This window comes from Rhododendron vialii, chromosome 12a (assembly GCF_030253575.1).
Source record: "Rhododendron vialii isolate Sample 1 chromosome 12a, ASM3025357v1".
In the NCBI taxonomy this organism is placed as follows: Eukaryota; Viridiplantae; Streptophyta; class Magnoliopsida; order Ericales; family Ericaceae; genus Rhododendron; species Rhododendron vialii.
The window spans coordinates 32520374-32661799 of record NC_080568.1 but is presented as its reverse complement, the minus strand read 5'-3'; the positions used below and the strand labels follow the sequence as shown (position 1 = coordinate 32661799).

Below are 141426 nucleotides of genomic sequence, written 5' to 3'. Positions count from 1 at the left end.
CATATGAGATTCATGTGGTGACAAATTACAATTAAGGCCACAAGTGTTCCATCTGACTTGAATTTTCTAGTGTTCACTTTTCATTATGACATTTTCTGGGAAACATTCTAGTAAATTGCAAATTGTTGTTGAGTGGGAAATTTGAGATCTAGCAATCCTTGAAAAACTCCTAAGCTCTGTTGATGGTAACAGAGCTTAGGAGTCAATCACTATCCACCACAATGGCTCATCAATCACTATCTTGTATTCGGGAACTTCTTTGAACGGTATAAATTATAATGGTTGTCAGTTACTAGTATTTACCAATGGAAACCATAACCTATAGTTTCTTCTCTCCTTTATTGCTTTTGGTCTGTGGCACTGTCTTAGCAGTACCTTATTCTTTGACCGTATTCTCATGTAGGGAGTAGTGTATTGGCAACCACCAAAGAGAGCTTTGGATACGGCAAAAGAACTTGTGTGGGATCCTTCAGTTAGTCGTTATGGTGCTGATGAAGGTCTTCCCGAGCTTAAGGAGGCATTGATTAAAAAGGTATAGCTATTGATTCCACAACAAAACAGGTAAAGGGAGGCCACTGTTTCAGTGGTATCCTGAGAGCAGCCACTTTGTGCATATTGCCAAAGGTTAGGTCTGTCTTCAATCCTCCCCCGCCCATACCCCCAATGATTGGAGACTACATGGGTTCTGTTGTTGTTGTATTGATTCCAATGTTTCCAGTTGAGGATTTCTAGTAGGCTAAAACACTGCCAGGTTGTGTTTCCCCCACTTCCTTTGATTATTGGTGCAGTTTTTGTTCAAGTGTCCAAAATAGTTTCATAAATGGTTCTCTGTTTGTTGTGAAATTATTCTTGGGGATTATATGCATCCGATTTTGTTCATGTCTCTGTGTCCGTGACTGTTGAGGCCTGTAACATGATCGGCTATCAGATACAAACCGAGCAACTTGTATTTTTCTCCTTCCATACTGACTCTATTATGATCTCATTACTTTTCCTTTGTTTTGCAGCTGCGAGTAGAGAACAACTTACACAAATCTTCCGTGATGGTTACGGCAGGCGCAAATCAGGTGACTATGCCTGCTCGCTATAGTTCTTTTTTCTTTGGGGTTGGACTTGTAAAGGATGAGTATAAATCTCATAACTTTTTCCATAGTATAAAAACAAAGTACCTTTCTGTATGTAATCTGTATGTACTTGTGCAAAATTTCTCTACATCCTTGACAAATCTAACACAAGTCCCTTTCTGGTTGCAGGCATTTGTGAATTTAGTTCTGACATTGTGTGATGCTGGGGATTCTGTAGTTATGTTTGCACCATACTACTTCAATGCGTACATGTCATTCCAGATGACAGGTGTAACTAACATTCTGGTGGGTCCTGGTAATCCAAAGACACTTCATCCTGATGCAGGTTAGAAGCTTCATAAGTTTTCATTGTGTAAGAGGAATTGCCATCCTGTCTCGTATTCTTAATCAAACACCTGATAAGCAATACTATCTCTAGATGTTTGAAGCAAATTATTTTATTTGGCGGGACAGCTTTTGCAACAACAAACATTATGGATCCACCTTAGATTGCATTTGTACATGGAGAGTTGTAGATTTCAAAAAAAAAAAAAAAAAAGATTTCAGGAAAACCCTGAGGCTGCAGTTGAACCGGTGTAGATCATGATGGGGACTTTTAAAATGTTTATTGAATCACATTTTAGTTAGTACAGCTTTAAAAGCTTCAGACAAAGTCGTAGTAAGTCTGGGTTAGTGATATTCCATTTATTAAAGTTTTACATTTCATTTTCTGCTTGATTTAACTTCTCCTTTGACAATTGTTTTCCTTTTCATCTTTTAAATAGGTTCGTTTTCAAATTTTTCTTGGCTTCTGGCTTGTTCATCCTATGAAACGTCTTCATTGTTACAATAGAAAACCGTCCTTATACTTGTGTATATAAGATAAACCCCTTATTGTTCTGTTGTAAGAGAGAATTGGAGAATTAATTTCGTTTGGTTTCATTAATGCAGGAAGACCAATCTAATACTTCAGTGAATTGTTATTTATCTGCATATCTGTATATTTCTGTTGTTCATGATCAGAATTCTGCTTTTCAGAGTGGCTAGAAAAAACTTTACAGGAAACTAAACCAACCCCGAAGCTTGTTACTGTCGTTAATCCTGGCAACCCCTCTGGAACCTACATTCCAGACCCTCTTCTCAAGGTCTCTCTCTCTCTCTCTCTCTCTCTCTCTCTCTCTCTCTCTCTCTGTAGTCAGAATCCTCTTAACTTTTTTGTTTCGCTTTGTTTTGTTTTGTGTAGAGGATTTCAGATCTCTGCAGGGATGCTGGATGTTGGCTTGTTGTAGATAATACATACGAGTGAGTGAATTCTTTCCCAGTCTTACGTGCTTGATATTCAACTGCTTTCTCATGTAAATTTTTGTATCTGGTTTGACAGGATTGATAGTGTTGTTTGTAACAAAAAATGTGCTGAAATCTTACCTTAAATATGAAGGGATTACAAGCATATATTGATTCTGTGATTAATCCAGAATCAGTGCATAATAGAGCTAGTTGCCAATCCATGTTTGAGATACACGAGCATCACTTGTTCGGTTATTCGTCGTCTCTGTTATAGCTAATGTTAGAGTAGTTGTCCCACATTGCTTGGGTATGGAATGAGAGATTACTTAATAACATTTTGGACTTCTCCCCTCAATGTCAATTGGTTTTGAGTTGGATATAAAGTTTCCACATGGTATCAGAGCAATCGCATGCCATTCCTAATTTTATAACAAAAATTATATCAAGCCCAGACCCCACGATCCAAGATGACATCCAAAAAAGGCTACACAATGATAGGACCCAAAAAAGTGGCCACATGTGACCGACCTAAATGGGGCTGCACCACACGTGAGGGGAGGTATTTGAGTAGTTGTCCCACATTGCTTGGGTATGGAATGAGAGATCACTTAGTAATATTTGGGACTTCTACACTCATTGTCAATTGGTTTTGAGTTGGATATAAAGTTTCCATTGGTTTTTTTTTTTGATAAGTAAATATTAATATTAAAGAAGGCATTAAGGGAATGCCACCCGAATACAAAAAAAGGCCATCAAGACAAAAAGGCCCTATACACCACCGGTCGAAAAAAACAACTCAAACCACTCTGGAAAATGATCAAGGGAGGGATTACAATCTCCCTTGTCCCAACTATACAAACTACTAACCACAAAACTTTTAATTTTAAATAAAGGCTTCTCGACCCCTTCGAAACATCTCGAATTCCTCTCATGCCAAATAGTCCACATCAAACAAAGAGGGATCATAGCCCATACGCGCTTTCTCTGCTTGCCCACTCTAGCACCCCTCCAAGCTATTAAAAGCTCCAAAACATTTCTCAACATAACCCATTGTAACCCAAACCAAGATAACACCATGGACCAAAGTTCCCATGCCACCGAACAATGGATGAGGAGGTGATTCACCGATTCTGCATCCCTTTTACACATACAGCACCAGTTAATAATTATTCTCCGTCTACGAATTAGATTATCGATTGTAAGAATTTTGCCTTGAGCCGCGCACCAAACAAAAAAAGCCACTTTCAACGGCGCTTTTGATTTCCAAATCGCTTGCCACGGATGGGTTGAGTTACCACTCCCCCGTAATGCATGATAATACGATTTCACCTCAAAAAGACCCGATTTGGTTAGTTTCCAACGCATCTCATCCTCTCCTTCTCCTATGCCTTGCAAACCGTACAATCTAGAAAATAATGCCATCAAGGCTTCCTCCTCCCCTTCTTTAACATTTCTATGCAAACGGATATCCCAAACTGTAGCCCCATCGTTGTGGAGAAGATAATCTGAGACGGTTGCATCCCTTTTGCAAGCCAAGCGATAAATACACGGAAAGGCCACCTGCAAGCTCACTTCCCCACACCACACATGGTCCCAAAATTTCACCCTCCTTCCTTCGCCAACTGCCAAATGAGTATAGATTACAAAGGCTTCCCAACCTTTCATGATACCCCTCCACAATTCCATTGTTACAATCGTGCAGGCTTTTGTTTATTTCCTGTAAGCTTCACCAAAGTCTTCGACTTCCAATGTGACGTCAGCCATCACATGTTAGGCTTTCAGAGTTATGATTTTGCTTTTGCAACTGGATATCAAAATCCAGGAACTTAAATTTGTTTGTTACTTAAGAAACAGGAAAATAGAAAAGAGATTGGATTGTTGTCTGGGTACTTGCTCTCATTTTGTTGCACTTCTGAAGTTACTAGCCATTAGTTTCTCTGTGTTCGCTGATTTTCAAGAATATGATATACCTATGTTTTCATGACTTCAGTGGTACGTTGGAGTCTTAATAATTTTACGTGCAGGTACTTCATGTACGATGGCCGCAAACACACCTGTGTGGAGGGTAATCACATAGTCAACGTTTTTTCTTTTTCTAAAGCTTATGGGATGATGGGATGGCGTGTCGGATATGTGAGTAGTGCTTACTACTTCTTACGTCATGACGATCAAGAAGAAATCAAAGTGTTTTCATTAGAAGCAAAATTAATTTTGCTCCTGAAACTTGAGCTTGCTCTTTTTAAATAGCATGATTACCCGTTACATAACTGTACTTGCATGTGATTTTTCATATCATCTGTAGTTAATGACGCTGATCATCTTATTACAAAACCAATGTCTATACTGTGGAAGTCACTAACTTCTTGTAGATGATGCACTGTAACGCCTCTACTCTCCTTTTTTTGTCTGCTACACCAGCAATATCTGTTTCATAGCTTCTGCTTTACTTAGTGAGGTGATAAACAAATGTGCTTTTCAAAATATTGGTTTTTAATTGCTTCTAAATCTCTTCCTCTAATAAAATAAATAAACTGAAAGCGGAAAAGGGGTTGTTTTACTGCTCAAAATATCGAAATCCTTGCAAGCATCTCAAAAATTTCCTACTCTTGAGTAACGCTTCCATTATTTTCTCTAGCTTTAAACAGGAAACGTTTGCTCTCCAATATAACTTTTAGTTTCATTTTGCAATAGGTAATCCAAGATTAAGTGCTCCTAATATGAGCTTTTATGTTCATGCATGCAGATAGCATACCCTTCAGAAGTAGAGGGCTTGGCAGCCCAACTCCTCAAAATCCAAGACAACATCCCAATCTGTGCGGCTGTTATTTCTCAACGCCTCGCCCTTTGCGCCTTAGAAGTGGGTCCCGAGTGGGTCACTGAGCAAGTGAAAGATCTCGTCAAGAACAGGGAAATAGTTCTAGAAGCGTTATCCCCTTTGGGAAAAGATGCCGTGAGAGGAGGAGAAGGTGCAATTTATCTATGGGCAAAGCTCCCGGACAAATATATCGATGATTTTGAAGTTGTTCGTTGGCTTGCTAAGAAGCATGGGGTGGTTATTATCCCGGGCAGTTCCTCTGGCTGCCCTGGGCACGTTAGGGTCTCGTTTGGAGGATTGGTAGAGCACGATTGTCAAGTTGCTGCTGGGAGGCTGAGAAAGGGATTAGAAGAACTGGTGAGTGATGGGATGGTATAGTAACTCTTCTGCAACGATTGATTCATTTTGAACACATTGTTGTATTCTGTTACCCATTGATCTTTAGAGCCCCCTATTTCTTAAAAAAGAAGAGGAGCGAAGCATCTGGAATACCGGAGTGAACGACAAGAAATGCGCTTGGAAATAGTTTCAAATGAATTCTAATTTGACTGCTTCTGAAATTGCCCATCGAAAGTGGGAAATGAGATGCGATTGATACATTTGATAGTAATATTCATTCTGGTTCTTTGCATCCAGAATTTTTATAAATTTGGGAAATTGTGATTTCTTATGGAAATTGGGCCTCCTTTTTGAGTTTCTCTGCCATTGGATGTTTGAAAGTAAGGAATGTTAATGATTATAAGCCAATTCAAATGGCATGCTTTCAAACCTTTGTAGGCTGGTTGGTATTTACTTTGCAAAAGTGTTTTCTTTTTGCTTTTGTAGAAGCACTCTCATTAATTGTACTTCTCCATCTTATTGATGTCATCAACACGAGCTAACAATTCTGAACTCTCACGTACTTTATGCAAATTGTAGTTATTGTAGTTCTCATGGTATACACAGATTATCTCCTACCGATAAGGGGGAAAAAATTTGACTTTATCTGTCTTTGAGAAATTTGCCGATTGACACGTACCCGTTACATTTCGGGTTTTCCAAAGGAAGAGTTACTATTTTGCAATATAGGGAGAAAATTGTAACTTGAATGTAAAAGCGGGGTAGAATAAGTACTGATTACGTTTTACGGGGGAAAAAATTCAACTTCAACAGGACTATGGGGGGTAAAGTGCCATTAGTCCCATTCTATAGTTGTAATAGTACCAGATACTCCCCAAGGACATTCTAGTAACACCGCACTCTTCCCCGTCCCGTCTCCCGTCTCCCGGCCGTTACGTCGCCGTCATCTTCACTGATCGAAGCAGTAGACTACAGAGAGAGAGAGAGAGAGAGAGAGAGAGAGAGAGAGAGAGAGATGACTGTGTGAGCTCTGAGGAGTACTTCTTCTTCTTCGGAACTCTCATTCGAAATCCCTAGTTTTTGTTTCAACACTTCAAAAGAGCTGGAGAATTTAACTTGCAATGGTCGGCACGTCGGAATTGCAAGATCACGTCAAATTGGCTAGAGACTACGCCCTTGAAGGCCTCTACGATTCTTCCATTATCTTCTTCGACGGTGCCATTGCTCAGATCAACAAGTACTCTCTCTCTCTCTCTCTCTCTCTCTCTCTCTCTCACACACACACACACACACATACATTTTTAGATACATTTCCATATCCTTCGTATTCGAGTGTTTGAATAGGCATTGCCTGATAAAGTGTTGACCGGGCCAACTTACGTGCACTAATCACCTCCCTGGTCTGGTCAAAGGGAGGCCAGACTAGGGAACTCGAAAGAGATTTCTCTCTTGTGGCCTGGCCCTGAGAGATTCATGTACTTATTTGATGCAAATGAAATTAGCACTGCCAGTTGATTTTGTAGTCTTGCAGAAACAAAGGAAAGGAAAGTAGAAGGAAAATATTTCCTTGTTCGGTTTGAAAGATAAAAAGGAAAGAAAATAGTGATCAAACTTAACAAATAAAATGAGAAAAGAAAAGAGGAAAGAGAGAGAGAGGAGCTTAAATCTGTGGATCTGTTTGGTTGCTAAAACAGATGTATTTTTCCGATTTTGCAATTTTTTATTTTTTATTTTGGATAGCACAGTAAAGGGCTGAAGGTTAAGAAGCCCTTTTCTGGTGGGTATACCTTTTCCCGCTCATCCACTTCAAGTCCATGCTAGGGGACCCTCAGGCCTCAACAAGTGGTTCCAAGCTTCTTCATCCCACTGTTTGCTTTCATAATTTGGTTCCCAAATCGAACTTTTTTGAGATGGCATTCTCTTTTAGTCCCTTAGCAATAGAAAAAGAAGACATACAATTTCTTCCGTGATGGTGAGGCTATATTGCATGTCTGAAAGTAGTCTGGGTCCATATGGTTTTTTTATACAATGTGTTCTATTGTCTTTCAGTCTATGCTAAGTTCACTGGGTGAAGTTCTGTTTTCGTTTTCCTTGTTCGGTTGTTCTTCAGGCTTTTAAGCACACTTGATGACCCTTTAGATCGTGCAAAATGGATGAATGTGAAGAAAGCTCTGACGGAGGAAACAGAGGTTGTCAAGCAATTGGATTCAGAGAGAAGGGCTTTCAAGGATATTCCTCTGGGTAGACGCCCCCCTTCACCACCAATTTCTACCAAATCTTCCTTTGTTTTTCAACCCTTGGACGAGTACCCTGCTTCATCCGGTGCTCCGATGGATGATCCTGATGTATGGAGGCCGCCTACTAGAGACAATGCAAATAGAAGAACCGCAAGAGGAGGTCAAGTGGGTATGAGGAAGTCACCTCAAGATGGAGCTTGGGCTCGTGGTGCCACAAGAGGTGGAGCAAGCGGTCGTGGAGCAAAGGCTGCTGGTTCTAGTAAGTCGAACACAGGAGTCAGAGCTTCAACTGCTGGGAAGAAGGGCCCTGGCTCGGGCAAATCTGGCAAGGCAGATTCAGTGGTAATGTCAAACCTAAGCAATGCAATTTCTGGAACTGTCCCTTCGTGTTTGGTGTATTGCATTCATTTTTGAGAACTTGTGTTGTTTATCTTTTGTTGTTGTTATCAGATCTCTGAGATTGGCGTCTCTCTAAAATTTCATCATTTACTGTTATTTTTGAATTTTGTTTGTATACATTAGTTGCTCTTTCCGGGGATTAAATGCCTGAGGGGACAGTTTGATTGACAAAATTACACTTGGGATTGCATTAGAAATCCCATGCGAGGTTAGCATGGATAGAAATTTAGATTGCATATCCGTTAGACAATCTATCCCCTCAAAATAAGTCCTTTGCGATTACTTTTCCTATGAGATTATGTATCCTTCACTATTTGTTTGTTCAAGCAAACATGGTCAAAATAGTGTAAATTTTTTTGGGGTACCCTTCCATTGGTCTTAATAGATTCTAGTTGCTATTAATAAGGAGTCAGGCATGCGGCTTTCCTAGATTCACGTTTACTCCCTCCTCTGTTTACTTCTGCCTGCAGAATGGTGATGCCGAAGATGGGAAATCTAGACGTGGACAGTATGAGGGTCCTGATTCTGACTTGGCTGCAATGCTTGAAAGGGATGTCTTGGATTCCACCCCTGGAGTGACCTGGGATGATGTAGCAGGGTTAACTGAAGCAAAAAGACTCCTAGAGGAAGCTGTTGTTCTTCCTTTATGGATGCCTGAATATTTCCAGGTATTCCAGATTGCTTTGAAGCTGCAATGTGATTGTTGTTTCACAAATCTGACACACAACTACTATTATATCAGTTCAGACTTCTGCTTAATTTTGGGTGTGGAGATGAGGATACCTCCAGATATTTTTCCATTTTCTTCTCCCTACTTAAAATTTCTTGATTTCATTAGTTTCTCTCCTATACCTGCCAACTATAGGATGTCAAAGCTACTATATGCATTTAAATTCCACAGAGATTTGGACTATTATGGATCAGTTGGAGGGGTATGCTCTTGAATTGTGCTTTCTGAAGAAACTCTGTTGCAGTGGAAGGGATTGTGGAAACTTCAAGCCTCTAGGTGTCTTTTCAAAGATATTGGGGATGTTCTTGTCCTTTGGACTAAACATGTCGGGTTCGTCTCAGAAACCTGATACAGTTGATTTTAAATCCAAAAAAAAAAAACCCAAGCCTCGTTCTTCAGATGGGATTTTGGGCCGCAAATTAAAATTCCTTGGAGTTTCCAAATTTGTTTTATCCGTTGTCAGATTACTTAGGAATTTCAGTTTTCGTTGGCCGTCCAATCTCAATGGCCAATAATTGCCAACTTCCGTCAATCATCATCCATCACTGAGCAAGAATTGTTACGTTTAAGTTCCAACATCAGTTATTGGCTCACTCTTAACGATTATATAGATGGATTTTTCAACCTTAGAATTTATAATCTTGCCAAATGTTATTGTTATTGAGGAATTTGAGACTCTGAATGATTAGTATTCTTTATAAATAACTGGTCCCAGGCTCCAACTACACCACTCTTTTTGTTTTTGTTTTTGTTTTTTAATCCTTTATCCTTTATCATGGTTGTCTATGCACTTCTAATGAATTCAAAATTGCTTCAGATGCTTCATTTTGGCATATCCTTGGCTATGGTTGTTTTCTTGCTGCATGTGCAGGTCATCTGCATGTTGTATATGTGCATGCAATTGGTCCAGTTAAATGATTTTTTTGTCGGGATGTCTAGGGAATTAGGAGACCATGGAAGGGTATTCTCATGTTTGGCCCTCCTGGTACCGGAAAGACACTTCTAGCTAAAGCTGTTGCTACTGAATGTGGTACGACATTCTTCAATGTTTCCTCTGCAACTTTGGCTTCAAAATGGCGTGGAGAGAGTGAGCGTATGGTGCGGTGCTTGTTTGATCTTGCAAGAGCTTATGCTCCAAGTACAATATTCATTGATGAGATTGATTCCCTCTGCAATGCCCGTGGGTAAGTCTGTACAATACTCGGTTATCAATTTTGTGGTAGTCCGACCTTGTCATGAGCATGTGCTTTGTATGAATTTGTCGGGCATATGTTCTTAGATGTGGCTGTATAGAGTACACAAATTCAAAATCTCTCTCTGTGCCCCTGTGGGCTTTTGCGTATTCATTAGCAAATTGAAAAATAGAAAAATACCATCACTCAAGTATTTTGAATTCATTCTCTCATGCTTTTGATTAGTGGCTTTTATTATGTTCATGTTGAGCTCTGGCCTTATATGAATGAACTTGCATTTCAGGGCTTCAGGAGAGCATGAATCATCTAGAAGGGTGAAATCTGAACTTCTAGTTCAAGTAGACGGTGTAAGCAATACTTCCACCAATGAAGATGGCAGTCGCAAAATCGTGATGGTTTTGGCTGCTACTAATTTTCCATGGGATATAGATGAGGCACTGAGGTTGGATCTTTTTGTTTATTTACTGTACTTTCTTACTTATACCTATACTTCTACTCATACTTTCAGTGTGTAATGTAATGACGTTATTGTTAAGTTATTTACTCATGCTGCTTGATCTACTTGTATGTTGACATCATGCAGGAGGCGACTGGAAAAGCGAATATACATACCGCTCCCAAATTCTGAGAGTCGCAAGGAACTCATACGGATCAATTTGAGAACTGTTGAGGTAATGTGGTTTTGCTGTCAGGTTACACTAACCCATAGGACCTATTAGGAAGCTTGAATCCTAATTGTTATCAGTTGGGAGAATGGAGTCAAAAATAGAGTGGGGGGGGGGGGGGGGGGTGGGTGGTGGGGGTTTGGGGTGTTGGTGGGTTGGAGGGAATGCCTCTTGTGTTGGAGACCCCAACTTCGAATTGCTATCGAAGGGTAATATTTCCCTTTATACCTTGTATAAGTGTATAATCCATGAATGGTAGAATGTGAGTGCAGAAATTCAATTACCATGCCTCCACCTCATTTTATCCATTTGTGTTTTACAGATCTTCAATCCCACCAATTTACAGTGTCATAATGAAGTCATGTAAAGGCGCTCTCGTACCATCTGAGACCCTGAGATTCTGAGATAATCTGCCGCATATATTTAATAGGCATTGAATATGCTTGATAGAGCGACATGTCTGCACCAAATTTCAAGCCAAAACTGAATCATTTGTCTATCTCCTCACTTAAACTCTCGGGAGCGATCATTCCCTCCTGATTGCTTTCGATATGCCACCCTCCTCTATATTCCATTCACTCAAAACTTGCATCAACATCCTTCTCCAGCGCATCTCCATAGCCATTTCTCCATCAATTCTTGATTGAACTGAAAGTGATGCAAGTACCTAACCACCATCCTCAATAAGGCATACTGTGCACACACCTTTACACCTATGACATGGACTTTGAACTCCTCTCTCATCAGCAGAGAATAGTTACATTGCTTATTTAGTTTAGCGAACTCTCAACATCCCTATTCCTTGTTTCCTGCAACTAAGAGGGAAAGTGGAAGAAAAATGAGTTTCCGATCTGCTTTTTTTGTAGCTTCATTCAGATTTGGCAACAAACTGTGCCTTAGAGATTGCCATGTAAAGCTAGCTCTGAATAACGTTTAAATCCTTATTTATTATGTCAAGTTGGCCTTCTTTTGCTCTCACTCTATGTTTCTACTTGTATTTTCTCGAGAAAGTACTCTCCACCTTTTATTATTTCCTTACTAATTTCAACATTTCCAAGAAACTTATGCTTTATAGAATTGAATGCAAAGCATAAGATCATCTACATGTGCTTATTTACCTGCCCAAGGCTTGATGGTTCTATTTTTGCCTTTTTATGTGTCACCTATATCAGGTGTCTTCCGACGTAGATATGGACGAAATAGCTCGTCGAACAGAGGGATACAGTGGAGATGATCTCACGAATGTCTGCCGGGATGCCTCGTTAAATGGCATGAGGCGTAAAATAGCAGGGAAGACTCGCGATGAAATTAAGAGCATGTCTAAGGATGACATATCCAAGGACCCTGTTGCCATGTGCGACTTTGAAGAGGCCATAAGCAAGGTTCAACCTAGTGTTTCGGCAGCAGATATTGAACGACATGAGAAGTGGTTTTCAGAGTTTGGTTCCGCGTAATAGCATTCTCAATTGACGCCGGAACTCATCAATCTTTTGTTTCTCATAAACTTCCCATTTGGCTCTGTGATTATTTGTCTCGGTCAATTCCCTGTTGCAGTTCTTTTTTCTGTTTCAGTGTGTCGATTGCTGTCGGAACTGATCTAAGGTCTCATATGATTGGTGTATTCTTTTGTATGTCTAACCACTAATGTATCACGTTTGTCAGAACTCTCTTTTTACTGAGTCTAATAGTCGGTTCAAAATTCCCGTAAGAAACGAAACCACTGCAGCAGCAGCTCTAGCAGTAGTCACATCTGAGCAATACATGTATGTATCAAAGTTGTACGGACCGCACCAACCGGTATGGCCAGGTATGTACCAGTTTGGAGAAAAAACTGTACCCAAACGTTTGAATTTCGATAAGTTATTCGACAATTTTTTGTTGCACGGCAAATTACGGCCATTTCTCCCATAATTGGTGCTACATTCAGGACCTTGATATGCGTACTTGGGCCATGTTTGTCGGAAGAAAAGTTTTGCACTATTTTGGTGGATTGGACTGGACCATCTACGCCTTCCTTGTTGTCATGGGACAGGGAGTGGAAGGACAAAATGGTCTTTTATTACGTGTTTGATAGCAGAATAAGAGGAGGTGGGGGAACATAGGGTTTCCTGTCTTCCCAGTGTTTATAGTCTGGTGTTTGTTGCCCCAAATTAAGGGCCGGCCGAGAACATAGAAAAATATGAATTTGTATCGAAGTAGTAGCTGGGATTATGGATTTGTATCAATGAGAAAAATTTAAAACGCGTAAAAATATGGATCGAGATTGAAAAAGTTATGACAACACAAAAAATATAAGACTAAAAGCTGTAGTTATTATTATTTTTGTTTTGAGTGTTTTTTTTAAAAACTTTTGGTATTATGTTTTTTTTAAACTTTCTTATATTTTGGAAGGAGAACGGTATAGTGGGAGGACGGATGGAGAACGGTGTGTTGGGGGCCACAACGCCCCCAAACTGTAGTACTCATATTTCAGTATTTACGAAATAATATAGCATTTTCAGCCTTTCAAACTCTCGATAATTTCAGTTTAGTTCCATCAAAATTGAAATTTTACACCATATAATAATCCCTCAAAATAGTATTCATTTAGCCTCCATTTCAGGAAAAAATTTCGACTGTCATTGGCCGCAAGTTCAGACCGCACCGGTCCACGTGTGAAGCAGAGAGAATCCAAGTCCTTTGAATGAATTCAAGAGACAAGGTGTCAATGGGAATGAGCCAAAAAAAGAAAAGAAAAGAAAAGAAAAAAGAAGCTCAAATGAACAGTGAGGAAAAGGTTGAACTGGGAAAGAGATGTACACAAACCCAAATGTAGAGACAAATAAGGAAAGTTTCAAATAGTTGGGAGGTAGGGGGGAAAGTACTGACCATTTTCCCTACCCTGTTTATTTCCAATCATCTGTTCCATTTCCCTAACCCTAGCTACTTGAGAATTAAGTACAATGAATGTGCTCAAAGCCTCAAAGTAGGTATCCTTCTTCATCAATGTATTTTTACCTCTTTACTTGTAATTGGGTGTTGGGTAATTCCCGTTTTACCCGCTATTGTTATGAATATAGGTTTAGTAATTTTTAAATATTCCCAATTGGATATAGATATGGATATGGATATAGAGGTGAGTATGGAATGTGGGGATCGGTTATGAAAGTAGCACTTTCGATTCAAACCCGACGTGCAGCTTGATGTTCCATTTCCCTACTTGAGACTTGAGTACCATGCATGAATGTGCTCAAAGTAGGTATCCTTTTTTTCTTCAAAGCGTCTTTTTTGTTCTTTCTGGTGTCCCTTTTTATGTCTCACTTTTTAGTTTTTTGGCCCTATTTGTTATATAGGAGTAGTATATATTTTTTGTGGTTCACTATCTCGTTTAATGGATTGATTAGCCTTTGAAAATCAATATTTCTACCCTCTATTAGTTAGGAGTCCAATTAAAGTCAAAATAGAGTCTCTAATAGTATGTAGTGGAAGTACTTGAAATCCAAACCAAAAGCTTTCTGAATCCCTCAATTGTCAGGTGACTATCACTGTGCTAACTCTTGAGGTGTCTATCCCTTAATTGAGGGAACGGATATATATATTTTTTTTTGGGTGGTCGTTTTTCTCCCCTAAACACTTTTTCCATGGCTCCGGGGTAACGATTTAGTGACTTAATTTTAATTTCCTAAAAAAATTAATTGTAAACTAAAAGAATGCCTACTTGTTTGTTAATTAAGAGAAAATCTTTGATTGTGCACAAATACAAGCTATATATTGTAGTTTATGAAGGTGGATTCACCTTTTTTCTAAGAGGTTTGTTTTAGAATCTGTGTTTAGTGTCAATCCACGTCCTCTCTCACTCTCTTGGAAGTGAAATTTGGAAGCATTTGATCTTTTCCACCATCTCTGCATAGCACAATGTGGACAGTGGAGCTGATCTAAATAGTATATTTACTGCACTTTATGTCTCCACCCATCATATAAGACAATAAACCTTGTATATATTTTCATAGGAAATTCTTGTTCCTTAGAAGATAAACAAAAGTATACGGAAAAAACCCGGTATTATATCACGTGTTAATAATGTCAAAACTGTTTTTGTTAATGACAAAATTTGTATTGCATGAAAGACTTATACGATGTGCAGGGTATAAGTCGACTCAAAATGGCGACACGAAAAATAGTTCCATCACGTGCTAGGTACTACCGATGAAACGATATTGTACTAACAACTGTTGTTAAAAACGATGTTATTGCCATTTATATTAATTGCCGTGATAAACAGCTTCTTGATTATCATACTCCGTAATATATATGATGTCCAATTATTGATATTGCAGAAACATAAAAAATATAAAAAAAAAATCCAAAGAACGCTTTCAAATTGTGAATTGTCACATTTGGTATCATCTAGAATATTCACACACTTCAATGATTAGTGTTCTGCCCTCAAACAATTAAAGAAGCACAACCCTACAAAAATAAGGGTACTATTTTATTGTATGCGTTATAAGAATAATGGCAGCCCAACTGAGCAGCCTTCGGCCTTTGTCTGGATCTTCCTAAATCCTAATACAGTAACTCTCTCTCTCTCTCTCTCTCTCTCTCTCTCTCTCTCTCTCTCTAGGGTACACCATTGGTTAGCCTTGATGAGAGGCATTTTTTCTTCTGGGAGTGTACATTTTGGAAGAACCCAAATTTTTTTTTATTTCTAATTTTCTAATAATAATAATACATTGGACCATTGGAAGGTTTATCCGATCGTTAATTTCAGGACCCAAGAATTAGTGGCGACTCCAGGAATATATGTAAATAGGGTCATTCAATAACCTAGTTACGCACGCAGCGTCAGAAAAAAAGTTTTTTTTCCTTTCCATGGGTCCGGTGACCCCAGTGTTACGCATGCAGCGTCGCCTCTGTCCAGAATTAATTGAGGTGCTTGTAAATTGGTCCAGATATCTGGTAATAGAAAAATAATACTCCCTCCGTCTCAATTTGTTTGTTTCCTTTTTGACTTTTACATGTCTTAAATTGACTGTTCAATTTCACAATCAATAGATCAAATTATTTAAATTTCCAAGTCAATGGAGCAGATTTGATTTCTTTAATAAGTTAGAAACTCGAGATTGGACAAACAAATCGAGACGGCAGGAGTAGTACTAATAATACATTGATGGATCGAATAAGAAAAGGTTGGGTTTGGATCGATTTCCAATTCTTTCAACCAGTTTGTAATTGAACGGCTTGGTTCGGCTATACAGCTGACGCTTGGATTCTTGATCTTTTGTCCTTTTCAGCCGACGTACAAAAACCAGGCGGCCAGGTGACCCTGCCAGATCTAATGGACTGTTACTAGTTTACGGGTACCATTAGACGGTGCGATCTCCTCTGTTCCGAAGATTTTTTGTGCTTCTGTGCTAAGAAATTTTTTGAGCTTTGAATTGTGTGATTTTTTTTTATTTTTAAATTTAACATTTGAAAAATTTCTCGGCACAGAAGCATAGGAATTTTTTGGCATAAAGAATCCTGTCTCACCATTCGATCGCCACCACATTATTCAGACAATTATTCAACACTTCCAGAGAATCATATGTGACGTAGTCTAGGTACGTGGCACTCTCAACAAATCGAAAGGCGTAAATTTCAAGAGTCACATGTAACGACACATTTTTATTTTGTGAGTGGGAAACACGAGTTTCCGACATTGCATGTATCATTTTCATTTTCCGAAAGCACTACGTGACAATGCGACATTACACCACGAAAAATACCTAATAATTTTTCACATCATACTCGGTTTTCGGCTATACAGCTAACGCTTGGACTCTTGATCTTTGTCCTTTTCAGCCGACTTAGGCCAGGCGACCCTTCCAGATCTAATGGACTGTTACTAGTTTATGGGTACTGTTACCAAAATTCTTGTTTTCTTTCCAATCGACGGAGAATCGACAGAAAATCGTATCGTAAGCTTGCTGGAATGTGGGTGTGAAAAGTGAAGTTTGGTTTCTTGCCGTATTTCAGGACTTCTTTGGAAACAAACAAAGAAGTGGATGAAGTATGGAAGAAGATTAATAAAATGGACTTTATTAACCCTCAAAGTAGAAGAACAATCAATCGAGATGATTGAGTGAGCAATTACAAGTTAACTCTACTCCTAGAAAAGAAAAGATAAAGGTCTGATTAGCGTTGTTTTGTGTGTGTTTACAATGAGGCCTAAAAATGCTATTTATAGGAAAACAAATATGCGCAAGAAATAACTTCTCAACTTCTTCAATACTCCTCATTCTCCTTTGCTTTCACTTGTCCAAATAACTTCCCACTAACATCAAAGTGTGTAGGAGTATGCCAAGTGTTTTTTTCAACAGCCAAGTGTATAAGACAATGCCATGTGTCCTTTCAACTTCCAAGTAAATAGAGATACGCCAAGTGTCCTGCACATGTTATTAAAATACAAATACCAAAAATAATAATAAAATAGGTTGCATTTCTATAATCGTCACCTTTCGGTCGATTATCAACGGGCAGTGAATATATGGTCCAAACAGGTACCATACTACCATTAGATGAAGACACGATCCCTTGCGCCGAAAATTTATGTGTCTCTATGCTGATGGATTTTTCTGTTGTTAGATTTAAAATAAAAAAAAATCACAATTGAATGGCCGAAAACCTCAACGAAGAGGCACATGGGTATGGATTCTTGGGACAGAGAAGATTGGACCCATTAGACCGCCACCACATTATTCATGCAATTATTCTAACACTTTCAGGGACTCATATGTGACGTAGTCTAGGTATGTGGTACTCTCGACAAAATCAAATGGATAAATTTAAAGAGTCACGTGTAATGACACACTTCTATTTTGTGAGTGGGAGACACGAATGTCCTACAATATTGCATGTTTCATTTTCATTTTTTGAAAGTATTACATGACAATGCGACATTACACTCCGGAAACACCTAATAATTTTTCACATTGTACTCGGTTTTTTCCACTCGTATCTGCTACGTAAAATAGAAAATGAGAATCCAAATTTTACGATCGGGCGGCTTTCACTTTCTGAATAGTAGTATATTAATTTTTCAATCGATGGATATATATATATATATATATATATATATATATATATATATATATATATATATATATATTTTGGGGGGGGGGGGGGGGGGGGGGGGGGGGGGGTGGGGGGGGGTAAGTAAATCAATCGATGGATCTTGCATTATTAATTTTTCAATCGGTGGAATTATTATTTTTTTTTGGGGGTAAGTAAATCAATCGATGGATCTTGCATTCAAGCTTCCTATAAATGGCCTGTAGTGTATTTCATTTTTATTCACTTGATTTGAAATATATGCACTGATTGGTTAAAATTCGAAAAACCTACGGTGGTGGGTACAGATTTTGCACCGATGGCTATGCGGAGCTCACTATTGTCCCACACGGAAAATTCGAGCCGTTAAATAATTTTAAAAAAAAAAGTGGGCCTTAGAAAAATCAGCTCAATCCGATATGTGTAGCTGCTCGATCCAATCTTCTCATTTTTCATTCAAATTTCAGAATCCCGTAATCTGAATGAAAAAAATAAGAAAATTAGATCGAGCACCTACGCATATCAGATTGAGCTGATTTTTCAAAAACCCACTCGAATTTTTTTAAAAAAATATTGAACGGCTCTCAGATTTTCATTGCGGGACCGTAGTGGGCCCATCATAATCGTCGGTGCACACAGGTACCCACGCAATCGGTGCCTGTAGCAAAGTTGGTTAAAATTGGTGGTTCTCTCTCATAACAAAATACTACAAAAAGTTACTTAATGGTATTTTTATCATTGATCGTGATGGTAAATAATTCACCAACGTAATCACATCAACATCGTAATCATAATGGTACATACCTAAAACTAGGGATCCCAAAGATACATTTCTAGGCTCTTATTATACTTTAGAATCCAAGCAGTCAGTTTTTTCCCACTCTAAAAAAAGATTCAACTGCTATAAGATTCGACGTTATTGATTTGGTAAAATGTTTGGAAGTGTTTAGTCATGCTTCATTAATTATGGGTACAACACGATACTGTATTCGACTTGACGTCACAAACCATCTTAATTCGTCGCTGGTAGGACCGCTATGACTACAACCACAAATCGTGAATCTCCGACGAATCTCAAATCTATGAAATTGAAACGACGTACACACTCTGATGGGAATCTTAAGAAAGGATTAAGTTAGTGAGAAGTCATAATCGATTAATCCTAAACTCTGATTAGCATGGGTCATTTGGTGCAAGAAAAATGATGGATTTGTCGTTTTATTGGCCATCGTGGATCGAAGTCATCATTATCTCTACCAAAAAAAGTTTAGAAAAAAAGTGTTTTGGATAATTCCAATACAAAAAGCCTACAACCACATTAATGACTTGACCTTGTTCGGTTTAAATTTTGAGACAGAGTAATGAATGAAGAAAAATAAATAGAGAAAATTTATTGGAAACCGTGTTCAGAAATTTTGAGATCCCGAACGAACAAGGCCATGATCTGAGTTTGGCTTCTCTTCAATCTGGTCTGCACTAAAAAGTGCATTACTATTAAGGGGGTGTTGTTTTCTGTAGGCAATAACTTAAGGAACATCTGGTGTTGTTGAAAAATATCAAGTTATTTCCACTAACCAATACAAATTGTTGGAAAATTTTAAGTTTGTTGAGAAATTAAGAAAGCTGTTAAAAAATGTCAAGTTGTTACACTAACCAATTAATAAGTTGTTGATGAGATGCAAAACTACTAAAATGTCATAACTTGTTACCGAAAATTGTTAGTGGAAACGTGACCTGAGTATGAGACTGTACCATGTCAATGCCTTATATGAGTATCATTTTTTTTGAAAGGCGAAAAAAATCATTAATCTTGAAATTAATTGTTACAAGACTAATAGGACAGGAAAACAACGTGTTTGTGTTCCAAAGAACACTTCTGCCCAATCTAAGTTCCAAAACCTACGATCGGCAAGAAACTAATCGAAGGACACCCATATGGAACAAAGCCCATCTTATTAGGCCAAAGTCCAATTAAAGTATATCATTTTGTGGACCATTCTATCTACTCGTTGTACTTATATGCAATATGTCTGCTATAGAAAATTAATCCTAACAAACCAAGAATTCTTAATTGTTCATGATACCCAATAAAGGGCTTGAGAGAAAATGAGGATGGGATGAAGATTTATAACAGAAAAGTAGCATTATCAAAAACTGAAATAATGGAGAGAGAAGATGAAAAAATCCAGCAGTACTCTGTAGAGAAACCTTCAGACATAGAAATGAAATAATGTGACATGGCTTTAACCATGGGTTCATATCATTTGAGGCGTTTTCTTTTGTCATATATTAGTAGTTATCTTAGTCACATAATCTTTGAGCACGTATGATTTCCGCTCGCGCTCTCAATTTTCGCTCTACGTTCGCTTTCTCAATCCTTGCATTCGCGCAAATTTTAGTAGTTCTGAATGTTTTTGAAAAACTCTTCCACACTCGAGCACACATTGTTGCAAAAATTGTAGCCATGCTCCTAAACCTGATATTATTGGAACAAATTGTGAAACAACCCAACCTCGCCACGTGATTTGCATATGCAAGAGTGGGATGATATGACATCTATTTTTATTATGAATCTATCTATATATATACACACACACACATGCTCACGAGCTTATGTCTCTCGTGCATGCAAGATGATGTTCTCTCTCCTGTGCCAAATTCCTAGTGATTGCTAAAATCTGACCAAATTAAGGTTATTCCCGTAGGGTAATTTTAAACTTGCTGTCAAAATTTGACAAAATCATTTTTGGTGCATGTCAGATTTAACATGAAATTTGGTTTGGCCATATCTCGTCACTACACCAAACCCATTTAACTTCTCCTCCCTCCTCTCACGCTTTAACAGGAAAAAAAAAAAAATTCTCAATTGCACCAAAAAATATACCCAACGGTTGTAGCAATATCGCTATTGTTTTGACTTTTTAACGAAGTCATTTTGGTACCAATGAGTATACTTGCTTGACGATTAGTTGGGTATGACCATCATAATGATCTCATGTTCATGTTTGGAGTACAATAGGAACGAAACAAAAAAATCACAACCGTTTTGCAAAAAGAGAGGCAAAAAAAAACCACAATTGTGCCAAAAAGGTTCTAACGGTTGCAGCAACATTAGTGCTATGGTTCTGACTTAAATGATGTCTATCTATCTATCTTTGCAATCTAATTGGCAACGAGTACACTTGCTCAACGATTAGTTAGTTGGGTGCGACCGTCATAAGGATATCATACTCATGTTTGGAGAAGTAATTATTCAATAGTTCGAGAGTACTGTCATGTAGTATTCCGAACAACTTTGCAATCACATATTCTTCCGAGGTTCATACACTTAGTGGTAAACTGGTAGGCCCCACAAAAATATGTGGTCGTAAAGTGGTCCGGAGTACCACGTGATTGTACTCACGGGCTATCTTATAATTTCACTGTTTGGAGGTACTCTTGGAGCACAACATGATTTGGTGGTGCTTCGTAAGTATTTCATAACATGACTGGTGCTTCATCCCATTCACTCGATCAGTGGGTCCCGCCAATTTAATTTCATCCCATCTGTTTTGGTTTAGTGCTCTCTATCCGGGTGCTAGAGTCGCTTGGATGGTGCTGAAAGGAAGCATCGTCAAAAGTGGAAGATAAAATACCATTACTGTTCGACACTATGCATATGCTTCTCTAACATCTAACCGTTTAATCAATTTATCGATAGATATATCCTTCTTTGATTTGAATGTGTTTTTTTTTTTTTCCATTCATGTGTGCAATTAGTTTTTTATAGTTGTATCTGCACATGGTATGTTGTAATCTTCTTATTAATGAATTTCTTACTCTTCCAAAAAAAAAAAAAAAATGATCCTACTTGCAACGGGGCCATTGGAGCAGCAACTCAAGAAATTTTTATCAAGATAATCATGATGAACTAGAATTATTCTAGCTTTTGCTTGAAGAATTACTCTTTCGATGACATAAAATTGAATTTTAATACTTTCCCAAAATTATTTAAACTTATCAAATCATGCAATCAAAATTTTTTTTTTTTTTTGGGCTTATCGGTTGTTATGTTTGAATGGACATGCTGTGACATTACTAGTGGGGTGGGGTGGGGTGACCTTAAAATTAAGTTGGTGCTTGTATAGCCTATGGAACCAAAAGAAATTTGTGCAAGGGACAATAACAGGTGGTTTCCTAATCAAAGGGACCAAATGACCCATTAATTAATTTTTGAGGGACACCCCTTTAATTAATTTGTTTTTATTAGGCAAATGTTTTTTTCCTTGGCATTAAGGCTTTGTTTGGAACATAGTGAAAGGAAAAGAGAAGAAAAAGAAGTTTAAAAAAATTCCTATCCCTGTTTGGTTTAGTTGGGAAGAGAAAGAAGAGAAAATGACCAAATAGAGATCTTCTCCCACTTTTCTTGTTCTTTATTTTCTTTTCCTTTCCCTCACTTCCCACAAGTTCCAAGCAGGGATGAAGCTAAGAAGGGACTAGTAGGCAGTTGTTCATGAAAGAAAATAAAAAATAAAAACTCTACTATTATATAGGAAAAAAATTCTTATAAAAATATATAGAAAATTCTTAGCTCGTATACATAGTCGCCCTTGTGTAGCGAAATTTCTAGCTCTGATTCCAAACATGGCGTAAAGCAAATGGTTAGCTTGGGAGCCCCGACTATGGGGTCAAGTGGGACAAAAGACACATGATCCAAACGCAAAATACCAAAAGAATCTTTACTAAGCTTTTCATGAGAATGACCAAATTAGCACCAAGCCATCTTATCTAGAGACAAAGACAAAAATGCCCTTCCCAAAGTTCCTAAAGTATTTCCTTGTCTTCTCCTATCTTTTTTGATGATAAAAATCAGGCGTCAAGACAATTTTAGCTTTTGAGTCACCCTGCGGCCATCATTGATTTAAGAAAAGCTTCACCAATTCCTAGAGGGTGAGAGAAAGGGTATTTTGGCCAAGCTAGGGGGAAATGGGGGAGTTTATTGTCTTGTAGTAATGGGAGATGAGGGCCAAAGGAAAAAGGGTGGGTGATTTGGATGTTTTTTCTACTTGAGGACAAGACAAAAAAGTACATGAAGATAGATAGGGCCCTCCCCTTTCATGGAAACCCCTCTTTTAGTTTAGTTTAGTTTTTTTTTTTTTTTTTTGAGAGGTTGAGATGCTTCAACTTTCTTCAATTATATTTCTCTTGTAGTGGACAAGATGGTCCTTTCCATTTTTGTTCTTTCTCTTGTCCAATGTAATTACCCTCCCTATCATTTCTTGTCCCCTTTCTTCAACACTCCTCCCAACACCACTAAAAAATAAACACCTCTCCCTCCAACATCCCATCCTATTACCCTATAAACTAGAAACTCACAAAAATACCCATCCTAAAGTAGATAGGAAAATAGAAGTTATTTACTAGCTAGATTCAATTGAAGTGTGATGGGGCCACAACCATAGTATAATTCTTTAAGAAATTAATTTGTTTGTTATGTTTTTGTACATATTTTTTGAATGATAAGGGTCACACCCAGAATAAATTCATTCAATAAAAAAAATCACCTTTCTATCATATTTATTAATGTTTTACTAGATAAGGGGGCCACACCCAGAATAAATTAATTCAATCAACAAGTTATCGTTTTGTCACATTTATGTATGTTTGTACAGATAAGAGAGCCACCCCAAAATAAATTAATTTTTGAATCAACAAATTATCTTTTCCTTCACATTTATGAATGTTTCTATAGATAAAGGGGCCACACCCCCTAAATTAATTCAATCAACAAATTACTTTTTTCTATCACATTTAGGAATGTTTTTATATATGAAAGGGCCATACCCCATAAGTTAATATAATCAACAAATTACACGAATGTTTCTATAAATAAGGGAGCCACAACAAGAATAAATTAATTCAATTAGCAAATTACCTTTTCTGTCACACTTAATAGTGATCTTTTTTTTTTTTTATAATGTTTTTCTAGATAAGGGGCCACAACGAAAGTACATTCCATCAACAAATTTCTTTTTCTTTTCTTTTTTTTGGAAGATTTTCTAAGTATTAACAAAGACTACTGTATCCTCCAGTACTTTTGTCACCATCTTCTAACTCACACCTTATATATATATACACCATACAAACCACCATTTCTACCTACAACTTTATACTATTCAAGATTCAAGAAAAGCCTAACCCCTATTCTCCAAAGTTCAACAACCTAGCTTCTCTCTCTCTCTCTCTCTCCCTCTCAAACACTCACCATGCCTTCTAGAGTCTCCCATGCCATTAAACCCCACAAGCACGTACTAGACTTCACCTCACTAAAAGAACTCCCCGAGTCTCATGCATGGTCCTCGCTCGACTCCCCCTCCTCCAACAACCCACCGACCGCCGCCGACTCCTCCGTGTCCGAGTCCATACCCGTTATCGATCTCGACGACCCCAACGCCCAAGAACTAGTGGGCCGCGCATGCAAGACCTGGGGCGCGTTCCAAGTGAAAAACCACGGGATTGAAACGAGCCTTTTGGATCGAATCGAGTCCACGGGTAAGAGCCTCTTCTCTCTGCCTACCCATCAAAAGCTCAAGGCGGCTCGAGCCGCGGACGGGGTCTCGGGTTACGGCGTGGCTCGCATTTCCTCGTTCTTCTCAAAGCTCATGTGGTCCGAAGGGTTCACCATTCTCGGTTCCCCTCTCGAACACGCTCGTCAACTTTGGCCCCATGACTATAACCACTTTTGGTACGTGTACACATATGTTCATCCTATTCTCATGCACGTACGTATAAAAAAGAAAGAAAGAAAGAAGGGTTTTTATAATATCAAGATTCATCATCATATTTTTGCTTAAATATGAGTATATAAGCCCACATCTATATGTAATCCGATATAGTTGGATGTAATTAAGCAAGTTCCTCTGTTTTATTATTCTTGATGTTTGAAAATTTTTGTTGATTTTGAGTCGTACTTTTTTCTATTTATGGCAAAGGTTATTGAAAATGTAAAAACATCAAGTGAATTTTTTTTTTAAAAAATACAAAGGGTAAAAATATAACACCTAAGGCGCCGTTTCCAGTAGTGAATAGTATGTTTTGAGAAATAATTTGTTGCAATCAAGTTATCAATATATTTGAGTAAAAAAGTTATTGAAAAAGAAGTTGTTGACAAATTGTTAATTAGTGTGAAAAACAAATCAAAATGTCAAAACTAATTAATTAGTATGAATAAAATAGTAAAATGGCCTACGCTTTTTTTTTTTTTTTTATAGTAAAAAAACACAAATGCTGTCACGTAGTAGTGTGTGATCGGCATGATTAAAAAAAAAATGCATCGTTCCACTGGAAAAAATGCATAACACGTGGAGAGATAACATTTCGTGAAAATCAAATCCAACTATTGCTTTTTTGCTTTTGTTCTAGATTCTTCATGATTAGCATCTTCGTTCGTAATCGTGCCTTTTTAATTTATTTTTTTATGTTTGATGTTTTGTCTTTTAGTGGCGTCACAATTATTATTATTTTTATAATTTTTGATTTTCGTTATTTTTTTAGTGGCGTTATTGAAGAATATGAGAAAGAAATGCAGAAGCTAGCTGGGAGATTGATGGGGCTAATGCTTGGGTCGTTGGGTATAGCCCAAGAAGATGTCGATTGGGCCGGCCCGAACAAAGAGGGTGCTGCTGCCATCCAGCTGAATTCTTACCCGGCATGTCCGGATCCGGACCGGGCCATGGGTCTAGCGGCGCATACGGACTCGACCCTACTCACCATTCTCTACCAAAACAACACAAGTGGCTTACAAGTACTCCGGGATGCTTCTGGGTGGGTCACGGTTCCTCCAGTACCCGGTGCCCTTGTGGTCAACATAGGGGACCTCCTCCACATTCTATCCAACGGGGCGTACCCTAGCGTGCTCCACCGGGCTGTGGTGAACCGGACGCAACAACGGCTCTCGGTTGCCTACCTCTACGGGCCACCAGCTAATGTTCAAATCTCGCCGCTCTCAAAACTACTAGACTCGACCCATCCGCCTCTTTACCGGCCCGTCACATGGACCGAGTACCTTGGTGCTAAGGCAAAGCATTTTAACGAGGCCCTTTCGTCGGTCCGGCTATGTATTCCGCGAACCGGATTAGTCAACCAAAATAATGTCGAAAATCGAGTGGAGATAATTTGACATGTTACATGTTTTATGGATAAACGATTGTTATCATCGATGAATTTCACCACGTACATAGCGCACGACATGATTACACCAAATTCTTAGTTCACATGGTATGCTCCTCCCAAGGTGAAACTAATTAAGGAGAATTCAACAAGGGGCAGACAGAAATCAATTGACATGTGTCTTTCTCTTAGGTTGTTATTGTAAGGTTTTTGTTTTTTTGTTCTTTTCATGGTAGGCCATGTTATCCAATTGGTAGGCCATGTTACGGGTGCTCACATATTTTGGGGGTATTTTGGGGGGTGAGAAAGTAAAGGGCTGTTTGGGAGCCCCATTTCTAGATTATGAATTGTTTCATTTTTCAATGCTTGGCTTGGAGAGTCATAAATTACGTCAAAATAAATTTTCTAAGATGAACTGGGATTAATGTAGAATTCAAAAATCATGTTCAAACGAGCCTTTTGAATTCTGGTTATATTACTCCATGCACAAACTATCGAAATATTTTCATAGATTCTGGTTATAATCCAAAAAATCAAAATGTAATCTAAAAAAATAATTTCTCTCAAACACTCTCTTAGAAGGGAACAAGGAGGTTTGCTTCCATGAATATGAAAAAGAGCAATGTTACCTACACAATTTTAAAAGACAACTCCAGGCACAACTGCATCCGGAGCTGTTCGATGCACATGAGTTTGCATGCATCGAACGGTTCTGAACGCAATTGTGTCCGGAGTTGTGTTCTAAAGTTTTTCATAAACTTTTGTATGAAAAAGGCCAAAGGATAAGTTGTAAACAAAATAATCTTATACTAGAAGGGATCCAAACAAAACAGTCCCTATTGGCCTTTTTGTCTTTTTGAAAGGGAAAAAGAACAAAAATAGAGATCATTGGAGAAAAGGTTTAAGCCCATTTGATTATTCAAAGTGAAGGACAAACAGAACCGACAAGCTTTTTTGCCCCGGATATGAAGGAAGATCCCCCATCCAAAGAACAAAGACAGTACTGATATATCAAGATAAATGAAGATATGGTTAAATGGTTGTGATAAAAAAAAGGTGTTTGGGAAGATGATTGGGGAGGATAAAGTGATTAAGGAAATAACTGACTCTCTCTTTTTCAAGAAACCATTTATCAAGGACTGGAGTGCAAAAATGATAACGAGTAAAACAAGCCCACCGAGATAAAATAGGTTTGTAAGTGGAAGGAAGGATAAAGAGGCCAAGATTGATGTCATTTTCTCGACCTGAATGGCAGATATGCACTCGGAACACCACGTCTATTGTGGTTGGTTCATTATTTTCCCTTCGAAGCCAGAGATTTTTATTTTGAGGCTTTATGGAAGAGGTGTTCGACTCCCATTGTAACCACTAACAACTAACTCCTAACTTCCTATCGGTTAGCACAAAAAAAGAAAAAGAAAAAAGAAAAAGCATGCACTCTCTCTCAAAATTTATGGAGGATGCTTGAATCAAGCATGTTTTTTAACTCAGTGGTAGAGAATTGGTCGAGTGCGTAGTAAGGGCAATATTTCTTAGCGATTAATCGTAGTAGTCAGTGTCCATAAAATATTACGTGAGCTTTGGAATTAGAGTTACTAAGATGATTCTGACCATTGAATTAGAATTGAAGGATCCTTCAATTTTCTATGAATTGGAGAGGAGCCGGACTCCTATCTGCATATCTATGGAATCCATGTATAAAGAGATCTAGAGAACTTGTCCAGTGGTAATTAAGGACATTCATGGTGGGTGGTCCAAGTGGGAATTATGATTCTTATTCGGCTCCTTTCCGAATTTTATAAATCTTAGTACTCCGTATTACTTTAATTATGAAATTAAGATATACTAGCTTTTATTTTCTTACTTTGTTTGCCAAATTAGAGAAAATTCTCGATTCGTTATCCAATATGTGACTTCTTTGTTGATGTTAGTTTGAATGCATATCAGTTTATGAGATATCAATCTCTTACTGTGCATGACAGTATTTTATTGGTAAAAGGAAGCATAATTTAAAAGTGCTACCATAATTCTGGGCATAATAAAAACTCTTTATTACTGTATCATCGTACAAATATGTACGAATAAATTAAAATTGGAATTTAAAGCAAAAACATGAAGACAAAAATCAGTAGTACTTTGACACTTGGACAAAGATATCTATCTGCAATTTAATTTGTTTGGTTCGCAAGAGACACGCCTTAATCGTCATCTCTTCCCGATTATCAATTACGTACCAACAATCCTATATATTTTGTATTTGAACCTTCGCGTGAGTCGAATATTAACAACCAATTGATAATCAGTGTCGATTTCATCTTTCATCAAGTTTTGGGAAACAAAAAAGCCTCTAAAAAAACGATTCATGTACTTTTGACGTGAACCATTTGTTCATTGGTTAATTAATTGGAGGAGTACAATAACCAAAATGTTTCCTACTTAACACAAAAATAGTCCAACTACAGGAATCAGAGTAAAACCCAAAGGTCTCACATTTCTCAACACCCAATGGATCTACTCCTGGTAAAAAAGGTGAAAGTATTTCTGGAGTTCGAGAATCTTCTCTGTGTCTGTACTGTAATTTCTCAGGTGAGCTCATCTTATTTGACTCTGCCTTTTTAGTACTGTAATCAAAACAAGAATGCAGAAAATATCCTCCATTGATGTGGATACAAGAACAAGAATACCGAAACTATCCTCCAATGATTCAACTATTGGCACATTTTCTTGGCCGGTCCTAATGGATTTCATCCTATATTTGCTGTTACTAATTAGTAGATGATTAAAAGTGTAAAAACTTGGCCGAGAGGTCTTTGGTCTAACTGTATCAGGGATACATTTAGGTGCTAGGAGCAATGAAGTCAGGAGTTCAACTTCTTTTCTAAAATGCTAATCTAACTATATATATTCTAACAATATATACTGTGCCGATATTTGATTCAAAATAAATTGAGCCTGATTAGTTTTTTTTTTTTTTTTGTCATATACTATCTATTTACTCGCAAATTAAAGTACCGACGGCTCCGTGGAACCTACTACTGGTCCCGCACGGATGATCTGAGCCGTTCAATAATTTAAAAAAAAAAACCGAGTGGGCTCTCAAAAGGGACTCACTGCGTTAGAAACGATTTAGAAGTTTAAGGGATGATAAAATGAATTTGGCACTTAGAAGTGGAGATGCATTGATGGTTATCTTTGTTACGGGCGAAAGAAAAGCTCTTTGGGGAGCAGGTATGTTACCTGCAGATTTATCAAATTCTACCCTTGTAATTTCACTTTGACCCGTGCGTTTTCTTTTTTTCAAGTGTTGGCAGGTCCAAAATGAAACAAAATAGACGGAAGTATAATTTTAGTCAAACTATAGGGTGAAAACGCTATTTTTACTGTATACAGTTGGAGATGGATGGCAAGTCCACTTTATACCTGTATTGGGCCAAAAAGGCCAAAAAAAACTCTTAGCAGATCCTTGTGCAAAACCTATATTGGGCCTCATCAAATCTACCTGTAGAGACTTATGGGCTTCGTTGGATTTGACTGTGCTCTGTTGCAAAATTTGGCTATGTATGCATTCTAATTTCGTATCGTATAATATATAGCAGCCTTCTCTTTTTATGTCTTTTTTAGACTCCTTATTTTGGGATTGCATGAGCTTGGGAAATCTAGCTATCTAGCCGATGGTAATGAGGCCAGCAAGTGACTCAGAAACTTGGTCACACAATGTGCGTGCGCGAGCGAGAAAGCGCCTTTTTGAAAACATTTCGAACTACTAAAATTCAATAGAGCGATGATTGAGAGCGTAAAGTGAGGATTTGGAGCGGAAACAAAGAGTACTACTGGCAAATTATGTGACTAAGCTCACAACTATGACCAAGAAAGATGAAGGCAAGGGCTCTCATGACTGGTCCGCTCACCCTTACTTGTTTCTAACTCCCAAAACTTGAACTTGATTTGCATCAAGGACCGTCCGGACGAATATAGCTCACCTGGGGGGGCTCGATATTTCAGGGATATATATCAAGCGGAATAAGGCTGGATGAATGGAGTCATAGAACTCAAACTGCAACCTAACTTCAAACACCAATTCCAGCACTTCATTACATAGCACTGACAACAGGTTTGAGTACAGACGTTTCACGGACCAAGAAAGAATCGAAAAGGAAGAAAGAAACATCAAGTGAACAAGAAGACACAAACTTCTATCAGAAAGTTTTGTTTCAGTGAGACCGCAAAAGGTTGGTGAACCTTTGAGTTGCTTGAAGAGAGGCTGCATTTCAAAACCCATGTAATCGACCAGCAAGGTGGAGGAGTTTCCACATTGGCCGAAGCCAAGCATATCAGGAGTATTTTGGACTTAAATCAAACGACTCTTCCATATTTTTGAACGTAGTGCCGTGGCCCGTGGATCTCTTTGGCAGATTTGTCTCAAGCTGCAAAGAAACAGCCATACCCTTTGGCAGGATTCATGACAAGCATGAAGGTGTGCAGGCTTCGAGTTTTCCTTTGAAAAAGTCCACAACAGGAAGCTTGTGCTGGCATTAAGGAACCCATTAAGCTCATTAATGTTCCTCCCACCTAGCGAGTCTGGAAACTCCTGCTAGAAAATTTCAGGATATACTAAAACACGCGTACTAACATATACGATTGTTTCAGCTTAAACCTGTGCACTCCTGCTAGAAAATGCGCAAAGGGGGTCCACGGGGGCTGCTGGCGGAAAACCCCCTCTGTCCGGCTCCTCCAGACAGAATTTAATCTCATCTTCATAATCTGCTAATGAGAGTTCAAAATCTGAAAGTTGAGAAAAAAGTATTCAGTACACACTCCCTTTACAAATTTTCGTTGCTCATTTTATGAATTTTTTGCCCCATCTTATACCTACAAACTTTTCTCAATTCCATGCGGACGTGACAAAAAGTTTAGTAAGATATCACTTCTTTTTTTGTGACAATATATGATGAGAATGCATGAGCTTGGAAATATAGCTATCTAGCCGATGGTAATGAGGCTAGCAAGTGACTCAGAAACTTAATCACATAATGTGTGTACGCAAGCGTGAAAGTGTCTTTTGAAAACATTTCAAACTATTAAAAATTCGAAAGAGCGAGGATTGAGTGCACGAGCGTAGACCGAGGATTGAGAGAGGAAACAAAGAGTACTAATGATGACCAAATCAGGCAGAGAAGTGGCAGGAGATATGATTTGTTGGAGTGGTATTGCCAATTACCAAATCAAGCGTGAAAGTGTCTTTTGAAAACATTTCAGGTAAGGTTTGTCGGAGTGGTATTGCCAATTTCCACTGATAAAGAGTTTCTGATTCAGGTTACTCTGAGATCATGGCATAGACCATAACTACAGATTTGCTATTTCTTCATATGTGGAACTAGTTATTTAAGTTTCTTAACGCCATGATTTGTTAGGACTAGCAAATAAACTAGATATCCATATGCAGAGGTAGTTAAAGAAGACTTGGTATATCTTGCTTATTTAAGTTTACTATCGGAAAGTATCCATGTTTCATAGGATTGCGGTGCATAGATAGGTTAATGTGTATGTAACTCTATTTCTAGCAATAGAACCTGAGTTCAGAACTCAAGAGAATGGTGTGGAACTCAAGAGAAACCCCATTGTTGGAAGTTTGATAACAGCTCACCACCCAAAAGGAAACAATGTGTTACGGATTCAATGCCTGAAATTGATTTTAGCATGTCATTTCTAGAAAGAGAGAGTACTTGCTGTTCTGCAGATGTTCCATAATGCCTATAATCTAGCACTTGTTACATCTATATCTCCGAGTTCACAATCTGAAAGTTGAGTCGTTAAGCTAAGTGAGGGAAATGATGAAGAATGCCAGAATTAACAGAAAGCGAACCAGGGAAAGAAATACATTTCTATCATATGAAAATTGTTCGTCCTGATCTCATTATTGTCAAGATTCATACCAGTCTCCATTGCGGAGTGCAAAGTGCAAAGGGAACCAAGAGCTGCATAATCCAAGATCATAAGATCAAAGCAATCTCCAAACACATAAACTCTTGCATGGTGGATCTGGTAAAACTATAACCAGTCATTTTCTTTGTTTCATCTTTACCATGTCAGTGAATCACATAACGTTTTAGATTACTTTCTCTTTGGGATCCTACTGAGCCCTTGAGGTAATAACATCTACAATATAACACTGCAGACAACCAGATAGACAACAATAGCAAAGTTGATAACTAATTGCGGTTTCTTTCTATTCCAGAGAAGCCGATTCCTTGTTCAACTGTCTTTTTAAACTATTTTTCAAGTTTCATATGCATATAATAGCTCTCGTAGAATATAAGAAGCACGCAATCAGACCCATGTTACCAGAAGAACCTAATACCTAACGATTTAAGTATTGGGATGCATGTTTCGAAACACCGTACCATACCGCTCTGAGACGATGCACTTACTGATTCAAAGCGATCCCAATGATTTTCCCATTCGTTCCAATAAAATCTAGACAGATTGTAACTTTGAAAGACAAAATGTAAAAGAATTCGCCAAAATACTCCGACAAAGGTGTCTTACATGAGTAACTTGAAAAATAAGATGTTTTACTAGTTGTTCATCATGTGCAAGAAATACATTTTAGCATAATAAAATATTACCTATCGTACATTTCGTGCATATGGCGTACCACATCCTCGTTCCCCATACGGGAACAATCCGCGTTTCAGTTAACCCTAGATCAGACATAATCAAGCAGAAAGAATGAGATAGCTACTTAACATTAACTCCAAAAACGAAAGATAGCTACTTCCATTGATTTGCATCAATTTCAACTCTTTGTACAAATAATTATACACCAACTGCCATTCTATGCAACTTTATGAGATAGCATATGCTAAAATCAATAAGAACAGTATACAAATTATGCTGAATAATCAAAGAGAACCAATGACCTTACCTACACTCCCTAAGCTTCCAAGGGTTGAAACTGACCAGCTTCATCATGAAGAGAAGATTTGGAGTTGCATTCAAAGAACCCAACGCTACTAGTCCATTCCATTTGCCTCATTTTCAGGAGCAGAAACAGCACAATCCCACACCCAAATCCCAAAGCAGCACTAGAACCAGTGAGTGAGACAGCAGCATAGACAAGCATCACAAACGACTCCTCCTTAGAGCAAGTTTACCAGCATTGCTAAATTGCCTTTTTGAGCTATTATACCAACGAAAAACCAAAAAACCCAGCTGCAGCAGCTGAGGTAAAAGTGAAGGTAAAATGGATTTGATAAAATGGTTAGGTATTCATACCTCAGCACTGTTCATCAGCTACACTTTAAACAAATAGTTTCTCTCTCCTCCCTCTCTCACACCAAAGCACTTTTCCTCTTCTCTCTCACTGACTCGTCTCTCTCTAAAAATAATTATTTTAATAAAGAATATGTTAAATAGATAATGTTGGTGTAGTGTTGAAAGAGATGTGAGTAGTTAAAATGAAAAAAATGCACTGTTTACTAGCATTTTTACCTAAGAACTGGTAAACTTGCTCTTAGTGTTCATATCCCTTGAGGCCATAGCCAACTCAATCCCAGAAAACAGCAACAGCACCCCAAGAATCCCTATCGGGAACTGACCCAATATCCTCCCAAACGAGTTCCCCAAAACCAACCCAGGCACCAACTTCCCAACCCCGAGAAACACCACCGACAAGCCGCTCCGGCCGCCGAACCGGTACTGCCCCGCCAACCCACCGGCGCCGTGGCACACCGGCATTGCGCCGAACCAGCACCCGACCAAATTCATCACCCCCACACTCATCGAAACCGCCGTCGCCGATATTTCCTTTTCAGGAAACAGATCACCGGACAACTTACACACAGCAATCACAGAGTTCAGTATAGACAACGGTATTTGAGGTATAGCCGCTTTAACAAACCCAACCTTCCAATCCTCCCACGTGAACTTCACAAATTGAATTTTCGAGGGACCCAATTTGAGATCCTTAAAGATCGATGGATCCCGAATAAAACAAACAATAATTCCTATTAGGAACACGATCAGCGCGGCAAGAATCGCCGATAAAACCCCCAATCTTTTCCGAACGCGACGTTGGGATTGAGATTGAGATTGTTCGACGTCCTCAGTGTCTCTAAATGCGTGTAAGCTGGCCTGTGCGTCGCCTGATATAATTGGATGTAATTAAGAAAGTTCCTCTGTTTATTATTCTTGATGTTTGTAAATTTTTGTTGATTTTGAGTCGTACTTTTTTTCTAAGTACTCCCTCCGTCCCTAAATAAGTGTCCGGTGTATAAAATTAAGCGTTACAAAATATGCATGTTTTTCATTAAAATATTTAATTTTTTTCACAATCTAATGGAACTCATTACTATCTATTAATTTGTCAAAAAATTTAATTTTTTTAACGAAACAAATGCATCTTTTTGAAGGCCTAAGTTTATCCCTCGAACACTTATTTAGGGATGAAGGGAGTATTATTTATGGCAAAGGTTATTGAAAATGTAAAAACATCAGTGAATTTTTTTTTTAAAATACGAAGGGCAAAAATATGACACCTAAGGGGCCGTTTCCAATAGTGAATAGTATATTTTGAGAAATAATTTGTTGCAATCAAGTTATTATGTGTTTTTGGTAGTGAATAAACTATTAAGAAATGTCAAGTTATTATCGATAGTTAATAAACTGTTAAGAAGTATCAAGTTATTACCGATAGTGAATAGATTGTACATGAATATATGAGTAAAAAAGTTATTGAGAAAAAAATTGTTGACAAATTATTAATTAGTGTGAAGAACAAACCAAAATGCCAAAACTAGTTAATTAACATGAATAAAATAGTAAAACGGCCTACATTTTTTTTATAGTAAAAAAAACACAAATGTGTCACGTAGTAGTGTGTGATCGGCATGATTAAAAAAAACATGCATCGTTCCACCGGAAAAAATGCATAACACGTGGAGAGAATGAGAGATAACATTTCGTGAATATCAATTCCAACTATTGCTTTTTTGCTTTTGTTCTAGATTCTTCACGATTAGCATCTTCGTTCGTAATCGTGCCTTTTTAATTTATTTTTTTATGTCTGATGTTTTGTCTTTTAGTGGCGTTATAATTATTGTTATTTTTATAATTTTTGATTTATTTATTTTTTAGTGGCGTTATTGAAGAATATGAGAAAAAAATGCAGAAGCTAGCTGGGAGATTGATGGATCTAACGCTTGGGTCGTTGGGTATATCCCAAGAAGATGTTGATTGGGCCGGCCCCAACAAAGAGGGTGCTGCTGCCATCCAGCTGAATTCTTACCCGGCATGTCCGGATCTGGACCGGGCCATGGGTCTAGCGGCGCATACGGATTCGACCCTACTTACCATTCTCTACCAAAACAACACAAGTGGCTTACAAGTACTCCGGGATGCTTCTGGGTGGGTCACGGTTCCTCCGGTACCCGGTGCCCTTGTGGTCAACATAGGGGACCTCCTCCACATTCTATCCAACGGGGCGTACCCTAGCGTGCTCCACCGGGCTGTGGTGAACCGGACGCAACAACGGCTCTCGGTTGCCTACCTCTATGGGCCACCATCCAATGTTCAAATCTTGCCGCTCTCAAAACTACTAGACCTGACCCATCCGCCTCTCTATCGACCCGTCACATGGACTGAGTACGTACCTTATTGCTAAGGCAAAGCATTTTAACGAGACCCTTTCGTCGGTCCAGCTATGTATTCCGCGAACCGGATTAGTCAACCAGAATACTGTCGAAAATCAAGTGGAGATAATTTGACATGTTACATGTTATAGATAAATGATTATTATCACTGATGTATTTTAACACATACATAGCACAGGACATGATTACACCAAATTCTTAGTTCACATGGCATGCTCCTCCCAAGGTGAAACTACTTAAGGAGAATTCAACAAGATGACAGACAAAAATCAATTGACATATTGTCTTTCTCTTAGGTTGTTATTGTAAGGGTTTTTTTTTTTTTTTTGGAGGGGGGTTGGTTTCTTTTCATGGGTAGGCCATGTTATGGGTGCTCACATATTTTGGGGGTATTTGTGGGGTGAGAAAGTAAGGGGCTGTTTGGGAGCCCCATTTCTAGATTATGAATTGCTCATTTTTCAATGCTTGGTTTTGAGTCATAAATTATGTCAAAATACATTTTCTAAGATGAACTAGATTAATGTAGAATTCAAAAATCACGTTCAAACGAGCTTTTTGAATTCTGGTTATATTACTCCGTGCACAAACTATCTTAACACTTTCATAAATTCCGGTTATAATCCTCCATGCACTCGGAACACCACGTCTATTGTGGTTGGTTCATTATTCTCCTTCCAAAGGCAGAGATTTTTAGTTCAAGGCTTTATGAAAGAGGTGCTCGACTCCCGTTATAACCACTAACAACTAACTCTTAACTTCTTATCGGTTAGGACAAAAAAAGAAGAAAAAAACATGCACTCTCTCTCAAATTTTATGGAGGATGCTTGAATCAAGCATGCTTTTTAACTCAGTTGTAGAGAATTGGTTGAGTGCGTACTAAGGGCAATATTTCTTAGCGATTAATCGTAGTAGTCTATCTGCATATCTATGGAATTCATATATAAAGAGATCTAGAGAACTGGTCCAGTGGAAAGGACATTCATGGTGGGTGGTCCAAGTGGGAATTTTGATTCTTATCCTGCTCCTTTTCAAATTTTATAAACCTTAGTACTCTGTATTACTTTAATTATGAAATTAAGATATAGCTTTTATTTTCTTACTTTATTTGCCAAATTAGAGAAAATTTTCGATTCGTTATCCAATATGTGACTTCTTCGTTGATGTTAGTTTGAATGTATATCAGTTTATCGGGATTATGATATCAATCTCTTACTGTACATGACAGTATTTTATAGTGGTAAAAGGAAGCATAATTTAAAAGTACCATAATTCTGGGCATAAAACTCTTTATTATCATCGTACAAATATATACGAATACATTAAATTTGGAATTTAAAGCAAAAACATGAAGACAAAAATCAGTGGTACTTTGACACTTCGTCAGAGATATCTATCTGCAATTTTGTTTGGTTCGCGAAAGACGTGGCTTAATCGTTATCTCTTCCCGATTATTCATTATGCACCGACAACCCTAAATAACTTTATACCTACGAAAGTTGTTAAACATCCAACAAAGTCCACTGAGCACGTGGTCTCGTGCAGACGTGCAGAGGACTATGCGTGACACCAGTATAAGGCCCCGTTCCGGTACTCAAAAAAAGCCCTTATTTTTTAAGAAGACAATTTCAAGTTCAAAAATGAGGGGCTTATTGAAATCTAAAAATATGCACTATGGATCTTATTTGAAAGATCTCATTGAGATCTTTTATACGATGCAAAAAAAATTAAAAAATTATTTTTCATTTACATTATTTTTTAATTTGAAAATGTGAAATAAGCTGCTTATTTTTTAAGAAGGTTTCTAGAACGGGGCCTAAGCCAAATGTGAAAAGATTGCACATGTACGGATGTGGCTAGTACAAGACAAGGACTTTAAACAATAATTCTAGTGACACATCTAAATTTACACTCAAACACACACCCACCACTCATACGAGTTTTTTTTTTTTTTTTTTTGAAAGGTAAAGTTCATTGCCAATATCAATAAGGATCCAGAGGATCGATTTACAGAGAGAATCACACAAGCGGGGAACAAACCCCGAATACAAGCATCAAATTTCCAAAAATCAAAACCCTAGAATACAATAAGCGAAAGAACATGATAGAGGCCCGAGCGGCTGACCCGCGAGACGGAGACTTCTGCCAAGTCGAGGAAGGGACGTTGCCATTTGCTGAGTCATTACGATCCCTATAGATCCAGACGAGGGGGAAATCACCGAGGAACGGCCACTCATGAACACCTCTGGCGACACCCCACTGTCGGAGCAACCCAAACAGCCGATGGGGCCAAACCAGACCAGAACAAAAACAAAAACAAAGGAATTATTAACCCACCACCACAACCTCACCAGATTCGGGGAGACCCGAAACGGTACAAAACCGGACTGGGAGACCCAGCCGGTAGAAGAGACGGAAGACCGCCGGAAAAGAAAAAAAGCAAACCCTAACTCCACAAACCTCACCTTATTAAACCCATCCACCGACCATCCACTGCCAGATCTGAGCTTCCACCGCGAGGACGGAACAACAAGACCCACAAGCCCATGGCCGGAGTCCAAGCGCCGAACTCAACAACTGGAAAACTTAGACCGGAGAAGAGGAAACAGAGGAAAGGAGAGGAAGGAGGGGGGAGATTGGGGGGGCGGGGGGGGGGGGGGGGGGGGTAGGGGGGGGGGGGGCGGCAGCCCCTCCCCCAACGGAACAAAACCTAGCTGCTGAGAAAGTTTAGAGAGAGGGAGTTGGTGAACCCTCCTTGATAACAAACCCTTTCAAATGTAGTTGGGGTACTAAAAAGTGATAAGGATAAGTACCCTCCTTGATAACAAACCCTTTCAAATGTAGTTGTAGATATAGATAAGGACAGTTTTTCAAATGTGTTTTTCCACTTGTAATCTGCATCCCATGTAGCCTATTTAGGCTCCGTTCCGAAATTTTTTTAAAAAAATAAGTACTTATTTTGTCACTTCTCATTAAAAAATAAGAAGGGTCATTCCACAAAATTCAAATAAAAAGTTCCTTTCACATTTTCAAACTCAAAAATAATGCAAATGAAAAAAAAAAGTTCAATTTTTTTTGCACCGTATTAAAGATCCCAATGAGATCTATCAAATAAGATCCATAGTGGTAGGAAAATTATTTGCGTAAACACATAATTTTTGAGTTTGAAATTGCCTTATACAAAAAATAAGACTGTTGCTATGATAATGGGTGCCGGCGGAGGGAAATCGTACCGGCGGCCAAGCCGGGCTATATCCGGCCACCGGACGGCCGATCCGAGCCGTCCAAAAATTTTAAAAAAAAAAATGAGGGGGCCTTCGTGGGAATCAACGGCATCCGAGGTGTGCAGGGTGCTTGATCCGAGCACCCCTTTTCCGTGTATATATGATCAAGCACCCTACAAGGAAAAGATGTGCTCAGATCAAGCACACTACACACCTCGTATGCCGTTGATTCCCGCCCTGGCCCCCTCGTTTTTTTTTTTATAGAATTTTTGAATGGCTCGAATCAGCGGCCGTCCTGTGGCCGGAGACGGCCCGGCGCTGCTGCCGGTACGATTTCCCTCCCCGGCCGGTCGGTACCTATATAAATTCTTCCAAAATAAGTAGCAGCTTTCTTATTTTCAGAAACAAGCCTTCTTATTACACAAAAAATAAATTCTTATTTCGTTTCTGGAACGGGCTCTTAATGAACTGTATAGATGAATACAAAGTAAGAAAACATATTTGTTTACTCCAAGTCTTATAGCCTTCATACTAGCATCATTGGACTTTAAATTGGTGGCCCATAGGTATGGTCGTTGAATACCTCTCTTTTAGTCTTCCGCAGCCAAAGTTGAATTTTCTTAGGTCTACCTACAAACTATACAATTAATATACATACTGATGTGGTTGTCCATAAAAATACAAATTGTAAACCAATGAACGCGTTCGGAGCGTACAACAATGGTCCCATACTCCATGTGACCTATGTCAGAAATGGGACGCACACTCGATCCGCTTTTTGTGTGATGCTCTGGGTTGATTTTTATTGGTGTCTGATCCGGATCAAATTACGGTAAAAATTCTGTGGTGGGCGTGATAAGGTAGTTAGGGTGCGTTTGGTTGGATGGAATGGAATGTAAGTTGGAATAGAATTAAGAATGGAATGGAATTGGAGGAATTGAAATTGGAATAATCATTCCAATTCCCATGTTTGGTTGTGGCTAGGAATCAATAGAAAGAATGGAATTCACATTCCAATTCCTGCGTTTGGTGTGCTAGAATCACACATCAATGGAATGAAATTAATAAATACCCCTGCACAATATTAGGCTAATTTTTGCTCATCTCCCAACAATAAAATCTCACATGGCAGGTATACCATGTTCATAATTCACACCTATTTTAGCGTATCTTTTCAAAAATCTAGGAAAGACAAGCTAAACGGTCACATTTATAAAATCCTAATGATAGAGCTAAAATATGAGAATTCCCAACACTTCAAATTTACCATCCAAAGTAAATCTTCTTGAAAAAGAAACAAAGCAAATTAAAATAAATACACCAAGTAGTAACTTCACAGATCTCCCCTAAGCAAAGCCATCACAAAATCTTCTTTCTCATCATCTTTCAAGGTAAAGAAACACGCAGTCGTTGCATGATCACGAGCTATGGCAAGTAAGGCTCTATGGCGTTGAATCATAGATAGATTTGAAAGCTTCCGAAGCTCATCATTTACTTTGTCCCTCATCTTAGCTATAGCAAGATCGACACCAAGAGCTTGACTGAACTTATTAGTTGCTTCTTCAATCTTTGAACCAATGATCGTTGCTGCTTCACGGAAAGCATCCAAGCTATCATCATTCCTCTTTCTTTTTTTCCCGTTAGAATTACTCTCTTCTCCGTTTGTGGATGACAAGAAGTGCTCCATTTCTTCAATACCAATGCCTAAATTTTCTGTATCACAACTCCCTTCATTCCTACTCTCCTCCTCTAATACATCCTCAGCAGTAACAGCATTCTTACCCGTGGCACGGTCTTTCCCGAAGACTGTTAAAAGCATGTCAAAGTGTGGGAAACTCCTATTCCTCCAGTTAGTTGCATCTTTATGGCTCTAAATCAAAATGAAATAAAATAGAAACTCTTCAGTACTATGTAAAATCCAGCAAGGTGGGGATTTAAAAGAGAGTAGGAAAGAACAGAAAACATATTAGACAGCACAACACTACCATTTTGTAGCTAATTGGTATATTGGTCTACAGTACAGTGGAAATTTTGTATTAGACAGAAAAAGTAACAGGTCAGGCAAAAAAGGGAAAAGAAATGACTTAGCGTGAAGTGAAAATGCACAATACCTTAACATAGTCATCCCAAATATGTTTTTCAGCAACCACCATATTTGTGTTTGGATCCCATCCGAAGCCACTAGTACTCCCTCCATAGATCATATCATACACGATGCAAACATCCTTCTTTAATGTCTTGATCCTAGATTCGATGTGTGGTTTAGCCTTTATCCCATGTCCAGGTAACTTCTCATGTAATACTCCTTCAATCACTGTGAGGGAACCGGCCTTGAACCCATTGTCCCTTTTGTCCCCTTTATTCACCAAGTCATGTAAAGCATAAATCAACTCTCTGTCCTCCTCATCATTCCATTTTCTGTGTACCTTTTTTTCCATACTTCTGTCTAAAAAAATAGAAAGCGAGATAACATCATAAACAAGACAACAGAATAGGATTCAAAACACCAAATTTATATCCAAACCCACTTTTATCTATTACATGATTGTCCTCATTCATCACCAAAAAAAAAAAAAAAAAAACAGAATCCTGCATTCTCTTTTCAGCTCTTCTTGTCACCACATATCATCTACTTGCTCTTCTACTTGCTCTCCATGCAACAAACATAGAAGCTGCCTTGTTGTCTCTAAAAGAGGTCCATTGTGGTGATGTCTCAACACTAGAAACAATATCTGCGTCCTCTTCATCCCTATTCTCAATGAATCTTATATTTTCAAAGGGGTCTTTTTTCAACTCGTTCCTTATATAGTTATGTAGCAAACAACAAGCTAAGATAATATGATTTTCAATTTTAATGGGGTAATAAGAAGGACTCCTAAGAATTGCCCATCGCTTTTTCAATATCGCAAAGGCCCTTTCTATCACATTTCGAGCACTTGAATGCTTCATATTGAAATATTCCTCCCGAGTTGTAGGTTGACGTCCATCCTTCCAGTCATTCAAATGGTATCGTTGACCTCTATACGGTGCAAGAAATCCTTCACCATTGGTATACCCCGCATCAACCAAATAGTATGTACCTTTACAAATGAATAGAGTTTAATTATGTCAGTGATCTATGACCTCAAAAACAAAAGTCCAATTGTTTTTGGTGTCATGGTGTCTTACCACGTGGAACAACTAGACCATGGGTTCTATTAATTGCATCTCGTAACACCCGTCCATCCGCTGCTGATCCCTCCCAACCAGGTAACACATAAGTGAATTGAAGGTTTGGGGTACACGCTGCCAAGACATTCGTAGCAATTTGACCTTTTCTGTTCCTATACCTAGGCCTATCAACAGCCGGCACTTGGACAGGTATGTGTGTTCCATCTAACGCCCCTAGACATCCCTACAAAACATTATAAAATTAGGAATAACATGTTGGGAGGTCAGGTTGAATTATAACATCGTTACTTGTAAAGACCAAAAACTTGAAATCATTTACCTTAAACCACTTCCATCTCTCATCAGTGGAGTTCTGCGGTATTGGTTCAGGTGTCTTGTATAAATGCCCTTGTAGCCTAATAACCGCAACCAAAACTTTTCTGAAAGACCTACTAATTGCCTCTGCCGAGCGATGGAAATTATTCTGAAGGGTCCTGTTTTTTATATGATGAGCAAGGATATGCAAAAAAATTGCCACTTGCTCATCAACTAACATGTGTCTGGTTGGCTTTAGCTTCCCGATTGTACTAAGCAAGTGGCACAACTTCAAAAATGGCCGCCTAGGCATTCTAAAATCATTCATACATTTACTATCACTTTTATACACCCATTTTTCAATTACATCTCTATTATCATAGAAATCTAACCGATACCTAGATCTAACCCCATGCATGCATTGTCTTTCAACCATCCTATATGCTAATTCCATGAATAATCCAAGTAAATGTAGAATGTACAACCACCACTGCATAGCCATTGCCAATTTGCTCCTTTTCATTTTCTTTTTTGATAAACTAAGACGTGCCATCACTGAAATTTTTTTGGCAGCAATAAACCTACAAAAGGGCACCAACACATGTCCAAATTACAGAGGTCCATGAATTCACTTAAAAAAATTCAACAATCAATAAACAATTTCTATTAAAAATCAAGGGTCTCATGTGCACTTGCATAAGGAATTTTTTCCCTTCTCCACTTTCTCTATTAGATAACAAAAGCAGTCAAGCCTACAGAGAATCTTACACAAAAAAAACCAATGGCAAATATAGATACATGTATTTATACAGATATGAACATTGTGAAGTATCCCTAAACAAATCCCTAACATGTTTATCTATGCATCATGAAAGAGTCTTCTAATCTGGTCCACAGTCGCAGGCAGTAGAGTAACAGGGCGTCGTTTGTACCGCAACAAGTATACCAAGGATGTGAATAAGGGTTTTAAAAACCATGAATACTGCAACATGTTCAATTATATATGAACTTGAGTTTTAACCTCTCGACTCTTGCCCACTCGCAATTGTATTGTTAATCGTCTTAAAACTAGGATGGGTTCTATTTTGTTTGATGCGCTTTAGAATCGATGATTTACAACAACCAAGGTTCAGATCAATTATGAAACTATGGAGAAATCTATCAAACCCTAGAAAATCAAATAGCAAATCTCCATCATACATAGGAACAGTTCTCAGAATTGATCGATCGATCAGCTTATCAAAAGGAGAGAGCAAAAGTTCAAATATGTACGTACACGCGCACACACATATATGGAGAGAGAGAGAGAGAGAGAGAGAGAGAGAGTATACATACGAGATCCAGATCGACGAGAGAGAACCCCTTCGAACCCGATCAAGGTGAGAGAGAGAGAGAGAGGCGAGAGTGGAGAGAACTGATCGATTTTTCTCTTCTGTAGTTGTGAGAGGTGAGAGACATGAAGCGTCGGTTTTGTTCCCGACAAAACGACAAAATTTAGAAAGCACTGGAATAACAATTCCTTTCTCTTTTTAATGGAATTCCTATTCTCTCATTTGGAGGAATAGTTATTCATTTTGGAATACATATTCCTTCATTTATTTGTGAACCAAACACAAGAATAGCAATCTGTTGGAATAATAATTCCATTCCAAAGTTTATTCCATCCAACCAAACGCACCCTTAGGGTTTGGTGGGTGGTCGGAATGAGGATTGCGGTGGTCGACGGCTGTGTCGGTGGTGCTTCTTGGGGATTTCCGGCAGTGGTAGCAGTGACGCCGTTGTTGGAGTGTTTCGGTAGCAGCTTGGGCCCTGTTTGTTCGCCTGCGCTATTTCCTTGGTCTGGGCCGTCAACGGCAGTTTCCGGAGCGAAGTAGTGTTTGATCTCCGGCAAGGGATTAGATTTCTTTTTCGTTTGTGAGCTGTTTGTTTGTTTTGATTACATCTGTTATTATTGTGTATTGGTTTGTGCTGAGATTTCTTTTGATTTCTCTCTGCCTAGTTCCAGATGGGATTCTCATATCGGCACGAAGTGTTGATTTGCTTTTGCAGGGTGTTCTGTAATCCCGGAATAGGTAGTTTGGTGCATTCTTGTTTTTGCGATGTAATCTTTTCCTTCGGGCTTGAATGAACTGACTGATTCAAAAAAAAAAAAAACTTGGATTTTCAGATGACGATTTCGGCTTTATTTTTGGGGGCGCAAGTAGTCGAGTCGAAGTTGGGTGTCAACATGTACATTTTATATTAAATTACATGAGATCAATATAAACATACCTAACCCCAAAGAGTTGACTGAGTGGTCTTGGCCTGAAACTTGGGTGTTTGACTTTTTGGTGTGGGGTGTGTAAAATCATCCCCCATGACCATGCAATATGGTGGTTTCTTTGACAGCTGTTATACGGAATTCTATTTATATAAAATACAGTTAAAAAATTTAACATTCCAACAGAGCGCCTACTTCGTTATCGAGCCGAATATTGAAGTTCGGAGGAGTTCCTTTCCAATAGGGCTGCACACGAACCGAGCTGTTCGCGAGCGACTCACAGCTTAACTTGTTAATAGCTCGTTCAAGCTCGGCTCGGAAGTTAAATAAACAAGCTTGAGCCGATTTTTTCAGCTCATTTTGTAAACGAGCCGAGATCGAGTTAGGATAAGCTCGGCTCGAGTCAGCTCGCGAGCTGGGGTATATACACTTAAGTTTAGAATTTTTATTGTTATATCATAATTTGTTCTTTTCGTTTTCAGTTTCCAGTCAACCAAGGGAGGCAAGAGCACACGCACACCAGTACACCCCCGCTCCATAGGAAAATGAAAGATATATACCTTCACAATCAAAATATTTTTGATTGTATTAGGCCTATGCGAGGATATATATACATTTTTCGTTGGTCCGTTGAGGCTTGTGAACAAGCTCGAGCTCGAGTCAAGCCAAGACCCGCCCAGCTCGAGCTCGACTCTTTAAGTTTTCACTGAGCTCAAGCTCGTATTCGTTAAAAACTTAATAAATAAGTTTGAACACAATAAAGCTCGGCTCGTTTGCCTCCCTACTTTCGAAAGAGGACGAGTACTAGTATAAATAAGAGATGTAATGCCCAGTGATGTTTCTCATTGTGTGCAACATATGTGCATATAGGGTTCTCAACTATCTTTTGTGCAGAAGCATTTGGAGTAATTTCCACACCACTGATCGCAGCTATCAAGCCAGGCAGACAAAGCTTTAAGCATGGCGGCGGGTAAATTGTCTCATCTTAAAATTAGTCCATTTTTATTTGTTTCTGTTTAATTTCTTCCACCAAACGGGGCGCCCAGTTAAAATATTCCTAAGAGACTTCTAAGATTTGCTTATATACTTTTCTAGGCATTTAAATTTAATATAATGACATACAAAATATACTTTTCTAGGCATTTAAATTTAATATAATGACATATAAAAAACTGTTATTGTCGAGAGAGTTCCAGAGAGAGTTAGAGAGAGAGAGTTGGGGCGGGTGGGTTCCTCCCCCTCCCCCTTCCCCTTCTTTCCCCCTTCCTCCTTCCCCCTTTGGTCTCTGATCTCTTCCTTTTCCCTCACCCCTCCGTCCCCTTTTCTGCCTCAGCTCTCTCTCGCCTCTCCTCTCTTCTCGCTCCTTCTCCAGCTTCTATGGTTGTGAGTAGAGTGAGATTCCTTCCTTTGGGAGGGAGTACTCCCCTCTCCCCATTATATTTGGATGTAGGGGTCCAGATCTGGGTCTTCGGAACCAGCTCAACAGCAGCGACGGTGGCAGCGTTCGGCATGGGCTTCGGCCTGGATTCTTGCGGAGGGCATGTGCTCAACTGGCTTTGACCACTCCACCCATCCTCACGAGTGTGATCGATGTGTCCGACTCCGGCGTTTTTGGTTCCTTGCGGGTTTTTCTGTTTGTTCTGTTGTTTTTTTGTTTATTTTTGTGGTTTTTTTTGTATTTTCGGACCGATAGTGTCCGTCTTTATTGTACTGTTTTCTTATATATATAATATCTGTATTTTCTGGCTGGTAAAAAAAAATATATATATAATGACATACATATGCAGCAGAATCCAGATAAGAGTGTTTGCTTGACAGGCCCCCCAAAGCCCTTTCTTTCTTGCACAAGGATAAATCTAACCTCTGCTCAAGGAGTGTAGGATAATTGATAAAATATGCATTAATATCAGAAAAATGTGTATTGATATTTGTTAAAGTGTATTAATATTTATGAGATATGTATTGACATCCGAACTTGTTTCGGAATAATTGGCATATTATCCTCTCCGCCCACTGGGCGGAGGTTAGCAAGACCGTTATATATACATGTATTGATTGGTGGCGAAATATTTTGGACACCCCCTTTCAAGCAGGTGCCAAATGGTCGATCATTCGGCACCCCGATTGATAGGGGGTGCTTGGCCGCATCCCCGGATCCGAGATTGTAACGGTGCTGGATAACAAGTGGAAAAAAAGAGAATCGAATGGAAGTGACTGGGAACAAGAAGGAAAGGGGTTAATCTATCTAGTATAATTGCGCCTACAATTTGATAAAAGTTGACTTGGGTTCCAGAGTGCATATATTTCATTTTAGCTACTCATATGTATTTTTTTACCGATCATTTATTAAAAATACTACTATTTTATTCTCTCCTTTTTTCTTTTCTTCTTCTTTCCCCTTCTAAAGTTGTGTTTGAAGGATCCGATCACTATTGTAGTTCCTCTCTCTCGGAGGGCGGGGTACACTTCGGGGTCCTATACAAATGATCCGAGACATTCAATAATTCTAAAATAATTATTTGAGTGGTCTTGTGAGAAATCAGCTGAATCGGATAATTGTAAATACTCAGTATAATCTTCCAACTTTTCATTCAGAATTTAGAATCCTGAATTCTGAATGAATTTTGAAGAAAAGTTGGAGAATGTATGCTCGAAATTCCCTTGATCTGAATCGTATAGATTGTAGGGCATGTTGACAAGACATTCATCCAAAAAAAATATCTGGTCATCGATAGGTATCAAATTATAAAGATATTTTAAATTTCAAACTATTTTGATATATATTCCTGCCTGATCAATATATATATAATTTTATTTTTTTTATTGATGCTTTTCTTAACAAGCTTACAACATTTGCGGTTCAGATCAAGGGGATAACTCTCTTCTCGGACAGGGAGGCTGGCGTGCCACTCCCCCTTGTGCACATGCTCTAATTGAGATATTTTTTTAAAAATATATGGAGTCATATATATTGATAGGTTATTTAGGCCCTGTTTGATAACAGTGATAGATGGATGAGATTTGTAAGGAAATGAGATTATGATTGAGATTGATCATGAGAATGGATTGATAATGAGAATGTTTGTTTGAAATAGAATTAAATGATGAGATTATTAATATCATATTTCTCAGGAACAGGCAATCAAAGTTTTGAGACTCATCTCATTGAAGAAAATGGCACGTTGAAAGTTGTCAAATTTGACAAGTTTCTGAAGAAGGTGAATCTGGCTGCATGTGAGTTTAACTATGCTGTAGTCTCCATCATGGGGCCACAAAGTAGTGGTATGATTATGATCTCGACTACTCTCCTCTAGTTGTTAGTTAAGTAAGCATTGTGTGTTTCTCTGTTCATGCATTCCCACTACGAGTCTTCTATGTTAAATTCCATGTTCATGTGCATTTTGCGTTGCCATTGTGCAACAGTATAAAAATATTGTTGAATTCCACGGACACCCCCTCACCTATTCACTTTTCTCACGCACACTCCCTTAAAGCCCCCAAATTGATCCCCTCATCTTTTTATTATTACCCCAACTGGGACCCTTTTGTTACATGATTGTTTGTTTTTTTGATTTTTTTGCTAGGCAAATGAAACTTTTATAAAATTCGAAAGGGTTACATCGAGGGAGAACACCGAAAGCAAATAAGTGCTACGAGTTCCGAAAAGCAAAAGAGACGGGATAAAAACTATGAAAAAAAAAAAAAAAAAACCGAACATCCATCAAAGAGTTGGATAGATCCACTCCTCAGAAACACATTACAAATTTACTTTTCTGATTCCATCCAGGAAGCCCTTAAACTCCTCCACAGTGTATACCTTAATATCGAACTTCACCTTAATCCACATTGCGACTCTGGTTTTGATCAGCTCGCCTACTTGCCTTACTCCTGTCGAAGCGTTATTGAACACAGTGATTCCTTACCAACAAGGACCAAATTGTGGCAAAGAAAGTTGCTTCCCACAAATGCTTCTCCAAGTTCCAGAATCTATTATCAAACCACCAAGTAAAAAGATCTACCAGAGATTCAGGACACACCCAATTCATATGCCACCAATCCAGAATCAAAGACCAAATATCCCATGAGAATTGGCAGTGTACATAAGAAGAGATGTTGGGGCATTTCCAACTGAAGAGAACACAGCGGGCATAGCACTGAATTGCCTTCCAGGATCAAGTTTCTACTTTGAAGCACGGATCTAGTAGCCACTCTATTTTGAAGGGCCATCCACGCAAAAATCTCCACCTTAGGGGGGCTGAGATTTTTCCAAATTGTTTTGAAGACCAGATTTCTTGCATTTCTAGTCTGTTCCCATTTGTTATACACTGATTTCACTGTGAAACAACTGTCAGGTGCCCAACTCCACTTCAACTGATCGCGTTTGGACTGATCTAAGGTCACTGCCGGAAGTCTTTGTTGTAAATCCTCATGTTCTTGATTTTCCCAATCACGTAGGGTTCTTGTAAATAGCAGATTCCATCTTCCCACTCCACTACCACGTTTTACAACACTGATCATCTCATCCTTTTGCACTGAATACATGTAAAGGCGTGGGAACTCCTCCATAAGAGTAGTATCCCCCATCCACGTGTGGTGCCAAAAAGAAATCTCATGGCCGGAATGAACCTGCAATCTAAAACCTTCCTGAATAATAGTCCCAATAATAGTCCCAATATTTGAAGATGTTTTCCCTACCGAACATATGTCCTCCAGATATTCGTGACCAAACCAGACACCGGCAGACGAGGTACCCAACAACCTTACTCCAGATTGTATTTACCTTTAATAACCTTCACCCAAAGGGAATCATTATCCTTATTGAACCTCCACCGCCATTTGGCCAAGAGAGCAAGATTTTGAGTCATCAAGTTTTTCATTCCTAGCCCACCATATTCCTTCTTTTTGGCAATCATCTCCCATTTAACCAAATGAAGCTTTTTCTTGTCCACCGTATCGCCCCAAAAAAAACTGTCTTTGGATTTTCTCTAATCTCTTTGCTACCGAAATTGGCATCTTGAAAAGAGACACAAAGTAGATGGGTAAACTGCCAAGGGACGAATTGAGTAAAGTAAGTTTACCTCCAGAAGAATTATATTTACTGCGCCACACAGTCAACCTCTTTTCCATTCTAGCAACCACTGGATCCCAAGTTTTGATACTCTTAGGATTAGCACCCAAAGGCAAGCCCAGATACTTGATTGGCAAGTGATCAACTTTACACTCCAAAATCTGAGCTAGGGATATCACATCCTGATGAGGAATATTCACTCCACACAATGAGCTTTTGGAAAAATTGATCTTTTGGCCAGACATGAGTTGGAAGCACCTAAAAATTCTTTTGATGTTAGATATCTCTTCCCTATCATTGTTGCAGATATCTATTCCCTATTCGTTTGATGTTATATGATCGTTTGTTGCTAGAGCAAATATTATTGGTTTGGTCATTTTACACAACTGGTGGTCGTCCACATGTCTCATTTATTGTCGTTTCACTTGTTGTTTCGGGCAACGTGCCACATGTTGTTTCTAATGGCATGCCACGTGTTATCTCAAGCAATGTGCTACATGTCCAAATAGTTTTAACCTATATAGAGGGCATTTTTTCCTTTGAAAAATGGCCAAACCAGTGATATTGGCCCTAGTAACTAACGGTCATGTAATAGAAGAGGGTTCTAGTTGGGTAAAGTTTATAGTTGAGGGGGTCAATGGGCGCTTTTAAAGTTGAGGGGGTGTGCACGAGAAAAGTGACTAGATAAGAAGGGGGGTGTCCCTGCAATTTCACCTAAAAATATTGATTCTCTCATAAGCAAGCTCGTAGCTTCCCATGTCATATCATTTCATTTATGGGAAAAGAATGAATTAATTAACTTGCGTAAAGTATTACAGATCCGTTCAAGATTGATTTATTCTCCCACGATCCCTGTGTTGGCAACGTGCCCTTAAAAAGATTTCGTTCTTTTCAAAGCCGTATCGAGGGAGCGCTAAGCGGGACGAGCGCTCAATTCAGAGTCGCCACTCAGGTTTAAAGGTCCGACACCCAAGGAACCAAACTTGAAACACTCGCTGCGCTGTTTGATCTGAAAAAGTGAAGGCACCAGTCCGTCATAACCATATCTGGGTTCGGGAGCCAGGTTACGAGAGGAAAAAGGTTTTAAGGCACCCTTCTCACTCAATCTGGAGATCAGTCTTTACTGAGGCATTTGCGAAAAGTGTTTACGATTCTGTTTGATTAATCAATTCTTTAGCCAATTAGGGCAGGGGAACAGTTTAATGGGGATTAAAGCTGTAACACGTTGCAAGATGTGATCGATAGCATGGATGCGAAAGCAGTTAGTATAGATTGAAAACAGACTCCTGTGGGAGTTTAAACAGACTGAAAGGCCGTTGTTTTGGAGTGACGTGCGCAGGAAGAAACTAGTATGCACTGATCAAGTCACTGCATGTTGACTAGACTTGCGCGCGCTACTACAAGACCTGCGCGCGCTAGTAAGCCTAAGCCCACAACTCTTATTTTCAACCCTCTGGGCTCTGAAAATGACCAGTGCACATCCAGGACAAACTAAACAGTTTATAGGCTGTTATAATATACAGTTTAAAGGCTGAAAAGCCCTGCAAATTAACAAAACACCCCATAAATAGTGTGGGGACAAAATAGTGACCTAAGGCCAAGTTACCCGTGCAAGGCCACTCACTGGTCATAGATGGACCTGCGCGCGCGGGTCTAAACCATTTAACTAGTGTTTGGTTTACATATTTCTGGGTTCTGGGACAGGTCTAGAATGATCTCAGGGGTACTCTATAGCAGCAAATATACATATTGAACTAAAAGCAGTAGTTCTAACTAAGGAAAGCAGTAGACTGGTTTTTAGCATGCTTGCAATGGTCTATATTCAAAGGAGAATATAAATCAGTAAGACACCAACTCCACGCAAATCCGCGCGCGCAGCCACATAGTGGCGCGCATGTACATGGGACCGACGCGCGCTGGTTCTTACCACTACGATTTTTGAAACCTTGCTAGCCTTAGGGCTAGGGCATGGTATTGATTACCAGTCTTGACCCTGTCAGCCCCCCTCAGGGATCAGAACAGGAAAACAGTAGGTAAGTTATACCTAGATTGAGTTTGAACGGATGATCAAGTTTGAGATTTGAGGTTGTTTGAGGTGATTGTTTGAGTGGTTTGAGGAATGAGAACAAGCTATGTTCTTGAGTACCTATGTATCTCTTTGGTTTTGAAAGAAGAGACAAGGTTGGTAGCTAGAATGGTAACCCAAGGTATGAAGATTTGTAACCCTTCGTAACATTTTTTTGGAACCCTTTGATATTGAAAAACCATGGAGGTATTTATAGGAGGAGGAATGGTACAACCAACCAAGTAATGGTTAGCTTGGCTTGGTGGCCAAATTTCCTCCTTTGGAAAGGTTGGTGGAAGGTAAGGTGTGATGCAATGAGAGGAGCTTAGCCAGTCCACGAGGTCTGGCTGAGGTTGCTTGGTGGTTAAGTTTTTTCCATAAAGGTGATGGGGACAGGCTTTGAACGGCGCGCGCGCATGGCGCCCCGGCGCTTGTGTGTCATATCAACACTCGCGTGGGTCAACTGTCAAGTTTTGACCGTTGACCACCACCTGTCCGTTTGACCTGCGCGTGTGGGTTTGGGTGCAGCGCACGCATGTACCCCCTACTCACACGTTGATCAACAGTCAAGCTTTGACCATTGTCCAACACTTGTCAAGTTGATATGCGCGCGTAGGCTCCAAACCAGCACGTTCCGGTAGGGTTTTTTTCTAAGGTTAGGAGTTCAAGGGTTTTTCAAACACTCGAAGCTCAAACACTCGACATTCTCGGAGTGTTCTTAATCCGTTTCATCATCGGGAAATCAAAAACCGTAAGTAAACTAATCTGGAAGCCCAGATTGGGGTGTCTACACCTTGGTTCTTGAAAAAGGCAGGGTCTTTGTTGCTCTAGCATTTTCGTTTATGGCTTATACTGCTTGTTTATATTCTGCATTAGATATGCTTTACTTATCCGATTTTGATGATTACTTAAATGACTACAACAGGGAAGAGCACTCTATTAAATCATCTGTTTGGGTGCAAATTTGAGGAGTTGAATGGACGTGAGAGAAGGCATGTGCTAATTAAGCTTTAGTTTATGGACACATTTGCTTTGAGCATTCATCATAAGTTAACGAGATCCCTTTATTTTATGGTCCAGGGGTAAAACAACTAAAGGTATTTGGTTGGCGAGATGTGCTGACATTAAACCCTGCACTCTTGTAATGGATGTGGAGGGTAGTGATGGGCGAGAACGAAAGGTACATTTATGGAACTTAGAGCTGATAATTACGTGACCTGATGATTTGCATCCCGGCCGCTCTCTATTTTCCTATTGTCATTATATGTTGTGAGTTTATTGGACTTTTCAGGAAGATAAGTGCATACGTCCTATATGCATAACAATGTACTCTCTTCGCTCTAAATTGCTGGTCCTTTTTGGGGAATCCAAATTTTTAAGGAGACATATAATAAATGCATTTACACTTAAAAAGATGCATTAATTTTTAACAATGCCCCGACATTTCAGTTTTTCGATGAAACCATTGTTTTGGTAAAAGGACTATTTTGGAATACAATTTGTTTTGACTTGTCAAAGAGGACAAACAATTTGAAACATCCCAAAATTGTATAAGTGACGAGCAATTTGGAACGGAGGGAGTGTTAATTATATTTAGTAGTGTGTTTGCAAGTGCATATAAATGTGCATGTCTATACATTTACCGTGAGTGATATATAGCTGTTGCTATTCGTTTATATTTTTTTGAAGGTCATGGCACTTTGAGTTGCATGAGTAGTTGCCTTGTTGCCTGTTAAATTTGTTTACATGGATTGATGCCCCCAAGGAATATAGCAGAGTGCCTCTCTCACATGGACTAAACAGTATCTTCAGCATCTCGATTGAAGAACTAGATTCGAAAGCTTAAGTTGGACCGCTGTAGAAACTCAACTGTAGCTATCAAAGAATTCAATTGGATTGGGTGTTTTGTCGATAAAGGTCGGGGGCTATAATTTAACTAGACAAAGAATGTAATACGTATGTTTGTAGCATTTTTTTTTTTTTTTCTCAGCAAACGAATTTTATTAAAAACTCGAAAGGGTACATTGAGGGGAGAAAACAAAAACAAACAAAGAAAGCAAGACCGTCCAACAGAAAGTTGGACAGTTACAACGCCTCAAGAAAAGAACTACAATTTGAGCTTTCGGATACCATCCAAAAACAGCCTAAAGTCCTCCACCGAGTAAAACTTAATCTCTAACTTGGACTTCATCCACATTGCAACTCTGGCTTTAACAATCTCCCCCACCTCCTCAACATTAGTTGTAGTGTTGTTGAAAACATAGTCATTCCGAACTAATCACAAGGACCAGAGTGTAGCATAAAAAGAAGCTTCCCAAAGCTGTTTCTCCAAGTCTCCAAACCTGCTGTCAAACCACCATAAAGCTAGATCTGCCAAGGATGAAGGGCATACCATACAACTTGCCACCAGTCTAGGACCAATGACCAAATACTCCAAGAAAACTGACAGTGTAGAAACAAATGATTGGGGGTTTCTAATTGCAGGGAACACAGAGGGCATGATAACGATTGATCCTCCTGAATCAATTTCCTTCTTGATAGCACTGATCTAGTTGCTACCTTTTCCTGTACTGCCAACCACGAGAAGATTTCCACCTTAGGAGGGCAAAGGTTCTTCCAAATAGATCCCAAAACCTGGTTCCTGGATTGACCAATCTGATCCCATTGGTTATACACTGTTTTAACTGAGAATTGTTTGTCTGAAGACCACTTCCACTGTAACACATCCTCCTTAGACAGGTCCAGAGTTACCGATTGTAGCCTCTGAATTAATTCCTCCAGAAGTTGGTTCTTCCGTAGCCGCAGCATCTTCGTAAATTGTAGATTCCAATGCTCATCCCTAGAACCACCCTTCACTGTGCTAATCGTGTCTTCCTTTTGGGACGATATAAGAAAGAGTCTCGGAAAAGCCTCTTTGAGAGTACCATCCCCCAGCCATATATTGTTCCAAAAAGAAGTTTTCTGCCCGGAATTGACTTGAATTCTGAAACCCTCATTGATTATAGAACCCATACTGGAGAGAGGATCCCCCAAGGAAAAAATGTCCTTCCAAATATTGGTAACATTCCCTGCTCTTGGCAAATACGGTAGCCAAGCTTCTTGCGACAGGTTATACTTGCCTCTAATAACCTTGACCCAAAGAGAGTCTTTATCCTTATTGAATCTCCACCACCACTTGGATAGAAGAGCAAGGTTTTGTTGCATCATTCTCCTCACTCCCAGCCCGCCAAACTCCTTCGTTGCAATTGTTTCCCACTTAACTAAATGCAGTTTTTTCTTTTCCGAAGTATCGCCCCAGAAAAATTGTCTCTGAAGTTTCTCCATTGCCTTTGCCACGGCCAATGGCATTTTGAAAATAGACATGAAATAGGTTGGCAAATGACTAAAAGAAGAATTAATCAGAGTAAGTCTACCACCAGAAGAGTTAATTCTCCTCCTCCACACATTTAGCCTTTTCTCCATCTTTTCCAAGACTGGATCCCACGTCTTGATCCTTCTAGGATTGGCTCCCAAAGGCAATCCTAGGTATTTGATTGGCAAAGATTCAGTTTTGCTCCCCATAACCTGAGCAAGAGATACCACAGCCTGATGTGGAACATTGACTCCACATAACGAACTCTTGAAAAAATTAATTTTCAACCTTGACATTAGTTGAAAACATCTGAGAATCCTATTAATATTTGCCATCTCCTCTCTATCATTATTACAAAAGATGATAGTATTATCAGCAAACTGGAGGTGAGATACCGTAACCCCATTGGTTCCAACCTTAACTCCTTTGATTATATTCAGCTCCCTTGCTCTTTCCAACATAATGTTAAGAGCTTCAACAACGATGTTAAAGAAGAAAGGGGATAAAGGGTCCCCTTGTCTGAGGCCTTTTTGAGTTTGAAACTCTTTAGAAGCAGAGCCATTGATCAATACTGACGTGGAAATAGAAGAGCAACACTCCTTAATCCATCTACACCATTTCTCCCCAAAACCCATTTTAGCAAGTAAATCTAGCAAAAAACCCCAGTTAACACAATCATAAGCTCTTTCAAAATCAATTTTAAGAATTAGACCCCCTTGATTACTTTTTTCCCAACTGTGAATGACCTCATTAGCTATCAGTACCCCATCCAATATTTGTTTACCTCCAATAAAAGCAGCTTGAGACTCACCAATGACTGAAGGTAAGTGGAGTTTGATTCTATTCGCCAAGACTTTAGAGAGCAGTTTATAAACCCAACCCACCATACTAATAGGTCTATATTTCCTAAAAGATAACGGGCAATTCACCTTAGGTATTAAAGATACAAAGGTTGAATTGATACCTTTAGTAAGCTTTCCATTGGCATGAAACTCTGAGAAGAAGCAAAAAACCGTGCTTTTCATGAAGGGAGAATTACCGGACAGAGGTGTGGACCAGATCATATCCCCAATTCATGGTCTCCACTCTTGAAATCACTAATTCCATGACAAGAGGTAAAATATTCACGAAGACATGGTGTGCCAAGTTGAAATGTCAATTATACCCTCCTTTATATATCACTTCCAAGCCCTAGCCCCAAATTTTCTCCCACAATTAGCATTTTCTCCCTCTCTCACCAACTGCGCCCACCCCTCCCTCTCTCTCTCTACCCCATTTCCAGTTCTGATGGAAACCCATTTTTTCCAATCATATATATCCAAAGGAGTAACCCATCTTTGTGTTCTTGAATCAACCAAACTTTATGAGTTCTATAATGAAAACAGTCGAAAACACATCTCCAAGAAGGCAAGAATTGATTTTTGAAAATCGTGGGTATTGAATGTGGGTTTTGATTATATGAACTAAATCGTGGGTCTTGTAATTTCAATCAAAATATGTAAATTTGTGTTACCTCCACTAATTTAGGTTTTGGTTGAGAAAAAACGATACTAATTTGGGTTTGAGTTGGGAAAAATCGGAACTAATTTGGGTTTGCCTTTCAAAAAAATTTGTTGGTGGTTGCTATGGGGGTTGAGGGGTGATGGTGCCGGAGATGGAGGATGGTGGTGGCGGTAAAGAGATTAAGGGATTTTGTGGTTGTGAATGACAGAGAATTGGGGGTTTTCAAATTGAGAGAGAGAGAGAGAGAGAGAGAGAGAGAGAGGTGGGTATGGTTGGGGGTGGTGATTGCTATGGAAGTTGAGGTGTGCCAGTCCTGCCGGAGATGGTGGGATGGTGTTGGGCCTGGTGGCGGTGAAGAGGAACAAGAAAAGGGGAGATGACATATTTCAATAAAAATGACTTTGTCTTTAACAATAAAAATGATGGTCTATTTCAATATAATAAAACGTCTGTTTCATATATTGACTTGCCCTTTCTGGATGAATAAGGTTGGTTGAGCTTCAATAGAAGATGTTATTCATTGAACAAGATATGACTTGGTCTTTATCAATAAAAATGATGGTATGTTTCAATATAATAAAAAGTCTGTTTCATATATTAGCTTGTCATTTTTTGGCCCAAATAAGGTTGGTCGAGCTTCAATGAGAGATGACATTCATTGAACATAATATGACTTGGTCTTTATCAATAAAAATTATGGACTATTTCAATATAATAAAACGTCTGTTTCATATATTGACTTGCACTTTTTTGGCCCAAATAAGGTTGGGGCTTCTAAGTACAAACGGTGTCGTTTTATATTCAAGGGCAAAATTGTCCCAACTGTTCCACCGGGGTTATGGTTACCATGTATTTGTCATTAAAAGGCTTCCTACCATCTATGAGTCATTTCAAAAGTGTAGCCCATGAAAGTGACAATTAAGCCTTTCGTACACCTCTGTCCGGTAAATCTCCCTTTCATGAAATCCCAGCCCTTCTTAACGAAGGAGAAGTTAAAGCCGTCGGGTCCCGGCGCCTTGAGATTGCCGCATTCCTTCAACGCTGCCACAATCTCCCTCTCCTCGAACTGTTTCTCAAGAAAGAGGGAGATATCCGGATTCAGTTTTCTGAGAAACAAACCCCCTAAACCAGGTCTAGAAATTCTGTCCTCCAAAAAGTTATTACTGAAATGCTTGACAGCCGCTTCCTTAATTTCAGTTGGATCTTCCACAACTCTACCACTTGCATTGATAGAACCCACCGTGTTCCTCCTGTACCTATTATTAGCCAAGGCTTGGAAAAATCTTGTGTTTTTATCACCCAGCTTCAACCAATTCCCTCTGGATTTCTGTCTCCATAGTGACTCCGTTAAACGAGAAAGCCCCCAAAACTCAGTTTTCGTTCTACACTTCGCTGCTTTCTCATCCGTAGATATCTGCCTATCTTCGGCCAATAAGTCAAACTGGTGGAGTTCAGTTTCAATTGCAAGCAATGTTTGTAGCATTTAGTTCTGTTGAAGCAATCTTACAAAGATGACTTGTAATAGTATAGATCCGTGGTTTAAGTATGTGTCTTGGTTAACTCCTTAAACTATATATAATAGTTGACTTGGGTTGTCGATGTTGGATTTGGATTTCAATCATTGAATGCAGTGACTTGTAAGCATATATTTGACTTTTATTTTGTCAAAATTGACCAGAATTAGATTCTTTCCCTAACTGTTCTTCATCCATTTTTTATTTTCCTTTAATGTCCTATTTCAGGATGATACTGCATTTGAAAGGCGGAGTGGCCTTTTTGCATTTGCTGTTTCCCATATAGTTCTAATAAATATGTAAGTTATATTTACGTAATCTACCAAGGTGCATCATATGCACTCCTCTTAAACTGATTTTCTAGGATACTCTACAATTTATACCGTTACTTCTCCATTTTTTTTTGTTATTTAGGTTTGCCAATAGTGTCGGTCTTGAGCACGGTGCAAGTAAGCCTCTCTTGACACATGTCTTCCAGGTATCTCTCATGTATTTCCTTTGTAGAGGCACTTACCTTGAATTTCAGGCACCCCACAATTGTTTAATGTTACGATGGTACTTGTACAGGGCGTATTGCGATTGTCTACTTGTCCGCGTAAAACAACTTTGATGTTTGTAATACGTGATATAGTAGAGGTATATTTCGTCTTGTTTTTTTATCTTGTAGCTCCACATTGCATATTCTTTTACTTAGTGTTTGCTAATCTCTAAATTGATCTAACATGTGGTTTTGTTTAATTGAAGCTTAACATGGCATGCACTTGACCTTTTTTTCTCCTTTGTGTTTTTGTAATTTGTTTTTGTAGACGACACCCTTGGATAATTTAGATCCTATTCTGAGGGACGATATACAGAAGGTGATGTACTTGGTTTTCCTTCAAAATCTTTATGCGGTCACTTCTCTAATTATTTTTTTGTTGCAGATATGGAACTCCATCCCTAAGCTAGAAGGTCAAAAGGGAACTCCCTTGAGTACATTTTTTAATGTGAGATGTCACAGTTCCTCTCAAGACTATCTTAGGCTTGTCTATGCAGAGTTTAGAATGGATGAGTTTGCAAGTACATAAATTCATGTGTGATTACTAATATTATTTCCAGATAGAAGTTGTGGGGCTTCCTAATTATGTGGAGAAGAGAGAGCTTTTTAAAAAGCAGGTACGCGTGTAAAATGCCGCTCTGGTATGGTAAACCTACTTATGTATGTTCACAGCAGCCAGGGCAATATGTTTTTCTTAGCTATTATTTTAGTTGGTTAGTAATCATTGGGCCGCAGCCTTTTCTGCTAAACGAACAGTGGTATATAAGTTCGTGTTCTGTGTGTTGAAGGTGAAAATTTTAAGGCAGCGATTGAATCATTCCATACCACCTGGTGGGCTAGCTGGAGATAGCCGACAGAGAATTCCTGGTTCAGACTTTTCTGTTAGTGCACAAGTGATCTGGGAAAATATTAAGAAGGACAGGGAGCTTGACCTTCCTAAGTACGAGGTAATGCCCTCAAAGTCTACTCTAGGGGTACTACTATTTGCATAACTTTAGTGGTTGGTGTTATGTACGGGGTTATTATGTAGGTTATGGTTGCTAAAATACGCTGTGAGGAAATCTTCAAAGAGAAGCTTAAGGACTTTGTTGCAAATAAGGTAACCTGCATTTGCTTTTGAAGTGGATTTGTGGAGATTCCCATTTAATGGTACCCATTTGTAATGACCAAGCTGGATGCAAAATATTATTAGGAGAGGCGTCAATTAGAAGAGGGTGCAAAAACCAATATTCCAGCAAAGGGCTTCGGGAAGGATTATGATAAAATAATCGACTCTTATTTGAAAGGGTAAGTACCTAGCTAACCTCTCATCAGTGAATTTCATTTCCAGTGTCTTAGCAGCAGAATAGTGATTGGTGTTCATGTTGCGTCAGCTAGCTTTATCAAGACTCTTCAGAGTTTGAAAAAGTTTACTAAATCTAGACCTTGTTTGTCCTCGTTTACATATATGGGATCTGTCACTTCTGTGTTAAAAGTGAAATTTTTGGGTGCAAATTGAATATAGTCCACGTTGTATCCAGCAGCCCATTCGAGCAGAAAGAAAGAGGAGAGAGAGTGCTCGGTCGGTACCCAATTTGCACCCAAAAACTTCTCCTGTGTTACAGGTTTTGCTCAAACAAAACAAGAACACTTGACACTTTGATAAGGGTGCAGGTGTTGGTTGTCTAAACTTAATCAAGTATTCTACAACCACACTCACTTACACATTCATTTACACACTCACACTCACAACGGTGTAGGCTCCACACTATAATCACATGCCTTAAAAGGTCTTAGAACCGTCCTAGGAATAACATACCGATGATAGAGGTAAGTGGATATAAGAGTAGAGAAAGAGGGCCAGTAGAGTTGGATTAGATCAATGCAGGGCCGGCTCAAGGGTGAAGCTAGAGGTGCAGTCGCTTTAGGCGGCAGTGGTGGTGCATGCTATCTTATTAAACCACAAGGCCACTGGTTCAAATACCAGTAATTAGTTATGCTTTAGTGGTTGTAGATGTTACTCAAGACCAAGGTTCAAATATTTTGGACACCATAAATGTTTTGATAAGTTTTGATTTTATTTTCCTTTGGTTTATTTTAATTTTACTTTTAACTTTTGTATCAAATTCACAAATAAAACACTATTGACTAAAAAACCAAAATAATTTACTTTCACTCAACCAGCATTGATAAAAAAAAAAAATTGTAATAATTAATTCTCTCATTGTTAAAAATAAAATTCTTACAATTAAAGCTAATACCATGATTAGTTAGAGAAAACGTTGAGCGTTACTTCGTTAGTTCGTTTTTTTTTGCTCGGCAAAAGAAAATTTTATTAAACTCGAAAAGGGTACATCGAGTAAAAGGGAAGGGAGAACCAGAAAGTTCACCACAACCCTAAACAGGGAAGGAAAATAAAAGGAAAGTTACACCCAAAAAAGACACCTAAATAACGAGTTTTCTAACACCGTCAAGGTTTGATTTGATATCTTCCACCGTATACACCTTTATATCAAACTTGGCTTTGATCCACATGGCTGCTCTTGATTTGATTAACTCTTCCAAATGATTGCAATCCACAATTTTATTGTTGAAAATAGCGTCATTCCTTGCAATCCAAATAGACCATAGGGTTGCATAGAAACAACACTCCCAAAGATGTTTCTCCAAATTTTTGAAATGAGAAGAGAACCACCAGAAAGATAAATCTGCCAAATTTGAAGGAGCCACCCAAACTATGTTCCACCAATCGGCTATTCTTGACCAGATGACCGTCGAAAAGGGACAAGATAGTAGAATATGCACTGGAGTTTCCAATTCCAGCAAACAAAATGGGCAAAACAGAGTTGTTTCATCTACTCCTACCATTATGTTCCTACTACTCAAAATTGATCTAGTTGCAATCTTGCTTTGACATGCCATCCACGAGAAAATCTCCACTTTTGGAGGGCTAAGACTTCTCCACAAAGAACCAAGTCCGGAATTCTGGGTAAAAGTTTCAGCTTCCCAAAGATCATAGACAGACTTAACAGAAAATAAGTTATTAGAATTCCCAGTCCAGAGCATCACATCCAATCTTGACGGCACCAAAGACACATTTTGTAATCTACCAATTAAATCATTCATTTGTTGACGTTCCCAATCATGCAATCTCCTTTGAAAAAACAAACTCCAATCTCCATTACCTACCGAGTTGAGCACATTACATACCAGTTCATCTCTTTGCGACGATTTCAAATACAATCTTGGAAACTCCTCTCGCAGTGTTTGATCCCCCATCCATTTGTGATTCCAAAAAGAAGTGTTATTTCCGGAATACACTTGAATTCTAAACCCATCTTGAATTACATTCCCCATTGCACTCTCTGTATTCCCAATTGAACATATGTCTCTCCAGATTATAGATGCCCTCCCATACGATGGTAATTGAGGAAGCCAATCTTGATATGAGAGACCATACTTCCTGCACACTACTCTAGCCCATAGAAAATCCTTTTCTCTACTAAGTCTCCACCACCATTTTGCTAACAAAGCATGATTCTGCTCAACCATCCTTTTCACTCCTAAACCTCCATATTTTTTACTACTTCGTTAGTTCGTTATGTTTGAATCATATTCATTCTAAGGTTATAAATTTTTTTAAATTTATTTTAGTTGAATTACGAAGCTAAAATACCATGTTTAATCTTTTTACTTCATATTATCACGTATATTGAATTTTTTTTGTTATACGATCCAAGGACCCATATTAAAATTTACTTTAGGCCTCCAAAATATTAGGTCTGGCCCTAGATCGGTGATTCAATTGGGCAGTTGAGAAGTAGGTTTGAGTTTGTGTTTGAGGTCCAATTAGTGTGTATAAATATGTGTGCGTAGTAATGTGTGGGATAAGTGAGAGAAAAGAGCAGAAAGAGAAGAGAGCTCGGGGCCCTACCAAGGGTTTTCCCCACCAGTGTAATGTGTGTAGTGAGTGAGAGGTGGGCCTGTGAGATGAGTGATTATGTAATTTTTTGTTTAAAGATGAATAAAAGTAGTTTGATTTGTGTGAACTATCTCTATACCCACCAACAGTAAGCAAGGATGGAATTAAAGAGGTCTAGTGGCGGCGGCGCAACGACAAGAATTTTAGAAAATGCAATTAGTATATGTAAGAAAAAAAATTATGTCCAACTTATACAGCCTCGCCACCACTAAATTTTTTTCTTATTTTTTGTTGTATACTAGTCCTAAATCCCCTCTTTTTTTTTTCAAGAAAGAAGACCCAAAAAAAAGTATTCCAAAACTAAATTCAATAGGTTAAAGTGAAATAATATTAAAAAATGAGGTGTAATTAAGGAAAAAAAACTTCACACTTCAACCCTTAAACAACTCAACCTAAAATATTAAACAAGTTAACCTAAATTAATTGGAGTACCTGGATTCCTTTTCTATTTACGATTCTCGGTTCCAAATTTCCGACGGCAGCATTGTGTGGATTTCTTGTTTAGTGTAGTGGTGGACTTTCGAAACATTAAAAAACCATTTATCGTCTGGCGTTTTGTGTGAATTTTTCAAACTAAATCATGAGAAAAAGGTTAGTCTTCTTCAATTTTTTAATATTCTATTGAAGTTAAAAGTTTTTGCAGGTTTCTTGATCACATACATTGAGAAGGACATAGCTGTTAGTTTTGACATCGATTCTATCGATGCTTTTAATGACATGGAAGTGTGTCGAACACGATTCAAGATGCCTCACTTTAGTAGATAGATTAAATTAAAGTTGGTTTTTTTTCATACTTCATGTGCAAATGACAAACATCATTTAAGTTTTTGTTATGTTATTTTAATTTTTTTCTAGAGTACGTCGATGACTTTTAATATTGCAATGCATCTTTTTATATTTTTTTTAGTTTACATTTCGCCACTGCTAAGGTAAAATCCTTGTTGCGTCCCTGACTATAAGTCCTGTGGTATGCATGTCCAAATACTTTCCCTCATACGCTAGTCATATAAGTGTATAGATTTTCATGCTTCAATGACAAATGGAGTGAAGTACCATTTTAATAACATCATATATACTAGTGTGTAAAACACCTTTATCCGACAACGTATATTGAAGTACGGGAAAATTAAATCATTATAATAATGTCTGTACTATTTGATATGAACCACTTTTACGCATGCGCACTTGCACCCGCACCTGACACAAAGTAAACATAATGTCCATGTAACATTATGTTTTATCATGTAGCGCTGTGCTCTTGAGTAATATCCTTCTTGATAAGTTTTAACAGACAGTTCCCTCAGGGTTGCAAAATGGACCATAACACGCTTGCATGTGAGCCCACATTAAATGTTTGTTTCTTTTGCAAGTTTTATTTTCACTCAATCTGTGTCTATAAATTTTGCTTACTTTGGAGTAGTTTATTTTTACATGCACATATTTTACACTATCCAATCTAACTCAAATTCGTAATTCTAGGCTTTCTAGCAATACTTTTATCTTCCACCAACTTTGGGATTAGCCTTAAATCATCATGTTTGTGTTTTCTGTTCTGATTCGGATTCTCTGTCATAACATACAAATCTCATGATACGTCTTCGGAATAAAATATCCAGAAGTTTTAGTCTTATAAAACTGGAGAGAAAAATGTCTTCTTTGTGAACTTTATTCTCAGTATTCTTAGAATCAACAGAACCATAGCAATATTCATTTTAAATTTTCCCACTTGAATTGATCTGCTAATACGTGCTTCCATTAAACTGAATGCATTCCTTTTTGCAGGTACGATAAGGGGACTGAATATTATGATGCAGATGTTAGGTCTGAAAAGAGAGAGCACTTGAAAAAGGAAATGATGCTAGTAAGCCTCCTGATGGCTGTTTAAAGTTTTGGATTTTTATACCATTAAATGTGCTATAGGTGATGAAAGTATCCCATTCACAACAATGCACAGCTGACAGATAGTAGGAACTTAGAATCTGTGCTCAATATCCAATCAAAGGGTACATAAACTGAGATCAGTCAATCAACTTATTGAGAAATCTAGCATCGTATCTGATCGAGTCTAGCGTTGCTGGTAATCGGCCAGCTAAGTTTCAATTCACTTAACAAACCATGATGTATAAGCAGTCTTAGGATTAAAAGAGAATAATTTCCCAAGTTGCTGTGTGGAACAAAGTACGAAACACAATCACGTTCTCCATTTTGAGATACTTAAACATGAGACCTATAATTTGCACAGTGACATGAGGAAGAGATATTGCCATTCAAGAAGGCTAATTAGATGCTGTTTATGGTCCTATGGTGCATGTGACATGCCGTACCTTATACCACATCCTTGTGTTTTGTAATTTCATATGAGACTGCCTCCCTTATTAAGCTCACAGTGGGAGAGTACTTTTATCATTTTAGCTTCTCATTTCTGGAGGCTCCTGATTCCACCAGGTCACTGGTTTATAATAATTGAATATGTATCGTTGATGTTATTTGACGTGTCTTCATTTTTATCAATGCATATTCTCCTGATTTTTCAGGTGGTTCAATTGGCCTTCCAACCCATTTTAGCAAATATAGGGTCAACATATCTGATGAAATTCAAGGAAGCGTTTCGTAAAGCTTTAAAAAAAGGGAAAAATGCTGAAAAGGCTGCTCATAATTGCAAAGAGACTTACCTGAAGCTATTTGATGATACATGCGCAGGTACAATAACAAATATCATGATGCCAATAGTGGTTGTGAAACAAAAACCATACTATTTACAGGTTTTAGAGTGTACGTTTATTCTCTGATTTGGTAGCTGTTAAGTAAATACTCACTAGGTGGTGTATCTTATGCTAGCTCCCTTTATTAATGCCACTTATATAAAAAGTTCTACTCAAAAACAAAGAGTAACCATACGACATACTCAATGGGATGGAAATGCACGTGACTTAACACAAATTAGGGCTTCGGCTGCTGTATACAAACTTCTGTTCGTGTTTTGTTTTGTTTTCTTCTTCGGCAAGGTTCATGAGTATAAATATATGTTTTACCACCAGTAACTTCAAGTATAATTACCACACATTTGTCCTGGTACCACTTACTAGTTTGAATATAAAGGTTATATTATATGCCATGGAAACAGTTATTCTGATTGCTGAATGGAAAGATCCAAGAATCTACTGAAGCCCAAAATAGAAATATGGATACACTTTATACGAGTAACCAATAATGTGTGGTGGGTAGGGGTGTGGGGATACCATATAGCAGTGCCCCTAGACCACGAAATAATTTTTTCACGTGGGGTAGAGTGTGACAGCATATGTGTCCTCTTTTCAAAGCACCATACTGTTTTTTTTGCCTTTAAGCACCATAGTGTTTGTGATGTGCAGAACGTGCTTGTCCAATTTTTCAAATAGTTATAAGATGAATTGCTTGTGGCTTATCTTTCCAGCATCTCACATTTTGGATACTTACCTATTTACTTTCCAGATGTCATTGTTGAAGAAGCCAACTGCAACACAAAAGAAGAGCGGAAGAAACTAAAGCGTGAGATACATGACATTGTTCGTCAAGTTGAGCGTAAACTAAATGACAAAAAGGTATTTCCGATGCTTTTATTATCAGCGTTTCAAAAAAAAAAAACCCCGCCATAGAAGACATTTCCTGGCGTTTTTGGAAAAACGTCACCAAAGAGGCAATTTTACTCGTGAACAATCCCGACTTTTTTCGAAAAACGCCGCCATAGATCATTTGTGACGTTTCTTAAACGCCAGAAACCTAAGCCGACTTTGGCATCCTTAGCGCTTGCAAAAACGCCACCGAAACCTTTGCCAGCGTTTGTCTGGTCTTTCCTGGCGTTTTTCAAATGCCGCTATGGGCCAATAGATAATTAGATAAGAATCGATAGATCATTCCAATAGAGATGTAAGTACAGAACCCTAAACCACTCGAACACTCGGTTGATTCATCAGCTCTACAATCAATAATTAGAACTGTAAAAAAAACTCACACGAGTCACACCATACAAACACAACTATATTTACTACCTTAGTATATTCTTTATACTCCCTCGGTCCCAAATTATTGCTCTTGTTTACCATTTGAGATCTCTCAAAAAATTGGCTATATCATTAAATTTATAATTTTTTGTATAAAATTTGGATCTTGTTTAATAGATTTCAATTAATTTTATTAAACAAAGTTTTCAAAATCAGAAAAAGCATTTTGTCCAGTACGAGACTGCTGGCTTTGTAGTTGTATAAAAATTTTCTTTTACTTCTGTAGCAGAAGCACTTGTCCACGTCAGCCAACCTATTCTTTATTGTATGGGTTACGTTATCTCTCTCTGTCCTAATTTATAATTAACCTTGCTAGTGAAACTGTTTACGTAATCATGGGGTTCAGGCGTTCTCAAATTGGTCAAACTTGGTGGAATTCATTTATCTACATAACTTGTTCATTATAGTCGCTAATGCATGTAGTGTAAGCCTTATTGTTCAAAATCCCATGCCCCTATATATAGCCTATTAAGAGCTAGGGACTAAACTGGGTGTAGTATTCTAAATTTTCCTGACACAGAGAAGCTTCTTCTACCTCATTTCCTTTTATTTTCTGAATAATTTTATATCATAAAACATACAAACCAAATCAAACCGAACCTTAAGTCCCAATTAGTGGGGGTGGGCATCATAAAACCTACTACGTACATAGATAACTTGGTTTAATTTTGTTGTGATATTTAAGCTCTTTTTTTTTTTTTATTGACCTTTGATCATTTTCATTCCTTTAATTTTCAGGAGAAAGAAAAAATAATCGTGGCGGGAGCGGGGGGGGCTGTAATGGCTACGGGAGTCATCGTTGCGGCCGCTACACTGAGTATGTATTCCTCTGTGTTAAGCTTTTCTTATCTTTCGGCTGGCACTCCCTACGTACTGTTCTCCAAAGGAATGTTATAGTTTTTATAAACCAAACTCACCGGCCTAGTCGCCTATTTCTATTCATCATCTGTAAGTGGTGAACCTCTCTCTCCTTTCGTTGTCTGCAATTCCTTTCTTTATCTTTGTACTTGATGCAGGTGCCATTTTCTTTCCAGCCACTGCTCTCGTTGCTGCCTCTACTGGTGCCGCTTTTGGTCTTACTGCTTTGGTGTCTTTCGCAGAAAGTGAGTTCTCCTATCTGTTGCTTTCTCTCCTCATTAATGTCTACTTGGTCAATGGATTAATCATCTTTGATAATCTTCTTCTTGTCTTATTAATTAATCCTTTCTCTTCACATCTTAGAGCTACAATTCAACCCACGTCTCTCTTTAAAAGACTCACAAAATTAGTTATTCAAAAAGTCCATGAGAGTATATCTATTTGCTAACACTCCAATTACGATTCCTAATTTGCATCTCAACTTCTCAAAAGCTCAATCATTTATTTCCAAACTAACTTTTCCTCCAAAATCTCTACAATGATGATCTCATTTTGGAGGCAGTGTTGATTTACATATTTAACAGCATATGTATCTTATATTGCCACAGATTTATACCAAAGAAAAAAAAAAATCAGTATATAGACATCGGATCTACATCACGAGTTGTATCTATTTTTCAAAAAGTCCACCTCTAATTTGTTTACGAGTCTTTATATTTGAGAACTCAAGGATTATGTGGTTATTAGTATCTGATCACAGCAACCTTTGGTATGGCTGATGTTCTTGACAAGTTTTTATAAATGAAAGATATTGTCAATTATCTTAGTATACCTGCAAAGGGCCTCAAGCCCTCAACAGTATGGACGTGTCCAATTTTTTTCTCTCTTTAATTTTTATTATACATTTAGGCGCTCTCTCTATGTTTGCAGAACGCTTCAAAAGCTACAAATCCAAGAATTGTGAAATTTCAATTGAGTTTGAGGCAAGTAATGGCATCGATTAATGAGCATCGTTTTGACCACTAGTGGAGCCACCCTTAGCCCAGTGGGGCAATCAAAATTTGAGCTTTGTCATTGAATCATTGGTATTGTTTGTCGAGAATAAATTCTTTACACCGCCGGTGTAAACATTTGTTTCTTCCAAACATTGCGACACGTGTCAAAACATTATGTCCTGACTTTGGATTTCTATTACTTGAGCTTTTGTTTTAATTAATTACGTGAAAGTCCTGGAAGTTTTCATGGGTTTTGTCTTTCTCTATCAAGAAATCCATTATCACTATTTTAATTTTTATTTAATAAAAAAAAATGCATATAGAGACTTTCACTATTCATTCCTACTCCAAATGCAAATCTCTATTTTGATCTCTAAAATCTCCCTCCACAGTTATACCTACAACTCCCTCCCACTTTTTGTGACAATATTTAAATATAGTCACTAATAGACTCGTTGTGAAGATATGATGAGACTGCATGAGCTTGTAAATATAGCTATCCAGCCGATGGTAATGAGGCTAGCAAGTGACTCAGAAACTTAGTCACATAATTTGTGTACATGCGCAAAAAAGTGTCTTTCGAAAACATTCCAAACTATTAAAATTCGAGAGAGAGGATTGAAAGAATGAGTGTAGGCTGAGGATTGAGAGCGGAAACAAAGAGTACTACTGACAATTTATGCGACTAAGCTCACAACTATGACCAAGAAAGATGAAGGCAAGGCTCATGACCGATCCACTCACCCTTGTTTCAATCTCCCAAACCTTGAACTTGATTTGCATCAACGACAGTCCGGACAAATATCGTTCATCTGGGGTAGTCGATAATTCAGGGATATCAAGAGGAATGAGGCTGAATGAATCAAGGGAGTCATACAAATTACATAACACTGACAATAAGTTCGAGTACAGATGCCTGTTTCACTGACCACGATTGAATCGAAAAGTAACAAAGAAACATTAAGTGAACAAAAAAACACAAACTTCTATCAGAAAGTGTTGTTTCCGTGAGACCACAAGAGGTTGGTGAAACTTTGAGTTGCATCAAGAGAGGCTGCATTTCAAAGCCTATGTAATCAACCAGCAAGGTGGAGGGGATTCCATGTTGACCGAAGCCAAGCATATCAGTCTTATCAGAAGTATTTTGGACTTGAATCAAAGAACTCTTTCATTTCGTTGAAGAATGCCGTGGATCTCTTCGGCAGATTTGTCTCAAATTGCAAAGAAACAGCCATACCCTTTGGCAGGATTCACGACAAGCATGAATCATGAATATGTACAGGCTTAGAGTTTTTCTTGAAAAAGTCTATAACAGGAAGCTTGTGCTGCATTAAGGAGCTCATAATGTTAATGTTCCTTTCACCTAAGCGAGCCTGAAAACTCCTGTGCAGCAATTTCATGTAGACAGTATCAGACATATACAATTGTTTCAGCTTCAACCCGTGCACATACGATTGTTTCAGCTTAAACCCGTGCACTAGTGGCTATTGGTGCTACGTTATCTCTCAGTTTGGAGACTTACAACATGAAGCCTGCTAGTGATTTAGCTCTGCTACTCATGACATGCCCGTTTAAGAGGTCCCTGGCGCAATGATGATCGATCAGGCAGAGAAGTGGCAGGAGGTATGATTGATCAAATCATTTGCAAATTGGTAAGGTTTGTTGGAGTGGTATTGCCAATTTCCAATGGATAAGAGTTTCTGATTCAGGTTGATCTGAGATTACAGCATACACCACGAGTACAGATTTGCTATATCTTCATATGGAGAACTAGTTATTTAAGTTTCTTAACACCGTGATTGGTAGAACTAGCTAATGAACTAGATATCCTTATATAGAAGTAGTTGACGAAGACTTGGTATATCTTGCTTATTGAAGTTTTGTATCTGAAAGTATCCATGCTTCATATTGCATAGATAGGTTACTAGCACTAGAACCTGAGTTCGGAACTCAAGACAACGGTTTGGAACTCGAGAAACCCCATCGTTGGAAGTTTGATACTAACAACTTACAACCCAAATGGAAACAATGCGTTACGGATTCAATGCCTGAAATTGATTTTAGCATGTCATTTCTAGAAAGAGAGAGAGTACTTGTTGTTCCGCAGATGTTCCGTAATGCCTGTTGTGCTTTATGGGAGTCACACACAATTTATGAGAGGAAAAAACTCCGACTTTGTATTAATTGACTCAAATACAAATCATGAAAACCCTCTCTCAGACAACTCTAGTTCTCTCTGATCTCTCTCTCAGTTCCACACCTTTCTACTCCTACACATACATGTATATATACAAGAAAGGTGAAACAAAAGTCCAAAGCCATTTAAGGCTCAGTCAAGCGAGAATCAAAATCGCCGGGATCCGGCGCCTAAAATCTCAGCTGTTGGTGGCTAAGATCTTTGACTTTGGGGCCTGGGTCACTTTCAATTGGGACCCCTCTCATCAATGGGTAAAATTCAACAATCACCCCCTTTTACCCAATGAGAGAATCTTCCACCCCTCGACCAGATAACTGCGTCCCATGAACCAAAGTTTGTCATTCTAAACCCACACCTTCCACCAAAGGTGTCCGCACCCCTTCACCGGAGTGCCCGTGCCCCCATAACGGGGTGCCGTGCAAAGTCATCGCCTTGCAACCTGTGACTCTACCTCCCCCAATCCTGCAGGAATTTTTTCGGAGGTATATCTGTCACTGATTAAATTCGGAGCAAATGAGATCCTCCTAGTCGTCGTGGTCGCTGGCGCTGTACAGCTTTTCAAACACGACTTCAACCCATTGCTCTGAGCTTCCCTGTGAACTTCTCGGAGCCCCTGCACACCTTTGGATCCGACTATCTGTGCTGGAGAATCGACCTAGGCCCTACGACTCCTCCTGCGCCTGTTCCTGTTCCGTGTGCGTCTGTGCGTTCGTCTCGCTCCCTGTCCACTATTCTTGAATCTTGTACCGCTGAACTCATGTTTGACAGTAGCTCCTTCTGTCACAACATCTCCCTCCAGCTTGTATAGGTCACCAACTCTCTTTGCTTGCAACACTTCCCGGTTTTCCTTGAAAACCTTTAGAACACCCCCTTCAACCGAAAACGTGCAACCCCTCGCATCAATCTTTCCAAGAGGAACAAGATTCTTTCTCAGTCCTGGAACATGCCGAACCTCTGTGAGCTTCATCCTCCTTCCGTCTGACATACGAAATCGGACTCTCCCTTTGCCAACAATTTTGCTAGTTGTTCCGTTGGCCATCTTGACACCCCCTCCATCGCATGCCTCGTACTCCACAAAGCTCTTCCTGTCCGTGCACATGTGTACTGAGCATCCTGAGTCTAACACCCAGTCTAGTTCCCCTACATCTGATGTATTGGTTGCTGCTATGAGTGCATCTTCCAGATCATCCTCGTATCTGAAAGGTACTGAAATAGTTGAAGCCTCTGCTGGTTGGTTCGTATCCTTTCCTTTCTCTGCTTTATACTTCGGGTAATTTCGTCTGATATGCCCCTCCTGGCCGCAATGATAGCAGGTAAATCTACGACCTCTCGAACTAGATCTTCCTCGGTTGGAACTCCCATGGCCTCTTTCCTGAGATCTGCCTCTCCCGTCAACTACTAAGGCTTGCGTGCCGTCGTAGTTAGAAGTACCCATTTCCTTCCTTCTAGCCTCCTCGTTAAACAAGGCATCCGAGACCACATTCATGGTCAACTTCCCGTCTGGCGCGGAATTACTGAGAGAAACCACCAAGGTATCCCAGTCATCTGGCAAGGAACCGAGTAGAAATAGGCCCTGCATTTCATCGTCGAATTTTAGATCGATGCTCGCCAATTGATTCACCAAGCTTTGAAACTCACTGGTATGTCCGGCAATGGAGTTACCACTTCGGAGTTTCAGATTCACCAGTCTCCTCATCAATAATGCCTTGTTTCGCGATGTCTTTGACTGGTACACTGCCTCCATCTTCATCCAAAGATCGTAGGCATCGGTCTCCCGGGCTATGTGGTGAAATACCTCATGTCCAACACACTGTCTGATCAACCCAATCATTTTCCAATTGAGTTTCTTCCAATCATCTGCCTTCGTTTCTGCTGGTTTGACCCCTTTTAGCTCCAAAGGGTCAAACAAATCTTTGCAGTACAGCATATCCTCCATCCTCGGCTTCCAAATCGCGTAATTGGTTGCCGTTAACAAAATCATGGAGCTGGTACCAACCTCCGCCATCTTAGTGAGCTCACCTCCAAGCATGAAATCATAGAAACAATGGGCCTTCGGGCTCATGGTTGACTCACGACCACCAAATATAACCTCGTCGGGCTATACAACATGCACACCAGCAATGTCGGGATCGAATCTTTAAAAAAACGGAGCACACTGTTGATTTTGGAACGTCGAAATAGTTGAAAATCGACTACTCACATGCGAAAATTGGAGTTCAGACCGCTCGAAAATCGCGAAACACAAAACTGGAATATTGCACTTGAATATTCATTGTTGACTAGGCAAACTATGCTTTGACTGCGAAGGAACTTCTTTGACTGGGACTGTTCCCACTTCGGACAGAAGCTCTTATGCGTGTTCGACACGCTCGCGTCAGCCCACTCACCACCTTCCTCCAGCAATCACGTGCAACACACCGTGAGACTGGATCTCACTTTCCGACAAGCGCAGGCGTCAAACAGCGCGTGAACTCTTTTCCCGTGGCCGTTCAAAGTCGGATAAGCACCGTTGTGATCGTATTCTCCGTGCGAACACACCACCGTGATCAAAAACAAGTTTTGACCACTTTCAAAATCTGACCGAACTGAACAGAGGACCAAAAACCATTTTTTCCGGCGACTCAACCCTCACAACTACGCTCTGATACCAATTGTTGTGCTTTATGGGAGTCACACACAATTTATGAGAGGAAAAAACTCCGACTTTGTATTAATTGACTCAAATACAAATCATGAAAACCCTCTCTCAGACAACTCTAGTTCTCTCTGATCTCTCTCTCAGTTCCACACCTTTCTACTCCTACACATACATGTATATATACAAGAAAGGTGAAACAAAAGTCCAAAGCCATTTAAGGCTCAGTCAAGCGAGAATCAAAATCGCCGGGATCCGGCGCCTAAAATCTCAGCTGTTGGTGGCTAAGATCTTTGACTTTGGGGCCTGGGTCACTTTCAATTGGGACCCCTCTCATCAATGGGTAAAATCCAACAATGCCGATAATCTAGCACTTGTTACATCTATATCTTCAAAATCTGCTATTGAGAGTTCAAAATCTGAAAGTTGAGTCGTTAAGGTAGTGAGGGAAATGATGAAGAATGCCAGAATTAACAGAATGAAAATTGTTCGTCCTGATCTCATTATTGTCATGATTCATACCAGTCTGGCAGTCTCCATTGCGGAGTGCAAAGTGCGAAGGGAACCAAGCTGCATAATCCAAGATCATAAGATCAAAGCAATCTCCAAATACATAAACTCTTGCATGGCGGATCTGGTAAAACTATAACCAGTCATTTTCTTTGTTTCATCTTTACCATGTCAGTGAATCACATAACGTTTTAGATTACTTTCTCTTTGGGATTCTACTGAGCCCTTGAGGTAATAACTTCGGCACTATAACACTGCAGACAACCAGATAGACAACTATAGCAAAGTTGATAACTAATTGTGGTTTCTTTCTATTCCAGAGAAGCCGATTCCTTGTTCAACAGTCTTTTAAACTACTTTTAGAGTTTCATGTGCATATAATAGCTCTCGTACAATTTAAGAAGCACACGATTAGACCCATGTTACCAGAAGAAGGTAATACCTAACGATTTAATTATTGGAATGCATGTTTCGAAACATGGTACCATACCGTTTTGTTCCGAGACAATGAACTTAACGATTCAAAGCGATCCCAATGATTTTCCCATTCATTCCAATAAAATCTAGACAGATCGTACCTTTGAAAGACAATGTAAAAGAATTCGTCAAAATACTCCGACAAAGGTGTCTTACTTACATGAGTAATTTGAAAAATAAGATGTTTACCAGTTGTTCATCGTGTGCACGAAACACATTTTAGCTTAATAAAATATAGGAGTCTACCCCTATCGTACATTTAATGCATATGGCGCGCCACGTCCTCGTTCCTCATACTCATACGGGAACAATCCGCGTTTCATTTAGCCCTAGATCAGACATAATCAAGCAGAAAGAATGAGATAGCTACTTAAAATTAACTCCAAAAACGAAAGATAGCTACTTCCATTGATTTGCATCAATTTCAACTCTTTGTACAAAATAATTATACACCAACTACCATTCTATGCAACTTTATGAGATAGCATATGCTAAAATCAATAACAACAGTACACAAATTATGCTGAATAATCAGAGAGAACCAATGACAATACCTACACTCCCTAAGATTCCAAGGGCTGAAACTGACCAGCTTCATGAAGAGAAGATTTGAAGTTACATTCAGAAAACCCAACACAACTAGTCCATTCCATTTGCCTCATTTTCAGGAGCAGAAACAGCACAATCCCACACCCAAATCCCAAAGCAGCACTAGAACCAGTGAGTGAAACAGCAGCACAGACAAGCATCACAAACGACTCCTCCTTAGTGTTCATATCCCTTGAGGCCATAGCCAACTCAATCCCAGCAAACAGCAACAGCACCCCAAGAATCCCTATCGGGAACTGACCCAATATCCTCCCAAACGAGTTCCCCAAAACCAACCCAAGCACCAACTTCCCAACCCCCAGAAACACCACCGACAAGCCGCTCCGGCCGCCGAACCGGTACTGCCCCGCCAACCCACCGGCGCCGTGGCACACCGGCATTGCGCCGAACCAGCACCCGACCAAATTCATCACCCCCACACTCATCGAAACCGCCGTCACCGATACTTCCTTTTCAGGAAACAGATCACCGGACAACTTACAAACAGCAATCACAGAGTTCAGTATAGACAACGGTATTTGAGGTATAGCCGCTTTAACAAACCCAACCTTCCAATCCTCCCACGTGAACTTCACAAATTGAATTTTCGAGGGACCCAATTTGAGATCCTTAAAGATCGATGGATCCCGAATAAAACAAACAATAATTCCTATTAGGAACACGATCAGCGCGGCAGGAATCGCCGATAAAACCCTCAATCTTTTTCGAACGCGACGTTGGGATTGAGATTGAGATTGTTCAATGTCCTCAGTGTCTCCAGATGCGTGTAAGCTGGCCTGTGCGTCGCCTGACCCGGTACAAAAGATAAGGAAGAGTAAAGACAGAGAGGCGATCACGAGCCCGTCGAGTCCGAGCCAGGACCGAGTGGACCCGGATTTCCCTTTAGCGAAATCCTGGTTGAATTGGATGTACTTGACGGCGGTGAAGGCGAAGGAGAGGCCTTGAGAGAGCTGGACGCCGCGGACGACGGGGAGGGGGATGAACCTGTAGAGGAAGGACATGAGGCCGGTGGCGCCGAGGAGGAAGAGGACGGCGGCGGTGGAGATGCCGGCGGCGGAGATTTGGGGGACGGTGAGGGGTGGGGAGGAGGAGAGGGCGGCGGCTGCGATGGACTTCATGGGCTGGACGGGCATGGGGATATCGAAGAGGAGGCCGGTGGTGATGTTGTAGAGGGAGGTGAAGAGGAGGGTGGTGGAGAGGTCGAGGTGGGAGACGAGGGTGAGGGAGAGGACGATGGGGATGAAGGTGCCGAGGTCGCCGACGGAGCCGGCGAGTTCGGAGGAGAGGGGGGTTTTGAGGCCGAGGAGGCGGTGGTGCCACCGGGTGGTGGGGTGGTGGAGGAGAGGGGTCGTGGGATTGGTTGGCTGTTGTTCCTCTTCCATGGTTGGCTGATTGGACACTCCACCCAAGACAACCAATGAGTGAGTGAGTGGAGTGATTTTTGATTTTCTCTGGTGGAGTATTTTCTACGTAGAACCCACGCAAGTATGTGATGGAAAAGACCATCAAAGCAAACGTTACGGTACTTTAAGGAGCAAGTAATAATTTCCCCGATTTGTTATGGTCTTGGTCCGATTGTCTCCAATACAATTTGGAATGCCTCCCAGGTCTTTTTTTTAGGAGAAATTTTTTGGTGTTGAGTGGGTATATCTCACATGGTGTCCGCTCAGCATATTCGAGTTGTCATTTGTACTTTTGGACGGCCCTCTCTCTCCTCTCACCCCATCGCTCTCTCTTATTTTTCTCTCTTCAAATTTGAGTTGTCAAAAACTGCAATGGACGGTCTGGATGTGCTGAGCGAGCACCACGTGATACCCGCTCGGTTCTAAAAAATTCTTCCCTTTTTAGACGAAAAAAATAGTATTACAAGTAATTATTTACGTATTTGATAAGATACGTCGATCCAATTGATTTTTGGCATAGGAGCTCTTCTCATCAGGTTTTGGAAATTTTTTTTGAACTCTAAACACACTCATTATCCCTATTTTCAATCATTACTCTTCACTCATTACCCCTGTCTCCAATTATTTTTCTCTTTATTTCTCTTCACTCATTGCCCTTGCTTCCAATCATTACTCTCATAAAAAATTTCTTAAAAAACTTCTTCAAGAACTCGTCCAAACATAGCAGCATGCAATTCCGATCACTTTTCGGGTTCGAAACAAACCATGGAAAGCTCATATTAAAGGGGATTGGTCTGGTACTCGGACCCGTGAACCAGGCTTCAGTCCCTATCTTTTAAGTTTGGTTGAGCTTTGAGTTGTAAGTCGTTGTAGGTGATCGAAATATGGCGTGTGTCTCACGAAGAAGATAGGTTCCTTAAGTTATCTCAATTGAATGGGGTAATCCAACAGTTCATGTTTTTAAAACATTAAACGCATAGCAAAGCATGCGCAAGTTTTAAACTTCCACCGTTCATTTTGTCTTTCAAACTATAAGACGTTTATATAGTTTTCATTGTCCGATCAAATTATTCGTTTCAAAAAATAATCCGATTGGACGTTCATAACGAAATTATCTTTATTTACCAGTTCAACAGTATCAACGATTTTAATCTCCATTTGAGACGAAATAAACTCACATCCTAAAACTGGAGTCGAGTTCCAAACAATTGGACAATTGTGTTTGGATTTTTTCTGTGAAGTGACTGAAGTAATTTTGTACGTCCTAGTCCAACTAACATTCAACGAAACCTGCACGTCTCTAATCTCTCTTGGACTGACTATTGGGTTGTCGTTTTGTTTGGATGAGACCTCTTGCAATGAGAAACTTACACCAATTAAGCTACAACTAATCAAATTTACATCAACACATATATATAATTCTCCCATCTATGTGTTTATGCCTATCAAAGAAATTGAGTTATCAAAGTGCCTAACTCAAAGTGCCTTTCTATAGTGCTGCCTGAATTAAGGAAATTGATAATGCTAAAAACAGTTTGGTTTTTTTGAGGGAAAAAGTTATAAAACACAATTTTTTATTAATTCCGTGAGAGTCTTGTCCTACCGCTCTTATTTTTAAAGAGAATGAGAACTTGTTAAAGTTACGCTTCAGAATTTCAAAAAGTTCTAAAATAGCCCGTGGTGAAAGTCAAGATTCTTCTCATCAAAGCCATAAATTGTGAAATTCTTTCTAGAACCAGTTTGGCCGTATGCAAATATGTGTATCCATTCACAGTAGATTGCACCAAATACTGCATGTAAAATTCAGAAAGAAAATGAGAAAATCATACGATAAGGAAAAACAAATGAGTTAACCATATAAACTACAAAAATAGTAGGATTTACAAGATGATTTTAGCTTGCCTTTGTGTCGTCAAATACACATCATCTTGGTTGGCATAGCCATCAAAAACATGATCGTATAAATGTCACTTTATCTCATCTCTCCACTGATGTTCAACTATGAACTCATCCACATCTGCAAAGACGTTCTTTCCTTTCTTAGCAAGTTCACATCCACATCTGCAAGGACATTTCTTCCTTTCTCAGCAAGCTCTTTTTCACTTGAAGGCCTTAATAATCTTGCCTTTCATAAGTATACCAAAAAGTTCAAACATTTTTGGTCTTCCGGAACAAGGTCCACATGGTGTGCCCAACCAATAGCCAATAGTGAGTAGTCTTATGCACACCTTGTGCGCTTTCATCCTGACAAGATAAATGCATGGTCGAACAATTTTGGTGGGGCATGTTTCCGAACTACTTAAACTTCTCAATCTAAATAGTAATAATCTGTAGAGACCATCAAGTCGAAGCACACATTTTATGCAATAGAATTAGATCAGGAAATGAGAATATGGTACGAAACAGAGCTTCTTCACAACCGATATGCAGAATCACAGCAAGAAGGGAGAAACATAAACAAAGAGCAGAACAGCCTCCTAACATTGGTTTTCTAGGTGTTTTTGTTTCCTCACACATTCTCTTCCAAGTTTTAATAGCACAGATTGACAATCCAAGAAAACATATAAAGAACTACTCCTTAGATGACTTGTTGATGAGTGACTTGTGGATATGCGAGATAACGCCACCACCGGCAATGGTGCCCTTGATTAGGGTGTCAAGTTATTCATCTCCACGAATCGCAAGTTGCAAGTGCCTCGGGGTTATATGTTTTACCTTCAGATCCTTGCTCGCATTTCCTGCTAATTCCAGCACCTCTGCAGTCAAATACTCCAATATAGCTGCTGTATATACAACAGCTGTTGCTCCCACCCTTCCATAGGCAGACGCCCTTTCCTTCAACAGACGGTGAACCCGCCCCACCGGGAAATGCAATTCAGACGTAATTAAATAGTTTCAAACAAAAGATGGTATGAAATGGCGGTCACTGGAAACAAGAGATAGATGAGGGTATGAAATCTTTCTTTTGTTTGACCCAAAAAAAAAAAAAAAGACGACGTAGAAGACAAAGTCAATATTAATTCGATGGGGAACCACATATACCACAAAAAGACACCGGGTACCAAGAAAAATAAAATGCATTACTCGATCCAAGCATAAATTGCATTACTCGATCTAAGCATGCACCTGGAAGCACATGACCGCACACAGATTCATTAAACATATACATCACAGACCATACCAGTTCGCTATGCTCGGTCAGCAATGGGGATATTTACTTCAAAAGTTACACACAGATTCATTAAACATATACATCACAGACCATACCAGTTCGCTATGCTCGGTCAGCAATGGGGATATTTACTTCAAAAGTTACAGGGATTGGCCTTTTGGAAGTGTCAATGCAACAGTTTGTAGAAAATAGCATGCCACCAGAAACAAGAGCCCCACTTCCGCGTATAACCTATTTGAAATTGAGAAGTTATGTTGAATGAGGAATATTGTCCATCCATTTTAATCAAATATCGCCTTCACGTCTGAACCTCAAATATTGCCTTCACGTCTGAACCTCAAATATCAATAGAATGTAAATTTACCTTTTCTTCTGCATCTCCATGGCATAAACCGTGTTTTTACAATCTTAGCTTTCCTAGATTTATGAATTAAACATTTCCGTTAGTCGCATCTCTCACTTTCTCTAACACCAGACATCCCACAATACTTATTAAACCCCAACTCACCCACCAGACATCCCACAACACTTATTAAACCCCAACTCACCCACCCCTCAAAGTCATTACTGTTTTTTGCATAAATAAGAGTAGGCATTTGCTGTTTTTTGCATAAATAAGAGTAGGCATTTGTGAGAGAGAGGCATTTGAAGGCAAGGAAGGGAGGGGAAAAAACAAGAGAGAATTTAAAAGGCACTGAAATAGTTGAAATGGAGAACATTCTCACATAGATTTATGTTTGGTGTCAAGCCATTGGTGTAAGTTATGAACGTCCTCTCACGAGACTTTGTCTAGTGGTAGTGTTTTCAAAGACTTTGTCTAGTGGTAGTGTTTTCAAATCGGGATACGTATGGTGTATGAGTGGGAAATGAAAGTATTTGTAGTACACTTGAACTCAAACTTTTTTTTGGCTTGGTATAAAATAGCTAGAACACATCTTTATTTATACTACTCCATGGAAGACTCTAGTACAAAAGATATTTCTAGAATTACATGTGACTAATTCTCACAAAAGAACTCTAGATATTTCACAAGGATATCCTAGAGCTATTAGAATTTCTAAAAACTAGATATTTATATCTTTTTCAATAATATCTTTCATCTTTGGGTTTTGTCAATTGGAGCCAAAATACTAAATTTAGTTTATGTTTCAACAATGCTAATAATAATTAATATACAGTTAAAAAGTAGATATACCTAATAACACCAACAAACTATGCTTCCATTTAACAAAAAGTTTTTTAAGATGCAAAATTTCAACTCTCTCAACTGGGGCCTATTACATTAAGAACTCGTTCAGTTGCATGAAAAGTATGAGAAAGAATGGAAAAATCAACTTTCTTAAGTTTTTCGTGTGTTCAAATACTAGGAAAGTTGTAAGATTCACAAGTCCAACTTTTCCGTTGGGAAATACTTTCCTGCAAAATATGTCTTGCCAAAATGAAGTAATTCTTATTTTTCTGCAAGATTTCTGTCAAGAGAACACACAGGAAAATAAATTTCATTTTCCTTTACTTCACCTCACGTCACTTTTCTTGGGAACCAGTTTCCCACACAACATTCCCGACGACTGAACGAAGCTTAAGGCTTTATGTTGCCTTTGTCAGGGAAAGAAAAGTTTGGCAACACAATTGAAGTATAGTTCTTTCTTTTATACAAGCCCTACATTGAGATTGAATATCTATCAAATGGTTTGAAATATGTCATATGGTTAGAAAGATGTCATAAGTAGATCAAACGATTTAAATTAATGCATTTAAGGTTTCGCTTCTTGAAATAAGGTTCGACTTTTTCCCAATAAGTAATCGTAGGATATGTACCGAATTAGAATACTTGTATAAATCATAGGATACGTGGTCGTATCGTATGATTTCTATTCAAATAAGATACAAGATGGATATATATCATTTTTTAAAGGAAACGATACAAATCGTAAGATACGTATTATGTATCATAAGTTTTTAACAATTATGTCTAGTGGTACCAGTGAATGCCAACCAAAACATATGTGATGCATTAGAGCACCATAGATGGGTGAATGTTGTGCGGACGTTGAACAGGGTATTCGGTACGTAGGGCTTTCATTTTCCAATTTATAATTGGGAATCTCATACTCCCTCCGTCCCACTTTGTTTCGCATGTTTTCTTTTTTGGATGTCCCAAAAAATTGTCTATATCTCACAATTTATAATATTTTATATATTCAATATGGATCTTGTTTGATAGATCTCAATTTATTTTATTAAACAAAGTTTTCAAAATCATAAAAAACATTATAGATTATGAGATATAGACAATCTTTTGGGATGTTCCAAAAAAGAAACAGGCGGAACAAAGTGGGACGGATTACGTGTAACTCGATTAATTTTAAAATCTTTAAACCTCAAGTACGTGAAAAAGTTTTGTGGAGAAAAGTGGAAAAAAATAGTATACACCGCCCATTAGCATAAAATGTTATCAGAACCGCAACTAGATTAGAGCCCGTTCCAGAACACCTTTTTAAAAAATAAGTACTTATTTCACATTTTCAAACTAAAAAATAATGTAAATGAAAAATAAATTTTCAATTTTTTTTACACCGTATTAAAGATCTCATTGAGATCTTTCAAACAAGATTCATATTGCATATTTTTATATTTCAATAAGCCCATTATTTTTAAACTTGAAATTGCCTTCTTAAAAAATAAGTACTTATTTCGCGTTCCGGAACGGGGCCTAATTTTGGGGAAAACATTTGATTTTTCTTACTGATTTGCGCACGAAATATAGTTGTTTTAGAGCATTGCTTATTTTTGCAACGCGAAGTCAAACAGCAATCCGTTGGTGCAGATGTTAAAGCTAAAAAGGTACTTTATTATAGCTTTCTACCTGTGATTATTTCATTTTCAAATTCAGAATGATGATATAAATCATTGGTGCTCGTAGTTATGATCTGTTTGACTAGGTCTAACGTGCTCCACCCCTCCCTTTACGAAACTATCCTCACTTCCTTCTAAATTCACTTGTATGAGAATTTTATTTTGCAAATCGGGTACCACGTCAACACATCCTGCCGTCCAAACAATGCAACCGATGGCTCGGATTAAAACACTCTTTTCATTTTCTTTTTCTTTTTTTTAAATTTGTTCGATACCATTCAATCCGAGCCGTCGATTATATGTTTGGACGATTCAAATGTTGTGCACAACTACCACATCAACAGTACCCTATTTGCACCCAAAAATTTCTCCACTTGTATATACAGTCACGTTTCGACTAAAAATTTTGAAGTACAAATTATTGCATTTTGTCATGTTGCTCGCACTAATTCACAACTTCTTCCTCATCATTTTTCTCTTTGGCCCATCCATACCATCTACAATTTATGGGTTAGGCGAAACAACTTGACATTTTTGGACAACTTTTTGACATTTTTGGACAACTTGTTCTTAACTTAGAGGAAACGTCCCCTTAAACTAATGAAGGGCAAACTTGTCTTTTACCAAACAAAATAAACCTGAAATGGTACTTACGCCGTTGAGAAATTTTAAGGTTGTAGGACCAGCTTATCTAGCCGTTACGCACCACACCGTTTGCAAGCCTGGCACATTAATTTTTAGTTTAAAATTAAGTCGACCGTTGGTCTCTTCCTCAACAAATTACTTCTCTCAGCTCTTAGTTTTCCCCATACTCTCACCCTCACTCTCACTCTCTCTCTGTCTGAAGAAGAAGAAGAAGAAATTAACACGACAATGGCGGCTGATCTTCTGTTTACAGAAGAAGAGATGGCAATTGACGAAGGACTCGGGTACCCAAAAGCCTATGGGAAGCTCTGTAGAGATCGGGGTTTCGGTCCGTACATCCATGGCCCTCCTTTCACTTTCACTCCCTATGCTCTCCAACAGAACGAGGTAATAACAAGAAGAAGAAGACCCTTGTTTGATTTACTACTACCCAGCTATTTGCCTAGTAAGAAAGTACAAGAAAGTTACGAATTGTGTTGCAAAGCTACCATTTTGATTGGATCCGCTCTTGGAAAACTATGATCAATCCTTTTTACGACTATGTTTTAATGAAAATTGTAAGTTCAGTGTGAAAAAGTTTGTCAATTTTGAGGTTTTTTTGAATTATTAGTTCAAACCTTAACTTGGAGGTAAATTGGGGTTTGCTCAAATTCGAGTTTTGAAACGTCAATTTGGAATTCATTCTGGGTTTTCCTTGAGTTGGGAGGTATATAACTCTAATTGCAAGATAGGTGAGTTGGAAGAGATCCTGAAAACATGTGTCCAGATACGCCCAATGCACTTGTGCGTCCTACATGATTCACATGGACCCACATACATAGAATGACTCCGAACCCTTGTGTATCCGAACTTCTGGAGCATTTTCTGCGTTGGAAAGTGATGAATTATTAGTCTTAATTAATGCATTTCATGTTGATCCTGGTAAGGAGCCCAGTTTCCTTCCAAATCAGAAAATTTGTTGTTTACATGTTTATAGTTGTGTAATTATGTGATTATAGGCTACGAGAGTGGGAGAACTCGAGGAGATGTTCCCGATTATTGACCCGAAAGCAAAACCCACTGCCAAGCCCAAGATTTTTGTCAGTCTTCTGTGGAAGCAACTTAACCACCTTGGGTAAACCCACTGAACTATACTCTTGAGCTCTCTCAAAGTTATAAAAATTTGGGTTTCTAACTCTTGTTTCCTGTTTGAAATGTGTTAGGAATGCTGGATTCGACCCTGCAACTTTTCGGGTTGACCCGTATGGCAATGTCCTCTATTACCATGCTGATTCAGCTTCGCCTCTTGCTTGGGACATTGATCATTGGTTTCCTTGCTCAAGTAATCATCTATTGCTTCACATATGTAGTAGATCTTTTATCAATTGTAGCTGTTTAACTACTTGTGAAAACATTGTTATGAATATCATGATACTACTATTGTACACTAAGTCATGTTCTCGCAGATTCAAGTTATATTATGGGCACTTTTGGTATTTTTGTACTTACTTCTAGAGCCATATCAATTCGAGCTATCTACTTGTGAAAGCTGTGTTATGAATTATAGTACATGGTGATACTACTTCACACTAAGCCGCAACTTATGTTAAAGGCATTTTTGGTATTTTTCACAAACTTGTAGCCTTAGTTATATTATGTTGATAAGAAGGCAATTCCAATGTAATTTTGTTGTTCATTTCATCATAATGAAACAACTACATTGATGTCAATGTTATTGTATAAACAAAATTAACGTTTTTAAGTCCTCGTTATTCATACCGACAATCTTTTTTGGACGTCATTTAGTTTCTGCATTCGTGTCACAAGATCCTGTGTTAGAATTCCACAAATTCCTAACAAACATATGGGTTTCGGTTTTATGCAGGAGGAGGATTAACAGTTCCAAGCAATCTAAGGATACTACAGTGGCAAGTATGCAAGAAGAAGCTTAACAAGCTTGAATTTCTCATTCCCTGGTGGGATCTTCAATTGGGTATCTCCATAAACCAGTTCTTGTCAATCTTTGCTTCTTCAAACTCTGATTTCAGGTGGGACCTCTTTATTTTCCGGTTTCTGCTTTCCTAGGATTTTTTGTTCCAATAGACCAAACTGGTCATAAATGGTTTCCACAATTTTGGCAGGCATAGGGCATTTTCTATGTTGTTTTCCGAGGGAGAAAGCGAAGAACTAAATGCTTCACTGACAGTGGACTCACATATGTTCCCACAACATTATATTGAGTCAAAAGAAAAAATAGGACTTGCCCCAGCTGCTATTGTTTTATCTAGGAGAGAATCTTATGAGGCTTCATCAGTTCTGAAATCCCTTGATGTCAATAGAAGACCAAGGTCAAATTCCCCCATAGTTGGTAAGAAAAAAGGGAGATCAAATACTTGGACTTCAATATTCAATTTGGAGGTAACTAGCTAGAAGACTAATTTAAATTTCATTTGCTTGTGGCAGCTGTGAGGAAATCGAAAACAAGTTCGTTGAAAGAGAATGAGAACCCGGACATGGTTTCCAACCCATATCAGGCCATTGTCATGGCCAGAGATTCTTTGAGGCAGAGAGAAGAAAGTGGAAAGATGCATGGAGAAATTCAGAAATTGGATGATGAAGTGAATGAACTGAAGCAAAAGACTGAAGAGGAGAAAGTTTCCATACAAGAGCTAGAGTTGGTGCTCATAAAACGAAGACGTAGGGCTGAAAAGTGTCGTCGGCTGGCTGAGGCACAGTCTTCGTATAGGGCAATGCTGGAGAAGATGATTCGCGATGCCATGCACCAGTAAGGATACAAACACCTATTCATAATTTGTAATTCTTCATCATAATCACTACATGATATCGTACTGACTCCGTAATACCATTGGGCAATAATAACAGTTACTTTACCCTTGTGATTCAGGTCATACTATGTTATTTTCTCCCCTTGTATTGGTCTTATTTACTTTTGTTTGTTTTATGAGCCTGTCTATACATAGATTATGTTCATCAATTTAGATGACAATGTAATAGCTCTATCTATTTGCCTCTACCATTATATCGGATTCTATTCATCTTAAGAGTGACAATAGTTCGGTTGATGATAATTGATAAAATCTTGTTTCCCTCTCTTTATCTGTAGGAGTGTCATTTACAAGGAACAGTTGAGGTTGAACCAGGCAGCAGCTAATGCCCTAATGGCAAGACTCGAAGCTCAGAAAGCAATTTGCGATTCGTCAGAGAAAGAACTCCACAGAAAGTTCAAACAAAGAGATGAGCTAGAGAAACTGGTAAGGCCAGGAGGGGAGCATGCGAGGAAGAGATCAAGAATGGACGATATAGCACTTGACGAGAAAGATGACGAGACAAATGTTTTGTACTTACCAGTAAGCAAACCAAGGACACATTTACAGAAGGAAATCACTGATGCTTTCATGGAAGAGAGACACGAAAGGGCACTCATTTATTTGCCGGGAAACAAGTCAAGGACCTCTTTGCACAAGGAACTTAGGGTGTTTTTGGAAGAGGAGCAGAAATTATCAGAAGCAGGGTTATCAGCAAATGAAGAGCAAAAACAGGATGAAATTGGCAATGAATGTGGCAAAGGCATAGTTGCTGCAGAGGAGGAAAATGAGGCCAAAATTCAAGAGCTAAAAACAGGAGAGCAGAGGGAGATACTGAGACTTCAATTTCCAGGCACCCGTGAATCTGAAAGAGAGGAGGATGAAGAGAGCAGAAGGCAGCGCGGAAAAGGCAATATAGAGAAGTGGATTCAGATGTTGTGGGAGGAGAATACTCCGGAAGGAGATACTGATGAAAATCCTCAACATTTCGATGACAATGACAACAGCAAGACTGACGAAATAATCAGAAAGCTAAATCTCAAATACCCACCGCCAGACATTAAGGTTGTAGCTTTGAAACAGGATGAAAAACAAGATAGAGGGAAAAGTGAAGAGAAGAGAGTTCACTTTGAAGATAGAACTACACCCATTAAAACCCCTCCTTACAAAATATTGAAAGAGAAAAGCAAAGTGAATGAAGAGTTGGGTATTGCTGGTAAAGGAAGAGAAGAAGAAAGAAGGAGCAGCTTTGAAGTGCCTGAGAAAAAGGAGAGGGATGGGAAGGAAAAAGGAGGAGAAGAAAGTAGGACCAGTTTTGAAGTGCAAGAGAAAAAGGAGAGGAATGCGAAGGAAAAAGGGCTTGCGAGGTCCGACAGTTTTAGGGCGTTTAGGCGAATCCCTTCTTCTCCGTCTTTGATTCTAGGTATGAGAAAGGGAGTGGATTGCATTAGCAAGAAGCCGTCAGTAATTGGTGATGAGGACTGTGATGAGGATCTTGCAGCGGGAAATAACTTCATTAGGTCATCCATCAAGACTATTAAGAAAGCAGTCAAGATATGAACTTTAGCTACAGCTTGTCGTATGATTTTGTTTATACCCAATATCTTCATTTTTATGATCATATTTGGTTTAGAGAGTGTTAGTTTACAGCTATTTCAGCTGAATAATTGTGTGAGATTTAGGTTTTCTGGGCGTGATTTGTGTATTATAAGAGCTTCGTTTGTGTACTAGATATGCAATAACAGCTAGTTATTTGATCCTGGCCCATGGGTTTTCTGCTATTGTTTTCAGCATACAGCAAATTCTAATTTCTCCCTCCTGCATTGTGTGAAAACTTGTTGGAATGTCTAAATAGGTCCACTATGGAGGGAGCAGCTATTTTACGTGGACTATTCACTAAATTTTTCAATTTCGAGCGAAACTTTTGGAGAAAAATCATAGACCGTATCTTTACCCCTTTTTCTGCCGAGGAAAAGGATGGATGAGGGGGCATTGATCGCACGACATTTGATTCACAAGACTACTAGCGCAAATAGATTTTACCCTGCAACTGCGTGGGACAAAGACGGACAGTTAAAATAAGCTGCTTCACCAACTACCCCACCAAGATTGTACCCTTGATTGTTTGGATCTTTTACGCAAGTCGCCTGTATCCCGAATTTTAGAGTTCAAAGTTTAAACATTATTGAGAGCAACACCAAGTCCACAGGCAACCAAACCCACACTCAAAGAGATGCTAAGATTCAACAAAAATCCAATTCTTACAACTAAGTTACTAAACAAACGAAGTGACACAAGCTTTAGGACATAATTTAATCTCAGTTTTCTATTAAAAAGACGTGAAATACCTGCCTTTGTCCAATACAACCAATGAGATTCTAATTATGTCTAAATGAAGTAAAATCCTACAAGCAGCAAAGCAACTAACAAGACTTCTCAACATCTTTTTCTGGCATCTGTTGTTCCTTGAAGTAATGAATGAATCTTTTCAAAGATTGTGAGGCCTTGAGGTTGATGAACCGCTTGTCGAGTCACCTCCAGTTGGATTCAGCGCGGGCCCACCCACAAAAGATCCGTTCCCACCTTCCTTTTCCTCAGCCAAAACTGGGATTTTCACGGCCGCTCGTTCCATCTCCTTCTCAAGCTCTTCCTCTTGACGCAAAGCAGTAAATTGGGTGTCCAAAGACTTGGCTGCACCTAACCATGCAAGCACAATCACTAAAAGTATGCCCCCAAGGTAAGGGGTTGAGTTCGCCAGCGACCCGAAAGTTAAGATCATGAATTGCTGGATCAAAGCTCCTCCTGACTTCCCCAGTGGGTTGCAGACCACATCAATGGCAGCCTTTCCTTTCACCTAATGCATTAAAAAAAAAAAAATGGAGTACGGTTCAAATCGACAATGAAAATGAATCACCTGCTCTTACAAAAAGTTGAAGCATATTCATGTCTAGGTTCGATACTATATTGAGATCTAAGAAATACCAGCTCTTCGCTTTTGTACAATGGAAACTAAAGGACACTCATCGTTTTCATATTGTTTTGTTCTCTGTGCCAAACGGCTTTCGAGAAGGGGGAAATGTCATTTTGGTGTTCTCTGGAAAATGGATTGTGTTTAGGAAATTATTCCAAATACTATTTTGTGCTGCATTTTCCTAAAAACACAAAGCGAAAATTATACCAAGCATGCCCTGCTTTTGAGCTCAAGCTACTTTTGGAGTTCTTACAAAATTTCCACTAGATATACCGATGATTCAACATTCAGATTCCTAATACGGGAAAAAGGTGATGTAGTGAGTAAAGCATCAAACCTTGGTTTCCTCATCTAAAGGAATATAGGCCATTTCTTTGCAAGGATCAAACAAGCTGTACTTGGCGCTTTTGCTGAAAATATTTTGCAGTGCACCAACATATACGGCTGCTAGAAGTGGAGTCATCCCAAACTTTGCAATCACAGGTGCAACTGGACCACCAAACAATATTAGTGAAAAGAAGCCAACTCCGGTCAGAAGCAGGACCGTGGGTGTGATCTTGGCTGCAACTCCCCAACCATATTTGTTAAATATCCATTGGCTTAGAAGCATCATCGTGAAAGTTGTTACCCCAGTTGCAGTTGAGAAGTCACCCATGAAGGAAGAGTACTCATTTGGGCTTGGAAACTGCATAGTTCAGAGTGAAAGCAACTTAGAGCTATGTTACATGGAACAAGGTTTTAAACGGTAAGGGGAACATAGTGACCGTGCTTTGACCTTTTCCCTTTTGCTGAAACACAGTCTCTCTTTATTTCTATAGTGCATTTGATGATGGGAAAAAGATTTAGGGACCACTTTAGATCGTTGAATTCACCATTTTGGAACAAAGGTGTACCATGTTACAGAATGTTTGTTCCAAAACGTCATTTGGTAGGTATAAATGCAGATGCTCCGTGGTAACACACAGTGGCACGCACCCACACACACACACAGAGCAAAGTATGATGCAAACAAATTCAGAGGCCCACTTTAGTTTACCTGGGCTTTGAGCTTCGATTTCCATGTAACCTCAACAAGATTAATACTAATACCATAGGCAACCACCAAAGTCGCAAGATCCCTAATGTATCTTGATGAAACCAAGAACTTCAAGCTCTCCATTGTCCCCATATTCGGTTTTTCCTGAAAGGAATAAATAGATAATTGCATCACATAAATGGACCCATTGACTAACTGCAAAATAATTTTTAAGTTTTTCACTTTAGCTGCGGAAAGTTAAGAATTTGAAGACAGCGTCATAAAAGAGGATTACCTTCTTCTTCTTACTTCGGGTTGGAAGAGGCACATACTTATTCACCCACCAATACAGAAAACAGATTGCGAACCCCATACCCACGACAATGCTCATCATTGCTTTTAAGGACATAGCCCAACCATCAACTCCAGGACCCAAAGATTGTCTTAAACTAGAGAAGTACTTCACAGTTCGACCTGAGAAAATAAGGGCAACATTGGCACCAAGCCCGAAAAGTGGGTAGAATTTTTTAGCTTCCTCAACTGTGGTAATCTGCAAAAGAAGCATGGAAGAGTTATTTGCCGTACCAGCCAGTACATTTGAGATGGGAAACATGGTAATATCGATACCATTCACAAACATTGACGCAAGGAGCATTTAAGCAACAAATTTGTCATCATTATCTGCCTCAGTCAAATGGAAGCAGTCAAAACTAGCAATTAAAGCCAGGGTGCTCTTTTTACCATCCTTGAGAGTTTAGGCATTTAAGGATATTCTAAGTGGCATGTATACACATGATGGGCTAAATAACTCATCAGCCCATTTTTCTTTCAGCCCATCTTTCTTTAAGGCTGTACTCAAATCAAAAATTTATAGAGGAACTTTTGGATGGAAAAAGAAAATATACAAGATTTCCCTTACAAATTGAGTATGCTTTCCTCAACTTTTCTTTTCCGGTTATCCTCAACAAATATCTCCATAAATCCTCAATCCAAACACAGCCTAAAGAAGGCAATCAAAAGTGATTTCAATTTCTTTTCTTCTTCTTTTTCGTCGGCAAGAAAGTGATTTCACTTAGCAATGCATTTACCAGGATATGGCACGTGCCAAGTGGCTAAGCTTGACAAAGTGACTTCATAATGACACAAATGGAAGGAGCACATTTTCTTATGCATGACCAGAACAATAAGGTGATTTCATATAGCATGCAGTCTATAAGGATAAAGATGGGGTTTGACACTACTAAGCATGATGAAGTGATGGCCAAGATGTTTCCTCGTGGAGCATGGCAAAGAACTCTTTGGCAGAAAACCTAGCAGCTACTTCGATTTCTTCAGGTTTAAGAGTCGATTATGGTGGGAAAAAAGTATGGGGAAGTAATCAAAAGTCATGAGTTGCCAAAAATGAAGCACGGGAGAAGGGGGGAAAAACAAGATGAGATCAGAATGAAAAGACAAGAGTCATAAAACAAGATGAGCTTAGAATTCAAAGTTGACATCTATGTAGCACGGACACAAACACGACACCGACACACAAATTTTCAGAAAATGCGGGACACAACACATTGGGGGACACGTTATACATGTGTGTGTGTATATAACGAAGAGAGTATCCCTAAAGTGTACACTTTGATCCACTTTAAAAGTTCTTATAATTGCATTTTTACCCCCGACATGTCTCTAAAGTGTCCGTAAAGTGTCGGAAGAGTGTCGGGAGAGTGTCAAACCCCAAATATTGAAGGGAAAAAAAAAAAGGGACACTCGGGGAGATATGTCGGACATGTGTCGGGAGCGTGTCCGTGTCCGACACCGGTACATTGCCTTCAGTGGAGTGTCGGTGCTACATAGGTTAACATAGAGCAATCGCGAAAGCAACAAAATACATGGTACAAACCATAACCGCTCAACAAACTATTCATCTTATACAGGCTAAATATTATAGGGCAACACCACATTTGGCAGTATAGGTAGCTTTGTCCCACATGTTTACATCAGAGTGCTTTAAGGTGGTTTCACTTCCACCATTTTTGTGACAAAAAACCCCCTGAACCTGTTAAAAACAAATTGGTGGCAATGGAAGCTCCATAACTTGATCTGGGTCATTTGTCTTGCAGTGCTGGGAAAGTCGCCCTTCAATCGCATAGGAGGTTAAGACAATCCACATAAGTTGATGAAGTCAACAGTAAGATATAATCCTTAACTATCAGTACTGGGCGTATATTCGGTTAACGTAATCAGTTCAGTAGCAAGGGGATCACAATTGAAGCACAGTAGACATAAAAGCTACAAAACAGAAAAAAAATTTCCCACTACTTGACTGAAACAAACGTTAGGAAAGTGCATGAATCAACCAAATAGAGTAATATTTCAGTATCAAGTCAATCGATATGACAACGCTTTCATCTCCGGCAAGACATCATCTGTCACATCAAATAGAGAATATCCCTTCATTTCATTTCAGTCAACAAATTATCAAGAAAAAGTATCCCAAACCACAATCCGAAAAAAGAAAAATTCAACAAAAATAGATGCTACAGCACAATCGCATATTATGTACTTCACAAAGCATTTCACAACCATAAGATTATCATACAACTGTGACAAAGTGCACTTCAAACTTTTGTAGATACTTTGAAGTGTTTGACTTGTTAACAGGAAAATACTAAGAATTCCTTGAGAAATGAAGAATCAAATAGACAAATTCTTACTCAACTTGAAACTCAAAAAATCTAAAACTCACAAAGCATATGGAAAAATCAGAAAGCAGAAAACAGTTTAATAGAACATATTATCACCTGATTGGCAAATCCCCAAAACAGCACTGAAACCACCACGCTACCCCAGAGCTCAGCCATCACATAGAACAGACAGAAACTCCAGATCCTAATAATTGCAAGTGGACCAAGGAATCTGGGACCAAGGGTGGCTAGAAGCTTATCAGTAAAAGCTGTAGGGTGGAAATAATGGCTAAGGGGATACAGAACAAACCCAAAAGCCCCAAAAAAGGCAATAAATGGGAGAATAACTGTGTAGAAGAGAGCTTTCTTTGACAACACATTAGCCAATTTTGTGTATAAAAGCATAAACCCAATAGCCATGGGCAAGTTGACCCAAGTTTTCAGAAATGGTATAATCTCAGCACTAGACCCTTTAGCTGTCACAACCAACACATCTTTGGTGTCTCTAAGGATTGTGTAATTGAAGAGAATGCAAAAGAACATCAACCCAAGAGGAATAATCTTTTTTAGGGTCACAATTTCAATACCCATAAACTTGGGGGACTCTGGTTCTCCAAATAGTGGCTGCCCATCAGCTGCTGCTGCCGCCTCAGCCCTGCAAATATGAAAAGTTCTATTCTTTTGGAAAACCCCATGAGGGTTTGTTGCAAAACCATGGAACCTTGACAACCCATTGAGAGATAGAGATAACCCATCAAGGGGTTTGGCTTTCAAGGGAGTGATGAATCTATGCCTGAGCCCCTGTGATGGAAGAAGGTTGAAAGCCCTAGGGTTGGGTTTTGAAGGAAGAGAGAGAAGCCCTTTTGTTTGTAGAACTGCTTCCATCTCTCTCTCTCTCTCTCTCTCTCTCTCTCTCTCTCTACCTTACCTTGAAGAAACCCAAAGATTGGATTTTTAAGAGGAGAGCATGAGAGAAAGAGAGGATAGAAGAAGAGGGATAAGGTGAGGGGGAGAAGATTGATTTCTCAGAGGGGATTGGGGTAATAGATACAAATATCTTTTTATATGCCACCGGAGAAGCATAAACCCTCGAGGGGCAAGGGTTTGGAAAATATACAAAAAATGGATGGTAGGGCAAAACCACAAGAGATAAATAGTGGAGGTGGGGGAAGCCAATAAATCTTTAGTTGCAGATTAAACAAGTTGGCATATCAATTGTTGAACTTTTTGAGCACGAGAAATTACTTTTGCAAACTAAAACAGAGGTCTTGAAACGTGAATAATGGGGGAAGTGTATGATGTGTGAAAGAAAGAGTCAATCCTAGAGGAAAGTATCCCAAAAGGATCTACACCTACATTTGCAACAGAAACATGGGGAGCTGCTAAAAACGCCTCTCTTTCTTCTCTGTGCACCCTTTAGAAATCCAAATCCTAGAAAAGTAGTGCCAGAATTGGTTTATAAGAGCATCTCCAGCCTTGACCTATTTTAAGACTCAAATTAAAAAATGGGGCAAAAACCAGAAAAATCTCTCTCCAATCTTTGACCCAAACCCTTTCCCATTTTGGGTTTTACCCAATTTTTTGCCCAAATCTGAGACAATTTTTGCTTTGACCCATTTCTCCAACGGCTAGTTAGAGAGAGAGAGAAAGAGGGAGATGTGTAAAATTTGGGTTTGATGGTTGGAGATGTGTCTACCAAAATGGATTTTTATCCAAAATTTAAATCAAATTTGAGGAAAAATATGGGTGAAGGCTGTAGATGCTCTAAATATCATGAGTGTAGACAAACAAAAGGCGGTGAGAAATATACTAGGATAATCACTATAAGAGAGATAACTAGTACTTTCCCAGCTTACACTTGTGCAAGAATGGAGCTAGGAATGGGCAATAGGGGTGGTTGTCCCTATAAAGGAAAAAAACAATTCTACTACTCCCTCCGTCCTTTTTTAAATGTCCTGTTTTGTAATTCCAACTTATTAAAAAGATATCATCATTATACCTTTCACATCAACTTTTTCCTCCACTTTCCCTACTTACCCATCATCATTACACTTTTACTCACTTACTTTTAAAAAAAAAATCTACTTTTAGGGATAAAATAGACAATACACCAATTTTTACCCACTAACTTTACAAAATGGACACTTATTAAGGGACAGTCCAAAATAGAATACTGGACTCTAAAAAAGGGACGGATGGAGTATTCTATAGGGAAAAAAAAATTCTATGAAATATATAGGGCTCGCATACATAATTGTCCTTGTGTAATGAATTTCTTGAATCCGTATTTGCTGACTTGTGAGTTCTCAGACAAGTGAGTCATGTCTATACTCTTATGAGTCCGGGTTAAATTTTACCGGCCAAAGTGTTGGTAATAGTATTTTATCTTAAAGAGTGTGCTGCGACCTCTTCCAAGCAAGAGCTCAAATAATAAATCTCATCAAGAGAGTAACAAAACTATCTCCACTCATTTTTATTTCTATTTTTATCCTAACCATCTCCACACATATTCTATAGAAAACTACACTTGATGAGGTATGCTCGATTGTGGAGAGAAGGAAAGGAGTGCATTTAGAAGCTCCCGAGATTCATGTGATATAGAGGTAACGTCATCCCCATAAATGCCTCTAAACTTCCAAATGACCAAAATCTCCTTGAGATATTTAGTTAATACTGATTCTCTACGTCTACGTTAGAGATTCTAGCAACGTGAGGTGCACTGCAAATGGAAACTAGGACTGTTGAGTTTCTGAAGCTGCTGCAATTCAACCATCCACACAATTTTGTGCTTTTCTCCATCCCATTTTGGGAGGGGCTTCAGCCTTCACGGTCTGAAAAATGAAAAATTATTCAAAAGTTCTGGGACACTGTTACGTGATGCCTGAAGTTCTTTTGAAAGGGACTTCAGCCTTCACGGTTTGGAAGAAGAAAAATTATTCAAGCTCCAGACAACATTACGTTATGTCTCAAGTTCTTTTGGGAGGGGCTTCAACCTTCACGACTAATTTGACAAAGCTGGTCGATGATATCAAACTATCATTTTCACCAAAGAACAAATCAATGTTGTCTACCACCACTATATTTTCGTACTTTTCTAATGGGAGAAATGAAAACATGAGACCTATAAAGGTACTTTTTCAAAGTCCAAACAAGTTAGCTAGAAGTATCAGGTATACACGCCTCATTGACCGTTTGGATGCATTGAAAATGAACCGTAACAATTTCATGCACATTTTTCCCTATTTTGGAATTCAAAAACAGCAGCTGCATGTGCAAATGTACCAGAATGTTCTAAATTTTCTGAATCTCCCAGTCATGTTTCTTGATACATACATATACTTGTTATCGGCGTTCCAAGAAAAATGGAGAGATTATTTAGTACTCTTGGAGCAATACTACTTCTTTGAGCCTCTTTCCATCAAAACATCGAAACGTTCGAGTGGGATCTAATCCCATGCACACCAACCCACGGCTCCGGACAAGGTAATTATGATCCCACATCAATGCGTCATGGAAGAGGTTTGGGGCATTGCTCCATACTAATGCATAATCTTCCAAAAGGGCACCTCCAGAGTAGGATGTGTGAGCGCTTTTTGTAGTTTAGTATTTATTCTTTTCCTTTTTATTATCAAATGTTGGAACAGTTTACGCAAATTTTAATTAATTCTAGGGCCTTGAAGTTAATGACAAGACAAACATTCCAGTATCCCTAAGGTTTGAAATGTAACCTCCAGAAAATTCAAACCTGCGATCTCGTGAAAGAAAATCATTCTCATATTTCCTTGACCAAACCCCTTTGGGGTTAGTTTAGTACTTGTTCGTAGTAATGGGACCTATTTGTACATAAGACCCATGTGATAGGACATTATAAACAACTACTATTTGGCAATTTGTTTGTCTGGGAAGAAGAGAGCCCCTCATTTTTTTTTTGCCATTTTTTCTTGATGATTTCATTCAATAACAGTTGGGCTTTCTAAAAATGTACACACGAGCGGGAGAGCGACCCGGGAATGTTGTAAAGCAGCCGCCTTATAGTCCCGTAATGCCTTTGATTCAGCTGTTCATTTCGATTATAGACAGCTTGAAATTTAATACGAACAATGAGTGATTCAGATCAATAGAAACTCGAATTAAATCTAAATCGTCCGTACTAAAATGAACAACACAATCGACCGCTAATATGGTTGTGCACCACAGGAAACTCCAGTCCAGGACTCCATGGGGGGGATGGGCCCAAACTCTTTGTTGAATGGAGGGGCACATATTCTCACAATATTCTCATGGGATTGTGGGTCCCCGCGAACCATACGATGTGGAGTATTCCACGTCGAAATTACTACAGTAACAGAAAGAACAGATCTCCAACCTCGCGAGTCGGAAATTTTGATCTTCTGACCACTCAGCGACAGGAACGGCAATTCGTGGGGACACGTCATGCGATGATATTTTATGAGTTTGAAATTAAAAATTCTTCAATTATCACATACTCCACTCTCCTTTTTTCTATCATTGCAAAAGTCATTATTGTTGTATTTAAGGATAGAATCAAGAGATCTCGTGGCGGCGGCCGTTACGATAAGAGTTTTAGCAATTGCAATTATTATATCTATAAAAAAAAATTACTCTCAACTTATATAGTCTTGTCACCGCTAGCTTTTTTTTCTTTTTTTTGGTTATCAATCCTAAATCTTCTCTTCTTTTTTTCAAGAAAGCAAACCCCAAAAAGTATTCCAAAACTAAATTCAAAGGGCCAAATTGAAATAATATAAAGGATGAGGTGTAAATAAGGAGGGAAAAAACTCCACACTTAACCCCTAAAACTACTTAACCTAAAAAATTAAAATTAGTCTTTTTTATACTTCTTGTGCAAATGACAAATATCATTTACTATAGTTTTTGTTATGTTATTTTAATTTTTTTTAGAGTCGATAACTATTAATATTGTAATGCATTTTTTTATTTTTTTAATATACATTTCGCCACTGCTTGAGTAAAATCCTGGTTTCGTCCCTAGATGTACTAGAAGAAAAGGTTGAAACCCCGACTTCTTTTTCTCGTAAGAAAGAAACTTATTCCAAGTTATTCACGGTTCTGCGCAATTTCAGTCGTCCGTTTCGGCAATCAATGGTTCGGATTTAAAAAAACTATTCTAGCGAAATAGTACTATTCTAGCAACTAAGTTTTAAAAAATCTGGACCGTCCAAAACATTTTTAAACTCACACGATTGAGTGCCGTAAACTTTGTTTATTACTCCGTAAAGTTTTTCTCTTCTTGTAATACACAAGTACAACACATACTTACACCCTTTAGGGTGTGTTTCACCAACACAATTGAATTAAAAAATAATGTATTGAAAGGGAATGATCTGTCTCGTAAAACGAAAAATAAGCACTTACTCCCTTCGTCCCAATTTGTTTGTCCAACCTCAAAAATCCAACTTTTTTTAGGAAACACAATCATTACACTTAAAAAGACACAACTTTCCACATTTACCCTCAACTTTTTTATAAAAATTACTTTATTCTATTAAAGAAATGGCAAAAAGGAAATTTTGATTCAATTAGAAGTCAAATGGACAAACGTTTTGGGACAATTAAAAGTCAAAAAGTTGACAAATAAATCGGAACGGAGGAAATAAAAAATAAGAACCATAACGAAACGGGTCCTTAACAAACACACACTTCAACACCATTGTATGTGGGGCTCATTGTTAATATACATGTTAAATTATTAATAAGTACGCTTGTAGATGTAAAAGAGTTATTTTCGAAAAAAAATTAGGGATACCCACTTGCTCACACACTGATCATGTTCCTTCTCTTTATTTCTCTTTATTTGTATGGGTGCATGTGCACGCTAAAGTGTTCATTTCGAAGTGTAAAAACTAATCCAAACATTTGAGTTATAAAGAAAATATTCATCTCGGGCATAACTATTTTGTGATTATACAAATAGGTAGCCTCCAAATTGGGAGAACAAAAAAAACTCTCCACGCGCGAACTTAGAATAAAGAACTTACATTGTTTGTTAATAGTCGCCCGCGAGGGGATTATAATAATCTTTCCACCCACAGTCGATTCATAAGCACCTCCTATATTCGTCCTTTTATTTACCGACGAGAAAATGTTACTACTATTATTAGTTTGAAAATATCAATCGCGTACCTGTATCCACCAAGACGCTCATTAAAAAATTATCCAAAATAAATCTCGTGTAACCAATCATCCCTCCTACCATCTCCTCCTATTATGTTCTTTCATATCTCTCAAAAACTTATCCCGCCGACAAATCGACCGTATGTTTCACGATTCACTTTCATTCTGTGACTGTTTGTCTATTTTTTACTTGTAGTCGACTAATCGACTAAGAGTTGTTGAGCGTGCTGGAATGTGGGTGTTTGTGGTAGTGGAGTTTGGTTCCTTGCCGTATTTCAGGACTTCTCTGGAATCAAACTTAATGAAGTGAATAGAGATGAAAGAAGAACAACAAAATGGACTTTATTATTCTCTGAGGTAGAAGTCGATCGACGGTGAGAACACAATTGAATAGACAATTAAGTTACAAGCTACTCCTAGAACAAAAAATGTAAAGTACAGATAAAAGTAAAAGTCTTTGGGCGATTGATTGGGGGGTTCTAAATATCTTCTATTCTTGTATTTATAGGCTGTCATCGACTTGAAATTCAAATAAGATGGAATTCCCTCCTTCGATTTGAATTAAGTGGTTCCATGCTCCCTATTCTTGCTCCACTATCTGCACGGGACGGTTACTTCTCCATGATCTCACATGTTCCCAATGTTGTAATTGCTTCAACTGCCTGCTTGCACTAACTGTCATGCCCACGATCTGTATGTAACGCATGCTCTGAAACATGTTCTGGAGTTAAATATTAACCGTCGATCAGTCCACTTGATTTTCCTTAATAGGTTTCACATTGCATTTACATTAATTAGTCTAAAACGTGCTGACACGTGTAACATACTTGTACCATTTTGACCCAATCGATCATATTAGACTAAATTACTAAATTATGGTGTAAACAGTGACCTCACACATAAAAGTGAATCAAGACTTTTCATTTTTTGAATTTGAAGGGATTCTCTTCGGTCCAAATTCAAAATCGGTATAGTTTTCCTGCGTAATTTTCTCTCATTTTTGCCTCCTATGAGAAACCACGTGCAGTGGCGATAATTCTGTCTGTTTAGAAATCCCATCAGTCGCAAGAAAGACATAGGATAGGAGCACGTAGACATCCATCGGATATATCAAAATCGAGCAATGGTCAGCAGATGAACAAATCCAAAGATTGAATCATTGGTGGTTGCAACTATTGTTGTTTGGGAATGGGTCTGTTTTTTTTTTTTGTTTTCTGACGTGTACGGTTTCTCTACTTTCTACAAATAGTGGAAATTCAACTCGTATGGAAGTGCTTATCGGTTCTAGTCCAGTTGGCATCTCTTGGTCGTTTCCATTTGGCAGGCTAAGGTTTGAGCCCGTTCGTGCACATTTGGGATTCAGGGTTATGAATAGCCTTTGAAACTCTTTGTGAACTAACCTGCTAATTCCCGTTGATATGTTTTTTTTTTGAACGGCGAAAATGAATTCTTGCTGATCTGTATAGTATTGGCAAAATTAAAAAACTCATGTAGAATTCAAAACTTCTCGAGAGCTGAGACATTAGGCACTAGATAAATGAGGCACCATCCGTGAGAGCAACAAATGTGCCAACCTGCTTGCACAAGATGGCCGATATCATCTCTTTCCTTATCTACTTTGTCTTAATGGCTCGTTTGGATGGGGATTAAATTTGAAGGTATTATATAAAAAGGGGGATTGGATAATAAGGGGTATTTTATGTAAAAGGGATGGGCCCACATTGATGTGACGGAAGATTAAATAATACTTAGTTTGGATGAGAGATAAGATGTGAGATAAAATTATTTTGTAGTTGAAATAGAAGGGAGAAGGGTATTATCCGGAGGTATTAGGGGGGGATTCCACAATGCTGGTTCAAACCCTAACCATTTATAGCCCCTGGGGGGTTATGGAGGAGGCCGTTAGTATCTTATTTTGTATTAAATACCAACTTTTGGATGATTTGAGGGTACTAGTTACACCAGAACTATGTACTCGCAATTTTTTATTTATGCAATGACTTTCCAGTTTACCAAAAAAATAAAGGTTTTGTTTGATTGGAAGTTTAGTTTAGTTTAGTTGTGGTAGTGGGTGGAGAGAGAAATAGGGTAATGATTGAAGAGAGGGATAATGATTGGAGAGAGATAGAGAAAGATGAGAAAGTAATAATTGAAGAAATATGGTAATGATTGGAGAAAGAAGTAGGGTAATGATTGGAAACCAAAACAAAACAAAACAAAACAAAACTATGAACCGAACAAAGCGAAAAAGGTGTTTGCCAAGACATTTTGGACGATCCCAGAATTTAAAATTCATCTTATTAGAAAATCATATTCGTCGGTATCATCTTCTTATTAAAAAAATTATCCCCCGCATCTTACATAAACACGCACATTATGACTCAGAAATAGCTAGGCAGTTGAATTTTGCGAAGTCGGAGTGCATGACATACGCGTAGATGGTGTAACTTTACCCTGATTTGTCTCAAGATGATGTCAAGGGAAACTTTCCGAAATCTCACTTATTAGCAGCTCTAGACTTTTCCGACCAATAGCTCACAGTACTTGAGTTGAGATAATTATTTAATCAACAGATTGAACGCGAGAAATTTTTGAGTCTTCCAAAACATGTTCCACATGGTGTGCCCAACCAATAATGAGTAGTCTTATGCACACCTTGTGCGCTTTCATCCTGACAAGATAAATGCATGGTTGAACAATTTTGGTGGGGCATGTTTCCGAAATACTTAAAACTTTTCAATCTAAACAACAATAATCTGTAGAGACCATCAAGTCGAAGCACACATTTTATGCAATAGAATTAGATCAGAAAATGAGAATATGGTACGAAACAGAGCTTCTTCACAACCAATATGCAGAATCACAGCAAGAAGGGAGAAACAGAAACAGAGAGCAGAACAGCCTCCTAACACTGGTTTTCCAGGTGTTTTTGTTTCCTCACACATTCTCTTCCAAGTTTTAACAACATAGATTGACAATCCAAGAAAACATATAAAGAACTACTCCTTAGATGACTTGTTGATGAGTGACTTGTGGATATGCGGGATAACGCCACCACCGGCAATGGTGCCCTTGATTAGGGTGTCAAGTTCTTCATCTCCACGAATCGCAAGCTGCAAGTGCCTCGGAGTTATACGTTTTACCTTGAGATCCTTGCTCGCATTTCCTGCTAATTCCAGCACCTCTGCAGTCAGATACTCCAATATAGCTGCTGTATATACAGCAGCTGTTGCACCCACCCTTCCATGGGCAGACGCCCTTTCCTTCAACAGACGGTGAACCCGTCCCACCGGGAACTGCAATTCAGACGTAATTAAATAGTTTCAAACAAAAGATGGTATGAAATGGCAGTCACCAGAAACAAGAGATAGATGAGGGTATGAAATCTCTTGTTTGACCCCAAAAAAAAAACGGCTTAGAAGACAAAGTCAATATTAATTCGATGGGGCACCACATATACCACAAAAAGACACCGGGTACCAAGAAAAATAAAATGCATTACTCGATCTAAGCATGCATCTGGAAGCACACAACCGCACACAGATTCATTAAACATATACATCACAAACCATACCAATTCGCTATGCTCGGTCAACAACGGGGAAATTTACTTCAAAAATTTACAGGGATTGGCCTTTTGGAAGTGTCAATGCAACAGTTTGCAGAAAACAGTATGCCACCACTAACAAGAGACCCACTTCCGCGTATAATCTATTTGAAATTGAGAAGTTATGTTGAATGAGGAGCGTCCATCCATCTCGATCAAATATCGCCTTCGCGTCTGAACCTCAAATATTGCCTTCACGTCTGAGCCTCAAATATGAATAGAATGTAAATTTGCCTTTTCTTCTGCATCTCCATGGCATAAACCGCGTTTTTACAATCTTAGCTTTTCCCGAGATTCTTCATACTCATTACAAATTCCCTGTCTAGTCCATATATTGAACTTTTTTCTAAAGCAAGCCCTCTGCCAGATCGTATTATATGCATCCAATTGACTTGATAACATAATCTGTTGAGTGACTTGACTCTTGAGTCCACTAGAACCTATCCTTCAGTAAACAAGAGGTATCAGTTGATACCGCCGTTTCCTTGTTTACCTTCTGCCTAGGGTTAGTTCCACTCAACCATCAAGGCAATGCAACTACGAAATAAAAAAGCTAGAATAGCTCCCAGTAAAACACGTTTGAGCACCACATATATCATAGGCATGTAATTATAGCAATATTACTACTTGGGCTGTTTCCATTATTCACACAAACACTCCTTCCATTTTGTTGTAACAATGCTTCAATTACTCAAAACAGTCGCAGACAACCAATTAACAGAAGAGAAGCATTTGGCAGAAAATGCCAGGTTGGGAATCCCTTTAACTTTTCACAGCCCCCCTTGGAGGACAGTACCATCACAGTTTTCCTTCCTAACACATCACACGTATTTTTCCACCTCACATAGAAACTACTGCAGGTAGCCAACATGGCTCCACTTAGGAGAATAAAACCTCACACAGCGATGAAAGAGTATTTTCACTAACAACAATGGGCTTATTTTTCAAAATTTTGCAATCGTTACTCACACAGGTTTAAAACATTGAGGCACAATACTAGAACCCTAAAAGGAAAGTACTTCCAGTGTTAAAGTTCCTTTAGCAACTAACAGGCTTGTATGCAGCGTCGCAGACCAACTAATGTCATTTCCCTTTCAACTTTCAAAGAGTGCATTTGTTAATACAGTATTTTGAATATGTCACGAGGAATCAAGGAAAACATCTCCGAAAAGGTTTTAATCTTAACCCTACCTAGTATTCTCCATCCACTCAACAACAAGCCACACATTCATTATTGTATGTTGGATTTGCTTCTTGATGCTTAACCGTACTTAATGAAAATAAAAAATAAAAAGTTCAAAGGCAATCACAAGCTACGCCAACCTAACTAAACTTTTATGCCCAATCAATTGGGGTCAGCGCCTCAGCAACAACTAGACGCCAGAAATTGCTGCTCTTTTGAACCAAACAGACCAGAAAACAGCACAGTGACTCAGTGAGTCACCCAATTGGACAACCTTAATCTGATCCCTCTTAAACCTTGGAAAGGCAACTCAGAGGATGACATAGATCTCAGAATCCAACAAGTGATCCCAAGCTATAATGGAATCTCCCGTCAAATGAAGGATAAAGACCAAAGTCACCAAACACAAAAAGCACGAACAACTGCTCCTAAAACTAAAACCAACAAGATACAGTGGCAAGGATCAAGGATCACAAAAGGGAACAGAAAAGAGGCAATCATAGACAGTCAACCTAGCCGCTCACTAACAGACTTAGAGAATTATCGATGCTTTCCTTGGCAAAACACCAATGCACAAATATCATCTTGCCCGATTTATTACTTAATGACATATTGACACCCTTGACACCATTAGTTTCATTTGTATAAAAAAAATGTAAGAATTCAATAACCGAGGCATTATTACTTATGACACCATCAATTTCGTTTGCAACAATAATCTCAGAACTTAGAAAAACAATCAATGGAATTCCATTATTTTCACCGTCAAAAGAGACAGCCCAGTCGGCATGTTAGTTCGAGCTATGACAGTATTAATGCCCATAGAGCAATATTGCACCAAGGAATGTACCTTGGATTTGATACCAAATCAGTAAGGGAGATTAATGGATCCCTTCATCTAAATCCATGTGTGTGTCAAAAGCCAGGAACCTTCCAAACCAACAATGCAGGAATAACTAAAGTGGACAATAAGGTCACCCCTCTAAAATGGCTGTATTGGTAGAAACCACCTCTTATTCAGCAAAACTAGCTTCCCAATGAGAACACTTTCCGGTATCTCCAACAAACTTTTCTTTGCACATATGTGTCTTGGTCTGGGAAGTACCATTGGCAAGACTTATGCATCTGCGATTGTCCTGTCACTCAACGGGTCCTTCCCCCTTGAATCAGACAAAGAAAGAAGGGAATTCCATTGAGCTTTTACGCTTTCATGTTTACAACTCAATTCATCAGATGACTCCAGGGATGAACCCAATCCGGAATATGAACCATAAAATAAAAGACCTAGTAAACCGATCACAACAATACCAGTTATAGTACCTATTAGCCAAAGAGGAATCCTTGCAGTAGTATTGGCCATTTTTAACCCTCTTCCCTCCACATTTCAGCAAATGGTCATGCTGGAGGCATAAATAGCCATGGATAATCATGCAATGAGATTCTTCCGTATGATCTAAGAGAATTCCTTCTATGTTGATTCTCAATATTGAACAGATGGACACTAGATGATGCTCACTACGGGGAAGGAAAGAAAAAAAAAGAGAGAGTCTCCGTTTGGATGGATGTAGATTTGAAATGAAAGGGTAAGACATACAATTCAATAAGAGTAGCCCAAATGAGATTCACTAGCTTATGTATGGATTTGAGAATGTGTTTGCATGCTTTATCATTATGGATTTCACATATCTAACGTGGGGTTGCAAGGCAAAAGGCACAAGCTACCTACAGGCTACAGCTAAACCTCTTGTATTTTTGACAAAATTAATCATGAAATCCCTTGATTGAAATCCACATCTAGCCCAAGCTTAGCCTAACCTTGGTCACATAATCCTTTGGGTAGGATCCCTCGCCAATTCTAGTAGTTTGCGATGTTTTTCAAAGACCCTTTCACACCCGTATCCGCGCCTGTTGCATTATGTAACTTAGAGCCTAAATACCTTCTTAAATTCCCAAACTTCGAATTCGATAACAGTCCACAACAAAACTAAGATATCCAAATAGACATGCATATAACTTCCACAACAGCATGCTAAGAAAAATCTCTCAGAACCCTAATCATCGAAAGGAAACGAACTGAAATCAGGAAAAAAGAAAAAAAAACAGAGAGATTTCTAGAGAGAGAAGAGAAGAGAACCTGGAGACCAGCGCGAGAAGAGCGAGAGACGGCCTTCTTCTTGTCTTTGTCCTTGTTGGCTCCGTTTGCTGCGGAGGACGACGACTTTCCAGTTATCAGGCCTTTCGCTCCTTTTCCCGACATTTTCCCGCCAAAAAACAGAGAGGGAAAGCTAGGGTTTTCGCCGGTCGATTGCTGGACGGCGGGAAAATCAACGGCAGAGAAATGAGAGAGAGAGAGAGAGTCGACGCCAAGCTGATCCTGATTGACGAAGTTTATTTGGCTGTGCGACGAAGTTACCCCTTTTGGATTTGATATGACAAAAATAGCCTAGTACGGAGTAGTATGGAAAAATTACTGAACTCCCCCACGTGGTGCCGTCTTTTCCCATCACACATTGGGGGCACGCAGGGATGCAAATGATCCTAGCTTACGAAGCTCGTTGGTAAAGAAATCTCTATAAATGAGTCAAGTCAAGCATAAAATTCGAGCTCAAATCCTAAATGAGTCGAGTCAAGTGTCGAGTTGCTCACGAGAAACGAGGTTTGCTTAGAGCCCACGATTTCCACGATTTCTTTTTCCTCAACTCCTAATTTGATTTATTTCATCCATAAACTAATACTACTACTAGCAAACAAAAGAACTTGGGGAAGAGATTGGAAGGTGAAGTCTGAGATAGAGGAATTTACGGACCTTGTATCAGTCCATCAAACAAGTTCACAAAATTATCTTCCCCGTTCTATATCGTCCAACAAAGAGACTAATTGACTCTTTTTGCCCAGAAAATTGGCAGAATAACACCTCGCGCAATGCCATGGTCATTTTTTCCCTTTTTACTATCGTGAAACATTTTCAAATTGGTTGAACAACATCAAATCAGGTAGTTTAGGGTCACAGTTCGCCCAAGAAGTCAATGATTCAACTAGGTGCATACATTGTGGAACGCCGAGGAAATTCTGCTATCACCAGACCTTCAATACGCATGTACTGCTATCGCTATGCAACCCTAAAGTACTTACAATTACCTTATGCAATTCCAGTCATATTGCTACAGTAGAAGTTCTAGATATGAATCATATCATAAGAGATTCACATTAACAAAATAGTAGTACTATCAAGTTTAGTTTGGCAGAATTTGGTACAACTTGTTGGGAATTCTGAAAGATATTTTCTTCGTTAGGGTACCAAATGCCTCTGAAACAGCTCTTGAACTTCATAGACAACCGATGATTAAGAAAACCAAGACAACAATTCAACAACTACCCTGATTTTCATTTCATTTCATTTCGGAAACATCTACTATCAATTTGTTGATCAAAAAACATTAATCTATCATTCACCAAAAAAGAACCCCTTGAATGTGATTCTTAACCGAGTCTGGCATGTTCCTTTGACATATACAATCACCGTCTTCTTAAACGTCAGTAACTATTATGAGGACCCGGAAAAAACATAGTCACAGACAAGACGATAAAGTAAGTACAAAAAAAAAAAAAAACTTCGGAATTCAACGTAATTCTAGACGAGGACATCCCGGAGGAAAATCACACCCACACGGTCACCGACTCAGCCAATAAGAGAGAGAAAAACATGTCTAACGGTGGTGGTTAGGCATCTGTTGCATCTTCTTTCTCTCCAGCCTTCCCTTCTTTGTCAATATGAAAGCCCTCGATCTTATGAGCGACCTCATCAGCTGCAGCGTTTGATTTCTCAGTCACCCCGTTTGCGGATGCATCATTCTCACTAAGAGGCAATGGGCCCGTCTGCCATAATCTAATGGTTCCGTCTTCTGATCCTGAAGCATAGGATTCCCCTCCAGGCGAGAATCGCACACAGTGGACAGGACCATGGTGGCCCTTATTGCACCCTAAAACAATGGAAGTGATTAATCACAATAAAGCTCATTGAACAAATGAGTTGACAGTTATCACCTATTATCACTTACAAACAAGTGAGAGTCATCACCATAGTGACACAAAACAACACAACATTTTATGGAATTTCATGTATAAATTAGTGTTAACAAAGATGTTTTCGATTTCTCAAAAAACTTTCTCCACTGCAAAATTAATATGCTACGAGGAAGAAAAGTAACTTTCATTTTAAATCGGTTACTGAAAAGTGCTTTGCAAATTCAATTTTGCAAACAGCTGCCAAACAGCGCCATATATAGGTCGAGACTTTAGGGGGTAACGACAACATTTAAGTTGTGACGCCAACCCACTACCATCTGGACAAGGACAGTGAATGACTGGTGCCTTTTAAGATCAGGCACCAAGCAGTTTTAATTCAAAGAAGATAATTTTCTGTTTTCTAGTGGTCATTTCAGCAGACACATACCAATCTTTTCTCCAGTATGGAAGTCAAAAACATGAACCCACAAGTCTTCGCCTCCGGCAATGAACTTGTTGCCAAACTTTGGCTCCAATGAAGCCGATTCCACATTGCAATGCATGTCATAGCTCTTCACCAACCCAAAACTGAAAATTGAACGAGTGGAAACGTATAAAACCAATCAAAGCCGATTTTCTTATGGGATGTACAAAAAAACAAGGTTCAATACTTACTGATTTGCATCCCAAAACTTAACGGTAGACCCATCTGCAGTAGTTATATAGCGGCCATCCTGACTCACTTCAGCACTGGTTACAGGGGACTTGGTCTCAAGAGTTTGAACAATATTTCCACTTCTCAAGTCCCATAACCTATGATAAAAAAAAAAAAAGTCCCATAACCTAGAGCATAACCATTCAAATCAGAGAGAATATTGTGGAAAGGGCAAGGTGAAGAGCCAACAGATTACCACCCACTCATGCGGTTAAGATACAAATTAAGGAAAAGTTACAACTAAAACCTTAAAAAGGAAGCGAAAGGCTCAATTGAAACAAATGGTGAAACGGGCATCAATGTGTTACAACTTATCAATGATCATAGGGTGTGGGTGATCTTTACATATCCAAGTTTCCAAGGGACTATGGTTATGCCGCTTCACCTTTCAAGTGATCAACTAATAACAAAACCACACATAACCTATAATTTTCTCAATGGTGTTACTGACATCCCAAAGAGACACTGTGTAAACAAAGAAGAGCTGGTCATCTTGAGAACTAGTGGAGTTGGTCTTTTAAACAGCTTTTTATGAAGCAGCTCTTCTTGTTGAAGGATATTACGCTTCTTAGTTCTACACATATCTTGTTGAAGGATCGACATATCTCCCACCAACACAAACGAATTGAAAGACACAGGATTACTTCAAAATGGCACTTGATACATAAAATCCACTGAATATACATCCATATATTATTTCTCTAGAAGTATTCACTAAAAAAGATACCAAAACTGTACATTTCTTTTTTTGGGCAGGCGGTAGAAATATCCAAGATGTTTCTGTAAGAAAATGTACGACAAAGAAACACTGATTTTATCATGATACTGGAATAACAATGAACATGCCGGGCACACAAAGAAGACAAGGATTTCAAGCAAGGGTTCCACAAACAAATTGAAAATTTTCACTTAAACGTGGAGAATAGCTAGTTCTGAAATCATGTCTTCAGCTTTAGCCTCAAGTGCCATTCGAATTTGGGATTAAAAAAAAAATATTGAAACACAAAGTTCACTCCTCCATCCATTCTCTGGGACAAGTATCTCATGACTGATGAGATAAGAGCCTAAATTGTACTCCAGAAGCTCAATATTACACGTTGCCTTAAGCCAAACTTGTGATACATAACGTAATTAGATTCCTACTCTATCAACAAATGTAAAAACATACAGTATAAGCCCACAAACAAAAGACAACTTTAAATTTCCAAGGTACAAGTAGCAAGGCGGTAGTAATATCCTTTTGCATACCTCACACCCCCAACATCACTGCACGAACTTAGTATGGTCTGGTCACTGTGGAGCCATGCAACAGTTCTTACTGAACCAGGAGACTTGTCAACTTCTCTAGCAGGTGCATCTGGACGGTTTAAATCAAAGATGCGGAGTATTTTCTCAACACCACCAGTGAGTAGGAGGTGTGTATCCTGAATGATAATTGACAAACATTTAGTTCAAACTAAGTTCAACAACCATAAAAGTGAACCTTAACACCACCAAACAATCAGTACTAATTCGATCATTTGTAAAACAATAATTGATGTTTTATCAACAGAATATAAAGTATCAATCAGTGGTTTTAAATGGTTTACTAAAAAGACTGCAGGATACATGAAGGTAAAAGCAACAGTAACTAGCCAAAAGAACATCCTCGCATCAAGGGAGAAAAAAAACAAAAGGGATCATAAAATAAAAACCGGGTTATCATGCCTGGAGAACCTTTACATACAAAGATCACAACGAGAGAAATAGAAAATCACTTCACAGACTCCAAATCCTAAAGTGGCATGCAAATCTTGCATGGTGTATATAAAAAAGATCTAACATCTAATAAGCCCCTACTAGGTGATTTATGAATCAAGTACACATTACAATCACAGGCACGATTAGGTGTCAAAGCATGAAAGTTCAAGATTTGTGCAAAAAAATCAGATATCAAAACAGATCATTGATCCGCGCTGAATTTTTGCACTAGGTCTCAGCATCTGATAAGCCATACTTTCCAACTAAGCTTTTGCACTGGCATTCGAGGACTCATAATAAACTGTAGCTATTATATGAGGGCATAGGACAAAGAATGACAGAAGTATAAAGAGAGAAGAAAATCGAAACTACCTCTGAAAAGGCACAAGCACGGACAATGTGTTTGTGCTCGAAAGAGTGCAATTCATCCCCCGTCAATGCATCCCATAACTTCCTGGAAATAAATATATGTTAAGAAACCAAATCCAGATGCAACCTTGTGAATACTAGCAGTCGAGAATTCAAGAAAGTCAATTTGAAGCTCTCAGCAATGATATCATCTATTTGTGAGTAGTGACAATAAAAGAGAATGCAAAGTTACAATTGTACACCTCAATTATCCTAAAAAGGAAACAGGCAACACTTGCAGCACTTGTCGTATCATAGAGATAAAATGACATGGATACATAATTGAACCATTTTCATTAACCACATCTACAAGAAGATAAGGCTTAAACATACGCAGTAAAATCAGCAGACCCAGATGCAGCACGTAGAGCATTAACATCGAGGCAGCAACTCCACACTGCACCTTTGTGCCCTTCAAAGGTTCCGATCCAATCTCCTGTCTCACCATTTCTTAGCATAGGTGTGGAATCTACATTACAGATAACAACCTATGGATCAATATTACACACACCCAACATATGCAGGCATCTTTCTTTTGCACATGATGGTAAAAAGAATAGAAGAATTGTTATCTAATTAAGACAACCTGGAAAACAATTGCACTTGGATCATGATGCAATTCATTTCAACAATCTTCAAATAAACGATATACTATCAACAAGTCATCACCAAAATATAAGAGACAAACAAACAAAGAGAAAAAAAGAAAGAAGAGGAGGTATATAATTAAATAACAACAATGCACAGGGAAATAAAATAAAAAAAACATAAGCAAACATGGCAGTCAGTAAAGCCCCAAAAGAAACCATTACCACCCAAAGAATTACAGATGATGCTAAAATCTAAATGTGATGTTATTTTGTACCAGGTTCCACTTGGAACTTTGGACTGCAACTTGATCTATTAAATAGCATGACTTTCAGCATGAATTGTTCAGGTATTCATAGTGTTAAATGCACCCATACAGATAAGTTATGGATGTGCTCCTCTTTTATCATCTGTCTACATTTTATTAACTTGTACAGCGGTGGAGCCATGATATGAATTCAGAAGTGGCTCTTTTTTATGGGAGTCCATTTGTTTCATTGCATGTTTTGCGCAAAAGTATGAAGAGGATGGTTAAGTGCAAAGACATGTTATTAGGCCTTGTCGCAGGCTTCTTTTTGTTTGAATTAAAAAAAGAATAAAGGCTTGGTCCAACTCTCTTGTAAGTTGTAACATTGAAATAAAAGCAATAGAGATCCTATTGTTCCGATCCAGACCGTTTATTATTTAAACCGGGATTTTACAGTATCTGTGTATGTACATTAAGCTGTTCGGATACCAATAAGTAACTAATCAAATGACATTATTGTAAGAAAAAAAATCCTTCGTTCAAAATTTGGGGCGGTACTTATCCCCAACCCTACTCCATGTGGCTCCACCACTGCTTACACTCCTATTAACAAAAAAACTTCCTAGAGTTTAATTCCCCGTAGTTCACTTTACTAAATTCTAATCAACTAAGACAAAGAGCTTACATTCCTTTGTAGCACCAGACTTAGTGTGTTGGAATATATACTTCTTTCGTAAAGTAAACTGATATGATTAGTCTTCCCTAACTAAGGTCCAGTGACTTAATGGGATCAAAGAGCTCCAAAATGAGTAGGCAAACCTGTGTAAGACAAACTTCCAACAAGTGTGGTTGACAATACATGCGTGTATGGCATTTGGTAATGTCATTCTTCTTTAGTACCCAGCAACCAAGAATTGGTGAGTGCAGGGCAAAGGAACAAATCCTTGAAACATTATTGAAATGTTACTTTCCGAATATTAGTTGCATGCCTGTAGGTCATAACATAAAAAAATACAGGATAAAAACTTAAAATCCGAAGGTTCATCTAACAACTTGGGAATTCAAATAGGGTTTGGTTCAGTCATACTCAAAATGTCAACCTAAATCCACAAATGGGCCCACCCATTGGATGTGTAACTTGTAACAATCATCATGGGAGACATGCCAACCCAAATGGTGGTGATCAACTTCTAATAGCTATTTACACTGATGCAACTAAAATTTCGTCATTCTAAAGCCGAATTCAACAAAGGGAGTAAATAAAAGGACATTTCATGAGCACATATGTTACAATTAAAACTGTATATACAGAAACTTTCCAAAGGAATATTTTTTTACCCTTGCTGGCACTAATGAGAAAATATCCATCCGGTGTAACTGGGCTGTAGAACAAATCAACCACGGGCCGAGAATGCCCGTGACACACGAGCGGAGCTGAAGCCTTCTTCTTGTCCATTACCCAGAAAATCCAAATACCCAGAAAACCCTAGACTGATCCCTTTTATCAGATTCAAAAGGAAACTTTGTGCAATGTACTCGACGAATAGATCAATCAACTAACACCAAACTCCCAATACCCACAAAACCCTAGACTGATCTTTTCAAACAGATTCAACAGAAAACTTTTTGCAATGCACCAGCCGAATAAATCAACTAACAACAGAACCCTAATTGCAACCAAAAGCACCCAATTGCCTATAGGTGACAACTTTTCAGGTCAAGATTTTGTGATTGATCGTGCCCAAGATGAAAGAACAATGAACCAAACAATTTACATAAAAACGTATATGTAACGACGGGTAACGTAAAACGGCGGCAATTAACAGAGAAACCCTAATTGGGAGTGCACGCCTCCTAATTCTATCAACCCAAATTAACTGATCATAGAAAGGGAGGAAACAAAAAAAAAAAACACGGAAAAATTAGAAAATAAAGAAACTAGCTATGGGCAAAGCGCAGAGAAGCAAGGAGCTTCGCCAGGTATATATAGTGTGAATATTCGGTTTCTTCTTTTTGCCCTTTTTCTTTTCTTATCCGTTTTTAGGGTTTAATTTTGTTGTACTATTTTGTAAGAACAGCCCTGTGTTTTGAGAATTTTGTTTAGTGGCGAGATAACAGCGCCTTTGGATTGAGTAATTTCAAAAGAAAATAAAAGAAAGGGTTTTGGTTTTTAGCCAAATCATACATTTAGATTAACTATTTTGGTGAGAAATGGAAAGAAAAGTACAGAAATGAAATGTTTTGACTGGCTTCTCCCCTTTTTTACTTAATCTCACAAAAAATTGTACTAGATTTTGTAAGAAATGACTCTTCTTTCTTATCACACCCTTTCTCATCATCCAAAGGGGCTGTAAGTGTTGAGGACATGGGTTGCAAATGAAGTGGGACGTTGCAAACTGTTCGAGACCCGGCTCGGTAAGAGTTTGTTCGAAGAATCAATAAGCATACCTTGAACTTTAATTTTAAGCTCATTTATTAGTCTAAGTCTTACAGTATTTGACTCAATTAGATTTCAAAACTTAGACTCAATAAATACTACATATAGTATCATTTTAGGATCTATTCATGCTGATTTCACCTTTTTGGGTATTTATTCCTTTTTTGCACCTGAGCATATTCAAGAAACAAATTGAGATAGGGTTTGTCCAAGGTTTTGCTCCAAATTAAAGCCTCTTCTTGATCGCAGTCACCACGTTGGAGCCTCATCTCCATAATGAAAATGCTATTTGTATCCTAGTCCCGTATGTCGAGCATAAACGTATCATTAATGATTAATCTTTGTATCCATTACATTTGATTAATAAAAAAATTTTGCTGCTCAAAAAAAAAACTAGCTCCTTAAAATTCGTAAACAAGCTCAAGTTCGGCTCAAATTTAGAACACGAATTACAACAAAAACGAAGTGACATAACCAGCCCACAATCAATTGCTGACAACAATTTGTTTGCGTCAATGTTCGTCACATCTCCAAATAATAATATAGGATCTCAAATCTCATGCAATTTTGTTGGAGATGAAATTTTATCGTAGATGAGAAAATAATTGAAAATGGACTAGGCTTTTGAATTATTGCTAGCAAATACACATGCGCAGTGTACATTTTTTTTCCTCTTATCCTGTTGGAAGTGGGCTTTATTTGGGCTGATGCTAGAACTGGGTTGATCACAGCACTGTAATCCAACGCAGGTATAATTGGGCCTACCAGTAGTTTACCGAGCTTGACCATTCCAATTTCTATTCGGCCCAGTGCGACCTTATGTATATCTCCTTCTTTTTTTTTTTTTCCCGAAACGGATAGGAAATTGATTTTAGCACTCAAAAAATTGATGGAGGGGCTTCAAAACGACGTCGTTTTTTGTATCAACACAGTTTAGTTTTGGAGCCCCTCCATCAATTTTCGGAGGGCCAAAATCACAATCCTTGATATCTCCTTTCTTTTGTTTGTTGATACTGTATATCCATGGACACTTTTCCCTGTTCTCTCAACTCTTGTTCGAGTCACCTCTTATATATACTGTGCTATGTGTCTTGTGATTATAGCTTTCGAATAGGGGAATGAGTTTTTTTAGGGCTAAGGTCCTTTGTACTTAATTTTATTGGTGTGCTTATTTTTTAGGACGCACAAACATATTGCATATTCATAATAAAAACAAGTAAAAAAAACACTATGGGAAAAGGTTATTGAAGGAAAGGATAGCACACATGTTCGTGCTCGCCCGTTTAGGGACCTCTCTTTCACTAGGTGACGGGTTCAACTCCCACATTACCCATCCCTCTCTGGTTCTCCCATAGGATAGCTTAGAATTGGAGTGCTGCTACAGGTACATAAAATTGGGGACCGAATCCGGACCGACGGCCGCCGGCGAGCCATCTCCGGCCACCGGACGGCCGATCCGAGCCGTCCAAAAATTCTAAAAAAAAAAACCGAGGGGCCCCACGCGGGAATCAACGTCATCCGAGGTGTGTAGGGTGCTTGATCGGAGCACCCCTTTTCGTGTGTATATGTATTATACATATACACACGAAAAGGGGTGCTCCGATCAAGCACCCTACACACCTCGGATGACGTTGATTCCCGCGTGGGGCCCCTCGGTTTTTTTTTTTAGAATTTTTGGACGGCTCGGATCGGCCGTCCGGTGGCCGGAGATGGCTCGCCGGCGGCCGTCGGTCCGGATTCGGTCCCCAATTTTATGTACCTCTATCATTTTTGCTTAGAATTAGGATTTTATTTTTATTTTTTTTAACGCAAGGTGGTCTGGGCCAATTTACGCACAATTCAGATTAATTCTTACAATTCCTCACACAGCCGTTTCACATCCTTACGCGTGGAGTTGAGGTGGCCCCATTCCCAAAAAAGAGTTCCTGGCAAGGAGAATTGAATCGTAGACCTTAGGAGGGAGCAAACTTCTAAGTCCCACACAAGACCACCTGACCAACCCCTCGAAAACGGGGGTATTATAGTGAGGACCCTGTAGTGCGGTATTGGATTGTCCGTTTCCTCAATCAACGGTTCAAATATGTTTGTTAACTTTTACCGGTAATAATTAATTTTGATTGGTATGAGTGTTTCAATAAATTTGAAATTTTGATTACGGAAATGAACGATCCGATGCCACACTGCAGAATCCCCGGTTTCCATTTTCCAACCCCTCGGGGTTGAGTGTCTGCATGTGCTTGTTGACGCGCTTTTCGGTTAGGCCACCAGAATGGAGGGAAAGAAAAATATCTATTTCAAAAAACTCAATCACATTACCATACCTAAATGTACAGGGATCCATGGTTTCATCAAAATGCAGGTGTTCGTGTTTTATTTTATTTTATAATAATCGGATGTTTGGACCAGCTTGAACGCACCTCAATTAATTCTGAGATCATAAAGTTAACGATCCAGCAAACCCTCTAGTGGCCCCAATGTTTGAATTATTTGCCCTCCGTTAGATTCAAACATGTGATCGACTTCGCAAACGACAAATACTTATTTGTTTTCTTATGTCTGCTTGGCCAAACCTCTCGCGGTTCTCCCGTCTTTTAGTATTGCACATGCCATCGCATCAAAATACGAGAATTATATTGCCGACCAACAAAGGAATATAATGAAAAGAGGTGGAAACATAAATTAAGTAATTTGGCAGACAATTAAACTAAGATTAAATTGAGTGCATAACCGAGATCGAAATCATGAACCTGCACATGGGTTGCCCGGAATCACATCGTTTGACTCTACCCATTTCCAAGTCTCTTTGATTGATGATTTCAAAAAAATATATATATGATTCTGATATTTTTTTAAAATTTTGTTTTGTACCCCCAAATAGATTAGAAAAACAAAACTCTTGTAAAAATAAGGAGTATTTGGTTTTCCTAGGTGCAGGATAATTTATAGAGTAAATTTCACTGACCACCCCTCAGATTTCTGACGAAAACAGAGATCTCTCGTGAGGTTTTTGAAATGTCACTTGCCTCTCTTACACTTCCTTTACCTGACAATATAAAGATTCCCTTATTCCGTTGTCCGGCCTCTTACCTCGTTAACTTGGCTAAGCTAATGAACAAAGACCCCTTCTCTCTCTCTCTCTCTCTCTCTCTCTCTCACAACCACAAACCCTATACTTCTCCCATTGTTTATATTGGGAGAGGTAGTTTGAGGTCATTCAAAATGTATACTCTCTCAATCCCGCAAAGTTTGACAAGTGTTACACTATTTGTCCTAACTTTCTCAGTTTGGTATATTTTGATATTATTATTTTGGCATTGTTTTTGTTTTAACGAAAAATATCTAAAACTAAAAAAAATACAACTAAAAGCTAATTTTGCTGAAGAGATAAATAATCAGAAATATTTGTGAGTGTTATTTTCTCTGTCTTTTATAACTTTTTTTTTAACATTCATCCAAGTTTTTCATACTTTTTTCTATATCTCGTCGGGAAGAATCTAAAAAATTCATTAGTATGACCAAAAGCTAATAAGAATTTAACTAACCACGAAAGTAAGGCCTCGTTCTCTTGAACTCAACTTAAACTGAACTTTAAATTTGAAAATTTTGTCCTTATTTAATTTTTTTTTTTGCATTTGTTAGTTTTGCGCCAAACTTTTGTGAGTTATTGATTCGTCTCGACGAGAGGAATTGGAAAAATAATTTTTTTTTACTTTTACCCAAGTATTTTGAGAAATAACCATTTTTTAGCAAAAAAAAAGGACATTTTAGTGCTAAAAAGTGGTTATTTCTAAAAATACTTGGGTAAAAGTAAAAAACTAAAAATTTGGAACAAAATTAACAAATGTAAAAAAAATTCAAATAAGGTTAAAATTTTCAGATTTAAGTTAAATTCAAGAGAACGGGGCCTAAGCTAATGTTTAAAAGTACTTAACTTCTTTTTTGATCAAGGAAAAGCAACTTACCCTAGAGTATCCACATCAGACTCTTTATATTTTGGACCAAATTACCCTTAAAAATTCATTTTATTACTTTAGCTACTCACTTTTAAAATGTCTACTGCATCAGACTCTCTATATTAAAGTTATCACATTTAAAATATTGTTTTTTCTTCCTCTCTACTCAATTAAATATTTCTTGGCAAGGGCCCTGTTTGGGGCACAACTAATGAGCAATAAATTGATATTTTTTGGGGGCCTATTACGGGTTTTACAAAGATGATTCAAGCTGCAAGTCATTCTTAAAATACTTTTTTATGGGTTTTGAAAAAAAATTAGCTAAGTCCTATATCGGTAATGGCTGTTTTAGAATCTGTAGGATACCCTACGCATTCAATTTAGAAAGAAAAGGGGTTGAAAGAGACAAAGTACCAGATTGAAAATTAATAAAATATTCTTTAATTGGTGAACAGTAGCTCGCTTGAGATAAAGAGGCACTTTTACAAAATCAAAATTTTGACAAGTGATCCCCACCACTAACGAGGCTGATATGTGAGCCCATTTTACACATTTGGCTCGCTACTATAGTTTTGGTGAGAAGTAGCTAGTGTGATGTGGATGCTCTAAAAATGATAATCAGTCTTACATATCGATATTTATTCGATCCATGTGTTAAGATAAGGGCGAGCTCTTCAACTCTACCCAAAGTACAATGGCTATGTTAGCTAGCCTGGCAGTTGTTTTTTGTACAAGAAGATTATAATGATATTCATGTTCTTATAGTAATGAAAGGGCAAAGTTGTCATTTCATCTATCCCTTGCTCCAAACACCTTCCCAGAGGATCTGAACAAGAACCTCCATTGTTTAATCAAGACCATGTGGCTTTTGTCACATTATCCCAGTGATGATTCATGACTTGGATGAAGGAGGGAGACATTACAACTTTTTCTTTTTATAACGGAATGTTTGGGTCAGCTGCGCGCACCTCGATTAATTCCGGGGTTCTAAAGTTAACGATCGGACAAATCTTACAGTAGCCTCACTGTTTGAAATGTTTAATCCACGTAAAATTCTAACATGCAACCTCGTGGGGAGGAATTAAAACTTGGGAAAATGACGGCCCAGGACTGGTTTTAATAATTAATACCCTCCAAGGACATGATAAGAACAATTGTTAATGTTGAAAACGTCCTTGATGGGTATTAATTATCAAAACATGTCATAGACCGTCATTTTCCCTTAAAACTTGTTAATTTAGGACCCATTTCCATTTGCCGGTAAAACAAGTGGGGCATTGGGCCATATTTATTTATAAACTGCTCCCCTTTTTGAAAATAAATTGCATTTATATATGGAGTAGTGGTTTTTGAATTCTCCATATGTTGGACCCTCGGACAGAGCAATAATTTTTGAATTCTTCGTATTTTGGAACCTCGGATTTGTACATATTTTTTCTATGGTTGAGATTTACAGGTAGTAAGACTAGAAATATATTTGGAAAGAATGAATATTTGAAAGAATAATGAAATAAAAACTAAAATTGATGTTTCCTAATCTTATTGTGATTCCTTATTTTTCAATTTTTCCTTACTTTTCTAATAGTTATCATATCAGTAAAAAACGATTACCGTGATGTCTCTCTTTCCCTCATACATTAATTCCAAAACGGATTCTAATTTTTAATCCAAAATTGCTCTCTCTCTCTCTCTCTCTCTCTCTCTCTCTCTCTCTCTCTCTCTCTCTCTCTCTCTCTCTCTCTCTCTCTCTCTCTCTCTCTCTCTATATATATATATATATATATAGACACACACACACACATACTTAGGATCCAATGAGGGATCCCCGCACGGCCTTACCGTGCGGGACTCCCCTTTCCCGATCAAATTGCGACGATCCGAGCTGCTCAAAGTGTGTAGAACGTGATTTTAAGGGTGCCCGCGAGAAATCAGCAAAAAAAATGATCGAGAAGGGCTTGATCCGAGCAGTTTTTTACTGAACCGTTCAATAAAAAACTGTTCGGATCAAGCCCTTCCCGATCATTTTTTTTGCTGATTTCTTGCGGGTACCCTTACAATCACGTTCGAATCACTTTGAGCGGCTCGGATGGTCGCAATTCGATCGGGAAAGGGGAGTCCCGCACGGTAAGGCCGTGCGGGATCCCTTAGAGGATCCGGACTGTATATATATATATATATATATATATATATATATATATATATATATATATATATATATATATATATATATATATATACAGTCCGTCTCCCGTAAGGACCACCTCATTTTAATAAAATGCGGACCTCCCTTTTTCCGATTGAATTTCGATGATCCGAGCCGCTCAATGTGTTCAGAACGTGATTTTAAAGGTATCCGCGAGAAATCAGCAAAAAAAATGACCGGGAAGGGCTTCATCCGAGCAATTTATGTTTGTTTTTTATCGAACGGTTCAAACAAAAATCACGTTCTGACTATATATATATATACCATAATTAGTCAGTCTCAAATGAGGGAGTCCTTATTTTAGTTAAAATGCAGACCTCCTCATTTCTCCCATTTTTCGATCGAATTTCGATGATCCGAGCCGCTCAATGTGTTTAGAACGTGATTTTAAGAGTACCCGCGAGAAATCGACAAAAAAAATGACCGGAAAGGGCTTCATCAGAGCAGTTTTTGTTTGAACCGTTCGATAAAAAACAAACAAAAACTGCTCGGATGAAGCCATTCCCGGTCATTTTTTTTGCTGATTCCTCTCGGATACCCTTAAAATCACGTTCTGAACACATTGAGCGGCTCGGATCATCGAAATTCAATCGAGAAATAGAGGTCCGCATTTTATTAAAATGAGATGGTCCTTACGAGAGACGGACTGTATATATATATATGGGCCCTGTTATTTTTGAAATATATTTAGGTTGCTAGATGTTTTGTTGATTGAGTGATTAAGGGGAAAAAATTGATTAATTATATATTTGGTTATATGATTTATTATAATATGTTGGTGGTAGCAAATGTATTTATTTTGTTGCATCTTGATTCTAAGTCATAGTTTCATCTTCGCCTTTATTAGGTTGAAAGTCGAAAGCCAATGAAAATATACATGTCCCCGTGTTTCTGCATTAGAGTTAATTTTTTTATTTACCTTAATTTTTTATAGTACATAACACAGGGGTGTAAGACTTATCCATACTTAACAAAAGATAAGTTGTTATAATGAATGATTACTTTGATCCAATAGTTTAGGCTTATTCTCTCCCTTTCAGTAAAGTGCTTACACTTTTTGCACATATTACACAATTGCCATGTAGATTTATTTACTCATAACAATTATACATTAATGTTTATGTGATTTTTCAAAAAAAAAGAGAACAAAATACCAAAAATTTTCAGATTCTGTGCTAATTTGAAGAATATATATATATATATGCAGTCAGTCTAAAATGAGGGAGTCCGCATTTTAGTTAAAATGCGGACCTCCTCATTTCTTCCATTTCCCGATCGAATTTCAATGATCCGAACCGCTCAATGTGTTTAGAACGTGATTTTAAGGGTACTCGCTTAAAATTGACAAAAAATATGATCAGGAAGGGCTTCATCCGAGCAGTTTTTGTTTAAATCGTTCGATAAAAAATAAACAAAAACTGCTTAGATGAAGTCCTTCCCGATCATTTTTTTTGCTGATTTCTCGTGAGTACCCTTAAAATCACGTTCTGAACACATTGAGCAACTCGAATCATCGAAATTCGATCGGAACAGTGAGGTCCGCATCTTATTATAATGAGGTGGTCCTCATAAAAGCCGGATTGTATATATATATATATATACACACACACACAGAGTCAGTCTCAAATGAGGGAGTCCTTATTTTAGTTAAAATGCGGACCTCCTCATTTCTTCCATTTTCAGATCGAATTTCGATGATCTGAGCCGCTCAATATGTTCATAACGTGATTTTAAGGGTACTCGCAAGAAATCGGCAAAACAAATGACCGGGAAGGGCTTCATCCGAGCAGTTTTTGTTTGAACCGTTCGATAAAAAATAAACAAAAACTGCTCGGATGAAGCCCTTTCTGGTCATTTTTTTTGCTGATTTTTCGCAAGTACCCTTAAAATCACGTTTTGAACACATTGAGCGGCTCGGTTCATCGAAATTCAATCGGGAAAGGGAAGTCCGCATTTTATTAAAATGAGATGGTCCTTACGGGAGACGGACTCTGTGTATGTGTGTGTGTGTATATATATATATATATATATGAGGGAGAGAGTGTTTCGGGGACACAGAAAAAGACTCTGTATCTCAACCATTGAAGCCAATATATTGCTGAGATTAGAAGTTCACAAAAAATTACTTTTAATCGCAAAGAATTACTCCTGATCGCAATGAATTACTCTTGGCCGCAATAATTACTCATGACCGCGAAGAATTACTCTTGGCCGTAATGAATTACTCGTGGCCGCAATGAATTCCTCTTGGCCGAGAATTACTTTGGCCTCATCGAATTGGACTTGGCCGTATTGAATTGCACTTGGCCGTATCGAATTGCTCTTGGTTGCACCGAATTGCAATTGGCTGCATCGAATTGGACTTGGCCGCATTGAATTGCTCTTGGCCGTATTTAATTGCACTTGGCCGTATCAAATTGCTTTTGGCCGCGTAATTACATACGGCTAAGTGCAATTCAAAGCGGCCAAGAGTAATTCTTCGCATCCATGAGTAATTTTTTGCGGCTAGGAGTAATTCTTTGAGGCCAATAGTAATTTCTTTACGGCTATGAGTAATTCTTCGCGGCCAATAGTCATTCTTCGCGGCAGAAGTAATTTTCGCAGTTAGGAGTAATTCTTTGCTGCCAATAGTAATTATTCGCCGCAAGGAGTAAAATTTTGCGGCCATGAGTAATTTTTCGCGGCCAGGAGTAATTCTTTACGGCCAATAGTAATTATTTGCATCAGATTCTTTTTCTTTTTAACTAATAATAGGTAAGAGAACAAAATTATTGTTCAATACAACTTAAGCTGTTGGTTTGAAGTTTCATGATCTGTCGGGAATTGAAAATTGCAGGTTTTTTGTTGGAGTTTTTTGGGTAGACAGAGTTTCAAACTCTATTCCTTACTTGGTTATATGTACATCTTGGAACTATTTTGCTTTTCTATTTTTCTAGGTCAGTTAAAGAAACAAGTGCGATAGGGGTGTCACTTTGAGTGAGTGGACGTTCAAAAAATTAAATTCAAGTTGAAATCCCGTATGATTATACATTCTTAATATCTCTGATTCTATCACTGAATGCAACTAACGAAATTGAACAGATTTGGTAATATTTGTTGTATTAGACTATTTTATGAACTTGGTTAGATGAATCATGTTTGAAGCTTATTTTTAAAATGAAAATTTCCGAGAAGTTGATTTTGTTGGGAGAAGGGAATTTTTTCTAATTCATGATTATTTAATAATACTCCTATCGTATGAGGTGAGACTATACTCATATCCGAGACTCACCTCATATGAGATGGAGTTAAAAAGAATCGTTGTATCCACACAAAAAACTTCGAAAAAATGAGATTCGATACTTCATTTAAACTATGTTTAGAAAACAAGGCACGGGCAGTTAGTAGTTATTAAATATACTTTTTTGTGATCAAAAGGGAACAACTCTAAAGTCCATTATATTTATTTGCCTTCGTAACTGTAAATTTACTTTTCTACAGAATATACGCAACTTTACATCAAAGAGTACTTTTGAATTATCCTACCATAACTCCAACCCCACAAATCCCGAGTTAAATGTGATGTATTAAGAGAAAATGATATGTCTCGTAAAGCGAAAAATATGTACTTTAAAAAATAAGAAAGCTTAGCGAAAAATATGTACTTTAAAAAATAAGAAAGCTTAGCGGAACGGAGCATGATATAGGATCTGAAATCGTAATCTCACAACACAAATGCCACAACCCGATGCTAGATCAAATATTGCTCAGGTAAAATCTTGAATAAGTACCTCGATTCGGTACTTCGGAATATGGATCGATGTCATTTGCCAAATGACAACTATGCCTTTGGACCGACGCTAACGACTTAAATTCACTCTGCCTTCGGAATATGGATTGATGAAAGGAATGGTGGAAGAAAAAATATTGGGTGTTTGTTTTGGTTGAAATGATGGCATATATATATATTTCTAATTATGTCTTTATACGACCCACCAGTTTTATATACATGAAAGAAAATAAAAACGGTAAACTGAATACTCGATCTCTTTGTGGAGGGGATATATAATTTCACCCTCATGAGATTTCTAATCCTACACGACAGCGACGTATGGACTTCTTCTAAAATTTAAAGAGTCTATAAACGGATGCTCTAATATGTTATTTCATCCCAACTCGTGACACCAATCGTTTAGGATATATTACACTTCCGCGCGCACAACGGCATATGTGGATTGCGAATTACTTTCGTTCCTAAATCCGAACCTCCAATGGAAGAAACCCATTTCGTTTCTAACCACATCAGGTAGTATATAGGGAAATAAACATTTGGCCAGTGGTATAGCTCTTGATTTGAGAAATCATTTGGCCTCTGACCCTTGTATTCTGGCAAGGATTTCGCCCGGACAACGTGCAAATGATTTCTTGGTTAAGATTTTCAGAGGGAAAACAAATCAGGGGTGATGTATAACAAAAACGTTAGGTAACATGATCAGAAAGTATTGGAAATTGATTCCGTAAAGGAAATTAAAAACTGTCTAGTGGTGGTATTTACGTAATATTCTCCATTACTGAGGGCTTTGTCGTGACGCGAAATACATAAATATAACCCACAGGAAATCTCATTTCCAAGCCAATTAACAACAACTTCTTCTTCTTCTTCCTTCTTCTTCCTTCTTTTTCTTCTTCTTCCTCCTCCTCCTCCTCCTCTCTCTCTCTGACACAATGTCGAGGATCGTGGTGTTGCTGCTGCTATTTTCCGTCACCTGCCATGTCGCCTTAGCCGTTTACTACGAAACAGGCGGTAAGCTAGCTCTCTTCTTCTCCTTTCACTGCAGTTTTTATATGTTTAATTTTAGTGGGCTTTTCAATATGACGATGGTTCTTCATTGTATGCCAGTTTTATCAACCGTGTGGTATCTCAATGCAAAAAGCTAATTAGCACGACATGCTCCACAGTCCACACCAATGCCGTTTCATTCCCTTCCCGTTCCCGTATGAAATATATCATCTTATACAAATATTGCACACATCTGACATGCGCTTAAGAGCGAGAAAATTTGACGAGAATAAAGCTATGCGCGTCCAAATTAATCAGCCCATTCGACGCACTTAGGGCAAGAGAGATTGTGAATAGCTAGCCTCAATCCTATAATGATTTATCATAAAAGTTTTGGTCTTTGGTTGCATTTTAGTGTTTGTTAGATTTGTTCCCATGTTTTTTTAGTTTTAGTTTATATCTCATGTAATATTCAAAATAGGTTCACCAAATCAAACCGAATCTTATGTCCTAATCACTTGGGGTCGGCTATATGAATCATTTTCCTACCTTCAAAATAGGTTCACCCATTACCAGTAATAAATTTCTAGTGGATTAATGTGGTGTTACAATCATAATAGAACATGTGTACGTGGGTCATGAATTAATAATCAAATGTAGACGGATAAAATGATAAAAGAACACATATACACTGTTTATATTCATTTAATTTAATAAAAAAACGTGAATTTATCTTAATTAAGTCCTGTAAAGGTAATTTATTTTTCATCTTATACTAAGTTATACTTGTCATCTATTCTTCCAGATCGGAATGCGGATAGAATCATAAATATGTTTCCACTTATTTAAAAGGTTTAACTCTTATATATTCTCTATTTTCAAAAAGCCTAGCTAGTTAATTAGAATCGCCCCATACATGTGACGTCCACATGGCTAACTTTCAAGTGACACAAATTGAGCCTTACTCTTGTTTAATTTCACATGAATGGTTCAATGAATAATCTTTGACTAAGAATTGTTTATTTCACAATTTCATTAGGGTAACAATTTCTACAGCCCTTTGTTTATTCAATATATAATTGCCTTTTGTTTTACTTTTGTATGAGAAATTAAACTTCTATGGAACAATATTACAAATTCAAGTATTATTATTATTAGAAGATAAAAGAATTACTAAATAAAAAATAAAACAAGAGTATGAATTCAATTACTTTTAAGTATGGCTGATAAGCGAGTCAAACGAGTCGAATAATACTAATCCAAAGTTTGCTTTGAAAATGTGACGAACTTAAAAAACATCTTCAAGCTTAACTTGTTTTTAATCAGGTGAACCGATTTCAAACGAATCTACGCATGCATCATAACCTAAACGAATAGGTTGTACTCCCTCCGTCCCTTTTTTTGTGTCCAGTATTCCATTTTGGGCTGTCCCATAATAAGTGTCCATTTTGTAAAGTTATGGGGGTAAAAGTTGGTGTATTGTCTATTTTGTCCCTAAAAGTAGATTTTATTTTGAAAAGTTAGTGAGTAAAAGTGTAATGATGATGGGTAAGTAGGGAAAGTGGAGGAAAAAGTTGATGTGAAAGGTGTAATGATGATGTCTTTTTAATAAGTTGGAGTTACGAAGCAGGACACTTAAAAAGGGACGGAGGGAGTAGTAGTTTGTTTGAAACATGGACGAGCTTTTGAGAAATCATCGTTCAAATTTCATTATTCAAGCAACAAATTGGCCTCGAATGAGCTTTTAACGAGCTAACGCGAGCCCATGATTTTGCAGGAGAAGTACCCAACGGAGGATTCGAGAAATGCCCGAGTCCGTCCGACCTAGACGGCACGAAGCTGACGTCCCCGAACGGAATTCCCGACTGGGAAACCACCGGTTGCGTCGAGTACATAAAGTCCGGCGCCACACAGGACCACATGCTCCTCATCGTCCCCGCTGGCATGTACGCGGTACGGCTCGGAAACGACGCCGCGATCAAGCAGAAGCTCACGCTCACGCCCGGCATGTTCTACTCGTTGACGTTCAGCGCGGCGCGCACCTGTGGCCAGCAGGAGAAGCTGAAGGTGTCGGTGTCGCCATGCACGGAGGCAGGCGGCTCGGGGGTGCTGCCGATCCAGACGGTTTACAGCAGCAACGGGTGGGACTCGTACTCGTGGGGGTTCGTGGCCGAGGCGGATCAGGTGGAGATCTCGATTCATAACCCCGGCGACGACAAGGAGGATGCCGCTTGTGGCCCGCTTATTGATTCGGTTGCGTTGGTTGCTTTGCCGCCGATTAAAAGAACCGCAGGTGCGTTCTCTCTCCCTCTCTCTCAACGGTCGTGAACGGATTCGTGAATTAGAAATGAACCGAGTGATACACATTGGAATTGCGAATATGCATGCAATTTCAATGTGTCTCACTGTTATATTGGGGTGCAACGGTATATGAAAATCGGCCATTACTTACCATATAATTGGTGATATTCCTCTCTGATCATCTTGAACAAAGCCACATGCAACCTCCCTGATCTGTAAAGTAACTTGCTACGTTCACAAAATTATGCGTACAAGTTTAGATACCTGTCTAGAATCGAATGCCGTATGTAGACCCTACAAAATAGTTTGAGGTTCACATGTATCGGATTATTTTAGACGTATCTATATATCAATATCTGTTCACATTATAAATACGGGTACACAGAACCTAGCTACCTCAATTTAGTAGGTTTCCCCATGTACAAGTTTTGTGTACTACTTTGAAATTGGCATAGCATTGTTCTACCAAATAACCTTAGTTAACTGAGGAGTAGTACAGTCCATGAAAACCAACACATGAAAATGTACTGTGAATCTGGATCGTTCATATGTTTTCATGAACACTTTCATGTGCTGGCCGGGTTTTATGGATCCTAACACTTTTGTAGCTAACTTGGTACATCTGCGTCCCTATTGCAGGCAACCTGTTGAGGAATGGAAACTTCGAAACTGGTCCATACATATCCCCCAACACATCCTGGGGTGTCCTAGTCCCCTCCAACATAGAGGATGCCCACTGCCCTCTAATAGGTTGGAGCGTCATTTCCCTAAAAGCCGTCAAATACATCGATTACGCCCACTATTTCGTTCCCGTAGGCAACCGGGCCGTGCAACTGATGGCCGGACGAGAGAGCATTATCGTTCAGATCGTCAGGACCATGCCCAACAAGGTCTACGACCTGACCTTTGCGGTTGGGGATGCTTGCAATTCCTGTGAGGGGTCCATGGTGGTGGAGGCTTTTGCCGGGAAGGAATCTTTCAAGGTACCCTACGAGTCCTCGGGCAAGGGTGGGTTCAAACGGGCCAAGCTCCGGTTCACCGCATCTTCGATGATGACCCGGGTTAAGTTCCTTAGCTCGTATTATCACATGAAGAGCGATCATTCGGGGTCTCTTTGCGGTCCGGTGGTTGATGATGTGAAGTTGGTGCTTGTTAACGCTCCGCCGCAACATAAACATGCTTGATCGTAGCGATCGAGCCTTGTTGCAATAATGGTTGAGACAAAGTAGGAGTTGTTTCTTGAATTGGAAAGTAATGCTGTCCCAAAGCATTCTAAACACTTTTTCAAAAATGTTTATTTTGTTTGTGATTTTGTGTATTGTTTTTCGAAGTCTTTTATACCACCAAGAGTCATTGTTTGGCTTAAGCCACTACACGTTATAATGTAGTGATGAAGGTGTTTTTTAACCTTAAATTGTGTCACAGATGTATCCATACAATAAATGAAGTGGAATTTTATTGTTGTTGAATGTACCCATTTTCTTCACATGCAACTAGGGCGGTAAACGAACCGAACAACTCGCAAGCTCAATTCGTTCGACAAAAGCTCAGCTCGATTAAAAAAGCTTATTTAGTAAATAACTAAGCTCGACTCGTTAAGGTTCGAGTTTGTCAAAGTTCGGCTCGGCTTGGATCGCCTCGTTTACAACTCATCCTAATATCCTATGTTCTGTTTTTACCAGTCATGCACATGATGCTTACCAAGTGCTTTTAGATCCGTTGTTTCCTCATTCATTTGCTTTGGAATTTATTTATTTATTTATAGAAACCAAAAAGAGCGATTCAATATTTCTTTTCTGATTTCCTCTTTGATTAATTTGTTGTTCAATATTTTCAATATGAAGTATAATTTTGAACTTCAAAGATTAGTTGAGATGCACATAGATCAGCTCGAATACTTGGTAATAAAAAGAAGAAGAAGAGATTACATCCTTGATCCCAAACTATACCCTGGCATTTCGAGCTGTCATCACCTGCATTAACCCACAAAGAAAAAGTTGACAGCAAAACATAACCAGGCCAGGTAAGATTTCCATCTCATCTGTCGCTCCCTAATTAATGAAAGGCAAAGTTCCCTATCACATGAAGTCTTTAGTACCATCAAAAGACAAATGATTGATGACTTTACAGCCCTATACCAGGCCAGGCCAGGCCAGGCCAGTCCAGTTCAGTTGGACAACCCATTTCAAGATCCCACACACGATCTATAGGTTTGTTGTATAATACACCTACCATGAGATGTTCACTATTTAGAATTCAGTACATATGAAGCCTACTACTGCTACTGCTAGCATCCATATAACATAGCTACCCCAAATAAAACAAGGGAGATGAGCATAAACCAAAAAGGTGGAACCGCCCAAGTAAAACGCACTCCCTTGCCCTCTCAAACCCTGCCCCGCGTGACTAGACATGTTGAACCCCCCGAATTGGCACTCTCAAGCTCGGATACGCGCCGCACAAGTCCTTCCTTCTTGTCTTTCAATCGCCTTACCACCTCCTCCATCTCTTCTATTTCCTTGCCCACCTTCTCCAACTGGTCCTGTGCAACCGGGAGCTCAAGTAGCGCAGCCATCTGGTCCAACCTCTTACGAAGACAACCAACTTCCAATCGAAAATGCGTCAACGCCTGCAAACCATCGCGAGCAGAATCAAAATCTCCAGGTGTTGCCTGAGGCAAACTCATATTCTCCAACCCCTCCACGAAAGATACCCGGGAGTCCAAGGCAAGCTTCCTAATAATCGAGCTCGCACCAACAAGACGAACGAAAGTACTTGGCCACAGTTCAAAGATGTTGGACAGTATGGCTTTATGTTCCTCTCGAACCTCAGCAAACAAAGTTCGAGGAGTTAACCTTATCTCCTCTTGTGCCCCTAATCTCATGCCGGCAGACCCATCCGGATAACGTGAAACCAAATAATCACCCTCTCTCCAACTGCGAGGTAGACCCCTGAGAGGAACCTCCAATTGCGAGGTAGAAGGCTCCACACTCGGAGCATGAGATTCGGCAACCCGTTCAACAGTCCCAGCATCGATTCCCTCCTGGCCCTCTAGAAAGTTATCAGTGTCTGTGTACTCCTCGTAACGCTCCTCAATGGGATCGCCTTGCTGCGGATGTTGAATTCCATGTCAGTTATTAATAAGAAAAGAAAGAAAAGTTCAACACAAGCACGAAATCAAAACACAACTACGTGTCCCGGTCCAGCAATGTGTCAAGGCTTTGTTCGTAGGAGATCCATTTAGCACAAGCGGAGCTCTCTTAGCTAGCAATATTTTACACCTGACACAAGAATGTGCGGTTGTAAAGTGGTCCGGAGTACCACGTGGCGGTACTACCGAACTATTAAATAATTATTCATTTTACACCCTCATCAGTTACAAACCTGAACTTGATCTTCACTGTCATCATCATCTTCATTATCCCTACTAAACTCTGCATATTCCTCGAGTGACTCAGCTGCAAATAATTCCTCAGCTTTCCCTCCATCATTTGTCGGGCTTTTCATTGTAGTTGAACTATGAGATTTTCCTTTGTTCATCTGTTGCACAAAACTGGAAGTTGACCTGGGTAACAGGTCGTGTTCGTGTCGTGTCAGTCGGGTTCGTGTCACAAATCACCCAATCCGAACCCGACCCATTTAGAATTCGTGTTTCTTGAGTCATTTCATTTTCGTGTTTCGTGTCAGAAATGCTCAACCCTAACCCGTTAACTTCGTGTCCGGTTCGTGTCGTGTTATCGTGTTTGTTACCCAACTCTATATAGAATTACAGATATACCATATATTTTATATATATATATATATATATATATTCGTGTTAATGGGTGACTCAGATTAGTAACCGTATTGGTCGTGTCAATTTCGTGTCTTGCGTGTTCAACCCGACCCCGACCCATTTAGAATTCGTGTTCTCGAGTCGTGTCATTTTCATATTTCTTGTCAGAAATGTTCAACTCTAACCCGTTAATCTCGTGTCCGGTTCGTGTCGTGTTATCATGTTCCGTATCTGTTGCCCAGCTCTAACTGGAAGTAAGACGTAACACCACAAAGAAAAAGTTGGCAGCAAAACATAACCATGAGAATTAATCTCATAAGCCTCATTGAGCTATGAACAATTTTCTTACACAAACCCAGAAAACTTGGTGTGCAAATGAAAGGCTGCAATAATGATACTGGAAACGAACGGATGAAACAAGGATGCATCAAAATCAAATGGTGCAAGAAAAAATCCCCAAGTGACATGAAAGCCTGTGTCTGTGACGATGAAAATACTCTGGAGAACAAGTGTAAGAATGCAAGGCCTGACTAATTCTGCTTACCACTCAACTTTCAAGCTTAAATCCCTCCCGGATGCTAACTTGTGCATGTGAATCATACTCGATCTATTGTAGTGTGTAGAATACTTTTTTGCGGTGCCAATAGAGAAGATTGAAAAACTATACTTGTTTATTATTACCCACAATGACAAACGGCTGTCAAATTTAAGGCGTTAATTGGTGAATATTTCTCTGACTCTACCTATTGTTTATAAAGAGGCATGACCACTCAAAACTATAAACGTATATCTGCAGGTGAAAACCTTCTTCCCCCAAACTGTTGGTGAAGTTAGACATAGGCTTGGGTCCCATACAAATTTATTTAACATGCGTCAAGTACCCACTATGAGGTTCCCTCTGACGAGCCCAAGGTTCTACTTGATTAATGGCCTATTAGCAGCTTCAACCAACATCTGATTGGTTCAACTTTTAGCACACAACCAAACTGTTTTAGGCAGATGTACAGTTACCATCTCCTCAGTTGGCTAAAAGTAGTAACTTATGAATGCTTTCACAACTCATTTCACCGTTTCTTAAATTGCCATTCATCCTAATATCCTAACTGAATGTTACACTCATGATTTATGTGGTTGGCAGAGGATCCACATTCCTACACGTGCTGCTAAAATACTTTCTAATAACAGAATTTCCTAACCAATACTTGGACCGTATTGTTGGACAAAAGGACATAAGGCTTTGGTAATAGAACATTTGTGAGCATCATACGCCATTGTTCACTGGGAATAACATCCATAACTATTCTCTATACCAACATGTGTACACCAGGGTTAAGAAAATATCATACACAAATGCACATACACACGTACAAGAGAAAAGAAACTATACCTTAAAATGAACCCTGAGATCTGAGCCCGTGGCTGTGTAGGCTGTAAAAAAAAAAAAAGCAACACGACACAATGAGAAGAATTCGGTGCAGGATTCTACTTTATATGGAACAAAAGTTCATCACTCTAATTGTAAATAATGCTGGATCACAATCAATTTACTGGGCGAATTCCTGATGCATGCTTTCTATAAGCACCCTTTCATCACAATCATTTGGTGGGAACTATAAGGGAACTTGTACATATTGAGGGATGCTTTCCATTTCTTCGTAACCTTTATCTGAATAATAACTACCTTACTGGTGGAATCCCAACAGAGGGTACTCAAATTAATCAATGACACACGTACATGAATAATATTCATTGTGTTCTCTCACACTCCATGAATGCACTCTAGATTGATTTCCTTTTCCAAAAAAATCTTCATATTTATCTTACATTCGTTGGTGCCTTTGTTACTACATGAGCTAGATGGATACGGAAACGGTTTAATTTGGATATCAAGTTGTTGGAGCTTGTAGAGTCCATTCAATCAAAGAGAAGAAAACATGTCAAATTATAGTCGAAGCTCGACGGGGGGGGGGGGGGGGGGGGGGGTTTATTTGCCAAATTATAGTCATGTTTGTAAAGTGCGAGTTTTAGTTGATTTAGACTTCGAAGGTTCAACTTGCGAAGTATATTTAACATAGTACATTAGAAATGGAAATATGAACTTACATAATGTAAATCTCAGAAATCATAATCGTTCATGTTGTAGAAATCATCAAGAACACTAATCCTAGTAGTAAAATTCATTCTAATTGAATACGAATCATTACCTCATCGCAAAGCTAAATGAAGTTTTTGTGTTTATAATCATGGGTTTGGATGCATTAAATCAAATCCAAAGCAACTGGCGTTTTAAAGCAGTCAATCTCGCGGACAAAACAGGAGGCCCAATTAAAGCTAAACTGCACTAGCACCCCTAGATTTAACTCAAATCATATTGCATGCCCCTTTTTCCTCTATATTCTCAATGCACCTCCTTTTTTTTTTTTTTTGAAAATCTACTAAAATTTGAACCCACATTTTCAAAATACAAACTTTGCCCTCTTTTCCTCTTCTTCTTTTTTAATCACCGGACACATTTTCTCTACCTATAGGTATTTTCAAACATATCAAAAAACAATCCCTAAAGTCAAAACTTATCTCTCCCTATCCATAGATATGTACACATACTTTATGATATCGGTATACTAGCGCATGCCCGTGCCTGAAGGCACGGCTCGAACAATCAGGTCACTTGCAATTTCTCAATACCTTGTCCAACGATTCCAACTATGTGAAAAAACAATAGCCTTAACACAAGCTGTTATCACCTTGCCCATGTCTGAAGGCAATTACAAACCAATACGATCAGTACCTTAAGCAACCATTCGACAATGCCCCCACACTGCTCCCATGATCATCTAGTACTCCAGCTACTGAAATTCCACCCATATCTAAATCATATAAAATTGGGACCGGTTCTCCTCACACAAAAGTTGACACAAATTTGAACACAAAACTCATTGGATTTTCACGCAAATGATCGGAACCGTTCATTTGCATGAAAACCGTCATAAAAACTGTTCAATTCACATCTAGACAACATTTTTAAATTATAAGGTATCATGAACTAAAATACCTATATTCTTTGCAAAATGTGTCTGCTGTTCAAAAAAAAATGTAATAAAGTGCCAAGTAGTCAATTACACTTTCTAACAACACTATGAATAATTGCTTGTTCAAAAAAAAAAAGTGTAATAAAGTGCCAAGTAGTCATTTACAGTTTCTAAATACAAACAATAGAATAACTGCTAATTGGCTTGTAATAGGGAAGAAAATACAACCACAACACTTTTTTTTTTGCTCGGGTACAACCATAACACATTGAGTCATCCCAACACATCAAAGTCCCATAGAATCGTTTTTAGGTGCTTTGGAATAAAGAAGTTCAAATACAACAAACGATAAGTATGAGATCTTCATCTTGCCCAGATCCAAGCCAACCATAATACACAAACAAATCAAGCTAATCCCTAAGGGCATCTTCGAGCACAAATGTGCATGTGATCAATGCCCACTATGAGGTCTTCATCTTGCTTAGATCCAAGTCTTTCTAGGTGGCCGGCATTTGGAGGGGGTCCTTTCCTCAATCAAATTGGTTTGAAGTGATTCAGTCTCGATCTTCACATATTTGGTCATCCCTTTCTCTAAGATGATGGTTAGGCCCTAATAGATGGCTCATATTTCAACTTCCAAACTTGAGGTGCATGTGAACTTGCGGCCGTAACCAAGGAGCCATTTGTCTTCTATTTTGAAAACACCACCAAAACCTCATTTTCCATTACTTTCATGCCATCCATGTTTAGCTTTAGAACAACAGGACGATACCATTTAAGTCACTCCTATAGAATTGCTCACACCATTCCTCTGCACTTGTATGTATATAGGTTGAAGTATTCATGTTTAGATTATGGTCAAGTCCAAATGCAGATAAGAAAAAGAAAAAGGCATGTAGTACTTCCTAATGCTTCAAATAATACCACTACTTAATGTAAAGTGTAAACCGAGACTATCGCCAATGAATCAAAACAAAGATACAAAGAGATGAGTCCAAAAGAGTCACCCCCACCAAAAGAGTGTTCTTCGACTGGGTGTCCTGGCTGGTATTCATAATACCAGTTTGGAATACTTCTAGTTTGGAGATTGGTTTAAAGCTTCATGGAAAATCATTTATTCGATGACAACTCATCAAAAACCGCTCTTCCGTATTATGTAGATGGTTAGAAGATGTCGATAGTCGACCATGATTTTGATTGATAAGAGTCTTACACTTGTATCTCCGTGCAACTGTTGTTCTGATTGCCGAGTAATGCTTTGCTTTAAAATTCATTCTCGCTCTCGTCGTGCACGTTGCGCAAGTGTTGCTTTTGATAGCTCTTTTACAATCTGTGCATAAAGTATGTATAGAAGAGAACCTTACGAATTATTATTGTAATCCCAATACTCCTAACAAAATTAAATCACTATCAAACTTTAGTTGAGTTAGTTGACTACCAATGATTTTTTCAAAAGAAAGACAGAAGATATGCCAAAGAGTGATACCTGTAAATCTTCTTCTCCATTGTCCACATGTGTTGTCTTCCTTTTCCTAGTCATTGTCTTTAAGTTTTTTTAATCCCAAGATTGAAAGATGCCTAATGCAAGGGTAAGGATCAAACCACAAAAAAATCACAATCGAAGGATCAATACATGGTTACGGGGAATGAAAATGATACCCAAAAATCTCATTCAAACATTTCAATATTTCAATTGGACAGAAATCTTACTAAATTTCAATTTTAGAAACTTCCTAGTCGAAGGGTACTCGGATGGTCGATACATTTAATCGAATACTTAACATTCTCACAATTCATCCTGTCAAAAATTGATTGGTCATTCGTTTACAATATGTAAGGGGGAAACAATGATTAGTCAACACATAAAAGTAAAAAAATTAGATTAAGGCTTACACTGGAATTGGAAGATTGACCGGTATTCCCCTAAAAGAAATTAGTCACATGAAGAAAAAGGATAGCAACTGTACGGAGATGTGAACATTAGAAGGAAGGAAGGAGAGATAGTGAGAGCATAATCAAGGAAAACTTGGGGATGGAGATAATCAAGGAGATTAAGATGGATTCCAATTAGTATAACTTCCTTAATTTAATTATTCCAAATAACGTGTTCTGAAATGAGAGAGAGAGAGAGAGAGAGAGAGAGAGAGAGAGAGAGAGAGAGAGAGAATCAAGGAGATTATGATGGATTCCAATTAGTATAACTTCCTTAATTTAATTATTCCAAAAAACGTGTTCTGAGAGAGAGAGGGAGAGAAAGAACTTCCTTAATTATAGATTTCCGGAAAGTTCGGAAATTAGTCTCTAATTTTCGGAATGTTTTGTTTCCTTAATCAAAGGCATGTAAAGGCATGGCTTTTTAATTTCAAAAAGAAGGTATGTATAGAAAGAGATTTAAGGTGAGAATTATATTTCCAATCCAACGGTAGAAAATATGTACCAATCCAACGGTGGAAAATATGAACCACCCTCCCATATTATATAGATATTATATAGATTATTGGCCTTCATGCCCACTAAAATCAAATGAAGAGTTAGACACCAAATCAACCCCCGTCAATCAAAATGGCGTTGTATGGTGGTGATGGGTGGGCGGCGGCGGCTTTGGACACCACGGGGTTAGGTTGTGTGGTGACTGGGGCTCTTGGTTAGTTGGTTTGTTGTCACTTTCATGTGGTTGTGCAGGTTGTTTAGTTTATTGCGATGGGCTTTTAGGGTTGTTAGCGACATGCGATTAGTGGGTGGGTTGGGTGTCAATTGGGATGCGTTTCGTTTGTTATGATGCCTTATTCTTTCTATCATTTTTAATCATTGTAATTTTACAATGCCTTGTTTGTAATTTTACTCTGGTTAATTAAATTTTCTTTGTTGTTAAAAAAAAAAAAAGAGACTGTAAAATCAAGAAAAAAATCGAGTTATTTTCAATTAAAAAAAATTCTCTTACATATGTGGATCAAATGACTCTAATCACGTCATCAATTGTTTTTAGATAGGTGGTGATTTTTGTTATTTGGAGAAGGTGGATCCATGATTGATCCATTTGTCTTTCTATTTGTATTCTTTAAACTTTTTTCAATCTCGGTTTATACTTTCATACTTTGTTTTGCTCATCGATATAAATACTTTAAATAAAAGCTTTAAAAAAAATCGCTAAACACTAAGAAATAATCATTTTAAGACTTCTTAATCACTATCGAGGGACACTGGCTCTGTGGTTGTTTAGGGTTAGGTCCAAATATCATGTTGATTGGAAGAGTAAAAAGTGTATAGGGTATTAAGGTGTCGTTCCAGATGCGCAGTAAAAAGAACTTTAGGAAAATGAAGGTTTTTCGAACTCACATATTATGAAAATGAAAAATAATTTTTTGAAATTTTTTGCATTGTTTAAAAGATCTTAGTAAGATCTATCAAACAAGATTCATATTGGTAGAAAAATTATATGCGTAAGCACATGATTTTGAGCTTGAAAAACCTTCATTTTCTTAAAGTTCATTTTACTATTCATCCGGAACACCCCCTAATTAACCGCTAATTGCATAATTCAACTCAACCGATGTAGGATAGAGAGTAGAGACTAAACTATTCTAACATTACCTTATAGCATAGAGGAGTCCCCTTCTCTTAAGGACCACCTTAACTTAATAAAATAAGGACCTCCCTTTCCCGATAGAATTTCGATGATCCAAGCCGCTCAATATGTTCAGAACGTGTTTTAAGGTTACCCGCAAGAAATCAGACGAAAAAATGACCGGAAAGGTTTCATCCGAGCAGTTTTTGTTTGTTTTTTATCGAACGGTTCAAATAAAAACTACTCGAATGAAGCTCTTCCCGGTTATTTTTTTTGCTGATTCCTCGTGGGTACTCTTAAAATCACGTTCTGAACACATTGAGCGGCTCGGATCATTGTAATTCGAATGGGAAATGAGAGAAATGGAGAGGTCCTTAGAAGGACCTCCTCATTTGAACATGACTGTAGCATAGAGTACTTTGTTGGCCAAAGTTGCATACAATACATGAAAAGGAATGAATAGATCCCCAATGAAATGCACACTAACGGTCAATTGAAAGGTTCACACCCTCAACCAAAAAAATAACCAAGAAATTCGACAACTTCAAAGGACCTGTTATTATGCCCCTCCACACAGTCCAAAATTGGCATAGCACATCTGCCTTCCAAGCAAGGACGGAATCAGGATTTTACCCTAGCAGTGGCGAAATGTATACTAAGAAAATCTAGTAGTGGCAAGACTATATAAGTTGCGCATAATTTTTTTTTAACATATAATAATTACATTTTCTAAAATTCTTGTCGTGGCGGTCGCCGCCACTAGATCCCCTGATCCCATCCATGCTTCCAAGCCCTCCTCAAACACCGCCTTGGCCAGCTATGTCTCCAAAAAACAAAAAGATTTTACATTGATTGAGGGATGATGCACTCCACACCCAGAGAGATTGAGTATAGAAGGATCACCTACTCAGTAGCCAATGGACAAACAAGGTGATATAGCAGATTTGGCGGACTTCTTCCACAACACGTTCTTCATACTTACAAAGATATATGTTCACAAAGATCATGGCCAACAAGATATTGCAAGGAATTGTTGCTACTGCTATTTGTAGCTTGATTTACAGTTCTCCTTCTTTGAATACGACATATGAAACCATGAACCTATCTTGATGTTTGACTTTCATGTGATTTGTTTCCAGATCACTGGATGAATACCATACACATGAAGGCATAAAGAGAATGCCAAAAAAACCTCCTAAAGTTTGTCAATGTTCCATCTACGGGGTTGTTCAAGTAAGAGATCCTTGCCTCATCGTCCAGATTTGGGGGTTGATGGGCTTGAAAGCTGTTAGGAGGAGGATCCACCTATCTTTCCATATCCTCACCTTCGTGCTATTTCCAATGCCCCATCTGGTTCCTGTTACAAGGACTTTCCGGGCTTTCAAAATCCCTGTCCATGAGTAGTATGGCCTGGACCCTAAACTTGCTTCCATAAATGAAGAGTTTGGGAAGTACTTGGTTTTGAAGATCTTGCAGATGAGTGAATTTTGGTCTTTGTAGATTCTCCAAGCTTGCTTGCCAAGCATTGCAAGCAAGCTTGGAGAATCTGCGGGCTTTCAAAATCCCTGTCCATGAGTAGTATGGCCTGGACCCTAAACTTGCTTCCATAAATGAAGAGTTTGGGAAGTACTTGGTTTTGAAGATCTTGCAGAGGAGTGAATTTTGGTCTTCGCAGATTCTCCAAGCTTGCTTGCCAAGCATTGCAAGGTTGAAAGCTTTTAAATTTCTGAATCCCAAGTCGCCACTTTCCTTCTGGACACGAAGCTTCGACCATGCTGCCCAATGGCTTTGAAGAGAAAGTTATTGGAAACCATGCACATGGAGAGGGCAAAAGGTTTTGAGACCCCAAGATTACAAACCCGTATTTCACAATAAGAAGTTAGGTTTGGTTTTGACAACCAAATCTGTCTTCCAACTAGCTCAACCTTGAGCATTGCTGTGGAAGTTGGAGCTTCATGTCAACTTGAAGCATTTCAAACAGAAGCAACATTCTTAAATAAGCAGGAACGGATTCAAAGGTATTTCAGCTTTCATTTGCACAAAAATAATAAAAGCAGAAATTGTATCATGTCCCTGTCATTGGTTGGTGAAAAACGCAAATGGATATTCTCAATACAACCTTAATTTCATTGCCTCGTTCCTCCTTGTACAAGAGAAGTTAAAAGCTGACAGAGATAAGGAAACCCTTCGAACTCATGAAGATTATAATGATCAATCACCCGACAAACACCTAAGCCAAAGGCAACAACATCTAAATCCAAACCCTTCACAAAGGAGCTTTTGGCGAGCATCATGGTGGCTTCAGCAGATTAAATCTGCAGCTCTTCATCGGTGGTATCAAACAATCTGCGTCGGCACAATGCACGCTACCTTTTGAGAAACCCACACTTTGCATTCAAATCCAACTCAAAGGTCCACTTGATATCAAACTTCATATGAGAAAATCAAAAAAATTTGAAATGAGAGATATTTCAATACTTAGTTTGGGGAAGAACATAGATTTTACAACTGGTATACCTATTCAAGAGCAAAAAAGTTCACATGTAGACAAATGTTTTCATCATCTTGAGGAAAGTCTTAACTGCAATCAGGTATACGAAATGACATCCAAAACGCCCATCGGAATATCTTCATCTTACATTAGACAAGATCTTCCAAGAAATTTTCAGTGGAAATAGTGTCCTTTTTTCCACCATTTTTTGTCCAACACAAGACTTGTATGCATCACTTGTAGGCGGTAGCATACTTTTGCCCTGGATGCAGTTATCGTGTCCCCAAGCCTCAACCATTAAAACATGACATATACCTATACCTTATTTTTTTGTTGTTGACATGGGATGCAAGAACGGTTACTCCATCTTCACCAAACTCAAGCAATACCCGCGCACCACAAACTATTACCATTACATCTATGAACTACAACTTCACATGGATGGAATTAGTGGGTTTAAAATACGCAATCTTTAACAAATTAAGCCACATGATGTCATGAACTCCTACGTCACATGGATAATAAGCAATAACTGTGTCACAGTGTATATGCAAAGTTAATGAAATTGGGACACTACGAAAGGCACCATTTCATTTCTCCTCTATATTATGCTAATGTTCATATTCCGTATTACCTTCTCAGCATCATAGACAATGAGACTGCCATGTTTTGATATTGTCAGTCCAAGTAAAGCATCGCTTTCAATCCTCCTCCAACCCTCCAATGAGCCGTCTCTATGCAATCTTTTAATCCAACCATCTCTTGTAGCTGTGTAGAGAGTCCCATTTTTATTGATACACACGTCTTCTGGTTTATCCAAAATCCCTTCTCCTAGTTTTATAACTCTCTGAGAACAAAATCAAACACCATTGTAATAAGAATCGTGTTATAAAGGCATATACTAAAATACTTACGTAACCGAAGATTAGTTCATCTGTAATTGGCTGTTTGTGGGAAGAAGGAAGTGGAAGAGGCTGGAGGAAGTTCAAGTGGCTCCGGAGTGAGGGGTGAGAAGAAGAAGACTTGAAGTATAATCGCCAGAAAACAACTTAAAATGAAGATTGAAAAAGCTGTTAAGTAAGGTCTGGAGGTCTGTCCTAAGGCTGCTGCTATGGAATCCATTGGTTTTGTGGAGATGGAAACTTGGGTTTGGAAGATAAGGTTGTAACTAAAGGCTCTGAAGTTATGTGGTGCAATAAGCAAAGTCTGATAGTTTGTCCTAAATGTGGCTTTCAGAAACTATAGATGGAGTTTGACTAGTACTGGTTGAGAGGTCTTAGTGTCGCTCCTTTTTGGACTGGATCCGGAATAATACAATTCCAACATCAAAACAAGGATAAAAGGGATTCCTTGACTTACATAAATCTATGCAAGTTACGACTAGGGAAAAAGTAAAATGAAATCAAAACTACAAATTAAAGTCTCTCATGCTTACTGCTGAAGAAGAATTGGTCATTTAGTCGAGGTGCACGTAAGCGGGCCGAAATACCTAGTTATTATAATAATAAAAAAAGAAAAGAAAAGAAGAAGAATTGGTCTCCATACCTTCAGAGGAAGCTTGCATCACCTATTTGTACCCCATACCTGTGACCACATTAGATATGGTCAATTGAATCAATACAAAAATCATCACTCTCAAGTCTACTCTTCCATAAACTGATAGCAGTCATCACTGACGTCCAAGACATGATGTTCAAGTCTATATCCCTTTGTCCTTGAATTCCCTAAATAGCATCAGTGCCTCATCCACAAAGCCGTTTCTCGAAAGCCAACTTGTGCACTGCAAGTGTCTATATCGAATGCCTCCATTTCATCAAACACTTGTGACATATGTTAACTACAACTGCTTTTCCCATA

At 38.7% G+C, this 141426-nt stretch overlaps 13 protein-coding genes and 1 pseudogene across 24 annotated transcripts in view; 7 read left to right on the top strand and 7 right to left on the bottom strand.

Annotated features, from left to right (window-relative positions):
- LOC131309799 (aromatic aminotransferase ISS1) overlaps positions 1-5842 on the top strand; it is an 8702-nt gene extending 2860 nt beyond the window's left edge. For all 3 annotated transcript variants that reach the window (XM_058336415.1, XM_058336416.1, XM_058336414.1), the window contains 7 exons: positions 404-532; positions 1008-1067; positions 1254-1410; positions 2103-2209; positions 2308-2366; positions 4376-4484; positions 5095-5842. In XM_058336415.1, coding sequence (XP_058192398.1) covers positions 404-532; positions 1008-1067; positions 1254-1410; positions 2103-2209; positions 2308-2366; positions 4376-4484; positions 5095-5544 — 1071 coding nt within the window. In that variant the 3' untranslated portion in view covers positions 5545-5842. The remainder of the gene's footprint in view (positions 1-403; positions 533-1007; positions 1068-1253; positions 1411-2102; positions 2210-2307; positions 2367-4375; positions 4485-5094) is intronic.
- A 549-nt stretch (positions 5843-6391) lies between these two features.
- LOC131309798 (katanin p60 ATPase-containing subunit A1-like) lies at positions 6392-12441 on the top strand. 2 transcript variants are annotated; one of them, XM_058336412.1, is made up of 7 exons: positions 6392-6742; positions 7616-8084; positions 8612-8809; positions 9811-10055; positions 10348-10506; positions 10648-10735; positions 11902-12441. In XM_058336412.1, the coding sequence occupies exons 1-7, from the start codon at positions 6627-6629 to the stop codon at positions 12181-12183; spliced, it is 1557 nt and encodes a 518-aa protein (XP_058192395.1). In that variant the 5' UTR covers positions 6392-6626; the 3' UTR covers positions 12184-12441. The 2 variants fall into 2 exon arrangements, with proteins under 2 accessions (XP_058192395.1, XP_058192396.1); XM_058336413.1 differs by lacking the exon at positions 6392-6742 and adding an exon at positions 7285-7477.
- An 11524-nt stretch (positions 12442-23965) lies between these two features.
- On the top strand, positions 23966-26010 carry LOC131309797 (gibberellin 3-beta-dioxygenase 1-like). Its single transcript, XM_058336411.1, has 2 exons — positions 23966-24524; positions 25334-26010. Exons 1-2 carry the CDS (start codon positions 24046-24048, stop codon positions 25956-25958), a joined length of 1104 nt encoding a protein of 367 aa, XP_058192394.1. The 5' UTR covers positions 23966-24045; the 3' UTR covers positions 25959-26010.
- Positions 26011-32696: 6686 nt separating this feature from the next.
- LOC131309686 (molybdate transporter 2-like) lies at positions 32697-34659 on the bottom strand. Its single transcript, XM_058336284.1, has 3 exons — positions 34638-34659; positions 33468-34092; positions 32697-33093 (listed from the first exon to the last, which is right to left on the bottom strand). Exons 1-3 carry the CDS (start codon positions 34657-34659, stop codon positions 32883-32885), a joined length of 858 nt encoding a protein of 285 aa, XP_058192267.1. The 3' UTR covers positions 32697-32882.
- A 419-nt stretch (positions 34660-35078) lies between these two features.
- LOC131309685 (gibberellin 3-beta-dioxygenase 1-like) lies at positions 35079-35848 on the top strand (annotated as a pseudogene).
- A 4200-nt stretch (positions 35849-40048) lies between these two features.
- On the bottom strand, positions 40049-43805 carry LOC131309796 (uncharacterized protein At2g29880-like). The gene is made up of 3 exons (XM_058336410.1): positions 43620-43805; positions 40931-41265; positions 40049-40689 (listed from the first exon to the last, which is right to left on the bottom strand). The coding sequence occupies exons 2-3, from the start codon at positions 41255-41257 to the stop codon at positions 40153-40155; spliced, it is 864 nt and encodes a 287-aa protein (XP_058192393.1). The 5' UTR covers positions 41258-41265; positions 43620-43805; the 3' UTR covers positions 40049-40152.
- A 1585-nt stretch (positions 43806-45390) lies between these two features.
- On the top strand, positions 45391-68685 carry LOC131309793 (protein ROOT HAIR DEFECTIVE 3-like). Its single transcript, XM_058336402.1, has 18 exons — positions 45391-45514; positions 47677-47826; positions 52758-52857; positions 58275-58345; positions 58461-58524; positions 58614-58682; positions 58853-58903; positions 58970-59032; positions 59145-59201; positions 59373-59531; positions 59615-59683; positions 59777-59871; positions 64328-64406; positions 65080-65245; positions 66017-66126; positions 67324-67402; positions 67602-67688; positions 68374-68685. The coding sequence occupies exons 3-18, from the start codon at positions 52822-52824 to the stop codon at positions 68445-68447; spliced, it is 1329 nt and encodes a 442-aa protein (XP_058192385.1). The 5' UTR covers positions 45391-45514; positions 47677-47826; positions 52758-52821; the 3' UTR covers positions 68448-68685.
- Positions 68686-69166: 481 nt separating this feature from the next.
- Positions 69167-76330, bottom strand: LOC131309794 (molybdate transporter 2). Of its 8 annotated transcripts, XR_009195007.1 has the most exons (4): positions 74812-76312; positions 73631-73689; positions 70532-70559; positions 69167-69821 (listed from the first exon to the last, which is right to left on the bottom strand). XR_009195007.1 is itself a non-coding variant. In XM_058336405.1 (2 exons), exon 1 carries the CDS (start codon positions 76246-76248, stop codon positions 74821-74823), a length of 1428 nt encoding a protein of 475 aa, XP_058192388.1. In that variant the 5' UTR covers positions 76249-76330; the 3' UTR covers positions 69167-69821; positions 74812-74820. The 8 variants fall into 8 exon arrangements, 6 of the variants coding, with proteins under 6 accessions (XP_058192388.1, XP_058192386.1, XP_058192387.1 ...); XR_009195006.1 differs by lacking the exons at positions 70532-70559; positions 73631-73689 and adding an exon at positions 69961-70153; XM_058336405.1 differs by lacking the exons at positions 70532-70559; positions 73631-73689 and having other exon boundaries at positions 74812-76330.
- Positions 76331-83079: 6749 nt separating this feature from the next.
- LOC131309790 (uncharacterized) lies at positions 83080-87506 on the top strand. The gene is made up of 7 exons (XM_058336399.1): positions 83080-83329; positions 83941-84056; positions 84145-84263; positions 84807-84969; positions 85063-85289; positions 85385-85706; positions 86046-87506. The coding sequence occupies exons 1-7, from the start codon at positions 83171-83173 to the stop codon at positions 87304-87306; spliced, it is 2367 nt and encodes a 788-aa protein (XP_058192382.1). The 5' UTR covers positions 83080-83170; the 3' UTR covers positions 87307-87506.
- Positions 87507-87968: 462 nt separating this feature from the next.
- On the bottom strand, positions 87969-93723 carry LOC131309791 (plastidic ATP/ADP-transporter). The gene is made up of 5 exons (XM_058336400.1): positions 92525-93723; positions 90028-90282; positions 89754-89897; positions 89055-89402; positions 87969-88600 (listed from the first exon to the last, which is right to left on the bottom strand). Exons 1-5 carry the CDS (start codon positions 93290-93292, stop codon positions 88235-88237), a joined length of 1881 nt encoding a protein of 626 aa, XP_058192383.1. The 5' UTR covers positions 93293-93723; the 3' UTR covers positions 87969-88234.
- Positions 93724-101334: 7611 nt separating this feature from the next.
- Positions 101335-105881, bottom strand: LOC131309792 (probable histone H2A variant 3). Its single transcript, XM_058336401.1, has 2 exons — positions 105488-105881; positions 101335-101859 (listed from the first exon to the last, which is right to left on the bottom strand). The coding sequence occupies exons 1-2, from the start codon at positions 105608-105610 to the stop codon at positions 101563-101565; spliced, it is 420 nt and encodes a 139-aa protein (XP_058192384.1). The 5' UTR covers positions 105611-105881; the 3' UTR covers positions 101335-101562.
- An 891-nt stretch (positions 105882-106772) lies between these two features.
- Positions 106773-113070, bottom strand: LOC131309789 (uncharacterized). 2 transcript variants are annotated; one of them, XM_058336398.1, is made up of 8 exons: positions 112711-113009; positions 112395-112612; positions 110555-110690; positions 110186-110267; positions 109322-109497; positions 108034-108171; positions 107807-107946; positions 106773-107333 (listed from the first exon to the last, which is right to left on the bottom strand). In XM_058336398.1, exons 2-8 carry the CDS (start codon positions 112510-112512, stop codon positions 107074-107076), a joined length of 1050 nt encoding a protein of 349 aa, XP_058192381.1. In that variant the 5' UTR covers positions 112513-112612; positions 112711-113009; the 3' UTR covers positions 106773-107073. The 2 variants fall into 2 exon arrangements, with proteins under 2 accessions (XP_058192381.1, XP_058192380.1); XM_058336397.1 differs by having other exon boundaries at positions 112395-113070.
- An 11188-nt stretch (positions 113071-124258) lies between these two features.
- Positions 124259-128182, top strand: LOC131309788 (protein DUF642 L-GALACTONO-1,4-LACTONE-RESPONSIVE GENE 2-like). Its single transcript, XM_058336395.1, has 3 exons — positions 124259-124432; positions 126186-126701; positions 127349-128182. The coding sequence occupies exons 1-3, from the start codon at positions 124354-124356 to the stop codon at positions 127891-127893; spliced, it is 1140 nt and encodes a 379-aa protein (XP_058192378.1). The 5' UTR covers positions 124259-124353; the 3' UTR covers positions 127894-128182.
- An 810-nt stretch (positions 128183-128992) lies between these two features.
- LOC131309787 (uncharacterized) lies at positions 128993-130264 on the bottom strand. Its single transcript, XM_058336394.1, has 2 exons — positions 130094-130264; positions 128993-129818 (listed from the first exon to the last, which is right to left on the bottom strand). Exons 1-2 carry the CDS (start codon positions 130247-130249, stop codon positions 129096-129098), a joined length of 879 nt encoding a protein of 292 aa, XP_058192377.1. The 5' UTR covers positions 130250-130264; the 3' UTR covers positions 128993-129095.
- Between the last annotated feature and the right edge of the window lie 11162 nt (positions 130265-141426).

Bases quoted from the DNA above. Each gene is read 5' to 3' on its own strand.
- LOC131309798 (XM_058336412.1), top strand. From the start codon at position 6,627: ATGGTCGGCACGTCGGAATTGCAAGATCACGTCAAATTGGCTAGAGAC. The intron at 10,056-10,347 runs GTAAGTCTGTAC...CTTGCATTTCAG, and splicing joins TCCCTCTGCAATGCCCGTGG to GGCTTCAGGAGAGCATGAAT. The intron at 10,507-10,647 runs GTTGGATCTTTT...GACATCATGCAG, and splicing joins GATATAGATGAGGCACTGAG to GAGGCGACTGGAAAAGCGAA.
- LOC131309797 (XM_058336411.1), top strand. From the start codon at position 24,046: ATGCCTTCTAGAGTCTCCCATGCCATTAAACCCCACAAGCACGTACTA. The intron at 24,525-25,333 runs GTACGTGTACAC...TTATTTTTTTAG, and splicing joins CATGACTATAACCACTTTTG to TGGCGTTATTGAAGAATATG.
- LOC131309686 (XM_058336284.1), bottom strand. From the start codon at position 34,659: ATGTACAATCTATTCACTATCG. The intron at 34,093-34,637 runs GTAATAACTTGA...CAATTATATCAG, and splicing joins GTACAATCTATTCACTATCG to GCGACGCACAGGCCAGCTTA. The intron at 33,094-33,467 runs CACTAAGAGCAA...CTGGTAAACTTG, and splicing joins ATGGCCTCAAGGGATATGAA to CTCTAAGGAGGAGTCGTTTG.
- LOC131309796 (XM_058336410.1), bottom strand. From the start codon at position 41,257: ATGGAAAAAAAGGTACACAGAAAATGGAATGATGAGGAGGACAGAGAG. The intron at 40,690-40,930 runs GTATTGTGCATT...ATTTTGATTTAG, and splicing joins TTTGGGATGACTATGTTAAG to AGCCATAAAGATGCAACTAA.
- LOC131309793 (XM_058336402.1), top strand. From the start codon at position 52,822: ATGGATGTGGAGGGTAGTGATGGGCGAGAACGAAAG. The intron at 58,683-58,852 runs GTATATTTCGTC...TTGTTTTTGTAG, and splicing joins TAATACGTGATATAGTAGAG to ACGACACCCTTGGATAATTT. The intron at 67,403-67,601 runs GTATGTATTCCT...TACTTGATGCAG, and splicing joins CGTTGCGGCCGCTACACTGA to GTGCCATTTTCTTTCCAGCC.
- LOC131309794 (XM_058336405.1), bottom strand. From the start codon at position 76,248: ATGGAAGAGGAACAACAGCCAACCAATCCCACGACCCCTCTCCTCCAC.
- LOC131309790 (XM_058336399.1), top strand. From the start codon at position 83,171: ATGGCGGCTGATCTTCTGTTTACAGAAGAAGAGATGGCAATTGACGAA. The intron at 83,330-83,940 runs GTAATAACAAGA...ATGTGATTATAG, and splicing joins ATGCTCTCCAACAGAACGAG to GCTACGAGAGTGGGAGAACT. The intron at 84,970-85,062 runs GTGGGACCTCTT...CAATTTTGGCAG, and splicing joins TCTTCAAACTCTGATTTCAG to GCATAGGGCATTTTCTATGT.
- LOC131309791 (XM_058336400.1), bottom strand. From the start codon at position 93,292: ATGGAAGCAGTTCTACAAACAAAAGGGCTTCTCTCTCTTCCTTCAAAA. The intron at 90,283-92,524 runs GTGATAATATGT...CTTCTTTTGCAG, and splicing joins TTTGGGGATTTGCCAATCAG to ATTACCACAGTTGAGGAAGC. The intron at 88,601-89,054 runs GTTTGATGCTTT...TTAATGCATTAG, and splicing joins CTTTAGATGAGGAAACCAAG to GTGAAAGGAAAGGCTGCCAT.
- LOC131309792 (XM_058336401.1), bottom strand. From the start codon at position 105,610: ATGTCGGGAAAAGGAGCGAAAGGCCTGATAACTGGAAAGTCGTCGTCC. The intron at 101,860-105,487 runs GTTCTCTTCTCT...TCTGAATTGCAG, and splicing joins CTTCTCGCGCTGGTCTCCAG to TTCCCGGTGGGACGGGTTCA.
- LOC131309789 (XM_058336397.1), bottom strand. From the start codon at position 112,512: ATGGACAAGAAGAAGGCTTCAGCTCCGCTCGTGTGTCACGGGCATTCT. The intron at 110,268-110,554 runs GTATGTTTAAGC...ATTTATTTCCAG, and splicing joins GGGTCTGCTGATTTTACTGC to GAAGTTATGGGATGCATTGA. The intron at 108,172-109,321 runs GTATGCAAAAGG...TTTTTATCATAG, and splicing joins AGTGATGTTGGGGGTGTGAG to GTTATGGGACTTGAGAAGTG.
- LOC131309788 (XM_058336395.1), top strand. From the start codon at position 124,354: ATGTCGAGGATCGTGGTGTTGCTGCTGCTATTTTCCGTCACCTGCCAT. The intron at 124,433-126,185 runs GTAAGCTAGCTC...ATGATTTTGCAG, and splicing joins CGTTTACTACGAAACAGGCG to GAGAAGTACCCAACGGAGGA. The intron at 126,702-127,348 runs GTGCGTTCTCTC...TCCCTATTGCAG, and splicing joins GCCGATTAAAAGAACCGCAG to GCAACCTGTTGAGGAATGGA.
- LOC131309787 (XM_058336394.1), bottom strand. From the start codon at position 130,249: ATGAACAAAGGAAAATCTCATAGTTCAACTACAATGAAAAGCCCGACA. The intron at 129,819-130,093 runs GTTTGTAACTGA...CAACATCCGCAG, and splicing joins ACAGTGAAGATCAAGTTCAG to CAAGGCGATCCCATTGAGGA.